Source organism: Elephas maximus, chromosome 1 (assembly GCF_024166365.1).
Source record: "Elephas maximus indicus isolate mEleMax1 chromosome 1, mEleMax1 primary haplotype, whole genome shotgun sequence".
NCBI classification, from domain to species: Eukaryota; Metazoa; Chordata; class Mammalia; order Proboscidea; family Elephantidae; genus Elephas; species Elephas maximus.
The window spans coordinates 104,994,242-105,138,420 of NC_064819.1; positions in this window are offsets into that span (position 1 = coordinate 104,994,242).

A 144,179-nucleotide genomic window follows, 5' to 3' on the forward strand; every position below is an offset into this window, starting at 1 on the left:
GCCCTAAACAGGGTGGCTTCTAGTTGCACCACTCCACCCCATAACAGAACCATCGTGCTGAACAGATCCACCTGTGGGGACAGGGGTACTCTGTCTGGCGTATGCTGCTGTGCTTCCACTGCATTCCTGCCTGCATTCCACTCAGGTGGTATATATTTTTTTTCCTAGTTAATGAAGAGGTTTATTTTTGTGTGCTCATTTAGAAATTGTAATCACTTTTAAGGAAGAATGAGAGCGTGTCAGTGGAAAGAATGAGTATGAACTTGGGAGGTAATGGAGAAATCCACGTAGAAATATCCCAGGCTTGCAGAATGATGGCATTAGCAGTCTGCACATCTCTATCTTGCCCACCGTGTACAAAACACTGCTGTAGCCATCATCCCATCTGATTCTAAAAGCAGCTGGATAGGACCCCAGCTCCCTCCTTGCGTGTGGCCAAGGAGGAGTGAGGTTCCTGGAAGGAGGCCCAGCCCTACCAGATATCACATATGTGGCCTTGGATGAGTCTCTTTTCTTGGGTCTGAATTTCCTTGTCTCTACTGATGAAGACACTGAGACTTGGACTATTTAAAGGACCTGAGCACAGGGGCCAGGTCTTGAACTCTGGCCTGTATTTCTTCTCTTCAATGTGCCTTCTCAGCAACAGTAGGAGACATAAACCGTCTGATATACCATAATCACTTGCATTTTTTTTAATTTTGTTTGAAATAATCACACAGAAAAATGTACATCTCAATGAATTTCCACAAACTGAGTGAACCAATGTGACTAGCATTCAGATCAAAATACATTACCAGCACCTCAGAAGCCTCCATGTGCTCCCTTCTAGTTACTATGCTCCCAAGAGTAATCACCATCTACCTTTTAATGCTATTGATTAGTTTTGTCTGTTGCTGAACTTCGTATAAATGGAATCAGACGATATGTACTTTCATGTCCGGTTTCTTTGACTCAAGACTATGTTCATGAGATTCTTCCACTTTGTTGAGTGTAGTTGTAGGTCATTAATTCTCACTGTTGTGTTGTATCTCATTGTGTGGGTATACCATACCTGATCTATCCATTCTACCATTAACAGGTATTTCAGCAGCTTCCAGGCTGGAACTATTAAAGATAGTGCTGCTATGAACATTCCAGTACATGTCTTTGGATGTACTGGAATGTCCAGTACAATTGGCATATGCTTTTCTGTTGGGTAGAAAAGACAGATCATAGGGTATGAATTGGTAGACACCTCCAGACAGTTGCCCAAAGTGGCTTTACTGACTTACTCTCATACCAGCAGTATATGAGAGTTCATTTGCTCTACATCTCCCTTAGCACCCAGTATTTTCCCTCTTTTTCATTTGGTCATCCTGGTAGATGTGGAGTGGCATCACACTGTGGTTTTCATTTGCATTTCCTTACAGACTAATGATGTTGAGCACCTTTTCATATTTATTGTCCATTTGGTTATTCTTTTTTGAGACATGCTCAAGAGTTTTATCTGTTTTTCTCTTGAATTATCTGTCCTTTTCTTGTCAATACGTTGTGATATAAACACAAGAGCCTGGTAACACACCCACCCACACAAGCCACACTCTGTTGACTAACAGAAATGACAGGGTAGGAAAACTAAGCCCTATGTAGGCAGAGAAGGCTTCCTAGAGATGGGGTGTTTCCAGTAAGGGCTGAAGTCCACTCTGCAGCCCCTAATGTCCCCCTCCTCTTCTCAAGGCCAGACTAACAGGTAAGAAAGAGGGAGAAGGGATACCATGTTCATACAGTATGTAAATGTTGACTCCACGCTATATTCCAAGTATAGCTCTGGGAGTCAGAAATCTGCAGTGAACAAAACAAGACAGACCAGTCCACAGGACTTATTTGAGGCTTATTTGAGCCTGAGAATGGTGCTCAGCCCTTTATCCTCTAGGGCTGAGCTAGACTTCTCCACCCAAAACCCTAACGGTAATCAATGCCCTGGTTAATAATAACAATAATAATAATATCCACTGCTATGGATTAAATTGTGTCCCCCATAAGGATATGTGAAAGTACTAGCCCCTATACCTGCAAATATGACCTTTTTTGGAAATAAAGGTTTTCTTTTGTTATGTTAATAAGTTCACACCAGAATAGGTTGGTCTTAACCTAATCACTGCTGAGTGGTTTAAAGGCATTCTCCAGGTTACGAATGTCTGACTTAAGCACAACTCATAGTTATGAACTACCCCAATAAAGCCTACTATATTAAAAATTTGAAGTACATGCAATGGTTCAAAGTGACAAATGGGAGCTACTTTGCGACATACATCAAAACATTATTATTATTGTTGTTGTTAGGTACCCTCTGGTCAGTTCCACTTCATAGTGACCCTAGATGCAACGGTATGAAAACTGCTGGGTCCTGCTTCATCCTTATGAATGTTGTTATGCTTGAGCCCATGTTGCAGCCACTGTGTCAGCCCATCTCTTAACGGTCTTCCTCTTTTTTGCTGACTCACCACTTTACCAAGCATAATGTCCTTCTCCAGGGACGGGTCCCTCCTGATAACATGTCCCAGTTGTGTGAGACAAAGTCTTATCATCCCCACTTCTAAGGAGCATCCTGGTTGCACTTCATCCAAAACAGATATGTTTGTTTTTCTGGCAGCCCATGGTATATTTGATATTCTTCACCAACACCATAATTCAAAGGCATCAATTCTTTTTCGATCTTCCTTATTCATCGACCAACTTTGGCATGCATATGAACTGATTGAAAAAACCATGGCTTGGGTCAGGCACACCTTAGTCCTCAAAGTGACATCTTTGCTTTTTAACACTTTAAAGAGGTGTTTTGCAGCAGATTTGCCCAATGAAATGTGTTGTTTGATTTCTTGGCTGCTGCTTCCATCATCATAGATTGTGGATCCAAGTAAAATGAAATCCTTGACAACCACAATCTTTTCTCCGTTTATCATGATGCTGCTTATTGATCCAGTTGTCAGAATTTTTGTTTTCTTTATGTTGAGGTGTAATCCATTCAGAAGGCTGTAGTCTTTGATCTTCATCAGTGCTTCAAGTCCTCTTCACTTTCAGCAAGGAAACTTTTAATTATATTAGCATCACTTAAAGGGCTTGTTAAAACCCAGATTGCTGAGCTCTGCTCCTTAGTTTCTGATTCGGTATGTCTGGGTAGGGCCCGAGACTTTCTAGTCTAACAAGTCCCCAGGTGATACTGATTCTGCAATTATTTAAGCCATTTACCTCACAGCAACCCTATGAGATTGTTACTGTCATTGTCAGCTGCCATCAAGTCGATTTCGACTTATAGTGACCCTATGTGACAGAGTAGAACTGCCCCGTAGGATTTTCTATGTTGTAGTCTTTATGGGAGCAAATCGCCAGTTTTTTCTTCCACGGAGTCACTGAGTGGGTTTAAACCACCAACCTTTCGGTTAGCAGCTGAGTGCTTAACAATTGTGCCACCAGGGCTCCTTCCCTGTGGGGTAGGAACTGTTATTATCTCAGCTGCACAGTGAGGACACCGAGACAGAGACAGGCTAAGCAAATGTACACGCTTATGGCCACACATCTAATAACTGCTGACACTGGTGTTGAACCCACAGCAGTAGGACTCCAGTGTTTGCGCTCCTTACAATTTAACTATAGCACACTACATCTAAGTAGTTTGTTTTTAAAAGTGCTCATAAAAAGTCCAGCTAAACTGCTAAAAAAAAAAAAAAAAAGAGCCAGGTGTAGCCTGTAGCCTCCGAGCCTCTGCTTCCCATTGGATAAATCAGTCCATCCTTGAGTTCTTGGAGGGCTATATATCTGCTCTCACCCTGCAGAGAGGTGCCATCCACTGTGACTTGATGGGTGGGTAAGCAGAGAAGAACAGTGACACATGTAGGGCTTTGCAGCTTAAAGACTTGTGCTTGAATCCCAATTCCAGTTCTTAATACCTTGAGACTTTGGGCAAGTCCTTAAGATATCTGAGCTTCAATTTCTCCGATACTGTTAAAAGAAAGAAAAGTGAAGTTATTTAAAACCCAATTGACTCCAGCTGCTTTATCCTCCAATCTTGGAGAGCATAATTCCCCAGTAGACAGTCTCTTGGCTCAAATTAAGAGACCCTAGTACCACATTTTTTTTTTTTTAGTACCACATTAGGTATGAGAGGAGGGGCCCTGAGGAGCTTCCTTGGGAAGGGGAGGAGCAGACGGCAGGAACAAGCAGTAAGAGGCAGGAGCAGAAGGCCTGGGAGAGGCAAAGATACACAATACCAAAAAAAGAAAAGTTTGGAACTTGAGGCTTTTCATGAGGATGGTGGACAACGAGACTAGTCCGAGGCATTTTAAGAGAATGAATGTTTAAAATCCAATTTTAAGTAATTTGCTTTTTGATGGCATGATGCCATCACCTCCTTTACTCCCCCAATACCTCATAATTCTGCTACTTACCTACTCATGTGTTCCTGGCACTTAGCAGAGTAAGTAAAAACCAAAGCAGTTGTCCAGTTGGTTCTGACTCCTGGTACCCGGTGTGTTACAGACTAGAATTGCTCCATAGGGTTTTCCTGGCTGTAATATTTACTATGTCCCAGGTGTTTTTCAAGTGCTTTCTATATGTTAACCCAGTGGTTCTTAAACTTTAATTACATTAGCCTTGCTGGAAGGGCTTGAGCACCAGGCATTTCTTCCATGGCACCACGGGGTGGGTTCAAACTGCCAACCTTTAGGTCAGTAGTCGAATGCAAACCTTTGGCACTAAGCGTGACGACAATACCCCATCATGGGGGCAGCACACACACTCCCACGTGATTGATCTGCCATGATGAAAAGAAATCATACTGCTTTTTAAAAATCAGTATTTGTGCCTCAGACTAGGGTAGCCTGAGAGCAAAATCCAAGCCAAAGGCGCCTTCCTGCTCTGGACCTGACCTAGTAGATTGGCATGGAAAGAATGGCAATTCTTGACTTGGGTGCAGGGTGTTGGTCATGCTGGTTGACCTTGAGCTTTCTTTCCCTGCCTCAAGTTCTTTCTTCACCCAGTATATGGCCTGGAAAAGCTGAGAGAGCTGGCACAGTAGAACACTGTGGAAGTTTCTATATAAACTATTCTACTGAGCCCAGATAATAAATATAGGAAAGATGTAGTCCAGCTAAGAAGTGAAGAATCAAACTAATAAATGAAGAAAAAATAAAAAAGTAAAACAACACCATTTTGAAACCTCCTTGAATTATGGATGACAGCCTTGCTCATTGGGCTGCTAACATCACAAAAAGAGAGACCATTGGGCATTTTGTGCCTTCTGGTGGGAGACCACAACACCGCTCATGAGTTTGTCTTGCAAAAGAAAGAAAGAGGGGGAGAAAGGGATGGAAGAAGAAAATGAAAGAAAAAAAGGGAGAGAGAAAGAAAGAAAGGGAGAGAGAAAAGAAAGAAGCAAAGAGAGAGAGAGACCAGAAACCTGAATCTGCTCAAGTCTGTGGATCCAACTTCTAATTTGTAGGAAATACAGAGGACAACAGAACAAGGCACCATAGGGGTGCAATCAGCAAAAGCCAGTCAGTGGAAAAGTCTACAGAACAAACAACCAATTTCATCAATAACTTGAAAGAAAGAAGAGAGTGAGATAGGAAGACATATAGATGTAAAAAGACTTAAAAAGACATGTCATCCTCTCTTACTGAACCAGGACCACCCTGTCTGCTCTGACTCAGCACAGCCTGGGCAGGGGAAAAGCTCTGAGGACAAGGATGAATTAGCCAGACTAAAGAGGAAGCTGGGGGAATCCTTTTCCTTCTGGAAGAGAGGAGGCTGTCCTCCAGGGAGGGGGCGGGAAACATCCTCCTGAGTGATTGAAAGAGGAGGCTCCCTTAGAAGGAAGACAGGAGACTGAAGAGAGAGGACTCTGGAAAGAAGAGGCAACCATGTGGAGCAACCTCCTCGAAAGATATAATTTGCAAGTGCTTTCATCCTGTGGACCAAGGGTGCACCAATTGAGTTGGATGAAGGGGCAGCCTCTTTTCTTCCCACCCTCTGACACTTTAGTAAAAGACATGTGTCAAGAAGAACATAGCCAGCCTCTACCATTGGGAGAGACTCAGGGACTACACAGGCACCACTTGGGAGAAGGTACTCAAAGGGCGTAGCCAGTGCCCCAGCCCCACCGTACGTAAACCTGCCAGGTGCACGTGGTGGAGGAGAGTTTTCAGGTCAAGGACACAAACTCCTCCCCATCACATTGTCAAGGAGAAACAGGACCAAAGGGGCGTGGGACATCTCTACGGCTAACCAGATGGAGTCTGCTGGTTAATGGCAGCCACAGAAGAACCTACAAGAGAGAGGGTAGGAGCTGCAATACATCTTGAGGCTCAGGAGATTGGAAAACTAAAGTTCATAATTTCTCCCCCAAAGATTATCAAGGAGCACTTCTGAGGAACAGGAAATGAGAGGATCCTGCCTCACCCAGATTGAGCCAGTAAAATGGTGGTAAAGCCTCAAAGCCCTTCTAGCCCATATGCAGGACTTTTGTTTGCATTAAAAACAGGTGCCTCCTCTGGGCAGATGTAGCTCTGCAGACACAGCTTGGTGATGAACAGTCCCTTGTGGAGAAAAAATAATTGCTTTTTCTTCCTGTCGGACCTAGCCTGGACCCAAAGAACTCCCGCTTATACCTCAGCTAGTACTTTGTGCAGAGCCCTGGTGGTGTAGTGGTTAAGAACTCAGATGCTAACCAAAAGGTTGGCAGTTCAAGTCTACCAGTTGATCCTTGGAAACCCTGCACAAGCATCTGTGGCCCTCCAGTTAAAGATAATATGTATGCAAATGTGATATTTGGTACAAACAGTTAAGTGCTCGACAATTAGCCAAAAGGTTGGAGATTCAAGTTCATCCAGAGGCACCTCAGAAAACAGGCCTGGTGATCTGCTTCTGAAAGGTCACATCCTTGAAAACTCTATGGAGCAGTTATACTCTGCAAGCATGGAGTCGCCATCAGTTGGAACTGACTTGACAGCAACTAACAATAACAACATGGGGCTGGGTAGGTTTTGGAGGAAGGGAATGTGCACCCCGGCATGCAGGGATATGCAGGCTCCCAGGGAGTGCTTTGCCTTCATGGACCTCCATATGTTCCAGCATTCCTTTCTGAAGCCCAGTGATCTGGCATTTGTTAGATGATAAACCCAAATGGCAAAGCCGAGGAACAGAAATAGGCTTGTTTACCTAAATAGTGGTGGTGTCCCTGGGTGGTACAAACAACTGCTAACCTAAAGGCTGGAGATTCAAGTCTACCTACAGGTACCTTGGCAGAAAGGCATGTCAATCTATTTCCAAAAATCAGCAGTTGAAAACCCCCATGGAGTACAGTTCTACTGCCACAAACATGGGTTACCAAGAGTTGGAATCAACACAACAGCAACCGGTACTAGTACGTGGATAGTAAAGAAAATAAATCAGTGTCTGGGATCATACAGTAAATGGACGTGGCTTCAACTAAGAGCCACTCGTAGGGGAAATACTGGCCCTTGCCTCTCCTAATGCTCCTCCCACTCCTCCTGCCCTGGAAATCTGGGCTGTTCAAATACCCTGGACCTTGCCTGAGCTGGGAGCAGACAAGTGAGAGGGAACCAAGGCATATTAGTTTAAGGCTGACATAATAAAATACCAAAGAGTGAGTGGCTAAAAAGAAGAGAAATTTATCATTTTACAGTTATGGAGGCTAGAAGTCCAAAATCAAGATGTCAGCAAGGCCGTGCTTCTCCTGAAGTTTCTGGGAGAAAATCCTTCCTTTCCTCTGCTTAGCTTCTCGTGGTTCCTAGCAATCCTTGGTGTCCCTTGGCTTGTAGACGCATCGCTCCAATCTCTGCCTCTGTCTTCATATGGCCTTCTCCCTATGGGTATGTATCTCCTCTTCTTAAAATAATCCTACTCCAATGGGATTAGAATTCAACCTACTCCAGTATTGTAACTGAATGAAGGTTCTTGTCTTGTCTTATTAGCCAATCAAAATAAGATGGATGCCATACCAGCAGTTGCAAGGGAAACAGAAAGTGGAAGTTTATTGTTTGCGCAAAGAAGGAGCAACGTGGGGCCTAGCAGCCAAAACACCATGTGCTCCCTGTTCTGGGGGATCTTGGCGTTTTTATACCCTCTAGTCCCCAAGGGATGGGATTGGCACACAAAATCTGACACCTGGATCCCTCCCATGTCCATATTTGGAGATCCAGCTGCTGAGTCATTTGTAAAGGAAAGGAATTTTCACTATACAAAAGGGCTCGGGTCCAGCTGCGTGTGGAGAATATCTACCTCTCCAGGGAAGTTCAGGTGGTGGCGGGGGTGGGGGTGGGGGAGGGCAGTCAAGTTCAAGGCCACAGCTCTTCAGGTCCTGCACATGCACCAAGATCTTCGTTTGCACATGCGAGGAATTTTGGTATCAAATTTAAACTGTGTTAGGGCCCCCGGCACAGTCAGGCCAAACCACAGTTAGAAACAGCAGCTTAGCGGGCTGTGAGTGGTGGCGGTGGTGGAGGACTGAAGCGGAGCAGGGGAAGTCTCAGCAACAGTTTCAGTTTACCTTAACTGATAAAATCTTCAACATTTTCAGGTTATCTTAACAGATAACATCTTCAAAGACCCTATTTCCAAACAAGGTCCTGTTCACAGGTACCCAGGCTTAGGATTTCAACATATCTTTTTGAGGGACACAATCAATCCATAACACAAAGGAAAAAAGAAAAGCACACCTACCCTCCCTTTTGGCTTCTGGTGCTTGTTTGTGGAGACTCTGGGGGAGGGGAGACTTCAATCACTTCTACCATGACAGTGGTAGCGGCATCCTCACAGCCCCTCGCTCAGTACCTTCCCCTCCAATGTATTCTTCAACTGCATGCATGCCATCTCCAATAAAAACCAAAAAATCCGCTGCTGTTGAGTAGGTCCCAACTCATAGCAACCCCACAGGACAGAGTAGAACTGCCCCATAGGGTTTTTTTTTTTTACAGAAGCAGACTGCCACATCTTTTTCCTGCAGAGTGACTTGTGGGTTTGAACTGCTGCTAATCTTTCAGTTAGCAGCCAAGCACTTTAACCACAGTACCACTAGGGCTCCTTCCATCTCCAATAGCTAACATTTATTAAGCACCTGCTATTTTTTTTATACGTGTTCCAGCACTGAACCAAACACTTTACAGACTAGGACCTGTAAGGAACAGAAACCAACACTGGTTGACAGACAAAGAATTTACTAAGATCATCTCTGGTTGCTGATAGAATCTCTAAAGGGCCTAATACCAGGTATGGGGCTACACACTCGGGAATAATACCCAAAGTGATGCTGCAAAATTGGTCCAATGAGGGTACCTCTGCTGCCGGGCTGGCCCTAAACTTCAAGCTTCTTCCATTGTTGCTAATTGGACACTGGCCACCAAATCAGGAGCATAGCCACTACTGTTCCCGAGACTCTTGGAACAGGTGTAGCAGCCAGAGAGAACACTTCAGGGTCCTCCAGACCCTGGGGCAGGTGCATCCAACTGGCAAAGCCTGCCCCTGAGCTGCAAAGGAGGCTGGGAAAGTGAGAATTCACTTCTGTAGTGGGAGGTGGGCTCTGCCATCCACTGAGACCTCAACACAGGGAGAAATCCCCAGACACCAAGAAAGACAAGTGCCCACTTCACATGCATGATCTTGTCTTTCTTGTGTTTAAATCTTGCAAGAACCCTGTGAGGAAGATATGTCACCCCCATTTATCAGAACAGGTATTCGAGGGTCAGAAATATTACCCGAGGATACAGAGCTAGTCAGCAGCAGAAGGTCCAGGATTAGGATTTAGAGCTGTCTGACTCCACAGCTCACCTGCTAACCATAACTCTTCTAAGCTGCCTGTCTGTAGCATTGCCAGGCAGAAAGGAACCTGCTTAAGACAGCATGCTGCAGAAGAAACAGAGAATGAAACAGAGGGAGAGAGAATGAGCGTCAGCGTATGTGTTTGTGGGTAAGGACTGAATTAGGGCTGTATCTCTGACTTCTGTCCTTTTCGTATAGTATATCGGAATCTCGACCGTAACGGTTTAATAGTCATGCCGTATCTACCCATCCTCCACTACCTATCAGCTTGTCATACTGTGGCGGCTTGCAGGTTTCTATGATTTTGGAAGCGATGCCACAGGTCTTTCAAACATTGCCAGGGTCACTTGTGGTGGACAGGTTTCTACAGAGCTTTCAGACTAAGCCAGATTAGGAAAAAAAAAACGTCTGGGGATCTACTTCTGAAAATTAGGCAATGAAAACCTTATGGAACACGACGCAACATTGCCCAATTCACTTGCTTTGGACACGCCATCAGGAGGAATCAATTGCTGGAGGAAAACATAATGTTTGGTGGAATAGAGGGCCAGCACGGGCAAGGGAGAGCCTTAGTGAGGTGGGTTGGCAATTGTGAGGATGACATAGGAACGGGCATTGTTTCGTTCTGTTGTAAATAAGGTCACCATGAGTTAAAATCAACTTGACGGGAGCTATCTATCTCTATCCATTTACCCATTTCAGGTATATGTGTACAGCAATACCTAAAGAGGCTCTCCAACTCAAGACCTTAAAGTTGACCAAAAGGACCTATAAGAAGATCTGAATTCTAAATATTTCATAACCAGTTCGTGACTGTCATTGACCAATTATACACCACCCAGCATGCTGTGCTGATACACATTCTCTAAACACCAGCCCCAACGGTGTGCAATTGGGGTAGATATATAGAAATCACAAACTGACAAGGGAATATGGAGTCTCCTGAAATCATTCCCATTGGACTGTAAGCTTTGTGTCTGTCTTATTCACTATCATGTCCCCTGTGCTGCCGGCATATAGCAGGCGCTCAACCACTCTTTGTTGAATGAATGGGTGAGTGAGTGAATGAATGAATCAGCCTTACCACTTATGATTTCATAATGGCCTTACCTAGGGCTGCTAGGTGGGGAACCTCCATGCAGCTCTGGCAGGCCGGGCCCTCACTTGGCTGACCCCCACGTGGCTGTACAGAAGCTGTGATGGTCATCTCTTGCTTTTCCTCATTTGTTCCCATGTCTTTGTCTTTGTTTATTCATTTGGTTAAAGGCCTCTTTCAGAGTATGACATCTGTTCCCATCAGTTTCTATAGGAAGGCTTTGATTCCCTCCAACATCTCCTACAAAATCTGGGCAGGTTTTAGGTAGCCTGGAGGAGGGCCTCAGGGTCTGCGCCCTGGACAGCAGGGGTAGGAGACAGGGAGAAGCTGGATCTGTTGGTGGACCAGAGCGGCCCCTCTCCAGCTAGGACTCAAAGGACTGCAAAGCCCAAGTGATAACAGGACTAGACAGTATACTCAAAACAAACCTACTGCTGTCGAGTCGATTCTGACCCATAGTGACCCTACAGGACAGAGTAGAACTGCCCCATGGGGTTTCTATATGGTCACTAGGAGTCGGAATCGACCCGACGGCACTGAGTTTGGTTTGTTTTTTTTTAATCTTTACAGAAGCAGATTGCCATGTCTTTCTCCTGAGGAGCAGCTAGTGGGTTCGAACAGCCAAACTTTCAGCTAGGAGCCAAGAGCTTAACCATTGTGCCACCAGAGCAATCTACTAAGCTGCGATTATTTTCTTGAGTGCATAGTGCTTACACACACACACATACACACAAAAAACAGTCAAAATGCTTAACAGGCTCATTATGTTTGATGCTCAGATGAGCCACTACAGACCCACGATGTCAACTCTAGGCCTAGTGGAGAATGCGTCCATTGGAGATTATGTGCTTACTATACCCAAAGTCTCAGCAGCTGTCTTTCTCTTGCCCAGACATCCACCCAGAGCCTCAAGACTTAGGTTTATGCATCTGGCCACAGCTGGAACATTGACATTCAGCTTGCAGCAGCAGAGGCTGTGCACAGACCAACCGAGCTTGCAATCCACTGCGCTGGAGGAAGCCTCCTAAAAAGCAAAGCAGCAAAACGGTGAGTTTACAGCCTCAGAGTCACATCTCTGTGCCCAGCGCTGCTCTGAAGGTGCCTGCACATGCTGGCTTCATCCTCCCACTCTGCCTATTACTTCTCTTACTATCCTCTCTCTTCTCTCCGCCAGCCCTAGACTTCTCTGGTTTGTGAGAAGGGAAAACTGTGTCACAGAACAGCAGACTGAGAGGGGAGAGGCTGGGCTGGGAGGAAAGGCTGACAACTGCCTATTGTTGCTCACAGCAGCTGGAGGTGTTGCTTTCTCCTGGGCAGTTTTGTTTGCTTTCCTTTTAGCCCTGGTGTGTGTCTGCCTCCAGGGGATCCTGAGGAGGGAAAGTAGTCAGTGGCAAAGTGCCAGTACCCTGGTTCTGTGATGTGTGGGAAATTATTTAACCTCTCTGGGCCTTGGTATCCTCATCTGGAAAATTTGAATAATAATCCACCACCCGTCTGTCAGTTTGTCATATTGTGGTGGGTTGCGTGTTGCTATAATGCTGGAAACTATGCCACCAATATTTCAAATACCAGCAGGCTCACCCATGGTGGACAGGTTTCAGTGGAGCTTCAGGATTAAGACTAGGAAGAAAGACCTGGCAATATATGCCAGATAATTAGCCAATGGAAACCCTGTGGCTCACAGAATATTGTTAGAGACTTCCACCCATTTACTTTGGACATGCCATCAGGAGGGCGTGATCGCTAGAGAAGGATACCATATTTGGTGAAGCAGAGGGCCAGTGAACGTGAGAGAAACCCTCAGAGAGATGGATTAACACAATGGGCACAATGAACTCAAACACACCAACAATCATGAAGCTGTCACAGTACCAGGCAATGTTTTATTCTCTTATACATGGGGTTGCCATGAGTTGGAGCCAATGTGATGGCGACTAGCAGTAACAATCGTACTTACTTCCAGGAGTTTTGGTGAGCCTCCCCGTTCTTGTCAAAGGGCTGCTGTGATGGAAGGACTCTTCTTCCACAGGGTGGGGTCCCTGCCTGAGCTAGCACCCAGGTGAGGAGGGATCAGCGTAAAGAGCAGCACTAGGTGCAAAACCTCCTGGAATTTGATCTCCAGGGAGCCACGAATGCTGAGGTGAAAGCTCCCACAGACCTTGGCTTTCCTGATGTTGTGGTTAAGATTGTACATCACCTTGGCTGGGCTATGATTCTCAGCGTTTATATGTGATCGCTCCCGTGATGGGATCTGTTGTGAGTAAGCTAGTCAGCTGGAAGGGAGTGTCCTTGGGGGTGTGGCCTATATCCAAATATAAGCAGACCTTCTGGCTTTTTGCTCACTCTGGATACTGTGGCTGCCTGCTGTTCTTCTGACCTGTTCTGACTCCTGTTCTCAGGACTTGAGCTATCGGTTTACCTGCCAGTCTTGCAATTCATTGATATTCACAGCCTGTGAGCAACAGCCCTGCCTATCTTGGGTTCACCAGCCTCTGTGGCTATGTGATTCAGGAGAAGCCTCTATCTTAATCCATGGACTTGGGATGTACCAGCCTCTCCAATCACACGAGCCCTTTCTTTGATATCTCTCTATATATGTATTTATACCCTTTACCGCTTTTGCTTCTCCAGAGAACCCAGCCTAAGACATCTGCTGCTGAAATTTGCACCCCCACCCCCTGAGCTCCATGTCCTCTAAGAGCTTACATAATGGTGGGGGACAATAAACAAGCAAATCTATACTCTCTCAGGTAGTGACTAGTGCCATGTTGTTGTTGTTATCTCCGTCCTCAACCCCATGGTGACTCCACGCACAATGGAACAATGAATTGCTGGCTGGTCCTGCACCACCCCTATGGTTGGCTGGAATCAGACGGTGGTGATCCATAGGGTTTTAAATGGCTGAGTTTTGGAAGTAGATTGCCAGGCCTTTAGTCCTAATCTTAGTCTGGAAACCCTGCTGAAACCTGTTCAGCATCATAGTAATATACAAGCTTCCACTAAGAGATGGGTAGGTGCTACGCATTAGCTGCCTTGGCCAGGAATTGAACCTGAGTCTCCCTCATGGAAGGTAATGATTCTACCACTTGAAATCGACTCAACAGCAATGGGCAATGGGAAAACTATCAATGTCTTTCAGTGACAAGTGCCATAAGATGAAGGGTAAAGGGAATAGAAGGTTGGGGATGGGTGTTACTTTAAACAGGTTAGTTAGGAAAGGTCACTCTGAGGAGATGACATTTGAGCAGAAACCTGAAGGAGACGAGGGAGCCAGCCAGGTACACATCTGGAGAAAATCACTCCAGAGAGTGAGACAGTGAGTATAAGGGCTACTAAGAGAGGAACAACAAGGAGGCAGAGTGGAGCAGCATAAATGGTGGCGGAGGATGAGGAAATGAGGGCGGATCAGTGTTGAGGGGCCAGGTGGTAACTTCCATAAAGACTCTTCTAGGCATTTTACTTGTATTGACTCATTTAATTCTCACCAAAACACTCTGAGGCAAATATGGTTATTATTCCTATTTTTCATATGAGGAAGCCAAGGCACAGAAAGGTTAAGTAATTCCCACACTTCACAGAGCCAGGGTTCAAGTAACCCATCTGTAGTCTGCACACCTAACCACTACATTGCCCATAAGAGTAACTCATCAGTTTTAGAGTCAGACAGACCAAAATTCCAATGCTGGTGCCCAGTGTGGGAGCTACATGACCCTGGACATCTCTGTTCTCAGTTTCCTCACAGCCCCTCACAGGGTTATAGTGAAGTGTGAAGCAGAGAATGCGCATGAAGGGTTTAACAAGAGCTCTGTGAATCATTGTTTCCCGCCTAGTCCCCTCTTCCAGGCAAATGGAGGCAGATTCCACAAGCCAGGAGTCGGGCAGGACCGTCTGAGGAGAAGTGGAAGCTCAGCTACAGAAACTGTGGGAGGGAGAGATGGTGAGGGCCTGAGCCAAGGACACCACTCTCTGATAGGAGGTAACTGCTGAGAAGGGTAGGTGACAGAAGGCATGGGCCGTAGCTCTTCTTCTGAGAGGCTTAGCTCTGAAAGGAAGGAAACCAACAGATAAGAAGACGCGAGACCTGGGTCATGTGAAGGATTTTCAAATTAAAGGAGAGTTGAACCATCTGAGAGGGTGAGACAGCGATAGGGAAGGTTGAAGGTGATAGGAGGATGGGTGGTCTCTGGGGCAGAATCTGCATCAACCAGGTGTGACCCATGGTTTGCAAGTATCAGTTGCAACACCCCAGTTGTAGCTGTCTTCACTCTTTGCATAGCTTGGCACTGAGCGTCATTATTTGCAGAGCTTGGAGCTATTTGTAAAGTTTGTCCACGCCTGTGTCACCATTTGGAGAGCCTGGCACTGTTTGTCGTTCCGTGGGGTCTGGCGTAGGATTGTTGGGAGAGGCTACCACTATTTGTGTCACTATTCGCAGTACTTGTCACTGTCTGTGTTGGCTCCATTGAGCCTGTCCCTGTTGGTGCTGTGGTACGGACACAGCCCAGTACTCCCTGTTCCTCTGCTTGCTGAGCCTGTCATTATTGGTGTCACCATTTCTGTAATTGTCCACAGAGTCTGCCACTGTCACAGGCATTGTCTGCAGCACCCATCACCCTGGGTCCCTGTTTGCAGACCCTGTCATGTTTGCAGTTACAGTGTTTGCAGATTTGTCCCTTCCACGGTGTGCAGTGCCCATCATTGCCTGGGTCACTGTTCGCAGAGCCTGTCATGGTTGCAATCACTGTGTCTGCAGAGCCGTCACTTCCATGTTGTGCAGCAGCCATCACAGCCTGGGTCCCTGTTTGGAGAGCCCGTCACGGTTGGAGTTTGGGGGTCTGCACTCTATGTGCCCTGGATGCAGAGGCAGTCACTCTGTGCTACTCTTCGCTGAGCTCTATCACTGTGGGTGTCCTTGTCTGTGTCATGGTTTACAGAACCCATCGCAGACCATGCCTCTGTTTGCAGAGCCTCTCCTTACCTTGGCACAACAGCAGAACCTGGTACCATGGACAAATATTCTTCATAGGTAGCCACAACCCTACCTAAAGCCCATCTCTGACCTCTGGCAACCACTGTTTCCCCTACCTAGACTAACACCCAGCCTGGCCCCCTCCCCAGTGCCCTCTAACCACTTTTGACTGCTGGCCTTTGGGACCTCCTAAGACCAAACACCCCACCTCTATTCCTTGCCCCATCCTATGGGACCTACAACCTGCTTCCTGGAGCTGGAACCCACTGTGGTGCCCAGGCCCCCATAGGATGGCAATGGCCTTGGACCAGGAGAACCAGCAGACTTGCACAGGATCCAGGGTTGGCAGGAAATAAAAATGATACAGAAAGAGATGAGCCATCAGAAAAGATGAAAGAGTTTTGCCTCTTCATCTGACAGGGCTTGAAGGCTGTCATGGGGAGGGAGATTGCTCCGTATGGCAGAGGGTGTAATTAATTAAGGGCGAGGTGCTGCGAGTGCAGGCAGCTGGTGTGCTTGATAAAGTGGAGTCGTGCAGCTAGTCCCCAGTGGTGAGGGAGATAAGGGGCGCCCATCACATGCACCAGGCTGGCTGCATTCAGGGCGGGGGAGGGGGGCAGGCACCTACTTTTGGAGGGAAGGACAGGCACTGGGCAGAAAGCATTCGTGGGTGAAGCTCTGCCTCCTTCGGACCCCAGCACCTTGCAGCACCTTGAAGTTCAACTCCCTGGTGGAAAAGCCGAAAATACCCATCATGCCAGCACTTATTTCTTACAGAGAGAAATACACAAAATGAGAGCATGTGTTCAAGGGAGAAAATTGAAAGGAATGGCTGAAAGAAGGTTTAAAAAAAAATTAAAAGCATAAGAAACCCACAGACTATTGGAGAAAAAAAAAATAAAGAAAATCCTCATTGAAAGCCAGGGAAATGTGTGCTGAGGATCAAAAAGTCTAGTTTCTGGAAAGAAAAAAAGAAAGAAAAGCTCTGTATGACTAGCAGAACAAAGGAGGTCATCTAAAGCGAACGGCGTTGCTTAAAGGTAGGTAATCTATATTAATATATTTACATTTGATTATTAATTAATTATTACAAGAAGAGGGGAGAGCATGCAGCAGGTCAGATGCAAGTCAAATGTCCAGGAAAAGAATCTGAGAAGGCTCTTGGGAGGAAATCCAAAGACAGTGATAAGAGGTTCTTGAAATACTTCAAAGCCGGGTGAAGAATAAACGACAGCACTTGCGATCACAGTGCAAAAGGTGTATGCCGACAGCTCAGGGGTGTCTGTGCCAGGAAGATGGCCCAGAGGTCTCCGCTCCCAAACTGCCTTTTGATGGTGAGTGTTGAAGGCACAAGATCAAATATTCATGATGACGAGGAAGGTAACTCCTTACATGTGCACATCATTTTATGGTTTACAATCTTTTTTCACTCCTATCATTTAATGGCATTTCATTTGAACCTCACATCAAACTCTAGGATAGCGATGAAAGGAACTTCGAGTAGCCCCATTTCATAGATCAGGAAACCTCTTAACACAGGTTAAGAGGCAAGAATTTTCAGCTAACTGTTATCAATGCTGGAACATCAATCCAGGCTCCTGACCCTAAAACCAAAGTCCTTATGCAATAAATACCGTGCTATGGGGGTTTGGTTTCCCCAGAAGCAGACCCTGAGGCAAGGTATATGAGTGAGAGTAGTTTATCTGAGAGGTGAAGAAAGCACTTGGGGAGTGGGGAAGTGCGGCAGGGAAGGGAAGAAACTAACACAGGATGGATCTTTACAATGGTCTGCACTATAGTAACTGGGGCTCAGTTGTGCCGGAGACAACGGCATAGCACCCAAGTTATCCTCCCTGAGGGGTGAGGGAGCTGGGGTATTTATCCATCAGCTTTGGACAGTCACTGTTTGAGGACTGTTCCCAAGGGTGCTAATTCTCCAGTACTCCTATCCTAACCCGGTGGACTCAGCGGCTAGAAAGGGCCCCCAGGCAGGGTTGTAGGTGCTGACCTTTGACAGTTAGTATGGTGTGAGGAAATATCAAGGACTGAGGGGCTGAGGGTAGGGCACTGACAGCATCTTCTATACGTGCTGCCAAAGTTTTTAATTTCATTCAGAAGTCGATATAAACAGGCCATCAGGAGCTGTTGAAATCCACCTAAACCTGCTGGATGGACACAAGGAATGAACCTTTGAAAACGATGTTCAAGATTGGGTACTTGTTGCTACCAATGGCCACCGTGTTGATAAACTAGCTGATTGCCAATCACTCTTATACCTGATAACTGGATCCTCAAAACAGGTATTACCTATAAGGCACCTTGGAAGACAGGCCTAACAATCTACTTCCAAAAAATCAGCCATCAAAAACCCTATGGAGCACAGTCCTACTCTGACACACACGGGGTCTCCGTGAGTTGGAATCAACTCAATGGCAACTGGTTTGGTCTTTGGTTTGGTAAGATAGATGTTATTACTACTATGCAGTAAGATATATATTATTAAACTCACATTTCACAAGTGAAAAAACAGGGGTTCTGAGCGATTAAATAACTTGCCCAAGGTCTCAAAGCTATAAAGTGGGGGAGCTGGATTTGAACTCTGCACTCCTAACTCCAAAATCCATACCAGCTTTTCCCAGACCTCACAAAGGTGGCCCTTTTAAACTTGGAACGGTGAGATTTTACTATTGGAAAACCCCTTCCCCTATCCTCTCCCAACCCCCATCCGCTGGAGAAGAAAAAGAGGGAAGAAATAGAAATGGATTAAAGTACAGTTTAGGTTAGTTCCTGGGAGACAGATTCTTATTGAGACAGGAAGGAAATTCGGAGCCTGTCGTGCACCTGCGAAGGTGACCTCACCGACACCTGTAGGAGACAAGCCTATGGCCTAGGGAAGTGTGGGGCTGCAACAGGGTGGGGATACTGATGGTCCGCAGATGTGTGCTAAGGTAGGAAGATCTAGTGAACGTGACCATCACCGTGCCCTGGGGGGGTCGGAGCTGGCCCACAGAACGACCCAGATGGAGAGAAGGTTTGGAATCTGGAGTCCATTGAGGAGAGAGGTGAAAGGATCCTTGGAGCGTCTTGGGCTGAGAAAAACATTCCGGGCATCTCACACCCTCCACAGCAGCTGCCTGCTGCACCACTGGTCCTCCAGCCCTGTGAAAATCCCTCTGCCTCGCCTGCGTTGAATTCCTCTTTTTTTAGAGCAGCAAGCCCAGGGCTTAGAGGCAGTACTTGGGAATCTTTTGTTCCACGCAGCCCCTGCTGCACTCCTGTGGTTGCAAAGTTACTTTCTGCTGCCAGACATTTGGGGTATTTGAACATTTTCATGTATTTGAACATTTACCATCAAAAAAAGGAGGGATGGGGGGTGCAGGGAGAGAGAGGGAGAGATGGAGACAGGCTGACAGAGGGAGAGGCCTAATAGAGACAGGGAAAGGAGCTGTAAGAAGATCAAAACACTTCCAGAGAAAGAGGCAGGCGCCCAGGCCAGAAACAGGAAGCGGAAAAACAGAAACACTTAAGAATAAGAGCCAAAGCAGCAGCTGGAGGCCAGAGGAGCGAGAGGGAAGGAGAGACAGAGCTGGAGGCTGAGAGGTGGGAAAGATAAAGTTGGAGATAACAGGAGAAGAGACAGATGCAGAAGGTGGGCAGGCATGAATCCAGGCAGACTGGAGAGAGAGAATGGAAGAGGTAGGATCTGAGCGAGGTTCTGTTCCCAACTTCCAGGGGTCCTGCAGTACCTTCACACCTACCAGCCCGGAATGTTAATTACATGCTGTTATTTAACCATGAGAAAGGCTAGCTTGTTCCCTGAAAGTGGAGCTGGGAGGCGGAGGGAACCAGCACACAGCACTTAGCACCCGCTCTACTTGGGGAAGGGATACAGCAGAGCCTTCTGCAGGGATCACAGAGAGGAGTGAGGCACAGTGGTGCTTAGGACAGCCAGTGTCCCTTTCTGACCAGGAGCCAGAAAAGAGGCTGACCAGCTCAGCTGGGGAGAATGTGGTAGAGAAACCAGGGAGAGAGAGGACCCTGGGGCAGAGGAAATTCAGAAGTGGAGGGAATGGGGGTCTTAAGAGATGGGAAACACCTCGGGATCCCCCATCCCTTCCCCACCTTGTTGCAGGGAATGATCTCCTTCCTTCTGCCCCTTCTGTCCTGCGATGGGGCAGTCCTCTCCCCATCTCCACCCTATGCAGCCTTTCAAATTCACTAGTCACCACAGTCAGCTATCTCAGGGCCTATTCCTGCTCCCTGAACCCTTTAACAAGTCCTGGCTTCAAAGCCAGATCCAGCTGGGAAGAAAACTGATTGTTCTTTACAAAGGCGCTATAAAAACTGACAGGAGAGGGGCGTAGCTCAGTCGTAGAGCACACGCTTTGCATATATGAGGTCCCGGGTTCGGGTTCGTTCCCTGGCACCTCCACACTTTGAAGTCTTGGTGACACATTGATTAAGAGCTTAGCTGCTAACCAAAAGGTCAGCAGTTCAAATTCACCAGCCACTCCTTGGAAACACTACGAGGCGGTTCTACTCTGTCGTTCTACTCTGTCCCATAGGGCCGCTATGAGTCGGGATCGACTCGACGGCAATGGGTTTGTTTTTTGGTTTATAAAGACTGAAGAGTCCCTGAGTGGTGCAAATGGTTACGAGATTGGCTGCTAACCAAAAGGTTGGAGGTTCTGGTCCACCCAGAGGCATCCTGGAAGAAAGGCCTGGCGAACTACTTCCGAGAAATCAGCTACTGAAAACCCTACGGAGCATAAGTCTACTCTGACATACGTGAGTTGCCTTGAGTTGGTGTCAACTTGACAGCAACTGGGTTTTGTGTTGTGTGTGTTTTTGGTTTTATAAAAGCAGAACGCAACTTCCTTCTGGGTGATGAGACCCATCCCTTTAGTCCACTTCATCTCCTTGCTAAGTCCCTATGTGTCCCCAGCCCCTCCAGCCATGATACGTCTTCAGACCATGCTTTCAGGTTGGGTGGGGGAGGCTGGCCTCAGAGATGTGATCCAGGGGCTCCAGCCACTGTTTGCTCCCCCTTTGAAAAAGGTAATGGACAGGTCCCCCATTTCCCTCAACCTCTTTCTTGCCCAGGTTGCCCGGGAAACCCTGGATCCATACCTTCTTCCTCCCTCCCCAGCCAGCCTGCCAGTCTCTGCTCAAGCAGGAAAAGAGGCTGGAGCATAGTCACATAGCTGAGGAAAAAGAGATGAAGAGGCTAGGAGGGGAAAACTTTTACCCAGATCAAGGGGTTCGTTGAAGTCCCCTGAGGCCCCTAGTGAGGCTGGATCTCAGCAGACCCAGCCATTTCCAGCACTATGTCTCCCGGGGCTCCCACCTTCAACAGCCTCTCTGAGAGTGTGGTATCGTCTCGGCACAGGCGAGGCTTCGTGCACAGGCTTTCTGAGGGCTCTCCTCTCCCACCGCCCCCTTGCATTCCCTTCGCAGCCTCATCAAGATTCGTGCCTCCCAGAACCGCACGCTAGGGCGGCACATGTGTATAGCAACCACAGGTGCTGGAGTCCCTGAGCATAGGGACATATGCCAAGCACACGCTCACACATGCATGTGTGCCTGCAAACAGAAATGTCCACGAAAGGAGTGTTCAACCCGCAGACCCCCACAGAGGCAGACAGCCCAGTGCTCCATAAATACAACTCAAATTAAATATGCACAATCATACCCACCGCAAGTCACCAGGCCCCCTGCTCTGCTCAAGGCAAGGGTCTTGGGATGCACAGCCTCTGCACAGCCAAGGAGCCTTTGATTTGACAAATAAATTACATTTCTTGAGCATTAAAGAAAAGGCTTTGAAGTTTCAAAGCCTTAGGCTAGGAAGCAGTGACCTCCTCGGGGGACGGGGCAGCGGGTCAAGTTTTTCTCGCCCTGCTCCTGTCACTACATGACTGTCCTCTTACCTGGGGCCTTGAAGGGCATTGAAAATTCTGATCACGAGGCTGAGACAAGGTCAGTGGGTTCCACAAGCCCCGCTGCCTGGGCAGTGGGAGGGGCTGCCCAGGTGTCTCAATGCAGGCACTCTGCGCAGCCTCCAGGGGGACAGCACTTAATTCCTGCTAGAGGGTGGGGCCCTTCAGAGCAACATCATAACATCAAGCCTGTCTTGGGGTCTTCCCGTCTCCCTTTTAGGCACCCCCTCATTCTTTCCTCCACAGTGGCTTCCTAAGAGTGTATCAGGCTAAAAACAAAAACCAGAAACCAGTGGCTGTCTAGTCGCCTCCGAATCATGGTGACCATACGTGTGTCAGAGTAGAACTGTGCTCCATAGGGTTTTCAATGGCTGTGATCTTTTGGAACTAGATCACCAGAGCCTTCTCCCCAGGCACCGCTAATACCGCCAACCTTTTGGTTCGCAGCTAAGCATGTGTTAACTATTTGTACCATCCAAACCACCCAGGGACTCTGTATCAGGCTAACATCCTCATATATTAGTGATGTGGCCTTTCACACCTTCATGGGACATTCCTGTAGTCAAGAAAAGGCTTTGGAACCTGAAAGAATGGATTCCTGGTGGAGGAAGCTCTGGGACAGTAGAGTCTTCCCGGCAGCACCCTGCTCTGCTGAGAGGTAAGCTGGGGCTGGGTAGGGCAGGCTGGAGACCCAGGAGACTCAGGGCAAGCTGCTCCTCCATCAGATTGTCCCCTTCCTCCCCTGGATGTTAATGACAGCTCTTCTGAACAAGTCTCAAGCCCACCCTTTAGCTCAGAGGGTTCTTCGCACAGAGGTGACCTCAGAACTGCATACTGGTCTCCAGGACGCTTCCCCAAGCTCTCCTTCCACTCCAGGACCACTGCTAGTCCCTACTTAAAAGCCTTCCACATTGATGTTAAATGCAGTTAAACCTTTTGAAATGGGCAATTTTCTCCAAAGGTCACAGCAACATTCAGGGCAGTCTGCACTGCCTGGTGAACCTCGGAAGGCAATGGAGGAAGCCCCAGGGGTGCTGATGAGGAAGGCCTTCTAGCCTGCAGACAGAACTCTCCTCTGGACCCCAGACCTGCATGAGGCTTCTTCTCTCACCTTTATCAGATGAACACTGCATACACACAACCATGGGTTGTCAGAATTGAGAAGAACTTCAGAGATCAGCCAAGCCCTTTGTTTTACAGATGAGACAACTGAAGCTTAGAGAGGTGACATGACTTGTCTGAGGATGCACAGCCAGTCAGGGGCAGAGCTGGGGCCTGAACCTAGGGTTTCTCATTCCCACCCCAGTGTCCTTCAAATGCTAACATCCAAACACAGCAAAGTTCCCACTTTAATCCTGAAAGGTGATTATTTATAAATACTCAGCCCCTGTGTCCAGGCTGAAACTTCTGCTTGAACTGACCTCTCTCCCATATCCTCCTCAAAATTTCTTTTTCTGGCAAACTTCTGCTCATACTCCAAAGCCCAGTTGGAGTATCACCTTCTCCATGCTTGTCCCCCCCACCATCATCCCAATCTCTGCAAATTGAATTGTTCCTTTCCTGGGTCTCCATGGCTCTTCCTATCTACTCTCTTGGGCAACCCAGGTTAACTATTTACATGTTGGCTTTTTCCCCTATGCCACAGGCTCCTTCAGAGGTGGGGATCACAGCAGAGTGTAGCACAACGTCTGGCCCAATTGACATTACTAACTGAATATCAGTTGTCTTTGTCAGTGGATGTGTGGGTGGAAGGAAGGGATAGTTTGAGAATGGTGCTTGGGACTCAAGGTCAAGTTTCTTGAAATATGGCTCAGGCTGGGGCTGGTGACCCTGTGTATTGGGCTTTCTCTCCAGCCATATTAGCATCTGTGAGGAACATAAGTGTCACCTACCCCAGTTAGCATAGGAAAAAAGAGAAGAAGGCATGTTTCCAGAGAGGAAGGTATCACCTGACCCAGGAGGGCCCCACTTTGTCATACTCTTCTTCAATGAAGCTGAGGCGCAAGCAGCCCCTGGCCTGAGCCCCCGGACACTGGCCTGGCCTAGCTGGCTCTGGGAGGTGAGGTGGGCCTGTCCTACTCCCCTCTTCTTCCCCAGCACTGTCATCAATGAATTCACACCCTGAATGGGTGTTAAGGTGGTCCTTCCCCCACTGACAACAGGCATGGCCCAACTTGGTCTGGAAGCAAGAAACCTGGGCCAAAAATTAGCTTTGGGGTTGGGGTTTGAGATAGGATTTGAGTAAGGTTTGAGTTAAGGGTGTGGAAGCAGATTAGGGTTAGAGCTGAAAGACTAGCTACCACTCCTAGGTACCTCCCAGCCAGATGAAGGAGAAACAGTTCCTGCCCTTAGGGAGCTCCCAGTCTGATGGAAAAGATGGAAGATGCAGAGAAAAGGAACACAAACACAAACGCCAGGGCCCTCTGAGCATATAGGACTGAGACATGACTGGAGACATATGGGCAGGCGGAGGGGCGAAGGCCCCTGGAGAAGAAGGAGACAGACTGGGGAGAGAGAGGAGGGGGCTGTGTGATGCTCTGGCCTGAAGCAGTCTGTGAGCCCAACAATGTAAACAGTCTCTCTAGAGGCCCTTCCCACCCCCTCCCTGACTGTGCTCAGTTATCTATGGTGTGAGTGTGTGTGTGTGTGTGTGTGTGTGTGTGTCTGGCAGGAGTGGGAGAGGTGGAATGGAAATGGGACAGGACATTCAAGAGATGAATGACTAATTTCCTGTTAATGGCTGGTTGCTTGGCAACCCAGCTCCTCTCTGCCGGATGCCCTCCAAATTGGACTGCGAACTTTTAGTGTTAAAGTGCCTCCCGTGGAAATCCAATTCCCTGTCAGTGCCCTGCCCTGCCCTGCCCTGCTCAGTCCTACTGGGTAGCAGAACAGAGTATGGTTCACCAAGAACTAAAGCCACTGGTACACACAGCCTGCTGTAGTCTCTCACTCTGATCAGTGTCATCTCCTCCATGAATATTCACACACGCGCACACACACACACACATTTATACAAGCATGTGTGCGCATGCAAAGAAGTGCACTAATCTTTAACTGACACGTAATCAATATGAATAATAATCATCTGCTACTATATTTGAGTCCTACCATGTGCTAAGTATTTTGCCCAGAGTTTTGCATTAATTTCCTCTGTATTCATTTCGATGTTAACCGAAAGGTTGGCAGTTCAAACCCACCCAGTGGCTCTGTGGGAAAAAACCTGGAGATCCACTTCCATAAAGATTACAGCCAAGAAAACCCTATGGGGCAGTTGTACTCTGTCACACAGAGTTGCTATGAGCCAGGATCAACTCGATGGCACCCAACAACAACATTAAATCTTCCCGGTGACCTTACTATAATAGATAATCGTTAAATGATATTATCCCACATTTTGTAAAAGAAGAAACAGGAAGAGCACACAGAAAATGAGGGGGTTCAGCTGGGTAAGCTGTGAGGTCCCTTCTATTCCTTGCAGCTCTGGCTGCGCAGCCCTGGTTTGAAAGAGTTTATCATCCAGTACGCAATATTCCCTCTCACTCACTGCTCTCCACACGGGCCTCTGTGGTGCTCTTCAAACACCCCGCGTAAGGCCCTGTGTCAGCACTCGTGAAGGAGCAAGCCATGGTGGCCCAGTGGTTAAGTTCTCAGCTGCTAACTGAAAGGTTGGCAGTTTGAACCCACTGGCCGCTCCACAGGAGAAAGATGTGTCAGACTGCTTCCATAGAGATTTACAGCCTTGGAAACCCTGCGGGGCAGTACTACCCTCTCCTGCAGGGTTGCTATGAGTCAGAATCTACTCGAAGGCAGTGGGTTTGGTCTGGGCAGCAGCTGTGCGTGCACCGTGCCCTCTGGGGGCATTGCTGTTCCTGCAGATACCACACGCCTCGCCGCTCATGCCACCCAGGCCTCTGCTGAAATGTACCCCCTCAAAGAGGGCTTTCCTGGTCACCCTATCATTTATATGTGTGTGTGTGTGTGTGTGAAATATATATACAACAAAACGCTTGCCACTTACATTCAACATTATTTACGTGTACAATTCAGCAGCATTGTGTTCACCACATGGTGCAACCATCACCACTATGCATTTCCAAATGTTTCCATCACCTTTAACAGAAACTCAATGTCTCCTGAGCAATGACTCCTTCTTTCCCCCTCCCTCCCGCATCTAGTTAATGAACTTTGATCTCTGCACATTTGCCTCCTCTGGATACTTCATGTAAGTGGGGTTATACAACGTTTGTCCTTTTGTGACTGACTTATTTACTGAGCATCATGTTTTCAAGGTTCAGCTATATGGCAGCATGTGTCAGGACTTCATTTCTCTTTATGGCTGAGTGATATTCCATCGTATGTATGTGCCACATTTTGCTTATCTGTTCATCCGTTGATGGATATTCAGATTGTTTCCACCTTTTGTTGTTGCTGTGTGTCATCGATACCGACTCATAGCGATCCCATGTGACAGAGTAGAACTGCCCATAGGGTTTTCTAGGCTGTAATCTTGATTGAATTGTCATGGATTGTCTGTCATGGATTGAATTGTGTCCCCCAAAAATATCTGTCAACTTGGCTAGGTCATGATTCCCTTGTATGATTGCATGATTGCCTACTACTTTATCTTCTGATGTGATTTCCCTATGTGTTGTAAATCCTATCACTGTGATGTAATAAGATGGATTAGTGGCAGTTATATTGACAAGGTCTACAAGATTAGGTAGGGTCTTAAGCCAGTCACTTTTGAGATATAAAAGAGAAGTGAGCAGAGAGACACGGGAACCTCATACCACCAAGAAAGCAGTGCCAGGAGCGTGTCCTTTGGACCCGAGGTTCCTGTGCTGAGATGCTCCCAGACCAAGGGAAGACTGATGACAAGAACCTTCCTCCAGAATCAACAGAGAGAGAAAGCCTTCCCCTGGAGCCAGCGCCCTAAGTTTGGGCTTTTAGCCTACTTTACTGTGAGAGAATAAATTTCTCTTTCTCAAAGCCATCCACTTGTGGTTTTTCTGTTATAGCAGCACTAGATGACTAAGACTGGAGCAGATCGCCAGGTCTTTCTCCCCTGGAGCCTCTGGGTGGGTTTGATCTGCCCACCTTCCAGTCAGCAGCCAAGCACTTAATCATTGTGCCACCAGGGCTCTTTTTCCACCTTTTGGCTATTGTAAATTGCACTGCAATGCACACTGATGTACACGTATCTGTTCGTGTTCCTGCTTTCGATTCTTTTGGTGATTCCACTATCTTAAGTAGCACACCATCACTCTCCGTCTCCTTGCTTCGCTTTGATTTTCTCCAGATATTAATATGTTTGTTGTGTCTTGGGCACATTCTTTCTCTTCCATGAGAATGTAAGCCCTGAAGACAGAGACTTTGTGTGTTTGTGCGTTGCCAAACCCTCAGCACCAAAAACAGCATTTAGTAGGCATTTTAATAGTTAAATGACCGACCAATTGAATGAATGAATACATGTGCACATGTATATATGTCTTCACACACATGCATATACATATACACGCATTTAATGCACACACACATCACACACAGTCACTTATGGACATTAGCTTTTGGTGTGAGGGGAGGACCCAACACACTGTTTGGACGGAAACTCTCAGAGTTACACAAGCTGGAAAAGCAATTCCAGAACCTCGTTCTTAGCAGGTGTCTATCTGCATAACAAAGCACATGGGGTATGGCAATGAAATGTAATGTTCAAATCACATAATAAAATATTTTTATTTATGTCTTTTATACTCCCTGTGTAATAAAAGTAGCAGTATCTTCATGAATGCTTTTCTTATTCAGCGTGTAGTTCCATCCTGCTTCTCCTGGTTCCACACAAGACTTCACCAGCAACACTTGTGGGGAAACACCAGGAGAGAGAAGGCTGGACCATCCACTCCTCACCATTGACCAGAGTCTGAGGCCAGGTAGCCAGTGGCAACCCTCAGGGACTATCCTACCTCCCCTTGCCGGGGTCCTGGGGAGAGCAGCAAAAAGAGTTGAACACAAGCAAACTCATTTCCCCCTCCCTTTCTCATTTATGCTCTGTAATACATTCATTAGTTCATATTTGATAACAGTAAAGAGAACCAGGTCAAAAGGGGAGAGTTTCTCACAGGTACAACGTTTCCGCGTTAGGGGCAAATACTGGTATTGTGTTACGGAATGAAATAATTCATCTATTTTGAATGCGTCTTAACAGCTGCTAAACTTTATCATTTATTAATAGATTAATAACTCATTAGACTTTTTAAAATTAAATGTAGAGCCACTAATGGATTAAATTTAAATAATTAAGTCTAGCGTAAGTGGTGAGGGACCGCAGTGGAGAACTGGGTTCTGCAGACTGTTTTGTGTGTATAAAGAGCATACTGTGTGGGGCCAGGCTCCTAGGCGTCTGGGGGTACCCGTACGCTTATGTCTGAGAAAGAGGCAGCACTCAGCACGGTAAGCAGAGGTAAGGCTGAGCTCTGATTCCACTCAGGAAGTGACTCCACACCCATGGATGAATCCTCACCTTTCCCTTGGGCTAGGACATTCGCATTCCTGGCTACCCACAACCAGGGAAACCCAGGACAGCCTATACACAGTAAGAGAGAGAAAACCCAAACCCATTGCTGTCGAGTCGATTCTGACTCATAGTGATCCCACAGGACAGAGTAGAACTGCCGCATAGGGTTTCCAAGGAGCTGCTGGTGGACTTGAGCTGCAACCTTTTGGTTAGCAGCTCTAACTCTTCACCGCTGCACCACCGTGGCTCTGTATGAGAGAGAGAGAGAAGGAGGCAAACCACCTTTGTCATGGATCACATTCAATCCTCCTTCGGGGTTCTAACTTTCCCACCCTTGGACACTAACCAGTTACCGGTAAATCAAATTGATGACCCCAGGTGTGTCAGAGTAGAACTGTGCTCCATCGAGTTTTCAGTGGCTGATTTTTTGGAACTAGATTGCCAAGCCTTTCTTCCAAGGTGCTTCTGGGTAGGCTCAAACCTCCAACTTTTGGTTAGCAGTCGAGCACATTAACCGTTTGTACCACGCAGCGACTCCCTTTGGACACCACTCCCTAGGATTTAGCATACTGACTTCTCCAAGCTGACATACTTGAACTTGACCTTTGCCTGCTAGACCTGTGGAGCCAGCCTTCTTCATCAAGAGTTTCAGAACAGCACCAGCCATTCTGTTTAGAGTTTCAGATACCAGCGCTTCTCACACTTCAACCTGCACACGAATTACCTGGGGATCATGTTAAAATGCAGATTCTGACTAGCAAGCCTGGTGCGGGCCTGGGAGTCTGCATTCCTAACAAGCCAATGATGTTAGAAAGGGTCCTGGGCCTCAGCCTGAGCAGTAAGGCCTTATGCTCCACGATCCCAGGCCCTCCTGATGCTCTCATTTTCTATCAATAAAAACCTGTTGCCGTTGAGTTGGTTTTGACTCATGGTGACCCCATGTGTTCAGAGTATAACTGTGCTCCATAGGGTTTTCAGTAGATGACTTTCAGAAGTAGATCACCAGCCCTTTTTTCCAAGGTGCCTCTGGGTAGACTCAAACCTTCAACCTTTTGATTAGCAGCCCAGGGACTTCTTTCAATTGTTGTCATTTGTTGCCGTGGAGTCGATTTAATAACCTCTATCTTTTCCCTGGAGACTCCATTCCTGTAGTCACACATTCTCCAGTCCTGGACACTCATGCGGTTCCAGCCACCGGAGATGGAGCTCGTGTGGCTGGTTGAGGGTAGAATTGGACTGGAGCATTCAAATCTCTCAATTTGTGCTGAGTGCCAGACCCTCTACGAGGGACTGAGTGTGGAGCAGGGCAACCCGGGTGTGTACCCACCCCACGGGGCTCACAGGCTCTCAGGGAAGAACCATGGACCAATCCCAATGTGATGTCTGTGATGGAAGGAAGTGAATGGGGATCTAGGGATTTGTAATAGGGGGATTTATCCTGATCTGGAGATTCAGTCAAAGGCTTCTCCAAAGAAGAAACCTCTAGGAGACTTGAGGAGATGCGCTGGTGTTAGACAGAGGAAGTGGAACAGGGAGGGCGGAGGGAGGAGTATTTTAGCAACAAGAAAACATGTGCAAAGGCCCAGAGTGAAGAGGCGGCCATTTGCTGTCCAGTAACGCCTGAGCCGTTCCTGAGCACACCCCCATCTCCAAACAGATGTGATGTCGCTCCTTCCTTTGAACCCCTAACGTTTGGCTTGTCTCTCCCTTATGGCATTTACCTTCCTCTGGTCTCACATAACAACCACACAGGAACTTTTTAAATTGTCTCTGTTGTCAGTACTTCCCAAAGGCAGTAATGAAAGCTCTGCCTACGGCTGTGTGACTCTGACAAATGTGGATAAATCCCTCCTGTCTTGGTTATCCAGTGCTTCTCTAACAGGGTTACCACAAGTGGGCGGCTTTAACAAACAGAAATCTATTTTCTCACAGTTTAGGAGGCTGCTGAAAGTTCGACTTCAGGGTGCCAGCTCTAGAAGGCTCTCTCTGTCTGATCTAGCAGAAGGTCCTTGTCTCAGCTTCTCTAGCTTTTTCAGGAAAGTTACAGGTCACATATATCTCCCCCCCTCCCCATTCATGCTTGCTTCTGTGCCTAATCTGCTCCTTTTATATCTCAAAAGTGATTAGTTTAAGACACACTCAACACTGATATGAACTCATTAACGTGGCAAAGAAAATCCTATTCCCAAATGGATTTACATCCACAGGTATAGGAGTTAGGATTCCAACGCATATTTGGGGGTGGGGGGAACCCAGTTCAATCCGTAACACCACATCATAAAGATATGAATATCAGATGTGTTAATACTTTTCAGGGAGTCCCTGGGTGTAGCAAACGGTTAGCACACTCAGCTTCTAACCAAAAGGTTGGAGGTTCTAGTCTACCCAGGGGTCCCTTAGAAGAAAGACCCAGCAATCTACTTCCAAAAAAAAAAAATCAGCTATTGAAAACCCTATGGAGCACAGCTCTACTCTGACCTACATGGAGTGACCAGGGGTCAGATTTGCCTTGAGGGCACCTGGTTTGAGCATCATGTCAGGTACCCAGCAGGGGCTCAGTAAATCGTACAGAATACAGAGCATGATTAAAACACACATTCTGGAGCCAGGCTGCCTGGACTCAAATCCCCCAATTCCCAGTTGTGTGACCTGAGGCTGGTTACTTAACATTACAGGACGACCATTTCCTATCTGTAAAATGGGGGAAATACCTACCTCACAGGTTTGTAGCCTTGAATGAGATAATCTATTAAATACATATGTGTATCTAAGGGCCAATTTAGTGATACCAAAAACCAAACCAAACCCATTGCTGTTGAGTTGATTCCAACTCATAGCAACCCTATAGGACAGAGTAGAACTGCCTCATAAACTTTACAAGTAGTGGCTGGTGGATTTGAACTGCTGACCTTTTGGTTATTTGTATATATAGTGACTGGGATCAAACTATCCTCACACCTATGAGCTTCACCCATCTCTGACTCTGAAATCCAATTACCATTTTCATAAGAAGATAAACTGGGGCAGTGCAGGAAAAACCTTTCCATTATCCTGTTCTCCCTCACTGGAAGGCTTCGTTGATCACTAGCTCTGCGCATCTTCAATGCAATCAGCGCAGCAGCCATGGTCTTGAATTCCTGAATGAGCTCAATATGCTTCCTTGAATCTCTGAGAGACATTAAATTGCATCCAGAAGAGTTTTAGCATTCTCCAGGTTTTGCTGCATTCTTATTTATTTGAAAACTCACTGTATGTAACGTGAGTGTCTCCTAACCAGCATGAGCAGGGCTTAGGAGTCAGGTCTAGGGCTGAATCCTGGCTTCTCCACCCCAGTGAGGGTCACACTCACAGCAGAGGATGGCATGCTGCTCTCTGGAGTTAGACTGCTCTTGTTGTTAGCTGTTATTCAGTCAGCCTCCCACTGATGGTGGCCCTATGAACAACAGAAAGAAACTCTTCCTGGTCCCACACCACCTCCATAATTGGTTGCAGTTGGGACTACTGTGATCCATAGGGTTTTCGTTTACTGATTTTTCAAAAAGAAGTACATTGACAGGCCTTTCTCCTAGTCTGTCTTAGTCTGGAAGCTCCATTATAATCTGCTCAGCATCAGAACAACACACAAGCCTTCACAATGGGTGGTGGCTGCACATGAGGTGTACTGGCCAGGAACAGAAGCCGGATCTCCCACGTGGAAGGACAGAGCTCCATCACTGAACCACCAGCGTCCTGGAGTGAGATTTGCTATTGCTGTGTGCCACTGAGTTGATTCTAACTCTTAGTGACCCTGTATGACAGAGTAGAACTGCCCCATAGGTTTTCTAGGCTATAATCTTTGAGGGAGCAGATCACCAGGTCTTTTCTTCCACGGAGCAACAGGTGGGTTTGAACCACCAATCTTTCGGTTAGCAGCAGAGCACTTAATCGTTGTGCCACCAGGGCTCCTTAGAGTCAGGTTACCCATAACCCTATTGCAGTCACGTCCATTACCTGGCTCCAATTACAGTTCTACCACTAACAAAGTGCCTGCCTTGGGCAAGTTCATTAGCCTTTCTGAGCTTCGGCTTCCTCCTCTGCAATGTAGGACTAATAATCTCTCCTCCAAGGATTGTTGAGAATTAAATGAGACTATGTATGTCAAGCATTTGGCTAGCCAATAGGCCTAGCCTGTGACATGCTGTTATACAGTATTATCAGTTATTGGGACTTCCTCTTCCTCCCGTCCTCCAGCTCAGGACAGCAGTCGTCTGGGAGACAGCAGGGCCTGCAAGAGGAAGGGGAGGGAGGTGGGCACCCGGGCAGGCCTTTGCCCTACCCCTGTTGTTTCAAAGCATCTGCTGTAGGTATCAGGAGGCTTAAAAAAGTAGAAAGTGCCAGCACTTGAGAGGTATTGATGGAAGATGACAGAGGCACTATTAAATAAGCCCCCTGGGGAACAGTCTTAGGGAGACACTTTGGAATAGGAAATTCACTGCCCAAGTCCTAGTTCTTACTAATAGGAGGTTGTTGGGGGCTAGCAAGAGGAAGATTTATTCCGGGTAGAAAATTGCATCCCTCTTGGTGGTGGTATTTCTTTTGCCTCCCTTGAAATGTGAGAGCCAGATTCAACAACTCTATGGCCTCATGAACTCAGACATTCAATTTACGTATAAATGGAGGCCAGAAGGAAAAGGATGTTGGGAAAATTGTCCCTTGAGGAGAAAGCCTCAGGGAAAATCCTGAGGGAAAGCAGCCCCGTGAGAGGACTGAGAGAAAGACCCTGAGGCTAGTTCTTCTTTGGCTTTTCAAGGGATCCCTACTGCCTATGTGGCTAGAAGCTAAGATGTGAATGATAATCATATTATTAACATGGATGAGGAGCTGACTTAGTGCCAAGCACTGTGCTAAATGCTTTGCAGTCACTATCCCAGTTAGTCCTCAAATAGCTTGGTACAGTTGGCATTATCACCATGTTCATTTTACAGATAAGGAAACTGAGGCCAGAGAGGTTAAAGAGCCCAAGGTCTCCCAGTTAGGATCCTACTACAGGAAAACCTGTGAAAGCCGGAACCTGTGTAAGGCAGCAAGTTGTCAGAGACGGAAAACCCCAATATTTTCCTCTAAAGGAGTGATAGAATAATGATAAGACTGCACCCTGTCAAAGGCAGATAACATGCAAGACCCGGAAAAACAAGGCAGTCCCGTCAAGTTTCTGGCTCTCACAGGGTTCACTGTATATGGTCCGAAGGCAGTCAGTTGCCCTGAAACGTTGTGCAGTGCAGCCTCCTGGGACTGACACCCCACATAGCTGGGGACCAAAGGGGTTCTCCAGCGGGGGTCCACAGGGCTGGGGTGATGGAAGCCCTCTCCCAGCACTGTCAGCCCATCTCTAGTTGCTCCCATGGTGTCCTTTCTTATTCAATCACACTTTGTGCAAATTCCTCTCATAAAACTTTGGCTTTATTAAATTAATAAATTAGAGAAAAGATACTGCTTTCAACTCACTGATAGAGAACCTCAGAAAAACTGCCCAAACCCATACAGTGAGGGGGTGTCAGTCAACAGGGATAAGTTTTCTAATCAGGCAGAAATAAAAGGAGAGGTGGGGCAGCCTCTGGTTTTATCATTTGGGAAAATTAAGTGGATCATCTATTAACTGTTAAGGACTTGATTAAATGAAAGCTGACCACAGAGGTACACGGATACGCAAGGTTTTTGTGTTCTGTTTCTTTAAGGACATTAAGATTTTTCCTATTGGCATCATTGTTTTATTTGTCTAGGTCTGACTGAGACTCTGTGAGTTGTGCCATAGCACCTAATAGTTCACTTGTAAAGGAGCATTGGTGGAGCAACAGTTAAGTGCTCAGCAGCTAACTAAAAGGGCAGCAGTTCGAACCCACCAGCGTCTCCGAGAGACAAAGACCTGGCGATCTGCTCCTTTAAAGATTACAGCCTGTAATCTTTAGGAAACAATGTGGGGCAGTTCTACTCTGTCACATGGGGTTGCTAGGAGTTGGAATCGACTCCATGGCACCCAACAGTTCCCCCGTGCACCACCCCCTACTCTCCCACATTCACCCTCAGCACCTCTCAAAACATACGGACACACAGAAATGCTTAATAAATGCTTGCTGATTTAATGGTCAATTTTGTCTGAAAATATTTCTCTCCAGCTGTGGGCCAGCATCCAACAGGAACCCGAGAAACTTGCCAACACAGAATATTTGAGCTGGAAGAAACCTTAGAAATCACTTTGTCTGACCCTGATTTTATTCTAAAGGGTATATACTCTGAGCAGTGAGGAGAACCTACCCAGGGACCGTGCCCAGGTCAGGAGCCCAGGTCTTCTCATTCCAAGGCCAGTGATCTCCTCCCTCAGCTCTTTGATGCTGGGAAGAAAACAGGGAGCCCATTAAAAACACACTCCATTAGCAAACCCGGGAAACTGCATCAGTTCTGGAAAGCAGGGGCCATTGAGCACAGCCCTGGAGAGAATAAGTACTCACCACTTCATTAGCACCATCATAACATCTAATTTTTAAACTAAATAGGTTTTCCCCATAGAGTCCTGCAAAGACAGAATGAGCCACCTCAGAGTTAGGACAACCTCAAGTCCCCAAGGAAGGGAAAGAAGGAACTGACATTGGCCGAGAGCCTACTGTATGCCCCGTGCTTTTGCCTCCTTTAATCTTCACAGTAAATCCATGAGACTGGTATTTTTATTCTATTTTTATAGATGAAGGTCTTAGCTTCCTAGTGCTGCTGTAACAAAATACCACAAAGTAGGTGGCTTTAAAGAACAGAAATTCATTTTCTTACAGTTCTGGAGGCTAGAAGTCCAAACTCGGGGCATTGGCCAGGCTATGTGCTCTCTGTAGGCCCTAGGGAAAGGTCCTTCCTTTTCTCTTTCAACTTCTGGTCAGCCCAGGGTATTTCTTGCTGTTCTTCGGCTTGCATGGGTCCTCATGTGCTGTCTTACCACCATGTGTGTCTTTGTTTCCGTGTCTGTTCACCTACTTTAGAAGACAGCACTCAGAGGGCCCATCCAAGAATTAGGACCCACCTTACTCTAACATATGGAAACCCTGGTGGCATAGTGGTTAAGAGTTTGGCTGCCAACCAAAAGGTCAGCAGTTTAAATGCATGAGGTACTCCTCGGAAATCCGATGGGGCAGTTCCGCTCTATCCTATAGGGTCGCTATGAGTCATAATCAACTTGACGGTAATGGGTTTGGGTTTTGATTTTTACTCTGGCATGACCTCATTTAACTTAAATGGTAACAAAAGAAAAACTCTATTTCCAAACAAGGTCACATTCACAGATATAGGGGTTAGGATTTCAGTATATCCTTTTAAGGGATACAAATCAAGCCATAACAGTGAATAAGCTGAGGCTCGGAGAAATTAAGTAACTTGCACCTAGTCACACAGCAGATAAATGGCTGATCAAATGATCAAAATGTCATGTGATACCCAGTTTGATGCCCTTCTTGCCAGCTAAAGAGTCATGGGGAAATATGAAAACTAGGGTTGCCATCTGAAGGAATAGGTGATTTTAGCAGGAAGAGCACTGGATTTTTCTTCAGGAGTCCTAGACTATGGCTTTCCACAAGGCAGACACCAAGGCTATCTTGTTAGTATGTTTCTTGGCACACAGCAGTGGCTCAATTAATATTTGTTGAATAAAGGAATTAATGTCTATGTCTGACAAAGAACTGGTATGAAGAATATATATAAAGAACTCAGAAAATGAAATAATTAGGAGATAAACAACCTCCTTTAAAAAAAAATGGGCAAAATATTTTAACAGACAGTTCACCAAAACGAAATGCAAGTGGCCAATAAGCATAGGGAAAAAGTGCTCAGCACCATTAGCCATCATGTAAATGCAAATTAAGCCATAATGAGCTACGGTTACATACCTAACAGAATGGATAGACCACCAATACCAAGTGTTGACAACTATGTGGAGCAACTGGAATTCCCTTACATTGCTGATAGGAATGCAAAATGATATAGCCTACTTTGAGAAAAAAGGCCTGTACATTTCTTATAAAATTAAACATACGTCAACCCTATGATCCAGCACTTCCAATCCCTAGGTATCGACCCAAGAAAAAATGAAAACATACGTCCTCAAAAAGACTTGCATAAGAAATGTTAATAGCACAATCATCCAAAACTGGAAACAACCCAAATGTTTATTAACAGCAGGAGGGATAACCAAATTGTGGTATAGACATAAAATACTATTCAGTAATGAAAAGGAATACACCATTAATACATGCAATAACATGGATGGGTCTTAATGAATGGAAGAAGCATTCCTAAAGAAGACACACTAAATGATTCAATTTATACGCAGTTTCAAAGTAGGCAAAACTAATGTATGGCAAAAAATATCAGAACAGTAGTTATCTTTGAGTTTGAGGTGGGAGTTAACTAAGAAGGGCCACAAAGGAATCAAAATAAACCAGTTCCTATTGAGTTAATTCCAACTTATGGCAATCTCGTGTGTCAGAGTAGAACTGTGCCCCTTAGGGTTTTCGGTGGCTGACTTTTCAGAAGCAGATCACCAGGCCTTTCTTTCGAGGTGTCTCTGGATGAACTTAATCCTCCAAGCTGAGCTCATTAACATTTTGCACCACCCAGGATGGATTAATTCGCTGATAAGGGATAGACAGAAGGATAGAAAGTTAATGTGATAAAGCAAATATAGCAAATGTTAAAAAATATCAGCAGAATCTGTTGTTGTTGTTAGGTGTGGTCAAGTCTATTCCGACCCATAGTGACCCTATGTACAACAGAACAAAACACTGCCCAGTTCTGTACCATCTTCACAATCCTTGCTATGTTTGAGCTCATTGTTGCAGCCACTGTGTCAGTCCATCTTGTCGAGGGTCTTCCTTTTTTCACTGACCCTGCACTTTACGAAGCATGATGTCCTTCTTCAGGGACCAGTCCCTCATGATAACGTGTACAAAGTACTTGAGATGAAGTCTTGCCAACCTAGCTTCTAAGGAGTGTTCTGGCTGTACTTCTTCTAAGACAAATTTGTTCTTCTGGCAGTCCATGGAATATTCAGTATTTTTCCCCAACACCAAAAATTTAAAGACCTCAATTCTTCTTCAGCCTTCCTTTTTCACTGCCCAGCTTTTCAGTGCATATGAGGTGATTGAAAACACCATGGCTTGGGTCAGTCACACCTTAGTCCTCAAAGTGACATCTTTGCTTTTTAACGCCTTTGCAGCAGATTTGTCGAATGCAATACTTTTTTTGATTTGACTGCTGCTTTCATGGATGTTGTTGATTGTGAATCCAAGTAATGTGAAATCTTTGACAGCTTCAATATTTTCTCCATTTATCATGATGTTGTTTATTGGTCCACTTGTGAGGATTTTTGTTTTCTTTATGTTGAGGTATGATCCATACTTAATGGCTGTAGTCTTTGGTCTTCATCAGAGAGTGCTTCAAGTCCTCTTCACTTTTAGCAAGCAAGGTTGTGTCATCTGCATGTTGCAGATTTTTAGTGATTTTTCCTCCAATCCTGATGCAGCGTTCTTCTTCATGTAGTCCACATTCTCAGATAATTTGCTCAGCATACAGATTGAATAAATACGGTGGAAGTATACAACCCTGACACACACATTTCCTGATCTTAAACCACGCAGTATCTGCTTGTTCTGTTCGAACTACTGCCTCTTGGTTTATGTACAGGTTCCTCATGAGCACAATTAAGTGTTCTGAAATTCCCATTCTTCACAACCTTATCCATAATTTGTTATGATCCACACAGTCGAATGCCTTTGCATAATCAATATAACACAGGTAAACATCCTTCTGGTATTCTCTGCTTTCAGCCAAGACCCATATGACATCTGCAATGATAGCCCCTGTTCCACATTCTCTTCTGAATCCAGCTTAAATTTCTAGAAGTTCCCTGTCGAGGTACTGCAGCAACTGTTTTTGAATTATCTTCAGCAAAATTTTACTTGTGTGTGATATTAATGGTATTGTTTGATAATTTCCACATTCAACTGGATCATCTTTCTTTAGAGTGGGTACAAATATGGACCTCTTTCAGTCGGCTGGCCAAGTAGCTGTCTTCCAGATTTCTTGGCATAGATAAGTGAGAGCTTTCAGTTTTGCATTCATTTGTTGAAACATCTCAACTGGAATCCCATCAATTCCTGAGGCCTCGTTTTTCACCAACACCTTCAGTGCAGCTTGGACTTTTTCCTTCAATACCATTGGTTCTCGATCATATGCTACCTCCTGAAATGGCTGAACATCAACCTTCCATCTTCTTTTGATGCTTCTTACGTAGTTCAATATTTTGCCCATGGACTCCTTCAATATTACAATTTGAGGCTTGAATCTTTTTTCAAGTATTTCAGGTTGAGAAATGATGAGTGTGTTTTTTTCTTTGGTTTTCTAACTCCAGATCTTTGCACATTTCATGTAATACCTTACTTTGTCTTCTGGAGCCACCCTTTGAAATCTTCTGTTTAGCTCTTTTACTTCATTATTTCTTCCATTTGCTTTAGCTACTCTACATTCGAAAGCAAGTTTCAAAGTTTCTTCTGACGTCTATTTTGGTCTTTTCTTTCTTTCCTCTCTTTTTAATGACCTTTTGCTTTCTTCAAGTATGATGTCCTTGATGTCACCCCACAACTGGTCTGGTCTTCAATGTTCAATGTTTCAAATCAATTCTTGAGATAGTCTCTAAATTCAGGTGGGATATGCTCAAGGTCATACTTTGGCTCTCGGGGACTTGTTCTAATTTTCTTCTGCTTCAACTTGAACTTGAATATGGGCAATCGATGGTCTGTTTTGTAGTCGGTCCCTGGCCTTATTCTGACTGATTATACTGAGCTTCTCCCTCGTCTCTTTCCACAGATACAGTCAATTTGAATCCTGTGTATTCCTTCTGGCCAGGTTCACATGTATAGTCACTATTTGTGTTGTTGACTAAAGGTATTTGCAGTGAAGAAGTCGTTAGTCTTGCAAAATTCTATCATGAGATCTGAAGCATCATTTCTAACACCAAGGCCATGTTTTCCTACTACCGATCCTTCTTTGTTTCCATCTTTCACATTCCAGTCACCAATAATTATCAATGCGTCTTGACTGCATGTTTGATCAATTTCAGACTGCAGAAGTTGGTAAAAATCTTTAATCTCTTCATCTTTGGCATTAGTGGTTGGTGCATAAATTGGAATAATAGTCGTATTAACAGGTCTTCCTTCTAGGCATATGAATATTATCCTATCTCTGACAGCATTGTACTTCAGGATGGATTTGAAGTGTTCTTTTTGATGATGAATATGAAGCAGTTCCCCTTCAGTTTGTCATTCCCAGCATAGTAGAACATATGATCGTGTGATTCAAAATGGCCGACACCCGTATATTTCAGCTCACTGGTGCCTAAGTTATCAGTCTTCAAGCGTTCCATTTTATTTTTGACAGCTTCCAATTTTCCTAGGTTCATACTTTGTACATTCCACTTTCTGATTACTAAAGGATGTTTGCAGCTATTTCTTCTCATTTTGAGTGGTGCCACATCAGCAAACGAAGGTCCTGAAAACTTGATTCCATCCTCGTCATTAAGGTGGACTCTACTTTGAGGAGGCAGCTCTTCCTCAGCCGTCCTTTGAGTAGCTTCCAACCTGAAGGGCTAATCTTTTGGCATTATATTAGACAATGTCCTGACACTATTCATAGGGTTTTCACAGGCCAATTTTTTTAGAAGTAGATTGCCAGATTCTTCTGCCTAGTCTGTCTTATTCTGGTTACTCCAGCTTATGTGTAGACCCTACCAAAACCAAAAACCAGTTGCCGTCGAGTCGATTCCAACTCGTAGCAACCCTACAGGACAGAGTAGAACTGCCCCAAAGAGTTTCCAAGGAGTGCCTGGTGGATTTGAACTGCTGACTTTTTGGTTAGCAGCAGTAGCTCTTAACCACTATGCCGTCAGAGCTTCCAGAAGTAGACTCTAGGTGGTGGGAATATGGATGTCCACTGTGCAAATTTTTCATAATAAAATTTGGGACAGAAAAAAAATTAATGAGACTTGGATTCCACTCTTGAATCCAGCACATATAGCCTTCAAGGACCTGTATGGTCTCTCCAAGCCCACTTCTGCAAACTCCTTCCTCACTCAATACCTCCCTCTTCATACTGTGGCCTCAAGGACCTTCTTTCACTTCCTCAAAACTACCATTTACCACCTCTGGCCACAGGACCTTTGCATATTTTGTCTCCTCTGGGAGGTTCCCCTTTTTTTTTGTCCCAGGTATGCTTCAGACCTTAGCTCAAGCAGCCTTTCTCTGGATACCTTCTCTTCCTGTCCCCCACCATCCCTAAGATCTGCTACTTTAGTTCTTGGAGAAACATGCTCTTTCTTTCATGGCACTTACCATTCAACCCTTAGAGTAACAATTCTGTTCATGTCTCCTGACAGTTCCATGATGGCAGGACTGTGTCCATTTGGACTCACCAAGGCACAGCCCATACCTAACACAGCACCTGGCCAAGCCCATGCCATGAAGTATCTAAAAATGAATGAATACCTCTACCCAGCCTTGCGGCTGTGGGGCAAGCACGTCCCTCCTGGTCCATTTTCTCAGCTATAAAATAAGAAGATTGATGAGAAACAGTCTTTTTTTTTTTTTTTTTTTTTGGCACAACAGCCAATTCAGAATAAATATTCAGAAGCTGCATGTTTTTAATTCAAAATGAAAACAGCTTTAATGAATCCTACAGAAAATATAATGTCTATTCCTTCCACAAAGATTATCTACTTTGTTGAATAAAAGAATTTCAATGAGAAAATTGATGCTGCTTTTTAGCCACTGAAATGTTCCTACTTAGGCATTTTGAAAAGCAGCCACAAGGATAAGAAGAAGCTTTCTCATGTTTCACCCCTTACAATTCAGAGGGCATTAGAATCACAAAGCTCATGCAAAGCTGTTATCTCATTCCATCTTATAAGTAGGAAATGTTATCATCCTCTCTTTGTAGATGATACAAGTGTGGCTCAGAGGGGTAAAGCAGCTTGTCCAAGGTCCCACAGCAAGCTGGTGGCAGTGGGGACTTCAGTTAATTTCATTCCGATCAAAGGAACAGTTTATGAAGACCCATGTACCCATGCTGTGTGTGGTACTATGCTGGGGATATGGAGACAATAAGATACAGCCCCCCCATCCTTTCCCAGTTTGGGGCCCCCTTCCTGTGGATATAAGATCTTCTTTCTGCTTAGACAGAGCAGGGGGAACCAAGCACCTGAGGTGCCTTGGTCTGAGTTCTCCAGGAGAAGATCCTGTAACAATGATACCAGAACAAGTCATTTATTTGGGAGGTGACCCACATAGGGAAAAGCAGAAATAAGACAAGAAAGGGAAGGAAGTCAATACAGGGTACCAGGGTATGTTAATAAGCAGGCTACTGGTGTTCAATCCCACGGGAGACCTCTGGGAGACTGCATAGAGCACACGTTAGAACTGGGTATTTACATATCAATTGCCATTCACCGTTGGTCAGGGGCTGCTCTCCAGGGCAACTCCTGGGTACTTCTGCCCTGCAGGAGAGCCAAGCATGTTCCAGTGGCCAGAGACAGGAGCCATCACGTATGGAAAGGTGCATGCTGAGAGGACACGGGAGGGGCACCAACAGCATCTACTACGTTAGGGTAGCGGCAATCCACCAGAATGCTGGGAGGCCTGGCTACAGGCACTTGGGCTGTGTGTTGTTCCGTGCCGTGGCATCAGTTCTGACTCATAGCTACCTGTGTGCAACAGAACAAAACGCTGCCTGGTCCTGTGTCATTCTCACAATCATTGCTATGCTTGAGCCCATCGTTCCCAGCTGCTGTGTCAATTCATCTCATTGAGGGCCTTCCTCTCTCTCACATACTAGGGTCTGTGTCGGGTGTCATACTGTTGCATGGTGCTCAGCTTGTGTTGCTGCCGTCTAGGCCGCGGGCACCAGGCTCTGGTGGAGTGAGAAACTCAGCCCCAGTTTGGGTCTTCCACCAGCTCTATTCCTAGGCTGCATCAAAGCAATTCAAAAACTCTTCTGCTGGTTGCCCTGTGGGACTTTCCCTCTAATCCTGTGCTCGCTGGGAACAGACAGGCTGCAGAAATATTTTGGAGAAACAGAACTGCCTGCCACGGATCTTTCATCAGTGTTGAGGTGATTGCTGAGATGGAAGCTGCGTATTGTGCCTCAGTGCCCATTTTCTCCTTCTTGTTTTAGCACTGCCCGTATTTTAGCAAGGACCCCTGGTGATGCAGTGGTTAAGCGCTCAGCTGCTAGCAGAAAGGTCAGCAGTTCTAACCCACTAGCCGCTCCATGGGGGAAAGATGTGGCAGTCTGCTTGCGTAAAGATTACAACCTTGGAAACCCTATGGGGGCAGTTCTACCCTTTCCTATAGGGCCTTTATGAGTCAGAATCGACTCAAAGGCAATGATTTTTTTTTTTTTTTTTGTAGCTGCCCAGGCGGTGCAAACAGTTAAGTGCTCAGCTACTAACTGAAAAGTTGGCAGTATGAATCCACCCAGAGGCATCTCAAAAAAAAAAAAAACTTTGATGATGGACTTCTGAAAAATCACTGTCATGGAAAACCCCATCATAGTTCTACTCTCATACACATGGGGTCACCATGAGTCAAAGTCAACTCAATAGCAACTGTTTTTGTTTTTTTTAGTAGCTTCTCAGGAGTTTCGGGGTGGCAGAAATGGTTAAGCACTTGGCTACTAACTGAAATGTCGGTGGCTCAAATCCACCCAGAGGCACCTCAGAAGAAAGGTCTGGTCATCTACTTCGGAAAAATCAGCCATTAAAACCCTATGAAGCACAGTTCTACTCTGACACACATGGGCTCTTCGTGAGTTGGAATCTACTTGACGGATGGCACCTGGCTTTTTAAATAGCTGCCCAGCTACAAACTACACTTCCCAGACTCCTTTGCAGCTAGAGGTGATCATGTGACCAATTCAGGCCGATGTGATACAAGTGGACATGTGAGTAGAAGCAACCTGAGTCGCATCCTTAAAAAAAGGAAGGAGCTTGTTCTCCACTTCTCCTTAACCCTTCCCACAGGCTGGAGATTGGTGACCACAAGAGCAGCCCTCTTGGGCACAGCTCCATATTGAGGGTGGCAGAGCCACACCCCCAGCCTGGAACTCTGGATGACCCAGACCATCCACCTGCCTCTAGCTTATCTCAGTAAAGAGTAATGAACTTCACTTTTATGTTAGCCACTGCCTTTTGAGTCTCTGTTACAACAGCTTGGCCTATACCCTAACTCAGCTCTCCCTTAGGTTTCCACCAGCTCTAAAATTGGCTATTTCTACGACCATCCTATGGCTATTTCTCACACCCCAGATCACAGAGAAGTGATCATGTCACCCCTCACAGCAAACCTGTCAGTTCCGAAGGCCATCTGCTCCAACCCCCAAACTGTTCAGTTGGTTCACCCCTTCCTCACCCCAGTGGTGGCACAGTTTTGCCCAGTGAAAGAGGTATCTCGCAGATCCTGGTTCTAGACCCATGGAACTTGATCCCCTTCATGTGGACCTTTCAGCGTGCTTCTAAAGTAGCCAAGGAAAAGGCTAGGAAGCAGAGTAGGTAGGGGCTGTGTGGGGAACAGTCCTTCTCCATCGTTGCTGCTAGGTTACTGCAGAGTCAGCTCTGGCTCGGGGTGATCTTAAGTATAACAGAACAAAATGTTGTCTGGACCTGTGCCATCTTCCTTGTCACTGGTGTGTTTGAGCCCATTGTTGTGGTTATTGTGTCAATCCACCTCGTTGAGGGTTTCCTTCATTTTTGCTGATCCTCTACTTTGTTTTTGTTGTTGTGTGCCATTGAGTTGATTCTGGCTTATAGCAACCCTATAGGGCAGAGTAGAACTGCTCCATATGGTTTCCATGGCTGTAATATTTTGGGAGAAGATTACCAGGTGTTTTCTCCCATGGATTCTCTGGTAGGTTTGAACCGGTGACAGCCGAGCACCAGAGTACTTAACCACTGTACCACGAGAGCTCCTATCCTTTATTTTACCAACCATGATATCTTTTCCTAGCAACTGAGAAGCTTCTTCCTAGCTCCCCTAAAAGGAAATGGGGTTCTTTTGCTACAAGAGGGATGAAGGAAACCTGGTCAAGTAGAAACAGAGATCTTCTAAGAATGAGGATGAGGCAAACACAGGAGGTTAGGGTTCCTCTTCCTAGAAAGCTTGGGTCTCTGCCCAAGCAGCTTTTAGGCCCAGCAGTGAATGACTTCCAGGTACATTTTGCTCTAAAGCTGTGAAAAACAGCAAAAGCAAATTGTTGAAAAACGTGTCAGAACCTGAGCTGCTTGCAAGCAGAAATTATGCCTATGCCCTCCTCCGTCCACCAAGTTCTGCATAGTGCTGGAACCTAGGCAGTTTCCAAAAATATTTATTGAACAAATTTATAATGAATGGATGACAAACATCCTCTACAGGGGTTCAGATATTCTACATTCCACACACTTTTCCCCTATTCCTACTTTTTTTAGGATTCCTTACCAAATGGAGTTATGGGGAGCAGAAGCCTAGAGGAGAGGGCTGAGGTCCTTGCCCAGCTCCTCCAGATCAATGATATGCCTGTTCCTGTCACCAGAGCTATGGGCCAATCTCTGCTACAGCACTTATCACAGTTTATCATAAAAATGTTCATGTAGCAAAAGAATTAGTGATCCTTGGGGACAAGGACTTTTTCTTTTAGGAGAATCTTCCCATGCTGATCAGTGCTTGGTGCAGAAGTACAACATCCATTCAAGAAACATATGCTGAATGAATGAATGAGTGAATTCAGTTCCCCCTTAAAATATGGAACTTTTCAAACACATTTCCCCATTAGGTTATTGAGGTTGAGAACACCATCTCCTCCATCAGAATGGAATCTCCCAAAGACAAGGAGTCTGCCGAGAGCAGAGGCTGTCTCCTCCCTCAGGTCAGGGATCTCTGAGGCAGGGCTGTGTCTTCCCTCAGTCTGGGACTCCCTGAGGGCAGGGCTGTGTCTCCCCTCAGACTGGGGCTCCCTGAGGGCAAGGCTGTGTCTCCGCCCATTCCAAACTCCAGGCCTGGGTGTATCCTACAGAGCAATCATGACTCAAAGGTCCTTCTTCCCAAGCAGGTTTCATCTACCGACAAGCTCAGAGAAGCCCTGCCTATGTTATGTTCGTGAGCATTTTTAATGATTCATTCCTGAATTTACTGAGGATTCATCAAAGCAGAGAGAAAAAAAAAAAGAAGAAGAAAGAAAACAAGGAAAGAAAGGCCAAGTTGTGGCTAAGTTCGTTTCAGCAGGCAGCCCTCAGCCTCGAGGGAAAATTCTAATGCAGGTACAAAAACCTCATGAATAATTCAGAGTGGCTCAATTTTTTAAACTGCTTGGTGGTGTTTTCTTTCTTACTTTATTTTCTTTTTTTCCTCCTCAGAAGCATACTACAACTATTTATCAAAATTCAGAAGCCAGATGGAATGTGATTAAGTTTGGTTTCTGGGATAGAGGATGTGCAGAGCGAAGTGGGGTGAAGGAGGCAAGCAGAGATAGATGGGCCTCATAAGGGGGTGAGGCACCCCCAAGCCTGCATCTCCTGGGGTCAGACAAGAAAGGTTACCAGCCAGCAAAGGGGTCTGGGGTGGACTGTGATCCCTTCTTCCTCTAGAGAGCTCCAAGCCTGGCACTTCTACCCCCACCAGCTGTGACATCCAAGGCGGAAGGATACTTATGCCAGCTATTTGCCCCACAGTTAATGTCAAGGCTTTGGGAATATTAAAAGTCAAAAGTATGGGAGCTCTATAGGCCTGTGTAATGAGATGGCTGTCCCTTCCCCAAGGCAGGGGTGAAAGTACTCCACCTTCTCATTTAGAGAGTCTTTCCTTGAGTTCTTCTCCCAGTAGTTTTAAGGGCTGGTAGTGAATACATTGACTAATTCATACTAAGATTGTACTTCCTTCTTGGTTTATTTTATCCTGGCAACAACTGTGTGAACAGCCCTGGTGGTGCAACGGTTCAGTGCTCAGCTGCCAACTGAAAAGTTGGTGGTTCAAACCCTAGCCAGCAACTCTGAGGAAGAAAAACCTAGTGATCTGCTTCTGAAAGATTACAGCCAAGAAAACCTTACTGGGCACTTATACTCTGTAACACATGGTTCACTATGAGTTAGAATCGACTCAATGACACACAACAACAGCCCTCTGAGGTTGGAAGGATAGGTGTTATTATCCCCATTTTATGGTTAAGGAAACTGAGACTCAGAGCAGCAAATGGCTTGGCCCAAGTCTTCTGCTCTGCGAAAGGTGAATCAAAGTCCCCCAGACTCTGGACTCCTAGGCAGCCCTCATCTGTTACACCATCTCTGGCTTCATTACTAGATGTCTCCTTTATGAGAAACAGTAGGTGAGACACTGGAGATGTGGAAATTGGATGACATCCCAGTCCATCCTTCAAGCACACATAGGCACCATCTCCTCCCCGCAGCCTTCCTCGATCCCTCCAGCCTCCCTCTACCCACTTCTCCACTCCTTGTGGAGTCTTCCATTTGCACTGCCCCTGGGTCCTTTGGTTACTTTCAATTTCACTCTTGCCCAAATGGTAGCCTGAGCATGGTTGCTTCAGAGATGCACATCTGGCCTCTTCAATGAGCTCCTTGAGGCCAGAGGTCATATCTTATGCTTCTCATATATCCTTCACAGGACCCAGAACAGTGCTGGACACAGGGCAGGAAGGGATAGGATGTCATCTATACACACATCATCATAATAATACTGGCTAACATTTATGGAGCAGTTGCTCTGTTCAAATACTGCTGTAAGAGCTGTATATACATCAACTCGTTTAATCCTCATGACAACCCTATTAGATGGTGTATTAGCTTCCTGGGGCTGCCATAACAAATTACCACAAACTATGTGGCTTAAAAGAAGAGAAATGTATTCTTTCACAGTTCTGGAGGCTCGAAGTCCAAATCCAGGATGTCACCAGGGTTATGCTCTTCCTAAAAGCTCAAGGGGAGGATCTTTTCTTGTCTCTCTCAGCTTCTAGCAGCCCCAAACGTTCCTTGACTTGTGGCAACATAACTCCAATCTCCCCACCTCTTCTCTTCACGTGACCATCTTTCCTGTGTGCCTATCTCTGTGTCTCTTCTTCTCCTTTTATCTCTAGATCAGTCATGGTGGATTAGATCCCACCCTACTCTAATACGACCTCATCTTAGCTAATTAAATCTATGAAGACCCTATTTCCAAATGAGGTCCTATTCATAGGTACTGGGGGTTAGGACTTCAACTTATCTTTTGGCGGGGACAAAATTCAGTCCATAGCAGATGGATGTTATTATTTCATTCCTGTTGTAGACATGGGAGCCCCTGAGTGGTGCAAACAGTTAATACACTCACTCGCTAACTGAAAGATTGGCAGTTTGAATCCACCCAGAAGTGCCTTGGAAGAAAGGCATGGTGTTCTACTTCTGAAAATTCAGCCCTTGAAAACCCTGTGGAGCACAGTTTTACTCTGAAACACACGGGGCTGGCATGAGTTGGAGTTGCCTGGAGAGCAGCTGGTTTTATTGTACCTGTGAGGGAACTATGTGCTTACACAGCAAGTTAGTGACCAAGCCAGTATTTGAACCCAGGTCATTTGTCTTTAGAGCTGTCATCATTTAACACTACACTGTACTGCCTTTCAGCATAGGATCTGAGCATGTGTGCTTATCTCTGCAAATGGCCCATTCATTCATTCATTCTTAACTTCACTACCATTACTGAGCATGGGCTATGCCCAGGGCACTGTGCTAGTGCTCTACCTACGCCTTTAACTCTCACATCAAAACCCCAAAGCTGATGCTATTATTATCTCCATTTGATGGTTGAGAGAGGTAAGTTTGCTTTCCCAGAGTCACACAGCTGGCAAGTGGTGGGGCCGGGTTTTCAACCCAGGTCTGGACTGGGTGGTTCCAACTCTTGAGCTGTTTCCAAGTTAGGTCGCATCCATACTCAGTTACTATTCATCATATCCAGCCCAGCTCAGATCTCAGCACAGAGATAAGTGCTGGCAGGAGGAGCCAAAGGCCTCTGGAGCTGCTGGCAGTAGCAACAGTGATAATAAAGATGATTCTGGGCACACCATGATGGGCTCTGCCATTCCCAACCATATGGCCACGCTAAGCTGACCCCCAGCCATGGCTGTGTTCCTGCACTTATGGGAATCAAACAAGATAATGGGTGTGTGGCAAGGTCACTGGTGCACTCACAGTACAGTCAGATGTGCAGAGAAACCACTTATTTCTAGGAGCTCTCTTACGTGCTCCTATTCTGTAGGTGATGGTTAGGGACAGAGGCAAGTAAGTCTTAGCTCAAGACAATGATCTGGGTTTGATGCAATCACTTCAACAGTCTTTGAAAGAAATCACTCAGTCTCGTGTGCATGAAGTGCTTGGCCTTTCCGTTTTCTACCCCTTCCCTTCCGCAGCGGTTAAGAGCTCAGCTGCTAACCAAAAGGTCAGCAGTTTGAATCCACCAACCGCTCCTTGGAAACCCTATGGGGCAGCTCTACTCTGTCCTATAGGGTCGCTATAAGTCGGAATCAACTCTATGGCAACAGTTTTTTCCTCCTGCTCTCCAGGATGGCACGTGTATGGATGGGAGTGGCTTGTATGCCACTGGGGAGCAGAGTGCGTTTGGCCTTAAGGCAGTTCTTGGGAGTGTGCAGATTAGTGCCCAACAAGATGAGGGTGATGTGGTCTATCCCTAAGTATTCAGCTGGGCTCCTATTGTTGATGGACAAGGCTGATAGCCTGGAATGTTTTCCTCGGCTCAGTCAGGACTGGGCAATCCTAGCACTCTCTAGAACTAGTCCCATTTTGCTTCTCAATGATGAGGCCATAGGCTGTAAGGACCCTCTAAAGTCCTGCTTTCAATCTTCTCTGAATCATCTGGAAAACTCCCCAAGCAGATTCACCCAACTTCCAAGTCACCTCTTCAGGGTAAGCAGAAACTTCTGGGCTCCATCTTAGCCACACAGAAACCACATAATGCCTTTCCTCTGCTAACCAGACCACAGTGCCAGGTTGGTCCTGTGCAGTCTCCCCAGACTAGGAAAAGGGCAGGCTAGGAAGCAATGACCTCCTTGAGTCCTAAATGAGAAGTGGGACAGAATCTCTTCTGCCCTTGGCATCTCCCCCATTTATCCAGCATGCCTCCCCTTTGGGGAGTTCCACCTAGAAAAATATCAGGACATTGGTCTTACAGCCTTACTGCCCCCTCTCCAGCTCCCTCCTTCCCACTGCAAGCCCCAGGTTTGGAATGACTGAAATTTTCCTTCCCCATTCTGTCTGATGAGACTTTCCCTGTGTAGAGTCCTGTGGTCAAGCCCTCCAGGCTTGCTAACATGTATGTACAAAGCATTTACTCTGCCTCAGACACCACCCATATCTCATACCACACTGTGAGGGAGGTACTATCATATCCCCTTGCTGCAAATGCAAAGGTGAAGGCAGAGAAAATCAGGGTCACAGAGAGTGAGCCATGATTCAAACCTCACATTCACCAGAGCCAGCTAGACCTGCTCCACGGAATCTTTGTTCAAAGCAGGACCCACCCTCTTCTTTGCTGGGTGACAAGCCTCAGGGCTCAGCCATGAGGAAGAAGGCTGAATAAGAACACGATTTAGTGGAGAAATTAAAATCCATTGATTTCACATTTGGGAAATATTATCTCCATCTCAAATGAGATAGGTATTTGTAAACCGTAAAGCCCTAAACCAAGGTATGCTATGATTGTGTCTTTATTAAGACATTCCTTTTTATTGGAAAATTGGAGGCAGTCTTTCCTGCCAAATGTGATGAACAGAGAGTGGAATCAAGAGGCCTGGGTTCTCCTTCCAGCTCAGCAACTTTGGGCAAGTCACTCCCTCTCTGGGCCTCAGTTTCCTCCTCTGTGCTATGATGGGAATGGGTTTGCTGGTGTCTAGTGTCCTCTAAGCTCTGTGTGTCTCTGCAGGTCATGGCGAAGCTGGTGGCCCCTTACCAACAGCCGCAGACTAAAGCCCTCATGAGGTTCAGACCAGGCCTGGGCCAGGGACGTGGATGCTGAGGAATCAGAAGATTTGGTCCCACACGGTGATCGCTGTAGAGTCTGTGCAGAGTCCTGTGTGATTCCCCTCCCCACCGCTCCAGCTGCTCAGCCTGCAGAGGACTTCGCCTTTCAGTGCCAAACAGGCTGCATCCCTGATGTGCCAAATTCTAGGTGAGTAGAGGTGGGCAGGAAACCCTGGTGGCGTAGTGGTTAAGGGCTATGGCTGCTAACCAAGAGGTCAGCAGTTCAAATCCGCCAGGCGATCCTTGGAAACTCCATGGGTCAGTTCTGCTCTGTCCTATAGGGTCACTATGAGTCGGAATCGACTCGACAGCAGTGGGGTTTTTTTTTTGTTGTTTTGGTTAGAGGTGGGCATCCTTGTCTATCCACAGAGTCCTTCATGCCCTTTGGTTTTACAAGCTTGCAGAGGGCAGGGTGATTGTACCTAGGGATAATGAAGTGACAAGGGCATTTTCAGGGTTTGCACCTGGGTTTTCAGGCTTGGTCTGAGTTATGGATCGAATGGTATCCCTCCAAAAGATACGTTGAAATCCTGACCCCTGGTAGGTGTGAATGCGACCTTGTTTGGAAATAGGGTATCTGAAGATGTTATCAGTTAACATGAGGTCATACTGGAGTAGGCGGGTCTTAATCCAATATGGGTGGTATCCTTATAAAAGTGACACACAGAGACACAGAGGGAAAATGGCCACGTGAAGACAGAGGCAGAGATTAGAGCTATGCTGCAGCTGCAAGTCAGGAAACTCCCGGGGCTACCAGAAACTGGGAAAGACAAGAAAAGATCTTCCCCTAGAGCCTTCAGAGGAAACCCTGGTGGCACAATGGTTAACTGCTATGGCTGCTAACCAAAAGGTCGGGAGTTCGAATCCAGCAGGTGCTCCTTGGAAACTCAATAGGGCAGTTCTACTGTGTTCTAGAGGGTCACCGTGAGTCGGAATCAACTCGATGGCAACGGATTTAGAGCCTTCAGAGAGAACATGGTCCTGCTGAAACCCTGAATTCAGACTTCCAGCCTCCAGAACTGTGAGACAATAAGTTTCTGTTCTTATAAGCCATCGTGTTTGTGGTACTTTCTTACGGCAGCCCTTAGGAAACTAATGCAGTGTGGATACCCACAGAGGTACCCTTTCACACAGGGTACACACTGCTGCCCATGGAAATGGACATCTCACACACACACACACATTAAACAGGGCAAGGCACAGTTCACTAATAATAATAATAATAATAATAATAATACCCCCCCGTTAATTGAGCACCTGCTACGTGCCAGGTACTGTGCACTTCTTTTTTTTACACGTATCGACCCATATAATCCCCATAGCCACTTTTTAAGGTGGTTTCTAGTATTACCCCTGTTTTAAAGACAAGAAGTCTGCACCCAGAGAGGTCAGATGGCATCGGGATGTGAATCAGTCAAGTCCAACCTGGTAAACAGGAGCCACTCTGAGTACCTGAACCAGAGGGAATGTCATGTAGGAAATCGGTCGCACTCATGATGGGGGGCCCGAAGGGGAGGGTGAGACAACTCAGACAGTGGCAACAACAGGAAGCCACTTTTGTCACCCCTAAGGCTGGAGGCGAAGGGAGGAGGTGGGGTCACCTGGAACATCAGTGAGCCTATTAGGAGGAAACTGGAACCAGAGGAAAAGCAGGCGCTGCTGGGAATACACCCAAAGCACAGAGTGGCGGGGAGAAACACCCCGGCTCCGCCCTTCCTCTCGCTCCCCCCACCGGTTGCTGTTGAGTTGGCACCAGCTCATGGCAACCCCATGTGTGTCAGAAAGGACTGCGCTCCATACGGTTTTCAATGAGTGATTTTTCGGAAGCAAATCATCAGGCCTTTCTTCTGCAACACCTCTAAGTAGACTCAAACCTCCAACCTTTCAGTTTGTAGCTGAGCTCTTAACCATTTGTTCCAAAAGCCAGCCAGCTGACAAAGGAGTATGAAGAACACAGCCCGCAGAGGTCAGCACCCACAATATAGAGCCCAGCAGGGGAAGAGTGGGAAATCCATCCAAGGGTAAAAGGACCCAGGACTGCTAGGGGACACAACATAAATCCAACTTAGATTTTACCCCTGGAGAGTCCTACACTCTAGAAGGGGAGATAAGACCTGGACCTTTAGCCACTGCAGAGAGCAGGGAGTAGAAAAAGACTTTAAGAGACAGACAGGTAAGTGAGCCTGGAGTTCATAAGCCTGAGAGGTTAGGGCAGCTGGTGGAGGGTGGGATGTAGGGGCGGATTAACCAGTAAGCAAGCTCTGCACAACGGACTCAAACATAGCAACGATTGTGAGGATGGCACAGGACCAGGCAATGTTCTGTTCTGTTGTACAGATGGTTGCTATGCGCATAACCAACTCTATAGCGCCGAACAACAACAACAACAAAGTACATACAAGCTACACAAGGGCATAATTGTTTTTTCTGTAGTGCACAAGTAAGGAAGCACAACTAAGCCTGTGTGTACCTAGCTTATTGAGTAATCCATCCCTGGTGGCGGTGGGAGGGATTAAGAGAGGGACATACACCTGTAGGTCTACAGAGTCATGCTCCCACACACAGTGGCATTTTTTTTTTTTTTTTTGCACATGAGTCGAGGTTTCTTCCCAGTCCACAGCTGAAAGGGAAAAAGAACAGACAACCAGTGGTGAGTCAGCGATGAGATGACAGCCAGTGGCAGCAGCAGACACTGAGGGGAAGGACAGTGAGGTCACGCACCAATCAGAGAAGAGGACAGGGCTAGTGAAAAGATGAAAGACTGGGAGCGATGATGAAGGAGATACGAGTTTTCAGTACCAGATGAAGAGTAAGTTGAGAAGGCAAATAACAGCAGAACTTAAGTCTTAGAAGATTCTTTATTCTGAGTACGTTCAGTTGGGTCTTCCAAAGAAAATCTGAGACAAAGGTTTCATGTAAGAGGTTTATTTGGGTCATGATTCCAGGAAGCATGAAAGTGGGTCAAGGAAGGGGGGAAGCCAGTTCAGGGCACACTATGGAGTAGGTTGAGTCCCTGGGTGGCGCAAACAGTTAAGTGCTTGACTACTAACCGAAAGGCTGGCAGTTCGAACTCACTCAGAGGTGCCTCAGAAGAGAGGTCTGGCAGTCTGCTCCTGAAAGGCCTTGGCCATGAAAACCTTTTGGAGTTCAGTTCTACTCCACACACACAGGGTCGCCATGAATCAGAATCAACTCGATGGCAACTTATGTTTTTTTCCATTTTATTTATTAACTAGGTTACTGTTGTGGGCTACTGGAACTCAACCCCACTGGGACCTCTGGGGGGCTGTGTGGAACACACCTCAGGGTTGTCCCACCTGAGGGCAAGGAAACTGAGGTATTCATCTCCCACTCCCATCTGTGGTTGGCTGAGGGCTGCCCCTGGGCCCTTATCACCCAGGGACTTCCAGTCTGCTCCCCAATCCCTAGCCATGGGCATGTATGGGGATATGACAGGTGCATCAACAGTACATGCCAGACTGAGAATGGCAGGCTGTCCTCTGTCCCCTCTCAGGAATGAACTGGAGGTGGGAACCCAGACTCCAAGAAGGACAGGGGTCAAGAGGGTCACTGGGCTGGACCTAACTTGAAAATCTGAAAGGATGAGAGAGAATCTACCCCCCGCCCCCACCACCACCACCCTCCTATCAGTGTAAGAAGTCACCCATCTCCAATGATGGCACTTCCTACCACAGCTTGGAGGAAATTATGAGAGCTGGGAGGAAATGGAGGCTATTAGTCTTTCTAATTTTTAATAAGGATTGAATTTCCTTTCCTTTCCCTACCCTCCAGCCCAGCCCCTCTCCTCACAACCATGCTGCTTCCCCCCTGAGAATGGATTCCACGCTGGCTTCGTAGGGAGGTGGTCTGAGTTCAAGTCTAGAGGAGGCCCCTGGGGTGAAGGCCAGCGCTCGGCTCCAGCTTGCTTTTCTGCATAAGGAAAGACTTGATTGTGCCTGCTGGCCAGCCTCCCTCCCCTTCTCCTTTTTCCTCTCCCATCCACCTCTCCCCACCCCAGTGTGTTGCTTCTGAGACCTAGATATGCTGCCTTTTATCTCTACCTCAAGTATTCTGAGTTCTAATTAAGTTCATTTCAGCCCTCTGATTTGAGAAGCCTTATCAGGAATACTTAACCTGTGCAAATAATATGTACAGCCAGCCAGCACTGGCCATGCATGCTAATCAAGCTTCACACGGGATCTCAGACACAGCCAAGCGGCCAGGTCACCACAAGCCTCCTGCAAGGAGGGAGGACATGAGAGAAACTGACCTGGGCCTTTCATGGCCCAGAACCCTGGGTCAGCTGGCAGTTGAATTGCTCAGCAATTGGGGCTTCGTGACCTGGGGCTAAACTCGGGAGTTGCTTCAGAGGCTTGGTCTGGCTCAAGACGTCCAGGACTGACCACAGCCCAGGGCAGCTTCATGGGCTGTTCCCTGCGCTCCCACAGAGCTGGTTTCTTAGGGCCTGTCTGGCAGACAGGGGAGAGAGTTGGACCAAGAATGGGAACTTTCAAGAAGAGGCCAGATGAGAAGGAAAGAACAGCCATCTGGGAAGACTGAGACCCAGGTATTTTTACACAAATAGCATTTGTGTTCTCTTTTTTTTTTTTACCAACCCCCTCACCACCACCACCCCCCCCAAGGTATTTTTGTAAACTGCAGTGCAGGTTGATGTTGCTGTAAAAAAAAAAAAAAAAATAGCGTAGCACACTTATGAAAATACTTCACTGGGGGAAGGCCCGGTTGGCAAAAAATTGTAGAACAGGCACGTTATTTGTATAAAAATACGGCTGTTCGTTCCTTGCCAGTAACCAGCTAAGTCCCCTCCCTCTCTGGCTCCAGTATTCACACCAGCAGGTTGTTGTTGTTAGCTACCATTGAGTTGGCCCCACGAGTAACAGAATGAAGTGCTGCCTGGTCCTGCACCGTTCATGTGATTGGTTGTGGATCAGATAGATCATAGTGACTCACAGAGCTTTCAGGGGCTAATTTTGGAAGTAGACTTCCAGGCCTTTCTTCTTAGTTCATTTTAGTCCAGAAACTCCAGTGAAACCCGTTCACCATCATAGCAACATACTAACCTCCCCTGACAGACAGGTTGTAGCTGCACATGAGGTGCGTTGGCCTGGAATCAAACCTGGATCTCCCACATAAAAAAACATGGAAGGTGAAAATTCTACCACTGAGCCACTACTGCCCCCAGCAGGTGGACTAGATCAGGGCTTTGGGGCTTTTGACTTGTGCTACATGGAACCCTTTGTTCTAAGCCCTCAGGACCATCAGAGACTACCTGAGTGGAGCTCCGCCCCTGCACCTCTTCAATCAAAACACCTTCTGTTTATCTCTTACCTATTGTCTGAGGAAAAAAAATGAACTTGCTGGAAGTAAAAGACACTCTAGCTAAAAAGTAGTATACCCCATTGGACTGGGTGATCTCTCAGCTTCTTTTCAATGCTAACCATCTCAGCGTTTAAAATCCTGATTAAATGGTCTCTCTCTCTGTTTCCAGAGCCACAGAGCCCTGGTTATATTAAATTTTACATCTCAGCAATATTTCTCTGGGGTCTAGTCAGATGATTCTACAGAGCATCCCGTTTTTCCCCAACCCAACCCATTTCTCAGAGATCTGGGCCAAGGGAGAGTTGCGGGACTTTCCAAAGATATTTTCCTTGACCAAGCTTAATGGTCTGACGGAGACCAGAGGGACCCTGACGGTCATGCTCCCCAGGCCCTTCGATAGCCCAGGGTTGGAACCATTCTTGAAACCAACTCTACAGACAGGGATCGGCCTGGACGATAAGACAGACAATGATGATGGTGAGAAGTGAACTTTGTTGCTCAAGTAGACACATGAGACTATGCGGGTGACCCCTGTCTGGTGGCAAGAGGAGAAGGAAGAAGGGGACAGGAGCTGGTTGAATGGGCACAGGGAATACAGGGTGGAGAGGAGGAGTGCGCTGTCTCATTAAGGCGAGAGCAGCTGGAAGTGCACAGTGGGGTGTGTATGGCTTTTTGTATGAGAGACTGACTTGATTTATAAACTTTCACCTAAAGCACAATAAATAAATTAAAAAAAAAAAAAAGAAAAGATATTTTCCCCAGAGGTGCTCACAGTCCAGTGGTCTAGAACTTGCACTTTCAGAGCCCCACACCTGTACCTGTAGATGATGAGGGGCTATGGAGCAGAGAAGTCAACAGATCCAGGTGGGGTAACCAGGGAGGACTTCCTGGAAGGAAGGGGCAGAGAAGGACAGGTGTCTATTAAACTGTAAAAGTCAGCAGCCTGCAGCCAAACGAAGCGCAAGAGAGCTCAGAGAATTACTCTAGAGAGCCAAGCTGGGCATCTTCCATCTGCTCTCCACACCTGCTCCCTGCCCTCCTCACTGTCTGTGCCCCACGTGGGCTGGCTTTACGGGCCCTTATACAGGCTCCCTGCTCTCTGGCTTCCTGTTGCACTTGGCCAAGGAAGAACACAAGCAGGAGATCAAGGGAGGAAGGAGAATGCGATTGGAGTATTCATTTCCCAGCTACCACCCTGCCGCCCTGTCAGGTGGCCCTTTCCATACAATTGCCCTTCAGAGCTAGGGGTGGGGATGCTCTGCTTTTACTAGCCCTAAGAGCTGCATCATTCCTTCTGGTTTCCCTACACACTGCCCTCACTTTTAATTAATAGTTTTTTTGTTGTTTTTCTGTTTTTCCTGATTTTATTCTATTAGGAGGCAAAAAAAAAAAAAAAAATTTTTTTTTTTTTTTTTATTAGGAGGCTTCCATTGTTTTTAGTTGCTGTCAAGCTGACTCTGACTCATGGTGACCCCATACTCTGTAGGTTTTCAAGGCTGTGACCTTTCGGAGCAGATCACCAGACCTGTCTTCCAAGGTGCCTCTGGGTGGGTTCAAGCCACCAACACTTCAGCTAGTACTGGAGCACTTAGCCACTCGAACCACCCAGGGACCCCCTGCCCTCACCGTTGAATGGACCTTTTATTAAACTCTCTTCACGCTTGGTAAGGCAGAGAGTCAGCGGAAAAGAGGAAGGCCCTCAACAAGATAGTTTTTTGTTGTTGTTGTTTCATTGTTCTTAAAATTTTTTTTTGAATCACCTAAGTCCTATGGGTTCAAGGAAGCATCAGAGAGGTAATACCATTTCTGTAAAGCAAGAACTAGACTCGCAGGATTGCCGCCCGCCTGTCCCGCAGCCCCAGCCGCCCTGGGCCCTGTAAACGCCCCCCGCACCCCCACCCAGGCCTCCCCGGGGAATTTAAGGCAGTTTTGTCTCCTACTGGACCAGACATGGGAGGTGGCCCAGATGGCCACGCCAGGAAGGATGTCCCCGCAGGTCTGGTGCCAGGGCCCAGCCTCTGGAATTACGCGTGTCGCAGTCACTTGCGTGGCAGGTGCCAGCCCCACAAAGGGCCAGGCTGGGTGGGGCTGCCAAGCTTTGGTGCTGCATTTTGGTTGGGGGCGGCCATGCTCCCACTGCCGCATGCCCCTTTGGTTTGCGGGTCCCCGGGGGGCCTCACCCCTACATACAGGCCTTGGTAAGTACCACATGGTGGCTCTTCTGCCAGGCCCATGAGCAGCAGAGCCCAGCCCTGCCCCCTTGAGAAAACAGCCCTTGAATGGAGGGAGACAAGCTGGACTTCACGACACGTCAGCAGAGCCTGCCCCACTCCACAGAGAGGCTGTGAGCGGCCTCTTTTGAGCTTCCTTGTTTAAATAGTTAATGCTGCCTGAGGGGAAGACTACAAATAGGTGTAGAAATCTCCGCCAAAAATTCTTACTTGAAGGAGGCTAGGCTGGGCGGGGCTGGGCGTGGCTAACCAGGATGACCAATCAACTTCTAAATCTGGCCTGAACCCCTTACCCTCTCTGGAAGCCTTGATTTCAAGCTGTTTCCAAGGCTATTATTCACTTTGAAAGCCTTCCCCATGTTTGGAAACTCGGTGTGAATGACAGTATTGTTTTCTCCACCCAAACTCACTCTCCAGGAAGACAACACATGGGGTATAAGAAAGCACGGGCTTCGGGATCAACTCAAAAATCCTGGCTCAGCTTTCAGCTCTGCCACTTTAATGCCTGTGCGACCTCAGGCAAGCAACCCTTTGTCTCTTGAGCCTCAGTTTTCTTATCCGTAAAATGGTTTTCATATCATGGGGCTTTTGTGAAGATAAGGACAATGACCCAACTAAATACCTGGACTGGAAGAAGGGCCTAGCAATCTACTTCTGAAAAACCCTATGGAGTCCAGTTCTACTCTGATACTCATGGAGTTGCCATGAGTTGAAGTCAGCTGGATGGCAACTGGTAAATACCTGAAATATAGTGGTTTAGTAAATGCTAGTTCCTTTTCTTTACTCCTCACCCTCCTTCAAATTGAACCATTCTTTGGGCTAAGCTTTTCCCACTCGGATTATTACAATAGCTTCTTCATTAAACATATTTTTGCCCCTTTTGTCTCTACCACATCTCTCCTGATTTTTTCTGCCATCAGAATTCCCACTCCTTCTATTTTTCCTTTAGGGAAAAACTTCCCAGACTCCATTTGTTTTTTGTGGTGTTGTCAATTCCAATACCCCAGTATCCCCACCCTACTGCATTTCCCAGCCACAGCGATTGGCCCCAGGTGGAGGCATGCAACCCAATCAGAGTCCTTCCCCAGAGTTTTCCTTCCTGGGTAAAAATGTAAAGATGGCACCCCAAAGCAGCTGTGAATCATGTCCCCAGCAAGTGGAGAGACCCAACAACAGGATGAAAAGTAGTTAAAGAGAGCCCTGGGGGCTTCAACCCAAACCAATCACCAAGGTCCCCAGAGCATCCCCTCAGTTCTGTGGTTGCCCTCCAACCAGTCCTTCTGGGGCTAAGACAATCAAGGTCAGTTTTTGTGGCTCACAGGCAAAGCCTCTAAATTGGCCTCCCAGAATCCTCTTTTGACCCACTCCCACCATTTCTCCATACTTCAAGCAGAGTGGACTTTTGAAATCACAAATCCTATCATGTTCCTCCCTGCTTAAATATTTCCATGGCTTCCTACTGCTTTTGGGATAAACACCAAGATCCTTAATATGGCCAGTGAGGCATTTGGGGCCTGGTCTCACCACCTCCCCAATCTCTTCCCTCACCAGGACCCCTCTTGCCCTCTCTGCATCCCAGCCACTTTCAGGCCTTTGTTCTTGTCACTGCAGTTTTGTGAGTTAGAGCCGCCTGCCACAAACAGCCAATTCTTAAGACAGGGATGAGGTGGGTAGCAATGGCTTTATTATATATCGACATATAGGAGACATGGGAATGATCTCCTCCTAAAACTGTCTCCTCTAACTGGAGGCCAGCTGGGGGTTTTATAGGGAAGGGGACATGGGTTTTAGGAACTTGTAGAATGTTCATTCTCCTCCTGTATGGTTTCAGTGGGCACGTCTCAAACATGTTGATTTTTTCCTGTCATTATCACATCAGCCCAAGGGGTGACTGGCACCATCCTGGTTCCTGGTCACAAGATGGGTGCATTGTCCTGTCTGACAAGCTTAGATGGTTATCATTTGTTTTTCCATGGTTCTAGGGGAAACATCGGTTAACTTTTAGAAGCACCAAATGGGAAAATCATACTTGGAGATAGAGACAGGCCAGGGAAGGAAAAATGGCACAAGTTCTCCTCGAGATATGGCTGAGCAGTCTGTTCCAATCCCCCCTTTTTGTTGTAGGTTTCTCAATCTTGGGAAACAGGGTGTTGTGTTTCTCTAGCTGCTTCCTGCTGGATGGGGGCATAAAGGCCTAAAGGTTAGAGGAGTAGAGCTCTCATGTTGTCTAAGTGTCATGGCTTGAATTATGTCCCCCAAAAAATGTGTGTATCAACTTGGTTAGGCCATGATTCCCAGTATTGCGTGGTTGTATTCCATTTGGTGATTGTAATTTTCTGTTGAGAGGATTAGGGCGGGATTGTAACACCACGCTTACCCAGGTCACCTCCCTGATCCAAGGTAAAAGGAATTTCCCTGGGGTGTAGCCTGCACCACCTTTTATCTCTCAAGAGCTAAAAGGAAAGGGAAGCAAGCGGAGAGTTGGGGACCTCATACTACCAAAAATGCAGCACCAGGAGCAGAGCATGTCCTTTGGATCTGGGGTCTCTGCACCTGAGAAACTCCTCGACCGTGGGAAGATTGAGGACAAGGACCTTCCTCCAGACCCAACAAAGACAGAAACCCCTCCCCTGGAGCTGACACCCTGAATTTGGACTTGTAACCTACTAGACTGTGAAAGAGTAAATTTCTCTTTGTTAAAGCCATCCGCTTGTGGTATTTTTGTTACAGCAGCACTAGATGACGAAGACATTGGGTTAAACTATTATATCTCTCTTGATCTATATTGGCCCTTTATTGGGCTGTTCTCTCTCCTCTTGATGGGGGATGGATTGAAGTCCCTGAGCAATCATCATTTGGATCATATTTTTTATGTTCAAGGACAGGGGATAATGTCTTCTTTTTGATTAGAGATTGGAAATAACACATCGATAATCAACATCTGGACTTAGTCAAGCTCCTAGATGGCAGCCATTGAAGGCTCTTTAAACTTACAGTGCTGGTTTTCTACTGGATACCATCTGGTTCTTCACCAGGATCTTAAATAAGAGCAAAGTTCTCATCAACTGCAGACTCAATGTACCTCAATATTTTAGCCCAAGGCTTTTCTTTGTCTTTTATGCAGACTAAGAATAATTACTATTCTTTGCAATGATCTAGCCCATGTACTTATTCCTGATGGTAGCCAACCAAATAAATGTGCAGACTACACTTTTTTGGGCTAATAAAAATCTAAGGCTATTCTGTTATGTCACCTTGGCCAACGAGGCCAGAGATCGCTGTTGTGTTTCCGTCCCTCTAGCAATTTCATCTGCTATTTGCCCCATAGTAATTGATAAATTTCTTAAAGATTTCTCTAATTCAACTATACCATAAGTAAGAATTAAATCTACCAACTGTAATCTGAGTGTTGGACCAATGAGATTTCTTTTGACTCTAGTTTTATAATGGATAACATATTAACATTTATCTTTCCAGTATTTACTAGCATCATTATTATGAATATCTAAGGATAATCCTAAGATTCCCAAGTGCATTGCCCATGTATTCACCAGCAATCTAAATACCGGATTGCCCATGTAAATTCACTATCAGTTGGAAAACGATCATCTAAATAAGTTTAGTTGGATCTACCACACAAAAACATATACCCATAGACCACACAAAGATTGTCTAGAAGGTATAGAAAAATTTACATGTGACAAAAAAGTTTCTGTTAGAGAATTCATGATTAGCAAGATAATACAGGATAGACTTCTCCTATTGGAGGTCTTCAATTAATCTCTTTATGAAGTACTCATTGTTCTTTCCAAGGGCAAGCTACCCCTCCTTGGTTTACCTATTAACAGCCATGGGTCATTTTCTCAAAATCAGAAGTGGAATCTAAGACAAAAATGGAGTCTGAGTCATGAGGTTGATCTCCTCTGAGAACATGGTATCTTTAAGATACATAAATTTTTCATAGTAAGAGGGTGAGAGTTTGATTATAAACATTAGACAGGTATTTCATACAACACTTGTCTTGAAGAACGATTTAATTATTTACTGATTTACCTTAAACATAACTCTCAGTCAGATCTTTGGAGTCAGTTTCTCAAAACAGACTAAATTCTTCATTAAAAAAAAAAAGGCACAAAGCCCAGAGCAAAATGATCTTATTAGTTTATTTGAACCATTGTTTGACTCAAAGTGGCTTCAGGTTGTTTTTTTTTTTTTTCCTAAAGCTCGAGGTTCAAAAGGACATCCAAAGTAGGTGGATTATATGGGTTGCCCAACCTCCATGAAAGCCAGAAATCTAAATCCTAGAATTACATACAATTTTCTCATGGTTCCCTCCTTTCAATCATGACCTTGCTATAGAATCTTTGATCAGAAAAATGTTCGACAAATGGTAACTGGGCACCATCTTGTTTTTAAGACCCCAGGCACCATGAAGTAAAACAGAAACATTAACAAATAACATTAGGCCACTTGTCTGAAATAACCAATGAAACCATGACCCTAAGTTCTTTGAACCAAGGAAACAAATCTCATGAGGTCCTTGTTTATGTGTAACAACATCAGTAATTGTTTTTCATGCGCCTCAGCAGCAACTACATTCTCTAAGACCTTAGATTGTGTATTAATATAAATACAGCAACATTTATCTCTGAAGGCAAAACTATTCCTTAAGAGAACTAATAGGAAATCTAATGTTATCGTAATTTGTAAATTCATAGCTCAAATTTCAGACACTTCTCTGGTTATGATATTTACACCTTTGTTAAATTTATCAACAGGAACTTCTAATTCAAGAGTTACAATATCTAAACCCACTAGTTAAGATAATTTAGGAGAAAATAAGACAGGGAACAGAGAGGCCCCCAAATCTGCAAACAAAGTAACAGGAAATGGGCCAGGGCACAGAAACAAAGCCATTCCCCAGTACAATGGGGCAGGGTATCAGAAAAGGGCCCACAAACTTCTTTAAAGTTGTCTTTCAGAAGCAGCTGGATAAAACCAGCCACCTATGACCACTGTGTGATCTTCCACCAGGGGCAGTGAATGGCTGCAGCTGCAGCTGGGGAATCGAACTTGAAGAGCAAGAAACTGCTCAGGCACAACACCCCATAGTAAGTCCTGCTATGAATTCCAGTAGACTCTGGGACAGGAGCCATCTTAGAAAGCTGCTGCGTATGCACCGAAGTTAACATATCCCCGCCTATGCCTATGAATAAACATAAATCTTTTCCCACCCAAGAACCCATGCAAATCCTTTGTTCTGTGAGACAGGGGTAAGCGTAGCTTACGCCCTCCTCATCTCTACTTGTAAGCCTCTTCAATAAAGCTTTGCTCATGTGCAAAACTCTTCATGCCTTACCTGCTCATTCTTTCCAGTGAGAGGCAAGAGCCTTATTCAATTCTGGCAACTAAAAAAGGAAAATGGTTTCTCCTATCTAAAAGGTAGGACCTTAAAGCATTCTTATTTCCAGAAAGGAAGACCTTAAAACACCAACAATATTTCCACATAAATCCCATAGTATCTTTTTGTTTACTCAGTTTTACGTAGTTAATTTCTGTTCCACGTGATTAACCACAGTCTGCAAAACCATCAGATTTTGCATAGGAGTTCTGGAAATCTTGATTTAGTCTAGTCACACTCTTTTTTAAAAGTCCAATATAGTCCATCTTTTTTGTTGAGATATTCTAGTCAAACATTTTCAGAAAATCAGCAAAAACTCATTTGTAGATGATGAAACTTAATATGCCAGTGATTTAATTTATAAAAATAACACCCTTAATAGTGAACGACCTGATAGAAATTAATTACAAGCACAATATAAAGGCCAAATAGAATCAGTTAAAAAATTTAGGTAAAAATATTTTAAAATATAACCATTAACTGTATTTTAAAGAGCTTCAGATATAATGCATAATAGTCTTGACTAAGAATATACCAAGATTATCAAATCTGTAAATTCCTGAATAGTAATTTTAAAAAACTTCATAGATAAATAATGTGAATTCCTCAATTAAACTATTGGCTTTGATAATGCTAGGTTCAAAAAAATAAAGTTTAAATTATGACATTATGTATTTGATGTATAATATTAGGCAAAACATAAGAGGAAATATTAACATATGAATTTTAACCCGAGAATCAGGCACTTCTCTTGATTTTAGCAACACATTCCATGTAATTTATAACACATTAAATAAATCTTTTTAGCACTTTTATTAAAATTTTTTGTGGCTTTCCATGAAGTTTCAAAGTTGTCACGAGTTTATTAAAGGTCACAGAAATAATACATAAGTTATTTAACCAAAGATCAAGGAAAAATCCTAGCTTGTTTTTTTTTTTTTTTTGGTTTTTGTTTGTTTTCTTGTTTTCTAAAGCCATGTGCCTTGGTTTTCAACTCGGAAATCTTATTCTAGTGTGAGATCAAACATTAAAGCGCTTAAAAATTTCATAAATTAAACCGTTAAACTTCGGTCAGACAGATAAAACTTCTGACCATTATCAAATATTTCTTTTTTTCAATAAATCTCTTAAACATTCTTTGTTGCATATCTCTTATAGTATACTCCTTTAAATGGCAAAAATGCACTCACTCATTAAAAAAATACACACACACATATATACATTTTTTTCTTTTGTGGCAAAGAAAGCAAAAGTATAAACAAATTATGATGACTATTAACTCAAATTAATATCAGTTATCTAAAAGGTCTTGGAAATTATCTCAAGCCTGTATATCATAAAACATAACAGTAATTGAAATAAAGTTTTTTTAAACATTCTAAGTTTTCATTCAACTTTTACTACTTCTCATATTTTCCCAATCTAATTTTAGCCCTTAAAGATTTTATTAACTGGTTTTGGAAATCACAAAATCTCTACTCCAGGTCATTTCAGGTGTGTCTCATTGTGATTTACATAGATATATATTTGGCTTCTTAGAATTCTTCTATAATAGGGAGAACCTGTTTACAGTTCCTTTATGATTGAGAGCCACCCAATTTCTGATAACTATAGTAAAACAGCAATTTTTCTTATCTTTTGCCTTAAAAGTGTCTCCACCAAATTGGAAAGAGTCTTTCAAAAACTTCCGTGGAGCAATATGACCTTGGAAACTAGGGACTGGGGACTGAGCAGGCATGATCTTGCCCCAGCCTACCTACCTTTTAACTCTGGGTAGAAGGCAGGATTAGGTCATTCCAATTCATTTACATATGTTTAAGTCCAGTCAACCTGGACATTTTTGAAAGGCAAAAGATAACTAATTTCTTTCACTTTTACTGTTCTAGACAAAATTATCCTTTTTTTAATAAAATACATTTTGTATAATATCTAACTTAAGTTACTTAGAAAGGTTTCGCTTCTAAGATGGACATACAGAACATAAAGATCTTGGTGTACTTTTCAAACAGACCAATTTATATAAAAGTTTCTCTAAATTGCTACTAAAAATCTAAATCTTAAGACAGACACGAGACACAGTTTTTCTGGACAAGGAAAGAATTGAGGTTCTAAGATAGTCTTAAAAAAAAAAAAAAACCCAACAATTGTCAGCCATAGCCTCTAACCTGATATGAGACAGAAACTTAGACACAATCCTCTAGACCAGAAACAAGGCTTAGAACAAAAGAGACAGAAAGATCACATAAGCTCACTGAATAATACCACACAAAACAAGGATATGGGGATCCTAAGTTTCTAAAAGTGTATATAGCAATTTTTGGTAAGATTGACTCATTTCAATAGAAAGAACAGGTTCTAGATAAAACTTATTAACTTGCCAGAGCTTCAGATGGAGGAATATTAGAACTTTTGACAAAACCTGAGCATCAAGCAAATTTCCCTAAAGAGAAAAAGACAACACAACTGAAAGTTTGCTTTCCCACATTGGTCATTGATCTTCCAAATTACTTCTAGTCTATTCAGTTTATAACTCTTTTAAGTATGAGCCCCAGACCAGTATCTCAGTAAAAAAAAAAAAAAAAAAATGTAGGGGAGAAATCCAGATTCATTTATCAAAGATATTGAGAGCTAAGGTTTAAGCTTTTGATTTCCTTCTTTTGGAATTTTAACACTCTACCTGGAGTGTTCCCTAAACTATGATCTAACTCCCAGTCTAAACTAAAAATCTGTTCTGCCCGTGTATCTCTTTCTTCAGTCTAATCAACAAATTCCCAGGAATCTCGATAGATATGTTCTAACTCAACTTGAATTTCTTTTCACCAATTAATTTCCATGCATCACACATAAATTACACATAAGATGAACAAACAGAGGTGACGGAGATAATCTTGCAGTCTCAACCTCTCAGACAGCCCTAGTCACACATAAGATGAACAGACAGACAGCGCTCAGACCAGACAAGCCAGAGAAGGAAGGAGAAGAAGGATGATCTTAGTGAGGTCTGACATTCTCCCCTTAAGAGGAATGTCTGAATCTCCACTTCAATCCTCCAGATACCTTGTATCCCCAATACCAGACGGAGGGACTTCAATCTCCCAATCAGGCACCGACGGAGATGTTAATGTCCACTCCCCAGGACCTGACCAGAAAGAGGGGCTTCAGTCTCACAATCTAAACAGATGGAGATGTCTACATTCACTCTCCAGAACCAGGGTGCACCAACCAGAGACAGACAACAACCAGACAAACCAAAACAATGGCCACCACACTCACACCCACCTACCCAAACTCTAGAGTTACCAAGAGTCCCTCCTTGCTATCCTACTCACAGGGACAGTCATCTAAGGCACTACTTGCCTCAGAAACCAAGGGCCTGGGTCTAGTTCTAGAAACCACACTGACCCACCCTATCCACTCCAGTCCCAAGTGCAACAGGAAGATGGTCATGGACTCACATCAGGATCCTGGTTAGGCCTTGCCTTTACCCACCTGTTTGGTACAGTTGGTGACCAGTGACACCACAGCCAGCCCAGGTCTGGCCAACTGCCTCTGGGGACATATAGACCCCCCCCCCGCCCCCAGCAGCTGCTTGGTAGGAAAACTGCCGATTAGGCCCAGGCTCTACCCCAGGGCCACTGTGTCTCAAACGGCTAGAAATCCCCCTACTGGCCACCAAATTTGTTGGCACAATTTTGTGAGTTAGAGCTGCCTGCCACAAACAGCCAATTCTTGAGACACAGATGAGGTGCATAGCAAGATCTTCACTGTATATCCGTATATAGGAGACGGAGGGGAATCGTCTCCTCCTAAACCTGTCTCCTCAAACTGGAGGACAGCTGGGGGTTTTATAGGGAAGGGGGACATGGGTTTTAGGAACTTGTGAAATGTCCATTCTCCTTCTGTGTGTTTTCGGTGGTCACATCTCAAACATGTTGATCTTTTCTGTCATTATCCCATCAGCCAGGGGGTGACTGGCGCCACCCTGGTTCCTGGTCACGAGACAGGTGCATTGTCCTGTCTGTCAGGCTTAAGTTGACATCACTTGTTTTTCCACAATCCTAGGGGAAACACTGGTTAACTTTTAACTTTTCGAGGAACTAAAGAGCAAAATCATACTTGGAGATAGAAACAGGCTAGGGAAGGAAAAATGGCTCAGGTTCTGTTCAAGATATGGCTGAGCAGCCTGTTCCACTCTGACCACCTGGAGTGTCCTCCACTTGCTTTTCACCTAGAAACTTCTACTTAGACTTCATATCTCAGGGAAAACCTTGTTTCCTAAGGGAAGCCTCCTTTGGCTCACCTCCACCCAGACCCAATTTGGTCAAGCCCCTGTAACATGCTCTTCTCGTTATTTGTAATCTTATATTTATTTCTATTAGAGTTGTGTTACTGTGTCTCCCCCATCAGACTGTAAGCTTCATAAAAGATTGTTAATGAATGAATAAATGAATGAATGGAAGGACCCATGTACATACAACATATTACCTAGTCTTGGTGCCTCTTCATTCATGACATCTCTGTCTCTGCCTGCCCTTCCTCATACTACAGTGGCTTCTTAACTAGCCTCCTCCCTGTTGTTAGGTGCTATTGAGTCAATATTTGACTCATAGCAACCACATGTGACAGAGCAGAACTGCCCTCATAGGGTTTAAAAAAAAAAAATTGCCGTCGAGTTGATTCCAACTCATGGCAACCCTATAGGACAGAGTAGAACTGCCCCATAGGGTTTCCAAGAAACACCTGGTGGATTCGAACTGCTGACCTTTTGTTTAGCAGCTGTAGCACTTAACCACTGTTTCACCAGGGTTTCCCCATAGGGTTTACTAGGTTGTTATTTTTATTGGAGCAGATCACCAGGTCTTTCTCCCACAGAACGGCTGGGTGGGTTTGAACCACCAACCTTTTGATTTGCAGCTGATTGCTTAATCAGACCACCAGGGCTCCAAGCCTCCTCTCTACTCCTCATCTAATCCATCAGATCATTTTCACCTTCCTCAATACATCTGCACAATAACTTCTAATGACTCCCTTTGGCTTAGCATATACAAAACACCTCCACTCCCTGGAGTTCTCTAAATCTATTCATGCTAGACAGCAAACACACCAGATCCCCCGCCACCCCCCTCCCCCTGACACCCACATACCTCTGCACGCCTTCGCTCATACTGCTTCCCCTGCTAGGAGTGTCTCTCTCCCATCATGTCCTATACCTCCTACAAATGTCTGTGCAAAATACCACCTCTGTAAAGCTCCCTTGATTAAACTCTCGCTACAGCAAGTCCTCCATCCTGCGAGCTCTTCTTGCAGCAATCCATTGATTACATTTAAGCTTAGAACTGTTTTCCAGAGACTTCATAATTGGTATCCTTACAGGTCACTGAGCCCTTTCATATACATTATCTGATTTGATCCTAGAAACTTTGCAAGGAAGTCGGGGCAAGTGTTTTAGGGACTGATTCAGCTGTAAGGATCAGAAACCTACCGAGTTACCTTAAGTAGAGGGGATTTGTTGTAAAGACCCTGGAGAAGAGCATGGATACTAACTTCAGATAGTGCAGGCTGGTCTCGGTGGGGCTGGAAAAGGCTTCCAGGGGCCTTGTTTCTTTCTTTCTCATCTCTCAGTCTCTCTTCTCTCTGTCCATTTGCTCATTCATCTCTCTGAAAACAGGCCTCTTCTGGAAAGCTCTGAGTTTCTGCTCCCCATCAATTCAGCATCAACAGGACTTTGAATTGCCACAGTGTCAACTCTGGCCCAAACTCAGATCTTATCTCTCCAACTCCCACCACCATGCAAATGGTTATAGTCTGGAATCAATATCTCTCAGTTCAAAATTTCAAGAGAGATTCTCCAGTTGGTTTCTGGCCAGCCAGTCCAGTGGCTGGTTTGTCAGTTGCTCACCCCTGGTAAAATCGGCTGGAGGAATAGGTCCCGTTACCCACTGTTCATTCAGCAATACCTGGGTGGGGAGGGAGGCAGTGAGCCGTCCAAGCAAAGCAATGGTGTCCCGTAATGGATACGAATGCAAGCTCTGAAGTTATGCTTTCTCTGTACAAATCCCAGCTGGGGTAATTACTCGCTGGGGACTTTGGAAAGCCAATCCTGCTCTCTAAGCCTCAGTTTCCCCATCTTAAGCTCAGGGTAGTAATAACTTCATCAGTATAGGACTGTTGTGCTGATTAAATGAGACAATCCATGTAAAGGCCATAGCACATAGCCTGTTGTTCACTGCCGTGGAGTTGGCCACCAACTCATGGTGACCCTATGCTCAATGGAATGAAATGCTGTCCAGTCCTATGCCATACCCACAATCCACTGCGGATCAGACCATTGTGATCCAAAGGGTTTTCGTTGGCTGATTTTTCAGAAGTAGATCACCAGGTCTTTCTTCCTGGTCCACCTTAGTCTGGAAGTTCTGCTGAAATCTGTTCAGCATCATAGCAGTACTAGAGCCTCCACTGACAGCTGGATGGTGGCTGCACATGAGGTGCATTGGCCAGGAATCAAACCCAAGTCTCCTACATAGAGGGCAAGAACTTTACCACAGAACTACCACAAGGCCTGGCACGTGCTAATCGCTCAGCCAACATTAGCTATCAACGTCTGCTACCACAGGTATTACTGTCCTCATTTGGCAGGTGTTGGAGGTAGCCTAGAGTCCTCAGCTGAGGACTGGGAGCTCCAGGCAGAATCCCCAGGGCTGGCCTCCAGGAATCCATATCTTTAAAGAGCTCTTCCAGGTGATTCTGTGTGCACCACTGGTTAATCCAACCCAACTCCCCCATTTTACAGATGGGAAACTGAGGCCCAGGCAGAAAAAGAGACCTAGTCCAGGTTATACCCTGAGCTGGTGGCTGGACCCAGGACTCTGACTCCTAGTCTATTGTGCTGCTTCCTGCGGTACAAACGGAAGGCACAGCTCCCAAGAGTGGGGTCTGCACACACCCTCGTCCTTAGGCTCACAGGTCCTCAGAGAATGCCAAACAGAACCCTGCCCCACACACCCACCCTCAGGTAACTAACACGTGTTTAGCGCAAGGGCTCCGGAGTCAGCACTTCTGAGTTTGCACCCAGCTCGGCCTCTCACCAGCTGTGTGACTTCTGGAGAGTTATTTCTGTGCCTCAGTTTCCCCCTTGTAAAATAGGATGATAGTATCCATATCATTGGATTGTTGTAAGGATTAAATGAGTATGGTATATAAAGTCTTTAGGACAAAACTTGGCACAAAACTTTAACCATAGGCTTTGATGGTTATTGGTCAACCTGTATCTTTTGGGCTTCCTTTTGGTCATTAGCAAAAAGGTGACACTAAATCTCTTTGGCAGAGATGTTTAAAAAGTTTTAAAGGAGGTAGCAAACACATCTGACTAAACATCTGGGACCCATCCCCCATATACAATATTTTCAGTGGAATCATACTGTTGCCTTCACCCAGAATAAATTTGGAGACATCCACTGCGCTCATAGATAGGGCCGTGTACCTCCCTCAGACTGGGGCTCCCTGAGGCAAGGCTGTGTCTCCTCCAACAGACTGGGGCCCCTGAGGGCAGGGCTGGGTCTCCCCTCAGATTGGGGGTCCCTAAGGTTATGGGTCGCTATGAGTCGAATCGACTTGGTGGCACTGGGTTTGGTTTTGTTTTTATAGTCATGGACCTCAACATCCCACTTGGAGAAGTGGGGGTCTCTGACACCTACTGCCGCCTTCACTGCTGACCATCAGTGCCTGGGGCAAGGCTCTGCCTGGTAAATTGGCCTCTTCCAATCTCATACGCTCTGGGCTGCTCAGATTTCTCCACACCACTTCCTGCCAGTCTAATTGCTCCATGCTATGTTTTATGTATTTTAATTAGTGCTTTAAATTTTACATGCATATCTCAAGGCTCTCTGACAAAACGCCCCTCTTTAGAAACTGGGATAAATAAATAAATTCTTCTCAGGCAGATGACAGCCAGGAGACTTGAGACAATTCATTTAAACCTGTCACTCTGCCGCCACCATTCTGCCATTGGGGAAGTCTTGAGGACATGTCAGGGGTCACAAGCCATCTCACCAGTATCCCTTTCTGCCCTCTACATCTGCGTCCTGAGGGGCACCGTTATTCCTAAGCGGGCAGTCTTGGTGATGAGCACAGTCGCCACACTCCGAAATTCTTCAGTTTAAGACATACGTTCCAGGCTTACATTGTCCACCGCTCTATCAAAGGGGCTATAGAGCAGTGACTCTCAACCGTGAATAGCAGTTACCTGAGGGGTTTTTGAAACATGAGCCCCTGGGTGATATAAATGGTTAGCACCACATGGCTGCTAACCAGAAGGTTGGAGGGTCAAGGCCACCCAGAGGCACCTCAGAAGAAAGACCTGGTGATCAATATAAAAAAAAAATCAACCATTGGAAACTCTATGGAGCACTGTTCTATGCTGACACACATGGGGTCGCCATGAGTTGGAGCTGACTCCATGACAACTGGTTGGTTTTCAAAGATGTCAGCGCTCAGATGCCTCCCCCAGAGATTTGGGTTCCATTGGTCTGGAGCGAGTCCCAGAACTGTTACTTTTTAAAAACTCTTTGGTGGTTGTATTTTGCAGCAGGGATTGAAAACCAGCAAGGTAGGGTATTCAGAAATGAATAAAACGCACACTGATCTCCCCGATATTGCGCGGATGGTACATTCACCTGCCCCGTTAGACTCTGGGCTCCGTGAGGGCTGGGACCATGTTTGTCTTGTTTGCTGCTGTGTCCTCAAGGAGTGATGTGCTCCCTGGCACATAGTGGGTGCCATAAATATTTGTTAAATGACACCTAAGACAACCCTTTCCACAGGTGCCTCTTCTCTTCATAGTTCCAGTGTAGGCTCACCATATTCTAGCTGAGTGGTCTTCAGAGCATCTACCTACACTTCCAGGGCTCCATTTTCACATCTTTAAAATGGGGATGAATTGGTATCTACCTTCACAGTTGCCATGTGGATTACGAGAGAGAATTCACTTTTCCCAGTGCCTGACACTGAGGAAGTCCTTAGCAAGCATTAGGCATTGGTATTGTACAGGTTCCTTGTCTCAGGGGAGTCTCTCTGCTCCTCTGTCCTGTTTGTGGGCTCTCTGGCCTGAAGGTCCACCCAGGGAGGGAAAGCTTAGAGTCCACAGGAGCTCTGAGGAGTAGAGGCAGGCATTGGAACCACAAAACGCATATTTGGGTTTTGGCTTCCACTGATTTACTCTGTGACCTTGAGTATGTCACTTGACCTCTCTGAGCCTTAGAGTCCTACGAGCCACCTCCCATCCCTGCTCCCACCCCTCTGCATTCTATGGTTCTCTGGCTTGGGAGGTCAGATTGCTGACCACTGAAGGTGCCAGGAGACTTCTACGCAGTGTCTGACCAGCAAGAGCCAGCTCCGTATGCTCTTTAGATGAAAGCTAAGCATACCAACTCAGCTGTAGAGAGAGAAGTCCCTTGACTGGACAGCCCCTGCAGAATGTCTATTCTAGCAAGCATGGAAGCTTCGTCCTGAAACAGCCTGCAGCGCAGGTCAGATTCACAGGCTGCTGTCTGTTCCACCAGCAGTGGGAGGAGAAACATGGGTTGGGGACCATTTCCTGGGCATTCATCTATGTTGGGGCATTCCACTTGGGTGGGAGAACGACTGAGTGGTTGGAGCCTCCTCCCCCAGGTCCTGGGAACTGGCTGAGTCACCTTCTCCAGTTACAGAGGGCATGTGAATCCTTGGGGGAAAGGGGAGATCATGAAGACAGTGGAGGAAGAAGCCTGTGCTTACCCTGGAGGTGGGGACACAGGAAGCAAGCCTCCATGCTTTTTAACAACCAATCCCAAAGCAGCAGGGGCTTCCTGCACACGGGAGCTTGGGAACCCCACCCACATCCAGGAAGCATTCCTGCCCACCCAGGCCTGCTGCAATCTCCCTACTGAGAACTTCTAAGCATCCAGTGTATGATTTAGAAGGTCCCTTGGTGACGCAAATGTTTTGCACTCAACTACTAATCGTAGGTTGTTGGTTCAAATCCGCTTGGTTGTGCCTTGGAAGAAAGGCCTAGCAATTTGCTTCTGTAAAGATTACAGTCAAGAAACCCCTACAGAGCAGTTCTAATCAGTAACACACGGGGTTGCCATGAGTTGGAATCGACTTGACAGCAACAAGCTTTTTTGTTTGGTACATGATTTAGGGCTGTTTACTTCCATCCTTGGGTCTGTGTGTTTTCTTAAAGAGCAGCTAATAGAGTGGGCAGCACAACAGATCAGAGTGAGAAAGAACAGGGATCAAACCCCACTTTTGCTAATGTCTAACTGTGCAACCATGGACAATTCTTTGAGTATCTATTTCCTCATCTGTAAAATGGGGACAATAATACCTACCCTGTAGGGTTACTGACAAGATGAAATTAAATAACATAATGTTCCTAGAATAGTGCCTTGCTCATAGGCGACGTTCAGTAAGTTAATGATAATGGCAATAATTGTACACGTCCCAGTGCGCTACCAGCGCCTTGAGCGTGTCCTTAAGGAAAAACTCGCTGCCGTTGAGTCAATTCGGACTCATAGCGACCATATAAGACAGGATAAAAATGCCACATCAGTTTCCAAGGGGCGCCTGATGGATTCGAACTGCCGACCTTTTGGTTAGCAGCCGTAGCTCTTAACCACTACACCACCAGGATTTCTTGAGTTTGTCTTAAAAAAAAAAAAAAAATCTGTTGCCGTCTTGTCAGTTCCTGCCAATAGCAACCCTATAAGGACAGGGTAGAACTGCCACATAAGGATTCCAAGGAGCGCCTTGTGGACTGAAACTATCAACCTTTTGGTTAGCAGACTACGCCACCAGGGTTTCCTTAAAACCGTAACCCGTTGCTGTCGAGTCCTTCCGACTCCTAAAAGCTCTTTAAATTCCCTGCACACCAAAAAAAAAAAAAAAAAAAAACCAAGCTGAGGGTTAAACATGCCGCAGGGGGCTAGCCCATGCTCTCAATTGGTTGACTGATTAAGGAGAAGTAACAGAGCTGAGAGGTTTGGGGAGCTAAGAGGAGGGGCATGACTCGCTGGCTGGCAAGAGTACAGCACATGCCACACATCTGTTTACATGTGCCCTGCAGATTTCTTCCCTGAAACGCCATAATTAATACTGTGCCTCTTCCGCCCCAGCCCAAAGGCGAGCCTTCGGCAGGGAGGGCGCATGTCCGCCTTCTCCAAAGAAGGCCGATCGGCAGCTCGTGGGCCTCGGGCTGCGGGCGCCGGGGTGCAGGGGGCTGCGGGGGTGCGTGTTGTTGCTTTGGCGGTGAGAGGCTGATTAATCCGGAGCGCTCTCCTTTTATTAAGCCTTCACGTTTATACCTGAATTAACGTCTCACATCTAGTTAAGGCGCGTAGCAGGCTCTGTCCGCTGCAGCCGTGACAATCGCAGCTGTTGCTGTTGGTTGGAATTGGGGGCTGGGGTGACCCACCACCCAAGACATGGAGGGCCCCTAAGCTTCAAAGTGTGTATGTGTGTGTGTAGGGGGGTCGATTTTCCAAGCCCCGCCCCCCCTCGCCCGGCCTGGCACTGGAAAGGGGTCCCCTGCTGTGCCTGGAGGAGGCACTGCCTCCCAGCGGAAGGAAGGCGGGGAGCGCACAATCCAAGTGGCCCTGGTGGGAATGTATTGACTTCCTCCCAACTCTCCTGCTTAAAGGGACTGGAGCCTCGCTTAGCGTTCTGGTTTTGCCAGCCCGGGTGGGAGTCGGGGAGACCTGACCCCGTTGGGGGGAAGTGCACTTCGCTTTTTAAGCGTCCGCCTCTCGCCCCTGTTTGGACTTGGCGCGCGCCCAGCGCGCCCAAGCCGGTGTTAAAGGAAACCTCTCCAGGTTCTAGTTTTCTCTGAAAGGAGACCTACCGTTGCTTTAGGTCCCTGAACCTAGAGCTCATTAAACTGCCAGCGTTTCCTTGGCACCCATCCGAGATAAACAGTCTGCTGTGGGCACTCTCCACTCCGGGAGCTGAGCTCTGTCTGGGCATCTCTTCCAGACACCAGGAGTGGTAAGCTGCCATGCCTAGCTCTCAAGCAGCTTCCCTGTGAGTCATCCCAGCGAAAGGTTTTCTAGGAACTATTCCGCCCCTCAGTGCTGTATCAGGAGAGGGTGTGCTAGTGCCCCGCCCCCCATGTCCCTCTAAGGTGTCCCTCCTCCTCTCACTTCACCTGCCTCCTCCACACAGTTCAAGACATTTAGATCTTCTCAGTAAGTAGACCCCTCCCCGCCCCCACACATACACACATGGTCCCTAGGTGGGGCAAGCAGTTTGCATTCCACTACTAACCTAAAGGTAAGTGGTTTGAATCCACCCGGTGGTGCCTCAAAAGAAAGGCCTGGCTGTCTGCTTCCATTGGACACTGGTGATGTAGTGGTTAAGAGCTATAGCTGCTAACCAAAAGGTCAGCAGTTCAAATCCACCAGGCACCCCTTGGGAACCCTGTGGGGCAGTTCTGTTCTGTCCTTTAGGGTTGCTATGAGTCGGAATTGACTCGATGACAATGGGTTTGGTTTTGGTTTGTCTGCTTTCATAAAAATCACAATCATTGGAAACCTTAGGGAACAGTTCTCTTCTGCACACATGGGTCACCATGAGTCAGAGGCAACTCAGGACCAATGGGTTTGTTTGTTGGTTGGTTTACACACACACACTCCACACACACACACACCCTGCCCTACCTCTAGCCCTATTCAGGATAAAAATACTTAAACGTATTTAGTTAAAGGAGAGATGGGGGCACCCATCAAGGTGCCTGCACTGTCTTAAATTATTTGCTTTGTGATCTTTGCCCGCCAGCAGTTTAAACCCGAATGGAGGGGATGAGACCGGTGATACGGACATGGCAAGCACACAGGGGGTGATGAGCAATCTAAAGTGGAGAGTGATTAAATGCTGGAGTGAGTGTTGGGGCCCCGAATCACTCCCTTCACAGGAAGGAAAGTCTTGTGGGTTGCCTCTGAGTCACCAGAGACTTCTCAGGAGAGGTGGGATTTGAACTAAGCCTTAAAAACAGCCTCCATTTAGTGGGTGCTGTCAAGATGCCAGGCTCTAAGCTAAGTGGTTTATGTCCATTATCTCATTTAATCCTTACAACAACCCCATGATCTGGGTATTATAATTATCATCCGAATCTTATAGACGAGTAAACAAGCTCAGAGAGGCCAGGGAACTTGCCAAGGTCGAAAAGCTGGTAAGCCGATTTTAAGCAGTCTGATTCCTAAGCCCTCACTCTAAACCTTGTGGCCCGCTAGCAGCCCCTGAATGCCCTTCCGTGTGTGGGAATTTCTTGCCTTGTGAGTCCTACTTCCCCAAGGAAGAAGCCTCTTACCCAGCCTGCTTTGTAGCTGGGTGCAGTCAGTCACGTGACCTAGGCAACACCAATCGGCTGCACCAGTGAGAAGCTGGGATTTGGAAGAGAGCAAGATGAGAAAAGAGGTGCTGAATGGAATCCATTTTTCATTAGGGTGGCAGGGTAGATGTTGACTTTGGAGTCAGCAGTTCCAGACTTTTTGGTCAATTGTCAGTGGTGCAGACCGCTGCTCTGGTCTCAGCAGCTGAGGTTTGTAGCGCCTCTAGGGTAGGAGACCAGTAATGGTCTCTGGGCACTGTTCCCAGTGGGCAGACTCCACGTCTATTCTCTGGCCTCCAAGAGTTTCTAGAAGATCCTTGGTATTCTTTAATTCATCTCTTTTCTCTTTAAACTAGCTAGAGTGGGCTCTGTTACCCACCACTAAAACACTGATTGATGTGGGCAGTGAATAGGAAGTGAGGACCTGGACGTAGGAAGGCAGACTAAGTTCTTAATAAAGAGAAAGAAAGAAAGGGGTACAGCATTAGGTCAAAGGAGAATACTTTTAGAACAGGAGAGCACTGAGCAGGTTTATGAGCTGAGGAACAGAACAAAGAGAGATAGAGAGTTTCTGTTGTCATTAATAGTTGCTATGGTGTTGGCTTCGATTCATGGCAACACAACAAAACATTGCCCAGTCCTGCACCATCTTCATGGTCGTTGATAAGCTCTAGTCCATTGTTGTGGCCACTGTATATTTTGAGCATCTTCTAACCTAGGGGGCTCATCTTCCAGCACTATATTAGACAATGTTCTGTTATAATCTATAGGGCTTTCATTTGCTAATTTTCAGAAGTAGATAGACAGGCCTTTCTTCCTAGTCTGTCTTAGTCTGGAAGCTTCACTGATTCCTGACCACCATGGGTGACCCTGTTGGTATTTGAAATATGAGTGGCATAGCTTCCAGCATCATAGTAACACGCCTTAGCTCTAAGCTTAGAGCTAAGGAAACTGAGGTTCAGAGAGGTCAGGTATCTTCCCAAGGTCACACTAATGGTAAGTGATGGTGCAGGAGTTCCGTCCCAGGCTTGCTGGCTTGAAAACCTCACACTACAAGTAACCCCTGTAACCACCGGCTCAGGCAGCCTCCTAGAGGGCAGTTTTCATTCAAAATTTAGAAGTCATACCTGAAGTCCAATTTAAAAGGACAGAATGACCCCTAGGGACAGAGTGAAGAATGAGCTGATCAACTTGGGTGAAAAAGAGACATAAGTTCGTGTCAAGTGAGTCAAGCTGGTTTAAGACATGAGACCCCATATAGAGCTTGGCTGAAAACAGAGAATAACAGAAAGACATTTTTTACCTATGTTTATTGACTATACAAAGGCCTTTGACTGTGTGGATCATAACAACTTATGGATAACATTGTGAAGAATGGGAATTCCAGAACACTTAATTATGCTCGTGCAGAACCTGTACATAGACCAAGAAGCAGTCATTCAAACAGAACAAGGGGATACTACATGACTTAAAATCAGGAAAGATGTGTCAGGCTTGTATCATTTCACCATAGTTATTCGGTCTATATGCTAAGTTAATAACCTGAGAAGCTGGACTATATGAAGAAGAGCGTGGTGTCAGGATTGGAGGAAGACTCGTTAACACCCTGCGTTATGCAGATGATACAACCTTGCTTGCTGAAAGCCAAGAGGACCTGAAGCACTTTTACCAATGAAGATCAAAAACTACAGCCTTCAGTACGGATTACATCTCCACATAAAGAAAAAAACATCCTCACAACTGGACCAATAAGCAACATCATGATAAATGGATTGAAGTTGTCAAGGATTTCATTTTACTTGGATCCACAATCAACACCCATGGAAGCAGTAGTCAAGAAATCAAATGAGGTATTGCACCGGGCAAATCTGCTGCAAAGGACCTGTTTAAAGTTTTAAAAAGCAAAAATGTCACTTTGAGGACTAAGGTGCTCCTGACCTAAGCCTCCTATACATGCAAAAGCTGAATAATGACATAGGCAGACCGAAGAAAAATTGACGCATTTGAATTGCTGTGTTGACAAAGAATATTGAATATACCCTGGACTTCCAGAAGGACAAACATGTCTATCTTAGAGGAAGTACAGCCAGAATATTCCTTCATAGCAAGGATAATGAGATCTCATCTCACTTACTTTGGACGTGTTATCAGAAAGGCCCAGTCCCTGGAGAAGGACATTATGCTTGGTAAAGTAGAGGGCCATTGAAAAAGAGGAAGACCCTCAATGAGATGTACTGACATTGTGGCTGCAACAATGGGCTCGAACATAGCAACAATTGTTAGGATGATGCAGAACCAGGCAGTGTTTCCTTCTGTTGTGCATGGGGTCGCTATGAGTCGGAGCTGACTCTACGGCACTGTCTTAGTCAACTAGTGCTGCTGTAACAGAAATACCAAAGTCGATTGCTTTAACAAAGAGAAGTTTATTTCCTCACAGTAAAGTATCTTTTTTCCTTTTAAAGTAAGCTAAAAGTCCAAATTCAGAGTGTCAGCTCCAGGGGAAGGCTTTTTCTCTTTGTCGGCATTCTCATCAAACTTTCCCCAGACTAGGAGCTCCTCCGTGCAAAGACCCCAGACCTAAAGGACATGCTCTCTCTGCTCCTGGCACTGCATTCTTGGTGGTATGAGGCCCCCCCTTCTGCTCGCTCCCCTTTCCTTTTTATCTCTGGAGAGATAAAAGGTGGTGCAGGCCACACCCAGGAGAACTCCCTTTACATTGGATCAAGGATGTCATCTGGGCAAGGGTGTTACAATCCCACCTAATCCTCTTTAACATAACATTATAATCGCAAGATGGAGGACAATCACACAATATTGCGAATCATGGCCCAGCCAAGTTGATACACACATTTTTGGGGGGATATAATTCAATCCGTGACAGGCACCTAACGACAATGGTGCTTACTTAGCTCATCCTACCAAGAGTATCTCACCCTAGAGTAAAATCAGTGATCATTGTTTGTTTCACAAATGGCTGTCTGGCTCTACGGCACACCCACCGCAAAAGAGCCTATAAAAGGGAAGTAGAAAGGAAAGGAGTTGAGGAAGACACCTTCCCTCCCCTGTCGTCCCTTGGGAAGTGAGCATTTTGGAGTGCGAAGACCCTCCTGGCTAAGAGTGCCTGGCCTGTTTCATCAAAGCCAGAGCTTGTTTATGTGGCATGTGTGTTCAAGGAGAGGAAGGCAGGACAGTTTTGATGAACAAATGCATGGGGAGTTTCTGACTTTTCAGAGAGAGTGACTTCAGAGTAGGCAGACTTGGTGCAGCCTGTGTGTTTGCGTCGCCTTTGCACCCTGTTATATAAAAGGCTCATTAAGACCTTTATGGAGCTGGCTCCCCTTGGTGGTTTCGCCTCTGTGCACGGTTTACACGTGTGCAGGTGCAGGTGTGATCCTTACATGCAAAGTCTTTGTCTTATAGGAGGGGTTACCATTCATCACAAGCCTCAGAGAGACCAGTACTGTGCAGAAAGGCTGTCACTACATCACAATTAAAGGGCTAGTTTCCCAGGTGCTTTTCCAATTGACCGTATCGACAAAGTCTTGGAATTTGGTTATTTTAGCGACACATGAAGCTTTTTCCTTGGTTAATACGTCTGAGTTTAATTTCAGTAATATTTCCATTAACAACCTGTAATTAAAGCACCTAATAAAGATCCGTAATTCACTTAGCTGGATTTGCATTAAGAAAAAAAAAAAAAAAAAAACAGGAAAGAGAAAAAAATGCATTTGTGGAACTCAAATACCGTTCTACTGTTAAATGAACATTATGGTTTTTTCTGGGTATCTTAATTGAATCTCATTTTTTACCAGGGATATTAAACAAATTAAATTAAGCAAGTAATTTCACTTTTTAGGATGAAAAAAAAGGCTTTGAGTAGAAAAGTTCCTTCTAAAACACCCATTAATGGGATGGGTTGGGGACAGCAATGTAGGCAAATGTGTTGCTTCTGCGTGAGCTGCAGGAAGCTGATGAGCTACTGTTCCTAGTGGAACCCTGATGCCCCAAGTGCTCCGGTAGAGACCTAGCACAAGGGCCCAGCAAAGGCTCACGGTTTTCAGGACTTGCCAAATCAGGGTCTGGAATTATCTGGGCCAGGTAATGACCACAAAGCAATCTTAGGGGTGAATAATATCAGTGAGCCAGTCAGCTTACACACTGGCTTTAATTCTCACACTAGCTTTTTCAGTGGGATTGTTACTTCAGTTTACAGATGCAGCGACTGCAGCTCAGAAAAGTCATAATTTGAAACGTGGTCTGTCTGGCTGCAAATGCAGGAGTGTTAGTGTAGGGTAATGCCATTCATCTACGTGCATCCCTTCTAATGGAGTCAGCTTTGTTCTACCCCAAAGCATCCTGGGGATGAACGTGGGATGAACTCAGGGTAAGGTACAAGGCCAGGAGTGGCATGACTGGGCCAGTGGCCAAGGTTGAGAAGTGCCTTATCAACAAGAAAAAAAACATCTGGGCCTGGACTTGTAGTCCCTAAGAGCGCTGGTCACCCAAGGACTTAGGAGAAAAACAAATGAGCCTTAGTCCCAGCTGGAACTGTATATAAGCTTGTGCCCCTTGCTAGGTAGTTGCGGAACACTAGACTGGTCCAGCCACTGCCCTGGGCCATCCTGTAAGTTCCCCTAATAAATCATACATCCTGATCGCTGGTTCCAGAGTCTTTCTTTGGTCTCTTGGAGATGCGGCCGACCTTGGGTCCAGACGCCACTGGGTTGTTACTCAACAGTTAGTCTGGGTCCCCCCAAAAACAGATTTCAAGGTAGGACTAGACATGTAAGAGATTTATTAGGGGCCATGCCTGAGAAGGAAAATGCATGGAGGAAGTCAGGAAAGTCTGGAAGAGCTTTCAGGCAGGGATACAGGTCTGACTCAGGGATGGAGAGGGGGAAGGAAGAAAGATTGAGTAGGAGATCGTCTTGGACTGCAGTACAGTTGTGAGAAGGTTCAAGAAGGCCGTCAGAGGGGTCCCTCATCCAGGAACAGGCCATCTCGGTACTTCCGCCTGCTCAGGCATCAACTGGGAGCAGGACAGCAGTGATGAACTCCAGAGCCCTACGGTTGGAGCTGAGGGTCAGCTATGTTCCTGCAGTCAGAGATCTGTATTTCAAATCCACCACCTCAGTGCTCTCTCTCTCTACCATGCCACACGGGCTGGTGCCAGGGGCTGGCAAGGACAGGGTGGGTATGCAAAGGCCCTGGAGGGGGCAGGGCTGAGCTTGGAGTACTTGGAGAACAGTGAGCAGGCCATTTCGGCCTGAGCAAGTGAGTGGAGGGAAGAGTGCTGGGAGAAGAGGGCTGGGCTATGACAGGGGGCCCTGGCAGACAGCACCCAAAGGGGCACTGTGCAGACTTAGCTTTCACTTGAGGGAAACAGGGAGCCAGAACAGGGTTTTGAACAGAAAAGAGACTTAACTTGTAACAAGATCACTCTTGCTGCTGTGTTGAGAACAGACAGAAGGGTAGGAAGGTGAGGGGGAAGCAGGAGGCCACAACAGTAATCCAGACAAATGATAAAGGCAGCTTCTGCTAGGCTGAGAGCAGAGGCGGTATGACAAGGGTTCAGATTCTGGTGTAGTTTGAAGGTATATTAGAAGCCCCTGAGTGGCACAAAGGGTTAAGTGCTTGACTACTAGGCCAAAGGTTGGTGGGTTCTAACCTACTCAGAGGTGCCTTGGAAGACAGGCCTGGAGATCTGCTTCCAAGAGGTCACAGCCACGGAAAACCCAACGAAGCACAGTCCTACTCCGCACACATGGGATCACCGTGAATTGGAATTGACTGTCTGGTTACTAACAACAGCAGCTGGCCGATTGGATGTGGAGTGTGAGAAGGGAAGAATCTCCATGAGATGAAGAGTATGGTTGATCCAGCCTTCTGCTCCTGAGCTCCCCCAAACACACACACACACACACACACACACACACAGCATCAATATGGCCCCTGAAGTCACAACTCAGAGGCAGGAGCGCTTCCCCCTGCTTTGCCCTGAGTTCCCATCCCAGGAAAGGCATCTTGGAGAGATTCCATCCTGAGCCTTACCCCCAGTGAGACCTGGCCAGGTCAATGCTCCCATTGTGTAAATGATCCTGGGAAAGCACAGTAACTCAATTCAACCACACAGCTCCATAATCTCATGTCAGCCTCGCAGCAGATGTTTACTGTTTTATCACAGGCTCGTAAAGAATCACGGACACTCTGCCAGTTAGAGCCGGGAAACTCGGCCAACTCCAGAGAGTGCCGGCTTGACGAGCAGCTGTTGTGGTTCGCCTGAGGTCACCTTTCTGACTGCCTGAGTCTTTCCACCTGCTCTTTCTGGAAGTCTGGGAGCAAGTCCTTCTCCTCCCGGGAGGTGGAGTTTCCAACTCCTCTCTGCTGGAGAAATGTTAAATGCCTGGAGATCGCCTGTAACAGAATAAATGCGCTGATTAAATGCAGAGGGAAACACCTGGGATTTTGAGTCCAAAGGCATTCAGCTCTTGGGTCTGCCATTTACTAGCTGTGTGATCCTGGGAAAGACATCTTAAAGATGCTCTAACCTCAATGTAAGGAACGCAGTGGTTAAAGCCATCAACTGCTAACCAAAAGGTCGGTGGTTCGTAACCACCAGTGGCTCTGCGGGAGAAAAATGTGGCAGTCTGCTTCTGTAGAGATTTACAGCCTTGGAAACCCTATGGAGTCGCTGTGAGTTGGAATCGACTCAACAGCACACAACAACCACCTCAGTATATGTGGCATTGCTGATGCAGTGATTCTCCCCTTCCAGGCAGGAGGCTTGGGTTGGACTTCCAGCCAATGCCCTCATGCTCAGCCACCAGCCATCCGTCAGTGGTGGACTGTGACTTGCTATGATGCTGAATGGGTTTCAGCAGGGCTTCCAGACTAAGTCAGACTGGGAAGGCCTGGAGACATACTTCTCCAAAAGTCAGCCAATGAAAATCCTATGAATCACCGCGGTCTGATCCACAGCCTATCATGGGGATGGCACAGGACTGGGCAGTGTTTTGTTCCACTGTGCCTGGGGCCACCATGAGTCAGGGGCCAACTTAACTGCCGCTAATACTGATAACAACATGAATGTACTCATCTGTAAAATGGGTATTGTGAAGCTCAAACAAGGTAATACATGTAACACACTTTGAAAACAGTAAATTGCTAGACACATTTAATGGCAATTGCTATTAAGGTGGGACCCAGACAATAAAGGCACAAAGCGCAGATACCTGGGACCAGGGAGGAGGCTGCATCCAAAGGTCAGAGCAGCACGAAAGGTCAGAGGTCAGACCTTGAGGCAGAGCAGTAGGTTAAAGATAGGACGAGAGAACCTAGCATCACAAATGAATGAAACCAGAAAGCACCTTCGGATCTTCTGGCCTGGTACTTTTTAAAAGTCTCTTTAGCAGGTGAGCCTTTTTCAGATGAGGTCTTATGCAGAACTCCAGTATATAAAATAGATACAAGAGAACCCACTGCAGTTGAAGAGGGAGTGGAGGACCAGAGCCCATTCATTCTCCAGCCCCCTTGTCCTCTACAGCGACTGCAGGGGCTCCCAGGAACTTAATTTGAGAAACTACTAATCTAGTCTCCACTGGACGATCTTCCTTTCACCAGAGAAGTTGAGTAACAAAGTGCTGGCCACACAGCTAGGTCTAGAACTGGATTCCCTTTGCTCTCCATCCTGTGCTGCTTTCACAATGTTATAGCTCTTGCTAGACTGTAAACTCCCAGAGTACAGGACCCATTCATCTCTGCACGCCCAGCTCAAAGCAATGTGCAGGCACATAGTAGGAAAGCAGTATATTTGCTGAATGAATGAATGAATGCAAGAGCAAAGACCATTCAAATCCTGGAAATGCAAACAAAGAAAAGGGTGCCAACCAAAGAGGGCAGACTCAGCAGCAGTGCCTCAGAACGAAAGCTTCACGTTCGCCCTGCAACAGGAAGGACCAATGACTGAAATCCAGACGAGGCCCGGTGTGCTGAGGTGCTGCCATTTGTACACCTGATGGCAAATGCAAACACACCTCCTCCTTGGCTTTGGAAGGCACTCTGCAACTGTTCCTGCAGGAAGTTCACCGTAGGCTGCTAGTATAATGAGTCTGCATTCTGGGGATACGTTCAGAGCGAGGAGAGGAGGCCAACAGCCCGGAAATCTGCTGCAAAGAGAGAAAAGGGGACATAGTCCTGGAACAGCAGAGTATAACAAGTAGTTGTTGTTGTTAGGTGCCGTTGAATTATTTTCAACTCAGTAGAACTCCCCATAAAGTTTTCAAGGCTGTAATCTTTGCGGGAGCAGATTGCCAGGTCTTTCTCCTGTAAACCTGCTGTGTGGGTTCAAACTGCCAACCTTTCAGTTAGCAGCCAAGCATTTAACCTTTGCACTACCAGGGCTCCTTGTAATGAGTACAGCCTCTGCAAATGGGAGAACCAATAGTTAGCTGTTGAACGAATGGCTGAACCCAGATGCAGCATCTAGCCAGAAACTTACAGGAGGTCCCTCTGCCCTCTGCAGGTTTGAGGGGGCCTGGGGGCACCGGCAGGCTGTACTGCATGGAAGAGGAGGTTGTTTGTGCACAGAGGGAGACCTAGGAGCCAGGAGCTCCGGGTGCGGGTGGGCTTTCTTATACCTGGTAATTAATCAGCAGTGGCAGAAGTTGGCATCTGTCTCTGGAGCCTCCAGAGGCTTGGAACTTTGCTGCCAGCTGTCGGCACAGCTGCTCTCCAGGCCCCAAGGTGCTGCAAGTAAGGGGAGAAGGAGGACCGCTGGGCAGAGAAGGAAGAGTGAGCAAAGGAAAAAATGATGACATAGGGACATTTTAACAACTCTTTTCACCCCCCACCTGATCCTAAAAGGCTTTCCTTTTAAGAGTCTGAGCTTAGTAAGAGAGAAGGAGAGACAGGCGTGTTCCCACGGGGCTCCGTTTCCATTTCTGAGTAAGACAAACAAGCCTCTCTACTACCTGGCCCTGCCCGACCTCTGGAGCACTGATGCTCAGCCCTGGCTGCATGTTAGATTCAGCGGCAGAGGCTTTTACACAGTACCCACCCCAGACAAGCTTATTGAGTTGGTTTGGAGTCAAGCCTGAGCACCAACATTTTTGTAGTTACCCAAGTGTTTCTAATATGCAGCTGGGATTGAGAACCTCTGCCTTCTTGAGGCTTATCTCCCCCCACCCCTAGCCCCTGCCCTCCCACTGCCCTCTGGACACAGAGAAGCTATGTGTGTCTTGGTTATGCCCCTGATAACTCAGGCTGTCACACATGCCATTTGGGTTTTCCAGACTTCCCACTTTACCCTCTTTCCCCGCTTGGCAAATTCTTATTCAAAACTCAAGCCCCATGCTGGCGGCTTCGTAATGTTTGCAGGTCAAGCTAATTCCCACTGCCTCTGAGTCCCATCCCAACACTGAACTCTGTGAGAACATATTCCACATAGTTCTCCAGCTTAGCTACTTCCCTGACTCCACACGTCCTGATGACAGGAAGGATTTCACATATTTAAAAATATATATATCTGTGGGGCAGTTCTACTCTGTCTATAGGGTCACTATGAGTCGGAATCAACTCGACGGCACTGGGTTTCTGGGATGCATGTATATAGAAATGGAACCATGGAAGAAAGGCCTGGAGATCTGCTGTAAAGACTATAGCCAAGAAAATCCTATGGAGCAGTTCTACCCTGTAACACATGGGATCGTCATGAGTCAAAATAGACTCGACAGCAACAGGTTTTTGTTGTTAATATATGTAGGAGTCCCTGAGTGGCACAGACTGTTGATGAACTCAGCTGTCAATCAAAAAGCTGAAGGGCCACGTTCACCACAGGCACCTTGAAAGAAAGGTGTGGTGATATACTTCTGGAAAAATCAGCCATTGAAAACCCTGTGCAGCACAGTTCTACTCTGACAGACATGGGGTCACCATGAGTTGGAATCAACTCAATGGCAACTGGTTTAGTGTACACACACACACACACACGCACATGCACACACACACACACAAATAATTCATAAATTTGTAAGTATGTCTAATTTATATTAAATAAATAAATTATATACATATATGCATGTTCCAGATGCTATGAGCACTAGTGATGTGAAGTTCCATAAGATAGCCAAGTCTTCCCCTTTATACTCCCTACAACTCACCTATTACCCAAACCAAACCCATGGCTGTTGAGTTGATGCCAACTCCTAGCGACGCTATAGGACAGAGTAGAACTATTCCATAGGGTTTCCAAGGCTGTAATCTTTAGGAAAGCAGACTGCCGCTTCTTTCTCCTGAAGAGCAGCTGGTGGGTTTGAACCACTGAGTTTCAGCTGGCAACCGAGCACTTGAACCACTGAGCCACCAGGGCTCCTTTCTTCACCTATTATAAGTAAGTTCAATAAATATCTGTTAAATAAGGGAACAACTTTTTGATGGAAGATACCCAAGATAGTGTATCAGTGAAGAAGTGTGGCAGAAACCATGCCGCATATGCCCACTGGGAAGCTTCGTTTCCCAGCCTCCCTTGGAGTTAGATTGGTCTACGTCAGTGGGATGTGGGCAGGGGTGCTGTAGGTCACTTCCAGTCCTGGCCCTTTAAAGCAGCTCCAGTAACCCTATGGTTTTCTCTTCCTCTGCCTCAATGACCATAGAGGCCACATTGACATAATCACAACATGGAGGAGGGCTGCCCAACTCCCGATGGCCTGCAGCGGAGTGAGAAACGAACATTTTTTTTGTGTGTGTGTGCTTGTTGTAGTTATTCAGTTGCTCTCAAGACAATTCTGACTCATGACAACCTCACGCGTGCAGAGGAGAACCACTTCCTAGGGTTTTCAAGGCTGTGATTGACCGTTGGCAAGTAGGGCACCAGGCTTTACTTCTGAGGTGTTTTGAATGGGTTTGAACCTCCAACCTTTCAGTTAGTAGTCTAGCACCTAACTGTGCCACCCACGGAGATTTGTGGATTATGTTATTGCAGCAAAGTCTAGCTTATCCTCACTAATAACCAGTTGTCATCGAGTCGATTCTGACTTTGGCTACAGGAGTCCCTGGGTGGTGCAAACTGTTAGCATGCTTGGCTGCTAACTGAAATATTGGGAGATTTGAGTCCACCCAGAGGTGCCTCAGAAGAAAAGCCTGGTGATCTACTTCTGAAAAATCAGCCATTGAAAACCCTATGGAGCACAGTTCTAGTGTGACACAGATGGAGGCACCATGAGTCAGAACTGACTCAGTGGCAACTGGTTCTTTTTTTTTTCCCCCCCATAAGTAACAGAATACATGACTAAAAGTGTGGTAAAAAATAGGAGTTTACTTTTTTCTTAATAAAAATTGCAGGGGCAGATGGTTCTGGGGTTGAACTCATCCACATTAAGAAGGACCCAGGCCATTTCGATCCATCAAATTCTATCTTCAGCGTGTCAGCTGTGTCCCCACCCATGCTTACAAGATGTCTTCCACGGTTCCCAGCATCACATCCTCCTGTCACATGACAGTGCCCAAAGCAGTAAGGAAGAGGCGAGGCAAAAGCTCCCTCTCACCTATCTTTCCCTTTTGATCAGAGAGCAGTCTTTCCCAGAAGCCCAGCAGACTGTTCCTGGTGTCTCATTGGCCAGAATTGGGTCACATGGCCACCTCAGGCCACAAGAAGGGCTAAGAAGAAAGTATGTAGTATTTCCCCATTTGGGAGTTGGGTTGTGCAAGCTGGGAAGGGTTGAGTGCCCCTGCCTCCCCACCAAGCCTGGGGAGACAGGAACAGCCTAGAGTAGCCAAGCCGAAGGTGGAGTATTTTCTGGCTTAACATTAACAATGGCATTTCCCATGCAAAAACCTAATTACTAATTGTAATTTATACCTGAGTTTGTGATTTGAGGCGAGCACTGGGGGACTCACTGGTGCCTCTGAGAGGCAAGATACAAAGGTAGGATCATTTGTTTTATTTCTCCTCTCACAAGATTCTTATGAGGCATGTCTTTTACGGCTGCATACTCATTATATTTCAAATGCATTCAAGTATCCTTGATGTATTGCTAAGAGTCTGGATGATATTTTTCTTCCCCCTCTAAAGCACTTGTGAGAAAAATACTTGTAGGTGGAATTGGGCTAGCCTATCAAGTGGGCTTTGCTCTCTTAGAGGAAGGTTGTACTGCGGGAGGCACTGCTCAGACCTGGAACTCACCAGGCTGTATTCGTACTGGATAGATAGGCAGGCCAGGCCTCAGCAAGGGCAAAGGCAGCAGGGCAAAGGGATGGTCACCTGGACACTGTGATTTGGGGACCGTCATGCCAAGGTTCGGGTCACTAGCAAAAGACACAAATTAATTACACACAGGCATTGGATGGAACAACACTTTCCTCACACAAACAAGAGACAGAGCAAGGTCAGGTTCAACCAAGAGTGCCGGTCTCCCACAGCCAGCAAGTTACTTCCTGCAGCTGGCGCAGGGCAGGTGTCATGCATACACCCCTCTTGTGCCACAATGAGAAAGACCCCGTTCCCTCCCCACTGGCAACAGATATAGAAGTGGGGTTGGCCAGGTGCCATATTGGTGCCCACACATGTGCAAGAGACAGTGAAAGTTACTGTGTCCGCAGAGCCAGGGTAAGGCACCTTTGATAAGGAGAAGGAGCTGGGAGAGAAAGAGAGCGACCCAATTCCCAGCTTCTTTATCAGAGAATATGCTGGGCCCAAGGCCTCTGCTTAGATGGTAGACATAGAGGCAGACGGTCTTCCCAACAAGAACGCCAGTGCTACACTCTGGAAATTCACTCCCCAGCTCCCAGAGTCACCTGTTAGGTCAAAGAAATGCTCTTCTAGGTTTCCCTCAATGCTCACTCAATGGGTGATGAAAGCAAGTAGGTGCCCAGGGGTTTCCAGGAGGGTAGCCAGGGAAGATAGCCAGCTGGTGTTAAAATTTGGGAAATGCTTCCCTGTTGTTGTTTTTAGGTGCCATTGAGTCAGCTCTGACTCATAGTGACCCTATGTACAACAGAACAAAACACTGCCCAGTCCTGCGCCATCCTCACTATCATTTCTATGTTTGAGCCCATTGTTGCAGCCACTGTGTCAATTCATCTCATCTAGGGTCTTCCTCTTTTTCCTTCACCCTTTACTTTACCAAGCATGATGTCTTTCTGCAGGGACGGGTCCCTCCTGATAACATGTTGGAAGTACGTGAGATGAAGTCTCGCCACCCTTGCTTCTAAGGAGCATTCTGGCTGTACTTCTTCCAAAGCAGATTTGTCCGTTTTTCTGGCTGTCCATGGTATATTCAATAGTCTTTGCCCACACCATTATTCAAATACATCAATTCTTCTTCAGTCTTCCTTATTTATTGTCTAGCTTTAACATGCATGTAAGGCAATTGAAAATACAATAATGGCTTGGGCCAGGTACGCCTTAGTCCTCAAAGTGACATCTTTGCTTTACTTCCCTACTTGTTGGAAAACAGATACTGTACTGAGCGTTCTGAGTGTCTCTCCTCAATGCCTCAGCCCCTCCCTTAGAGCTCCAGGCCTTCCCCACCATCCAGCAACTAAAGGGTTAACCCCTGGTATTGCTGAGGTTTTCCTTCAAGATCCTCCTCCAGTTCTCATTGGTTGTTGCTCACACCTAATTGATTGTTAGATATTTTGACTGACTGTCACTCCTGAATGCTACCCATAATGGTCCACCTGAAGGCTCCTATTTTAGGATGTTGGACAGGTTTCAGCTGAGCTTCCAGCTGAAGACTGAGACTAAGAAAGACATTAGGAGGGGAGCAAATTTCGAGAGGCAGCACAGTTACAAGCACAGGCCCAGAACCCCAGAGGCCATATTGCCTGGGTTCAAAACCTGGCTCTGCTACTGTTTGACCTTGAGAAAGTTCTTAACTCTCTGTGGTTCAGTTTTCTCATCTGTAAACTGGGGATAGTAATAGTACCTACCTCACTGATTTGTTTAAAAGGATTAAATGAGTTAATATCGGTAAAGCATTGAAAATAGTGGTAGGCTGACAGCAGTCACTCTGTATGTGTTAGCTTTCATTATATCCCTGGGGTCTGGTCTGAACCCAACCCTAGATAAGCTGGATCTTCCATGTGTTTATTTCCTTCATGATACCAACATTACCACAGTCCCCCAATCCCATTTTCTTCCATCTCCAGAGCACCGTATGTGCCAACTTGATGATATTTGTGACAGATTCTCAGGGTAAGCATGCTGGACTTGTAGCTTCCAGAAACCAGGTTTATCTGCTGACCGTGTAGGAGGTTTTGGAGGTTAAAAATAAACATAGGCGCATAGAAGAGAAAGTTGAATATATGTTCCAATGCCTACCTCCCCCGAAAGTTCTTTTACCCTGCCAGAAAATGGTCTCTTCATTTTTGTTATGGCACCTCACATTTCTGACAATTAGAGATTAATTCTGTTAATAAACTTACTCTAGTAAAAAAAAAAAAAAAAAAATCAGTAGGCTTAGAAAAAAGCCAGCAGTCTTTCACAATTCAGTGTGAACTTGTTAAATCAGTTTGCCTTTCTGACACTTACCTGAGACCAATCCACTTGGAAAACACAAGTGTGAGTAGATTGGGATTTAAAACAGGAAAAGACAAATTTGAAGCATGTTCTGGAAGGACGGACCTGGGTGGAATATCACAGGGTAGAGTGATGGTTGTTGTTAGGTGCTGTCAAGTCGATTCTCAGGTGTGCAGAGTAGAACTACACTCCGTAGGGTTTTCCAGGCTGTGACCATTCAGAAGCAGATCACCGGGTCTTTCTTTTGACGTGTCTCTGGCTGGGTTTGGACCACCGACCTTTTGATTAGTAGTCCAGTACTTAACTATTTGCACCACCCAGCATGCCTTATCAGGAAGTAGAATGGTAGGGGGTGAGAATAGGCAAGGGGTGGACAGAGCAGCCAAAAGGCAACGTTAGGAAACTGAGCCCAGGAGATGGGTAAGGGCAAGAGAACAAAAGAAAGATCATAGAAGACTCTGAAAAACTGTTTTAGCTCTTAAAATTTTGCCCAGTGATTGCTTTGAATATGAATATAAGGCAGATGTTACAGCCTAAAGCAATGTAATATTTCTAGCTGCAGAGAGTTGGCGATGCTGTTGCATCTCCAGGATGGTTCAGAGGGATCAGAAAGCCACAGCAGCTGGCTCTTCTGTGTTCAGCCACCCAACTCCCAGCCCCTTCCCAATAATGAAGAGAACCATGTTCTCTCCTTGATCCTCAGAGCTGACTCACCATGCGAGCGTGGTGAGCAGTCACCTCAAACTCCTTTATCTCCCCACTGCCCCTCCCTGGTTCTGTTATAATAGACGATTGCAAATCCTTCTGCTCCATTTCTGTAAAGAAAACATCTCTTCTCATCCAGTCTCAGTGGCTCACAGGCAGTCACTGGAACAAACTGCCCATCCACCACCCTTAACTTCAAGCCACCACCATCCCCACTTTATTCTTTTAGTAAAGCAGTTTAATGGATTTAGATAGATGACAATTCATTAGAGAATCAAAGAGCTGGAAGGGACCTAAATGAACATATAATTCAAACCCCCTTCTTTCATAAACAATGAAGCCAAGACTCAGAGAGGGGGGGTGGCTTTTCTAGGGTCACACAGCAAGTTGAGCATGGGACCACATCTAGAACCCAGGTCTGCTGACCTTCAGCTCTCCTCCTCCACCCGTTGATCACTGGCTTTTGTTGTAAGGTAGTGAACCCTTACCTAGTGTCTACCTATGATTTGTGATTTGTGGGGATCCTGAAGGTTTCTCTCTCTCAGGCTGCCACTGCCTGTGTGTAAGACAACATACTAGCCTCTGTGAGGAAAGCCTTTATCTCCTTAACCGTAAGGGGATGCTTTGGGCTGCAAGTAACAGAGACCCTTACCTCAACTGGCTTTAACCCAAGAGATTAATGATATCGCACCACAGGATGCCTCAGAGCAGGATGCCCCAGGATGCCAAAATTGGTGCATTTAGTGGTTCAATACATTATCCTCAGGTCTCTGTATGTTTCTGATCTACTATCTTCATCATCTTCATCTCCTGATGTAAAATGACTGCTACAGATCAAAGAGTCACTTCTAGACATTATAACATCCTACTCTAGAAGATAAGTCATTTCTTCTAGGGTGTCTTTTTTTGTTAGTGAAGACACCTTTCCCCAAAGCCCCCCAGCCCCGCAGCAGAATTCTCTCTGCTCATTGAACAGGGCTGGACTATGCGCTGCTTTCTACATCAATGGCTACCAAAGGGGACGGGATTACCATAATTGGCTCAAACTAATTGAGATTTACCCTATATCTTTGTGGGGCTTCTAGATGCATCCAAATACGTCAGGCCTCTGCCAGCAAGGAAGAAAGTCATAGCAATGGGCAGACACTGCCACATTTGATCATCACCATCTGAGAAGTGTAGTCTTCAGAGCATGGACTCTGTGGCTAGATTGGCCGAGTACAAATCCCCACTCTGCTGTTTACTAGCTGTGTGACCCCAGGTAAGTGACTTCGCCTTTCCGTGCCTCAGATTTCTTGGAATATAAACTAGAATATACCTCATGTCGCTACTATGAATACTAAACCAAAACCAAACCCGTTGTCATTGAGTTAATTCCCCCGTAGAATTTCCAAGGCTGAAATCTTTGTGAAAGCAGACTGCTACATCTTTCTCCCATGGACCAGCTAAGTGGGTTTGAACCACCAAATTTTTTGGTTAGCATCCAAGTGCTTAACCACTGTACCGCCAGGGCTCCTTACTATGAAGACTATGTAAGTTAATATACATAAAGGGCTTATTCAGAGATTGGCCCACAGTAAATATTTTATAAGGGTTAGCTGTTGTTATTTTCTTCCCATCCTATCTCCTGCCACCTTATACATACACAGTCACAACTTTTATGCCTAACATTACTGCCACAAGAGACTCACCATTACTCAAAAACCTACTTCCATTTGTCAAACCTTGGGGCTTCACATATGCCAGCCCTCCCATTTGTAGAGATAAACTTTCCACCATCTTTTCTGTTGACATTTAAGAGCCAGCTTGTACCACCTCCTCCATAAACTTACCCTGATCTCTCCTGGTTGGCATTAATCTCTTTCCCTCTCCACCCCCAGGCTCCCCAAACACTCAGTGTTTACACTCAGTGTTTGCATTTGGACTTCTCTGCATTCTGCTTAGCTTTATGCTTCTGGGTGTGTGTCGTCTCCCCTCCTAGACTGGGAGCCCCACTAGGGCAAGAACCTACTCTTGGCCTAGTCTTTGATCTCTGCTTCAGAAACAACACTGTGCCCTGCATGTAACACACTCTCAGTAAATGTTTATTGGATCACATAGAATTGAATCAAAATAGTCTCTTCCCTCAAGGAGTTTACAGTCCAGTTGGGCAACAGGACAGAAATATATAGAGGCATCTGATGGTCTAAGCATTAGAACGTCAGTGCCCCCAGGGAAGTGGTGCTCCAGCCGCACCCAATTTCCTGCCAGTCCCTCAAAGTGCCATGTTCCCTCATACTCTCTTGCCTTTACATATGCAGTTCCATCTGCCTGGAAGTCCTCTCTTTGCCCCTAGAGCCCTTTTGCATCCAGCAAAGTCCTATTCACCCTTCAAGTCTACTGCAGGGTTGCCTCCTCTGCAAAGCACCCCACATCAGGCTGCCACCCTGTGTGATTCTTGTCTACTATCAAAAAAAAAATCCATTGCCATCAAGTCGATTCTGACTCATAGCAACCCTATAGGACGGAGTGGAACCCATAGGGTTCCCAAGGAGCAGCTGGTGGATTTGCACTGCCGACATTTTGGTTAGCAGCCAAGCTCTTAACCACGGCGCTACCAGTGCTCCTTGTCTACTATAAACCAAAAGACAAACCAAACCTGTTGACATCGAGTTGATTACAAAAAAGAAGTCCTGGTGGCTCAATGGTTGAGTACTTGGCTGCTAACCAAAAGGTTAGTGGTTGGAGCCCACCAGCAGATTCATGGGAGAAAAGACCTGGCAATCTGCTTCCATAAAGATTATAGCCTAGGAAACCCTATGCGGCAGTCTGTCATATAGAGTTTCTATGAGTTGGAATCAACTCAACAGCACGTGACAACAACATAGCACTCTGCACATGCATTACTAATATCTGTGTAGATGTCTGCCTCCGTCACCACTCTGTGCTCTCTTTGAAGGCGGGAACTGTGTCTTTTCATCTCAGCATCCCAGAACCTCGCACAGAATTTGGCAAGTAGCAGGTGCTCGTGCAGGTTTGCTGAGTGAGCAAGCCCATGGGCATTCCCCAGGCACTACGGGGGGATTTATGTGAGCTCTCTTTTGTCCTCTGGTCAGGACAGCATCCCTGGGGACTTCGTAACAACACAACAACAGGCTGGGTACTCAGGATGGGCAGCCCATCTAGAGAGCCCAGTCAGTGGGAGCCACACTGGCTGTCCTGGTGGTAGAGATAAACATAATTAGCATAATCCCTGTGAAGAGTGTGACAATGCCTGCCCAGTGTTTGCCTCCAGGAAGGGATTACACACTCTTCCGTGCCAAGTGGCCAGCATGGTATTCCAGGAAGAGATCATTCTTCTAAGAAGTGTCCGTGAATGGTCTAGCCATTTCCCCTGGAATCCTGGGTGTTTGTTCCCATTACTAATGTCTGCAACACGTTCTTGCAATTGTCTCTGGTGGCTTTTCACATTAATACCATACTTTACAGCATCCCGAGCCCTTTTCTCTGTGTTACCTCAGCCAAGCCTCATATGAACTCTGCAGGGATTGTTCTGCCCATTTTTTCAGATGGGGAAACTGATTTTCAGAGAGATTAAAATCTTGCCCAATGGCACACAGATAGTAAGGCCAGGGGCTCTGCATCCAAGCCCAGAGCTTTCTTGACTCTACCTTGGTAGGACCTGGTTTGGCTGGAAGGAAATTTAACAACTGAAGATTTCTCTTTTAGACTTCAGGTGAGATATTGTTCTGTCACCAGAATCCATGGTCTTGTGGGCTACCAGGCCCCTATTCTATCCTTCAATGTGAGGCCAGGGAGGTGGGAAGGTGGAGCGTGGAGATGCGTGTATGTGCGCGCGTGTGCGTGTGCGTGTGTGTGCCTGCGCACATACACTGGACCCAGGCGAGAGCTGCAAGCATCCTTTGTGCCTTAGGCATGTTGGGTGGGGACAAGGATTGATTCCTCTGGCTGCCTTTAGTGTCATAATTCCTTCCAAGTGCGTGACTAGGGACAGTGGTACTTTTTAAAAGCTCATTCATATGTCAGTTCTGCATGCTGCCTCCTTCACTCTAGGATGAAAAGCGAGGAGTTGAATAGGGAGCAGAGGTTCTGCTGAGGCCTCCTGTCATACTGTCACCGGTGCTGTCTTCACTGAGAAATGCAGGCTCCCTCCCTAGTCACCCTGGGACCTCAGTTTCAGCAGGCCTTCCCCAAGACCCCTTTCACCCTCCCGTCCCATTCCTTGCTGAGGAATTGGCAGGTAGAACTCCTCAGAGTCTCCCCTACCCAGCTTCTGAGCTGACCTAGGTGACAGTAATGTGGTTTCTGGGTGGTCCCCATGGGATCAATGACTCCTGCCACCTGGAGAAAGTCACCTGGCACCGAGAACCATCGTTTCCTCATCTATAAAGTCAGGATCATAACGTCTGGTGAGAGTTGAAGGGCCAGGAGTCCATCTTAGTTGTCCTTCTGTCTCCAGCCCCAGCACATGGCTTGACACGCAGTGTCAGGGATTGAATCGTGTCCCTCAAATTCTATGTTGAAGTCCTAACCCCTGGTACCTGTGAATGCGACCTTGTTTGGAAATAGGGTCTTTGAAGTTGGTCTCAGTTAAATTAACATGAAGTTATATCTGAGTAAGGTGGATCCTAATCCAACCTGAGCAGTGTCCTATAAAAAAGAAGGGACAGAGAGAGGAAGGACACCATGGGACCACGCAGCTGCAAGCCAAGAAATGCCTGGAGCTACCAGAAGCTAGAAGAGAGAGACGAAACAGGTTCTCCCTCAAAGCCTCAGAAGGAATCAGCATGGCTGACACCCTGATCTCAGACTCCCAGCCTCCAGAACTGTGGGACAATAAAGTTCTAGTCTCATAAGCCACTCAGCTTGTGGGACTTTGGTGAGACAGCTCCAGGGAACTAAGATACTCACTGAATGGATGTCTAGTAGACGGAGCTATCATAGTCCTTGATCACAGCGCACAGCTAAACATAACTCTTCCTGTGTTCCTAGCCTCCGCATTTCCAAGTTCACCACTTGCTCTCTTATCTCTGTCTCACTGTAGGCATTATGGGCTGGAAACCAAGCTCTACCGTCCCCAGGTAGGTGGTGATGGATTCCAGCTCCTAGTGAGCTGAGTTGATGCAAACTCATGGCGACCTCACATGTATCAAAGTAGAACTGTGCCCCGTAGGGTTTTCAATGGCTGATTTTTGGGAGTTAGATTGCCAGAACTTTCTTCTGAGGCACCTCTGGGTGGACTCAAGCTTCCAACCCTTAAGATAGCAGTTGAATATGCTAACCATTTGTACCACCCAGGAACCCAAACTGGCTGATCTTTGAAAGTAGATCCCCAGGCCTTTCTTCCTAGTCTGTCTTAGTCTGGAAGCTTTGCTGAAATCTGTTCAGCATCATAGCAACATTCAATAGACAAGTAGTCCCAGAATTTCTGCTGCCAGGCTGGCCTGTGCTCCCTGTGTCCACCTTTGCCTGGCCCAGTCCTCAGGTCCCTGGCCCTGGTCTCATTATTTGACCCCAGTGCAGTCGAGGCCCCTGTGCTGATTGACCTGCTCAGGCCACACGAGTTCCCCGCTTGGGCTTACATTCCTGGTATCTGCTGATGGGCAAGAGCCAGCTCACAGGGGGAGGCAGAAACCTAAGCAAAGTTAGCTGCCATCTTTCAGCTCCTGTTCTGCACCCTGGATCCTGCATCCCGGTTCTGGGTGTGGAAGAGTCAGTGTCTCTGATCGTTCTATAAGTGACAAACCAAGAATCTTCCCCAGCTATTCCAAAACTTCAGATGTGCTCAGCAGAGTCCCTGTGACCCCAGATGTCTTAGGTCGCGAGTAAAAGAAACCCACTCTATTAGTCAGAAGACTCTGCTATGTGACAAATAAGCCCCAAAATCTCAGTGGCTTAACACAAGCAGACTGTTTTCTCACTCACACAAAGCCCCCTGAGGATGGAACAGCTCTTCTTGGTGACTCTCCTCCAACACTGATCTGGGGATGGGGCTGTTTCTGTCTTACAAAGCTCTTGTTGTTTTGTGCCGTCAAGGCAACTCTGACTCATAGCTACCGTATAAGACAGAGTAGAACTGTCCCATAGGGTTTCCAAGGCTGTACTCTTTCCAGGAGCAGATCACTAGGTCTTTACTCCCATGGAACCACTGCTGGGCTTAAACTGCTGTTCTTTCGATTAGCAGCCGAGTGCTTAGCTATTGTATTACCAGGCCTCGTTTCTTACAAAGCTGCCATCCTGAAATTCCTCACTTACAGCCTTAGGAGAGGAAGACAGTGCATGGAACACACACACTCATTTTTAATTGCCTGGGACTAGAAATGACATGTGCCATCTCCTCCTGTCCTCACAGGCTAGGGTCCAGTCACATGGGCCCACTCCAATGCCAAGGGAAGCTAGGCAGTATGGTCTTCCTGTGCACCCAGGAAGGGAATGGAGTGGAGGCACAGGGCATCGTCTCTGCCACAGTCACTCAAACTAGTTTAAACAAAACAGGACTGGGAAGTTACCTGGGACAAGAAACCCAGCCAGGCTTCCCCCAAGACTGGCAACAGGCACTGCAGAGCGTCAAGATCCAGGGTAGCTCCTCTGACCCTCTTCAGGGCCACAGGTCTCTCTTCTCTACTGAGCATGATCAACTCATCCCGGTTTGCCTGGGGATCTACAGTTTTAGTCTTGGAAGTTCTGCATCCTGGGCACCCCCTCTGTCCTGGGCAAACCAGGATAGTTGATCACCCTATCTGTACTTCTCTTCATATTTCAGTTTCATTTGTTTTCTTTTTCTCTCTGCATTGAATTCCTTCCTCTCTATGCATATGGCGTAAAATAGGTACCCCAGCCTAAAGCTCCAGAACCTCTAACCACCTAAGTAATATACGTCCTAGACCCTAGCTCCAAATTTCCAGGAGGCAGAAATTGATTGCTCTATCATAGGTCTGACACCCACTCCTGGTTGTGGAATTATTATGGTCACCTAGGCCCATCCCTGCAAGTGAGGAGGAAAGGGCAGAGAAAGGGGAGGGGGTGCCAGCAAACAACCCCAATGGTGCTGTTCTATGGCCCATCAGGAACTTTCCACCGTAAACACATAAGACACAAAAATAGAAACCCACTGCCATCGAGTCGATTCCAACTCATAGCGACCCTATAGGACAGAATAGAAACCATAGGGTTTCCAAGGAGCAGTTGGTGGATTCGAACTGCAGCCAAGCTCTTAACCACTGCACCACCAGGGCTCCAAAAAGAGGTCTATTTATTCTGCCAAAGAACAGTGCACTGGGGATTACAGCTGTACCCCAGCCCCTCCCCTGACGCCCAGCACATACAGAATTCATTCATGTCGTTAGCTTAGGTGATAGGCAGAAATCTACGGTGGTCCCCAAGACTTCTGCCTTCCAGTGTACATGCTCTGTATAACCCCCCTTCTTGAATGTGGGTGGGGCCTGTCAACAGAAAGAATAGTCAGTCCCTTAATTAGCTTATATTATATGGCAAAGGTAATCAGATACCCACTCCCATGATTGTTGTTAGCTACCTTCCAGTTGGCCCCCAACTCACGGTGGTCCCATGCACAGTGGATCAAAACACTGTTCAGTCCTGTGCCATCCCCATGACCAGTTGTGAATCAGAGCTGTTTCCATCCCTATGGTTTTCACTGGCTGATTTTCAGAAGTAGATCACTAGGCCTTTCTTCCCAGTCTGTCTTAGTCTGGAAGCTCTGCTGAAACCTGTTCAACATCAGAGCAACACTCAAGCCTGCAGTGATGGATGGGTGGTGGCTGTGCACGAGGTGCACTGACTGGGAAATGAATTGGGTCTCCCTTGTGAAAAGCAAGAATTCTACCACTGAACTATGTTAAGTAAGATTGTTGCAGCCTACTGGGGAGAGAGTCTCCTAGTGACTTTGAAGAAGTAAACATGTCAAGCGAGGGCCACTTAGCAAGAACCTGAGGGCAGCCTCAAAGAGCTGAGAGTGACCCTCAGTCAACAATCAGCAAGAAAACAAAACAGGGACTTAATCTTACAGATGCAAGGAATTGAATTCTGCCAATAACCTGAATTAGCCTGGCAGAGCACCCCAAGCCTCAGATGGGATTGCAGCCCCAGCCGACTGGGTGATTGCCACCTGGTGAGACACTAAGCAGAGGACCTGCTACACCGTGCCTGGAGTTCTGACCTACAGAAACTGTGAGATAATAAATGGGTGTTGCTTTAAGCTGCTAAATTTGTGATAATCTGTTGCACAGCAAAAGGTCATTAATACATTTAACATAGGGAAAAAGCATGGGCAAGCCCAAGGGAGTAAGTTTCCCATGTTCAGTCTCATATCCAGTAAGCCCCCGTTTGACTGTTTCACCCCGGAGGTCAGTTTTTCTGGGCGCATCCACATAATCACCATCCAATCCTACAGGTTGGTGCTGGGGCAAGGAGAGCTGTCATCCCACGGGGCTAAATCTGTATCATTAAGATGGAAGGGGGAGGCGGTCACAGCTCTTGGAATGGGAAGAATGTAATGCTAGTTTCACATTAAATATGTGGATTTAAGAAAAAGATTAATAATAACCAGTTGGCAAGGGTGACAAGAATCCAGCACTCACATGCATTGCTAACACGAGTATAAACTGGATCAGAATTTTAGAGCATAACTTGGCAAGATCTACTAAACTGCAAAATGTACATATCTGTTAACCCGTCAATTCGTCTTTTAAGAATTCACCCTTCAGAAATATTAGCACAGGGCCCAATTATAGATGTAGAAGAATGTTCATTGCAGAATTGTTTGAAATAGAAAAAAAAAATTGGCAATAGCCTACACGCTTATCGATGTGATTGGTTAAATAAATTGCAGTACATTCACACTAGAATACTATTCAACTGTTGAAAAAAATGAGGTTCATTTATACGTGGTGACATTTCCGCGTCGTATCTATGATATACTATTAAGGAGAAGAAGCAAGTTTCGGAACACTGTATAGTATATCATTTTTGTTAAAAGTAATTACATATTTATATGTTAAAATATGCATAGAAAAAATGGAAAAGTATAAACCAAATTTTTAGGAACAGTTATTTCTGGAATTATGAGGAACTTTCTGTTTTATATATAATTCTGGATTATATTGTATGATGGGGAACTTTCTATTGTATACATTTCTGTATTGTTAAAAGAAATTTACAATGTGCCTTTGTTAATTTTATAATAAAACAAAACAATAAATATGTTTTTAAAAATTGAGTTAAACACACCCAGATCCTTCATCTGTCATCTGAGAAACTCATGCAAGCCAACCAGGCTGTGAACTCATGGCCTATAAAAAGCTTCCCACAGGCCTGGAGAGCTGTCGATAGATATACAGTGGTTCTCCAAAACGGGCTAAAGTGTAAAAAAAAAAAAAAAAAGTGTAGTGAAGATTTAATCTTACCCAAACAGAGGTCTGGCCTTTGCCCTTGGCTATTGGGAGGTGATCTCTAGGCTTTAAGTATCCTGCTGATAGGAGTATCTTTGTTTGCCTATGGGATTTGGCCACTGGGCAGTCTAACAATGTGATTTACAATTGGATATTCAGCCAAAAGGTATCAGTTCTACCTCCAGAGGTGTAGGTTTCTTGGGTAGTATGTGGCCAAGCCCTAATAAAAACTCTGGAGACCAAAGACTAGAATGAGCATCCCTGATTGGCAATACTCCATGCATATCATCACATATAGATACCAGAAAAGTAACACTCTCCGTGACTCCATGAATAGAGGACAATGGAAGCTCTACATTTGATACTTCTGTTGGACTCTGCCATATGTGCTTCTTCCCTTGACTGATTTTAATCTGTATCCTTTCCCTCTAATAATTGATAACTGTGAGTGTAACAGCTTCTGGTAAGTTGTGTGAGTCCTTCTAGCAAATTTCAGAACCTGAAGGTGGTTGGAGAAACCCCTCGACCTTGCAGTTAGTGTCAGAAGTGAAGGTGGTCCTGGGTGTGGACTGTTCCCTCTAACTTCACAGTTGGCTAAACTCTTCACAGCTAATCAGTGCAGCCCTACAAGGAAAGGCCAGGCTGACAGAACATCCATCTCAGACGCACAGTCTTTCTCCCATGTGCCCAGTCAGTGATCAGAAAAGGTGATTATTTAAGGTCTCAGGCCATTCCCGCTGATAATATTTTTAGCCAGAATGCTAGGCCATGTGTCAAGAGCCTTGTGTTCTAGTCCCAGCTCTGTTACTTACAAACTGTAAGCCCAAACCAAACCAAACCAAACCCAACCCATTGCCATCAAGTCAATTCCAACTCATAGCCACCCTATAGGACAGAGCAGAACTGCCCCAGAGTTTCCAAGGAGTGCCTGGTGAATTCGAATTGCTGAACTTTTTGTTAGCAGACATAGTTCTTAACCACTATGCCACCAGGGTTTCCAAACTGTAAGCAGGAAATAGAAATTTCCTATAAATGCTCTTGGTCCCTGTAATTATAAAATTAACAAATGCCCATTCAGGTTTCATGCCCTTAAAAGCTCCGCCTATCCCACACACATGGTCATAGGTGTATGAAAGCAAGCCCACCAGGGAATCTTTCCAGTTTCTGCCTCCCCTGGGCCTTCTGAACTTATTAAGTATTGGTTCCTTTACTTCATACCTAGTTTTTTCTTTTTGTTCTTTTTCTCTTTAATTTATTCTCCTTTGAATTTGTCCATCTGCTCAATCCACCTTTTTTGGTTCTTGTTCTCATCTTCATGCCTGGACATCCACTTTTCTAATGTCATTTTTAAAATCCTTCAGGATCAGGACTAGGTGAGGCAAGTGAGGAGCCTAGGGTACAAAATTTAAGGGATTACTCACTCTCAGGTGCCAACATTTCATTTCCTTACATTTTATGCCCTAAGCACCTCACTCACCTCAACTCTAGTCCCAGCCCTGAATATCAGCTTAGGTCTGTCTCCATGCCTCTTCTCCCCTCTCAACCATAATCACATCTTGCCTCTTTAAAAAGGCTCCATTCACACTGGTGTTATCTCAGATACTCCAACAAACAACATTCTTTCAAGGCTTCTAACATATTATTTCTTCTACCTGGGACATTGTCCCAGCCCCTGCTCAACCTAAAATCCCCATGACTAGTTTCTTCTCAGCCATTTAGTCTCAGCTTCAATATCCCCTCTTCAGGGAAATTATTCCTGATTCTCCAGAGCAAGTCAGATGCCTTGTTATACACTCTCACAGAACATTGTACCCTTCCTTGGTAGCACTTATTGCAATTGCAATGAATTACTTAATGGCCACATAGTTATGAGTTCCATGAATCTAGGTATAGTAGTCAAAGTCCTAGTAGGAAAGAGATGTCACATTCTAGTAGGGTGATTGATTTTGAAAATTTGAGTCTCCCCAGAGTTAGTAAGAGTATGAAACCATTACCTCTCCTATGCTTAAGAGTTGAGATTGGTTACTAAAATATGTAGGAGAAAGTCCAACAGGAGCTGTGAACTTGAGCAGAGAAATGCAGTCCCTGGCAGCCTACAGCCCAGCAGCCAAATACAACTGGAATCCAGAGGGCAGGATGCCCAGGTGATGCAGTTCATCTAGCTCAGCCTGCAGGCACAGGGCAGGGTGAGAAGGATGGAGAGCAGACCTAGAGGGGTAAATTAAGATGCCCATCACAGCAGGAGCCATGCCTGTCTTGTCCACTCCTGCATCTGTAATGTGTAGCACAGGTCCCAGCACAGAGTAGATACTTAAGAAACATTGGTGCTGAATGAAGGAATGAGCACACAGAAAAGTAAATTTCTCCTTCACCCATTTCAGGGACATAATAAGATCAAATGAGATCACGTGCACGAAAATATTCTGAAAACCATAAAATAATAAACAAATAGGACAGGTTATCATTCTAATTCTTCTTCACATGGGATCACCGTGAGTCAGAATCAAATTGATGACAACTAACAACAACAATCATTCTAATTCTGATTCTTCTTCCCATGATGAAGTTAGTCTCTAAAAGAGAATCACAGCTTCTGGAAGGAACCAACCGGTTGCACTTAATTTCTTGGCTGTTGGGAGCACCAGCCACCCAGGGCCCTGCTGGCCAGACCACATGACCTGGAGGCGTCTTGGAAGCATGAAATTCCCCTTTGCCCAAGAGTAGCTCTTGGTAAGACCACATCTACACCACAATGGCATTTTATTTTTTCTTTATTAAGTCAAAAAATAATAATAATGACATTTTATGGCAGCAAAATGCTCCCTGTCATACCTGGGAATGAAAGGTTTATTGCAACTTTATTAATATATAATAGATAAATTGAAGAGCCGTGCTCTCCAGCCGACAGAGCCACTGACTCCCTGTAGATGTTTTGGTTTTGTATTAAGAAAGTTGTCACAAGTAATTTGGACTGGAGCATGTAGTTATAGACTGCGAAATGTTGATTAATTCACCCTATGTTTGGATTAGTTCTGCCTGATAGTTTCATTAGGGAAAATGACTGAAAATGTGGAATAAAGTAGCAAGGGGGAATGAGGAAGCAACATCCCTTATGTGAGACATGAGACAAGAAAACCCACCCTGTATTCCTTTGTGTGTGTGTGTTGCCCTCTCAGGTATCCCAGTAATAGATGTGTTCATAGTTCAAAGAATTATATGTGTTGTTGTTGTTAGCTGCCGTTGAGTTGGCCCCCAACTCATAGCGACCTCATGCGCAATGGAACAAAATGCTGCCTGGTCTGGCACTATCTGCATGATCTGTTGTGGATCAGACCATTGTGATCCATAGGATTTTCCTTGGCTGATTTTCAGAAGTAGGTTACCAGGCCTTTCTTCCTTATTCATCTTAGTCTGGAAGCTCCACTGAAACCTGTTCAACATCATAGCAACACTCCAGCCTCCCCTGACAGATGGGTGATGGCCGCACATGAGGTTCATAGGCTGGGAATTGTACGTGGGCCTTCCGCATGGAAGGCAAAAATTCTGCCACTGAATAAGCAGTATGAATTCTACCCCTGGTACCAGCTCCTTTACTTACCCCAGCTTCAGGCTTAACCCTTCTGTGCAACCACTTCCCAAGTTAAATTTCAAAATGTTCACTGAGTCTTTAGCCATTGAGCCAGAGGCCCCCAGAGCCACTCTGTACTGACCATTCATGGGGCCCTGAGGTACAACCAGACAAAGCCTGACAGGGATATTTTCACACCCAAAACCCAGCAGAAATGCGGGGTGCAAGGCCAGTATGAGGAAGAGAGGGCATTTGACTGGCCTGTAATAAACTCAGTGCTTAGCACAATGTGTAATAGGTGCTAAAAAGTGGAGAGAATGGAATGGAAAGAATGTAAACCAAGTATCTAGATGGTTTCTACCTGTGTGAGAAGCGGGAAACCTGGTGAGCCATCCACCTTTCTCAATATACATTTTTTCATCTGTGAAATGGAAATAATAGAAATGACGGTTCTCTGGCACCCCATTGCAGTGTATTGGAGAATAACTGCTATTCATCACCATATCCTATTTCCAAGCTCCCTCTGGAACCCCACCTTCCTCTATATTTTCTGTGTGGAAAATGAACAAAAAAAACACAAAACACAACCGTTCAAAACCAGGTGCTATTAAAAAAAAAAAAGTTGCCGTCAAGTTGATTCCAACTCATAGCGACCCTGTAGAACAGAGTAGAACTGCCCCATAGAGTTTCCAAGGAACTCCTGGTAGATTCAAACTGCAGACCTTTTGATTAGCAGCCATCGCTCTTAACCACTACGCCATCAGGGTTTCCAGTTGCTATAAGATGGTCAGAAATGACTGGGCCAACGTTTCTGGCTAAGTAGGGTCCTCTTGCCCACTTCCTGCTCTAAGTGACACAGGATGTTGGGCCAAAGAGAAAGATCTCCCAGAGAGAGGTCTCTGTTGAAATCAAGAGCAGTGAGTAAACGGGTAGGTTACAAACCCATCCTTCCCTACATCTTAGAGCCCTTAGGGGCTCAAATGAGGAAGGTCTGTATCAGCTGCCAAACATCACCAGAGGCGAAGTGTTGTGATATAAGACACTCAACAGATAAATACATTGGTACCTTCAACAACTGGTGGCCAGATGAATAAAAATCTATATATAGACTATATATTGGCTTCCTAAAGGGGAGCTGCGATAACAGGCTATAAGAATTTAGTTGGTTGGTATGGCTTTATTAGGAGTCCCTGGGTGGCACAAACAGCTAATGCACTTGGTTGCTAACCAAAAGGTTGAAAGTTTGAGTCCATCCAGAGATGCCTCAGAAGAAAAGCCCGATGATCTACTCCAAAAAAATTAACCACTGAAAACACTGTGGAGCACAGTTCTACTCTGACACACGTGGGACCGCCATGCATCAGAATTGACTCAGCAGCAGATAGCTTTTTTAATATCTTTATTGGCTACGAAATTTGGACATCACTCTCAAAAAAAAGCTAAGTTCCTTCCTTCCCCTACCTCACTCTCCTCCCTCCTCCCCCCAGTTATTTTCATTTTTCTAATCCAAGACAACTTCAAGGACACTTATCCCTACAGAGGTTTTCGCATAAGGGAGACAGGATCCTTTTACTTTGTAGTTGTTAGGTGACATTGAGTTGATTCAGACTCATTACGACACCATGTGACAAAGCAGAACTGCCCCATAAGGTTTTCTAGGCTGTGATCTTTACGAAAACAGAAGCAGATCACCAGGTCTTTCTCCCGCAGAACCACTGGGTGGGTTCAAACTGCCAACCTTTCAGTTAGCAGCCCAGCACTTAACCATTGTGCCAGCAGGGCTCCTTTTTTTTAGCTTGTTAATGAGTTCCTTTACATCTTGTCTGTCCCACACACTTCTCATCTCCGTCCCTCACTTCTCTCTGGACCCTCATTCCCCACTGGGGTTCTAACTACTGCCTATTCTTTCCTCACTTTTCCAGTGAAGTCCGGTTCCCTATTCTTTTCCCAAAGTACAATTTTGGCCAGGGTTTTGTGGGGAAGACTTGGAGGAATGGGATAATTAAGGATCACAGCTCCCACACAGCCTCGCCAACATAAAAAGCAGTTGGAGATTAACCACTCTTCACCTCCACATCCCCTTCCAAGCTCCCCTGGAACCCCACCTCCCTCTACCTTTACTAAGTGGGAAAAACAAACAAAAACCAAAAAATTACCTTTCAAAGCCAGTTGCTAAAAGAGCACATTTTGATTAAAAAAATAGAAAAGTAAGGACATAGCAAAAAAGGGCAAACATTATAGGTAAACTCCTGTCAAGGTCGAAAAGTCCCCCAAGCAAAAATACTAACAAAAAGAGCTAAGGCAGAAACCCAGCCCCCTTCCTGACTCTTTCTCTTGAGCTTGTCTCCTGCAGAAGTGAGCAGGCACTGCTTAACTATATTCACTGTTATTCTATTTTCATTTCATACAAACCTAATAAAGCTATTTAACATGTCTGGAGGCAAGTAGGGGCTTCCTTTTGTCCCATTTACAAATAACCAAGGCCGGGAGAGGGGAAGAGGTTTCTTCCTCACCATGAAGGGTGAGTCTGGCTTTTCATCCAAGGCACAACAATCGTTCTCTATTCGCTTGGAGCAACAGAAGTCTGTGGGTCAGGATAGAGGCTTCTCATGATTCATGTAGCCACAGGGGCTGGTGAACCCAAGATCAGCAGGTTAGAAAGCAAGGCTCTTGCTCACAGGCAGTGAAGATTGATGAATTCCAAGATCGGCAGGCAAGATCGCAGGTAAGCTGCTAGCTGAGGTCCCAAGAACCGGAGGTCAGACAAACAGAAGCCAGCTACAGGATCCAGTGCAAGCAAAAAGCTCCCGAGCCTTGCCAGGATGTCTGCTCACATTTGATGTAGGCCACACACCCAAGGAAACTCCCTTTCAATTGATTGGCTACTCACAGCAGATCCCATCATGGGGGTGATCACATATCAATCAACGGGAAGGTGATCACAATATTATATGACCGCCAAAACACTGACCATCATGGCCTAGCCAAGTTGACACACAGTCTGAACCATCACAGTAAGCATATATATAGGTATGGTTTTCCTAGTTGCTCAGCAGTACGTGTTAAAGATAATGGGTATGGGCATTGGAATCAGACCAGCCTGGCTCCTTCTAGCAACGGGGCTCTCACTGGTTGGGTTTCCCCAGAAGCTGACCCTGATTCAAGGTTCAATGCAAGTAGTTATATGGGGTGAGCCCAGGGAGCTGGGAGCAAGAAAGTGAGACAAGGAGGGGAGGAAGCCAAAGTAGGTTACCACTGTGTGCACTTGGGGCTCAACCTCACTGAGAACCTCTGGGAGACCGTGTAGATCATGTCTCAAATTTGTCCACCAGAGAGATGAGAAAGCCATGATATTTAACTACAAATTTTCATCTTTTTATTGGTAAAAGGCTGCTCCTAAGTGTATTAAACCATTTGCTGCAGAGTTGGTGGCCCCATGTGTGTCAGAGTAGAGCTGTGCTCCATAGGGCTTTCAGTGGCTGATTTTTCGTACTTAGATCACCAGGCCTTTCTTCTGAGGCATCTCTGGGTGGACTCAAACTTCCAACTTTTTGGTGAGTAGCCAAATGGTTAACCATTTACACTACCCAGGGACTCCCCAATGTGTGTTACTTCCCCCTAAGTCAAGCAGGCTACCAAAGAGCTGTAGTAAACTCCATCAGGGTATAAGGGAAAGGAATATAGGTGGGCACTGACAGCGTCTAGTATACCTGTGTAGAAATTAGAGAAAGCAGATAACTCCTAATACATACTCTGACTGGAAGGTCTGAAGCTTGCTGCAGAGATTTCTGTCAGAGGAGGCAGGCTTCCGAATCTAGTTCCCAGAACTCCTACCCCTGGCTGGACAACCTATACCCTGAGCATCTTCAGGCCTCCTCAAGCCCCTGCCTCCAGCAAGTACTGTGAATTATTTGGAGGATTTTGTCTTATCAGCCCCAACATGCAAAGTCAGTGTCTAGGAACCCAGCCTCAGAATTTCCCCTCCAAGAAACCACATCTCCTTTGAGTGGGTAAGAGAGTAAGGCAGATCTGGATTTGAGTTGACCAGCTGACTCACTAACTGTGTGGCCTTGGGAGTGGTCTTCATCTTCTCTGTGGCATAGCCCTTCATTTCTGGGTCTGTAATCAACCAGCTGAGAAGGTGTGGTGACGCAATCGTTAAGCACTGAGCTGCTAACCAAAAGGTTGGCAGCTTGAACCCAGCAGCCACTCTGAGGGAGAAAGATGTGGCATTCTGCTTCCGTAGAGATTATAGCCTTGGAAACCCTATAGGGCAGTTCTACTCTGCCCTGTAGAGTAGCTATAAGTCGGAATTTGACTAGACAGCAACTGGTTTGAGGAATTATCCATCCAAGCTTTTTGGAGTTATGGTAAGGATTGAATTTAGTGACATAATTTAAGTAAACATGCAGAGCACAGGGTTTGGAAGAATAAAAATGAACCTGACTTCCCTCCCTGCCCCACAGGCTCAGCCCTCTAGGGCCCAGGGCACCGCCAGCTGGCCTGCATCCTCCATGCTGGGTTGTGCAATACTCAAGGCCAGGGAAATCTGAGTCCTGACCTTGGGCCAAGAGGTATCACCATATCCTGGTGATTATATGTCCTTTCTCTGCATGATGATAAGATGCGACCCTTGGACAACCAGAAGCCAGGCAACTTGATGAGCAATGGTGCGCAGTGTACTGGTGGGGCTCCCTCTTCCTCTGGCTGGGTTTTGCTGCCTCATTCAGAAATCCTGGTCCCACCCTGCCAAGATTTATACACACCACTGTTCCCAAAGGCACTGTCCGCTGCATTTATGATTCCTGAGCGGGAAATGACAGCTAAATCAAGGAGAGAACCCCACAGGGAAATTGATGTCTCTCTTTTTCTCTCTTTCACTCTTCCTCTTTCTCTCTCTTTTACACAAAGACAAAGACACATCACTCACAGGGAGGAGCAGAGAGAGAGAATGACAGATGGAAGAGGGAGAGAAAGGAAAAATGGAGATGAAAGGAAAAAGAGAGACAGAGGCTGTGCACAGTGTGGAGGGCTGGCAGGACCCTGAGAAGTGCAGGGCACAGTGCCAGAGAGGAAGAGAGGGAGGGCCCCTTTTGTGATTGTGCTGTGCGGTGTTGGTGTTAGATTGGGGTTGGTATCTCCAACCAGGAAGTCAGGGAGGCGAGGTGCAGAAGTGCGAGAGCTGAAGGAGAGAGTGCAGGAGGTAAACCCCAGTGTAGGTAAGGGAGGCAGCCCTGAGGGGACGTGTTCAGGCTGCAACTGGGTAGTGCAAATTGTTAGGTGCTCTACTACTAGCCAAAAGGTTGGCAGTTCAAAATTACTCTGATATCCTTCGGAAGACAGGTCTGGTGATCTGCCCCTGAAAGGTTACAGCCTTGAACATCCTATAGAGCAGTTCTACTCTGCACACAGGGGTTCACCATGAGTCAGAATTGACTTGATGGCAACTAACAACAACAACAAAATCAAACAAGATATTAATGACATGTGAGTGAGTGTGTGTGTGCACCTCTTAGTGAGTGTGTGCTCAAGACACAGAAACAGAGGCACAAAGGTGGGAAGCAGATGGCCCAGGAACAATGCAGCGGGCTATTGAAGGAGCCTATTATCCCGAGCTTCTCTGAGGCACTCAGTCTGTACTCGCAGAAGAGATGTTAAATGGTGCAGACCCCAGTCCTTTCCCAAGGGGGCGGGCCACAGGTGGGACAGTAAATGCAGACACAGCCTTTCTCCCCACTTCTTCTCACTTGACTGCCATTCCTGCAAAGCCAGTCAATAATGAACAAGTGCCAAGTTGCTAGCCTGGAGCCCCAGGGCTCAGATCCATGGTTTTCTCTTGCAGGTGCTACTTTCTTCCTTCTCCCTGAGTGAAAATTAGTTCTGTTCAGATCTTCACTCCTCTGCTAGACTGAAGGCATGAGGGCATGCCCCATCTATTATTTATCTTCATTTCAGCCATAGTGCCCAGCACAGTAACAGATGCTCCATAAACACTTGTTAAATAAATGAACTGATGAACTGTTGGTGGCAGCCCTTGTGTGTCCCAGTGTGCAGAAGCGGGTGGCAGGGCAACAGCCTCCTCTCGACATCCGGTGTTTTTTCATCTTTCTTTCCCCCCTCCCTCCCCTCCTCTCCTCTCCCCTTCCACTCCTTTTCCTTCATCTTCCCCTCCCTCCCCTTCTTCACTTTCCCCTCCCCTTCCCCGCCCCTCCCCTTCCCTTCCCTTCCTCGCTTCCTCCCTCCCTCCTTTCACCTGGATTTATCAAAACACTATTTTGGGCCAAGAATCCCTGGGTAGTGAAAACAGTTGACACCTTCACTGCTAACCAAAAAGTTCTTGGTTCGAGTTTACCCAGAGATGCCTCAGAAGAAAGGCTTATGGATCTAATTCCGAAAAGTCAGCCATTGAAAACCCTATGGAGTACAGTTCTACCCTGACACACGTGGTCACCATGACTCAGAACTGACGTGATGGCAACTGGTTTGTTTTATTTTTATTTTTCTTATTATTATGGGCCAAGAAACTGTGCTACGTGGCTGAAAGGGATACATGCCCCTGCTTCCTTTGTCATTCTGTGTCCAGTTCTTTGGAGGACTGAGAAGAGCATGGCTGAATCCAGTGTGACTCCAGTGTGAGTAAGGAAGGAGGTCGCATCTGCTAATATTAAAAGACAAGCACTGGGCAGTGAGCTACAAGCGCCTGAGGAAGCTTTGACCAGCTGTTTTCAATGCGCTCTAAAAAAGAAAGACTGAAGGGAAGGGAGGAAAGAAGGAAGGGGGGGAGGGAGGCAAGAGGGAGAGAAGAAGGAACTAAAACCATCAAAGAAGTGTCAAGGATAAGCCCTGGAAAGAACTTCCCAAGAGGAAAGGCACTGATTTACTGACCACACACTTTACAGGATAGCTCATGAATGTCTATAACAGCTCTGGTGGGCGGGGATGGGGGCTTGTTATGAAGGAGCCATTTTACCATTGTAGAAAGAGTCTCCACATGGTTACATAACCTGTGTTGGTGAGGCCATGGGATCCCAACCCAGGACCATCTAGCAGACAGGGACAGGGTGTACATCCCTGTGGTAACTAAGTGGTGATGATGTTTTGGTTTTTTTTTTTTTTTTGAACATTTTATTGTTGTTTAGGTGAAAGTTTACAGAGCAAATTTGTTTCCCATTCAGCATTTTACAGATAGCTTCTTTCTTTTCCTACCATTGGTTGCAAACCTCTGAATGTGTCAGCACTCTCCACGATGACGTTTGAGTCCTGCAGGCCCTCCCAGCCAAATCAGCCCCATTTGATCCCAAAAGGTAAGGAATCAGAGTCGGGAAGAGCCCCCGAAGTATGCAACAGACCCTCAGAGTTCCCCAGTCACTGCTCAAGGCTGACAGCCACTGCCTGTCTCCAGCCCAGCCAGCTCCCTGTCAAACTGCCAGTTCATCTAGACCTCACTGCTGGCAGGCACACCAGAGCTAGGGAGCTGAGAACAAGGGCTGCCTTAGGGGCTCCAGGTACTGATCTCAAAAGCAATGTCAGGGGGTGCGGGGGGGGGGTCTCAGGATGATCAGACTCAGGGACACAGTGTGAGTTCTGGCCTTCCAGCGTCCTTCTTGAAAAATGTTAGACTGTGGAGCCAGGCGGGGCAGAGAGGTGGCCTGCAGGGCGCCTGCTACCTACCTTCTCCCAGCTCTGTCCCCAGCAGCCTGGGACTCACCTAGAGGTCCAACCCACCACTGAGTTACCTTGCCCAAGCCAATCTGCAGGAACTTCCTCATTCTATGGTCCAGATGGGTTGTCCTAATTGTCCTAGTGGCTCAGCCTATCTATCATCTAAGGTCTTGCCCTATCCTGCCCCAGCCTACAGAGCAGCCGATGCTCTCTAACTTGCAGCTTCCCCTCTCTAGCCAAACTTCTCTATTCTGATTTCTGAAAGTACAGGCACTGTGGTATGACAAGCCTGACTCTGCCACCAGCCACCCAGTTGGCCAGTTACTGTTGGGTCGACTTCAGCTCATGGCAACCCCACGTGTGTCAGAGTAGAACTGTACTCCATAGGGTTTTCAATGACTGATTTTTCAGAAGTGGATCACCAGGTCTTTCTTCCAAGAAGCCTCTGGGTGGACTCGAGCCTCCAACCTTTAGGCTAGTAGCTGAGTATATTAACCATTTGCACCACCTAGGGACGCCACCGGTAGCCACATGTGACCTTAAACTAGTCAGCATCCCCTCAGCTGTTCTCCTTTAAAACGAGCATTGTCTCATCATAACTATTTCACATGGTGGTTGTAAGAATAAAAGGAGAAAATGCTCATAAACTGCCTACTCAGTGCCAAGGTCAGACACTGAGTAGGTGCTTGTGGTAGGATGAATAATGAAAAGTTGTTTTTTTTTTTTTTCTAAGATGTCCACGTTTCAGTCCCTGGAATCTATGACTAAATTGTATTACATGCTTTATCAAAATGGACTTTGAAGATGTAATTAAGGATCTTGCAATGGGGAGATTGTCCTGAATTATCTTGGTAGACCCAATACAATCAGAAGGGTACTTACAAAAGGGAGGCAGGGGAGTCCGAGTCAGAAAAGATGTGTCAATGGAAGCAGAGGTCAGAGTGATTTGAGGGAGGGGCCAAGAGCCAAGGATGCTGGAGGTCTCTAGAAACTGGAAAAGGCAAGGAAAGAGAGTCTCCTCTAGAGCACAGAATATCTTACTAGAGACTGCCTGAAAGATAGCATGGTGAGGTGGGAGCCTGAGTTTTCTACTTACTCGATGTGATCTTGGGTAAATCACGTAAATTATTTGAGCCCCAGTTTCTTCATCAATAAGAGCTGAGCTGCTAACCAGAAGGTCAGCAGTTGGGTTCCACCAGTCGCTCCTTGGAAACCCTATGGGGCACTTCTACTTTGTCCTATAGGGTCTCTATGAATTGGAATCATCTCATCAGCCATGGGTTTGATTTGGTTCTTTATCAATTAAGTGATACCTAACTCACCAATAATGAAAATTAAACCACCTGATGTATAGAGAGTTCTCCAATATTGATATTATTGTTCATTTTCATGTGTGTCTCTGAATATGTCTTCAGTTTTCACGGTAATTTGACGGTGGGTCTGACATGGCACAAATATAAAAATCCTGCTTCTTCCCCCAGTTGGCTGATGGGAACATTAGACCTGTCATTTGACTCCCTGGAGCCCTATGTACTCATTTGCAAAGCACAGGAATGGGTCTAAATGGCTTCTTAGGGCTCCATTGTCCATTTGTTCATTTGTTTAACATTTATGGGAGCTTAATAAGCATTGAGGCTACAGAATTAGCACAAAATCGTCCTTGTCCTCAAGGTACTAATTGGGGGAGATGGGCAAAAATCTCTGCTGTGCCGTGGGATTCATGATGTGAGAACACACCAAATTCACACAGAACACCAGTGGTGAATATTCTGCAAAGGGGTAAACACACCAAGCTCCCTGGGGATGGAGTGATGGAGGGAGGGCCTTGTGGGCCTCCCCTCATGCATTCCCTTGCACCTACCAAGACAAGGGCTCTTCCTGCTCTAAAGACCTCCAAGGAAAAAGACCCAGGGTGACTCCGTGAGTGGTTTTCTAATGACAGACTTCCAGATCATTCCGTGTCTGGCCAACATCTTTTGACATGGAAACTCTTTTGCCATGTGAAATTTGTCAATCTTGTTCAGAAAGCTCACTTCCCCGTTTTTTTTTTTTTTTTTTTTTGGAGGTCTGGTTAAAAAGTAGACAGGAGAGGGGTACTGGGAAGACAGGAGAATGAAGTGGGGCTTCAGAGAGCAAGGCATCAGCAGCTCTGCTCCAAAGACGTTTCCGAGCACATCCAAGTGTGCTCAGCTGAGGTGTCAGTGGCCAGAACAGCCCCGCTAACTGCCTCCCAGAAAGGACCTTCCTTTCAACCAGTGGCCTCCATCCCCATCAGGCCTCCCTGCCCCGGTCTCAGGAGTCCACAGACAGCATGACAAAGGCTCCCTGGGGTGGGGTGTCCTGATGGAGCCCAGCCTTCTCCACTCCACTGGAGCCGGGAATTTCTCAGGATAGAGCCAGAGATAGGCAGTAGTGAAAGGCTCCCCTTTAATCACCTTCCAACTGCAGTCACTGGCAATCCTAGCCAGGAACTAGCAGGCACATTAGAGGGAAACACTTGTTCCTTAATAAGAAGGTGTCATACCTGGTTTTCTATTTCCTCTGGAGAAAGGCACTAAAAGAACTAGCAAGGCTCCTGAATAAGGAGGCAGGAGACCAGAGTTCTTGATCAGATAGAAGGTTAAACCATTCAGCAAACACTGGCGTGTGCCCCTGTGATATGCCACACACTGTACAGGGCACCAGGCTACAACAATTAGTAAGATACGGTCTCTGCCTCCAATGCAATTCTACATTTATCTAACAGCCCTGCCAAGCACGAGGGATATATAAAAAAAAAAAAAAAGGAAGATATAATCCCTGCATGTGAAGAGCCTATAATCTAGTTCATTCATTCATTCAATAGACACTATTTGTGTACCTACCATCTGAGGTGCTGGGCCGTTGTTGTTGTTCTTAGGTGCCATCTAGTCGGTTCTGACTCATAGCGACCCTATGTGCTACAGAATGAAACACTGCCCGGTCCTGCACCATGTTCATAATTGTATACGTACTGTGCGATTGAAAATACCATGGCTTGAGTCAGGCGCACCTGAGTCTTCAAGGTGACATCTTTGCTTTTCAACACTTTAAAGGGTTCTTTCACAGCGGATTTGCCCAACATAATGTGTCTTTTGAAATCTTTACTCCTGCTTCTATGGGTGTTGATTGTGGATCCAAGTAGAATGAAATCCTTGACAACTTCAATCTTTTTTCCATTTATCATGATGTTGCTTATTGGTCCAGTTGTGAGGATTTTCGTTTTCTTTATATTGCGGTGTAATCCATAATGAAGGCTGTGGACTTTAATCTTTATCAGTAAGTGCTTCAAGTCTTCTTCACTTTCAGCAAGCAAGCTTGTGTCATCTGCATAATGCAGATTGTTAATGAGCCTTCCTCCAATCCTGATGCCCCGTTCTTCTTCATACAGTCCAGCTTCTCGAATTATTTGCTCAGCATACAGATTGAATAGGTATGGTGAAAGGATACAACCCTGATGCACACCTTTCCAAACTTTAAACCAATCAGTATCCCCTTGTTCTGTCCGAACAACTGCCTCTTGATCTATGTAAAGGTTCCTCTTGAATACAATTAAGTGTTCTGGAACTCCCATTCTTCACAATGTTATCAATAATTTGTTATGATCCACACAGTTGAATGCCTTTGTATGGTCAATAAAACACAGGTAAATATCTTTCTGGTATTCTCTGCTTTCAGCCAGGATTCATCTGACATCAGCAGTGTTATCCCTGGTTCCACGTCCTCTTCTGAAGCTGGCCTGAATTTCTGGCAGTTCCCTGTCAACATACTGCTGCAGCCGGTTTTGAATGATCTTCAGCAAAATTTTACTTCCATGTGATATAAATGATATTGTTCGATAATTTCCACATTCATTTGGGTCACCTTTCTTGGGAATAGGCATAAATATGGATCTCTTCCACTCAATTGGCCAGGTAGCTGTCTTCCAAATTTCTTGGCATAGACGAGCGAGCGCTTCCAGTGGTACACCTGTTTGTTGAAACATCTCAGTTGGCCTTCCATCAATTCCTGGAGCCTTGTTTTTTGCTAATGCCTTCAGTGTAGCTTAGGCCTCTTGCCTCAGTACCATCGGTTCCTGATCATATGCTACCTCTTCAAATGGTTAAATGTCGACCAATTCTTTTTGGTATAATGACTGTATATTCCTTCCATCTTCTTTGGAGGCTTCCTGCGTCGTTTAATATTTTCTCTGTAGAATCCTTCAGTATTGCAATGCAAGGCTTGAATTTTTTCTTCAGTTCTTTCAGCTTGAGAAATGCAGAGTGCATTCTTCCCTTTTGGCTTTCTATCTCCAGCTCTTTGCACATGTCATTATAAAACTTTACTTTGTCTTCTCAAGCCACCCTTTGAAATCTTCTGTATAGTTCTTTTACTTCATCGTTTCTTCCTTTTGCTTTAACTACTCAATGGTCAAGAGCAAATTTCAGAGTCTCCTCTGACATCCATTTTAGTCTTTTCTTTCTTCCTTGTCTTTTTAATGACCTCTTGCTTTCTTCATGGGTGATGTCCTTACGTCATTCCACAACTCGTCTGATCTTCAGTCATCAGTGTTCAATGCATCAAACCTATTCTTAAGATGGTCTCTAAATTCAGGTGGAATATACTCAAGGTCGTACTTTGGCTCTCGTCAACTTTTTCTAACTTTCCTCAGTTTCAACTTGAACTTGCATATGAGTAATTGATGGTCTGTTCCGCAGTTGGTGCCTGGCCTTGTTCTGACTGATGATATTGAGCTTTTCCATCGTCTCTTTCCATAGATGTAATTGATTTGATTGCTGTGTATTCCATCTGGTGAGGTCCACATGTATAGCTACCATTCATGTTGGTGAAAAAAGGTATTTTCAATGAATAAGTCATTGGTCTTGCAAAATTCTATCATGCGATCTCTAGCGTCATTTCTATCACCAAGGCCATACTTTCCAACCACGAATTCTTCTTCCTTGTTTCTAACTTTAGCATTCCAATCACCAGTAATCATCAAGGCATCCTGATTGCATGTTTGATCAATTTCAGACTGCAGAAGCTGGTAAAAATCTTCTATTTCTTCATCTTTGACTTTAGTGGTTGGTGCATAAATTTGAACAATAGACGTATTAAATGGCCTTCCTTGTAGCATATGGATATTATCCTATCACTGACAGCATTGTACTTCAGGATAGATCTTGAAATGTTCTTTTTGATGATGAATGCAACACCATTCCTCCTCAAGTTGTTGTCCTGGCATAGCAGACCATACTATTGTCTGGTTCAAAGTGGCTAATATGAGGACATTTCAGCTCACTAATGCCTAAGATATCAATGCTTGTGCGTTCCATTTCATTTTTGACAATTTCCAATTTTCCTAGATTCATACTTCGTACATTCCATGTTCTGATTATGAATGGATGTTTGCAGCTGTTTCTTCTCGTTTTGAGTCGTGCCACATCAGCAAATGAAGGTCCTGAAAGCTTGACTCAATCCACATCATTAAGGTCGACTGTACTTTGAGGAGGCATTTCTTCCCCAGTTGTCTTTCGAGTGCCTTCCAACCTGGGGGGCTCATCTTCCAGCACTATATCAGACAATGTTCTGCTGTTATTCATAAGGTTTTCACTGGCTAACTGTTTTCAGAAGTGGACTGCTGGATCCTTCTTCCTAGTCTCTCTTAATCTAGAAGCTCAGCTGAAACCTGACCACCATGGGTGACCCTGTTGGTATCTGAATACCCGTAGCATAGCTTCCAGGATCACAGCAACACCCAAGCCCCCACAATACAACAAACTGACAGACACGTGGGTGAGGTCTGGGCTAGGTCCTGGGAATTGTAATGAATTAGACAGTCTGTACCTTCAGGGAAACCACACTCTCCTAATGTTGACTGAACTGTTCTTGCTGGGTTTTGGAGAGGAATTTTGTCAACCTGAAATTCTAGGAGTCATCTCGTCCACCCTCCATTCAGTGTGGGACTCGGAGTGACTATTGGTCTGTTCTGGCCAATGAGATGAAATTGGAAGTCCCTGGGTGGCCCTTCTGAGAAATCTTGTACAAAAGGTACTGGCTCAGTAGGCATGCCACCCATCTGGATTAAGGCCTTATTTCTACTTGGGACTCAGATGTAACATCTGGAGGTGCCACGTCATTTTGTAACCATGAGGATGAAAGCCTCAAGCTAAGGAGGAGGAATGGAAAGGTAGAAGGGCCTAGGTCCCTGATGACACTATTCAGCCACTGTACGAGCCCTGGATGTTCTCTGTATTAGTTATCTATTACCATATAATAAAGTACCCCCAAATTTATCAGATTAAAAGAGTAAACATTTATTTTTCACAATTTCTATGGCTTAAGAATCTGGGCATGGTTTAGCTAGGTATCTCTGGCGCAGGGTCTGTCATGAGGCTACAGTCAAGCTGTCAGGGCTATAGCCATCTCAAGTCTTGACTGGGCTGAAGAATCTGTTTCCAAGCTCACTCCCAGGTTTCTTTCTGGCTGCCTCAGTTTCTTGTGATGTGGGCCTCCTGAGGGCTATTTGAGTATCCCCACAAATGGCAGCTAGTGATCTGAGGGAGAGCCAGAAGGCACTCAAGATGGAAGTCACAGCCTTTTTTGGTTTGTTCGTTTGTTTGTTTTTTTGAGGTCAGAGCCGTTTTATAATTTTACCTCAGAAATAACATCCTGCCTTGAGCACCAGGAGCTGGAGATCATTGGGAGCCATTCTAGACGCTGCCCACCGCAGCTTCCAAACCCCATGTTTCTTGTCGCAAAGTGTAAATAAGCCCGTTACTCATTTGAATCACTATTAATTGAGTTTTCTTTATTTATAGCCAAGTGAATTCCTACCTGAAAGTCATAATAACCACAGTTTACACGTATACAGAATTTACTATGTGCCAAGCACTCTCATAAATGCTTTACATATATAAACTCATATAGTCCTCACAATAACCCTATTACCAAACTAGTTCCAGTCAAGTCAGTTCTGACTCATGGTGACCCCATGCTGGTCAGAGTAGAACTGTGCTCCATAGGGCTTTCAATGGTTGATCCTTCGGACATAGATCGCCAGGCTTTTCTCTGAATTCTGAATCGCCTCTGGGTGGATTCAAACCATCAACCTTTCAGTTAGCAGCTGAGCACATTAACTGTTTGTACCACCCAGGGACTTATAGCCATAGGAGAGAGGTACTATTATTATTATTTTATTGTACTTTAGATGAAGGTTTACAGAGCAAATTAGTTTCTCATTAAACAATTAATATTGTTTTGTGACATTGGTTGCTGTAAAAATGGCATGGGGTCGGTATCTGACCTCCTCTAACTTCACAAGGGGGAAGGAGAACCAAGACTAACAGCCCAATGCTGATTCCTATGAGGCGGGGGTCAGACATGCCTCCTCTGTCTGCCATCTTTACCAGTTCTGACACCAACCATCCCTCCCACAGTACCCTCTACTTCTCTACTGGGTTTGGTAACTCATCGCAATGGCCACACAGAACTCACAGACCATGCTCACAATTTGGGGGCTTATTAGGAAGTAACAGTTACAATTCAGGCTCAGGAACACTCAGGGTACAGTTCTTCCATCAGGACAGCCTCTCTGCAGCCATGCTTGCAAGCACGCCTCTCCCTGACCCTCAGTCTCTGCCCAAAGGCACTCAGCTTTTTCTCTCTGTGGGCCAGGAAGTCCACCATGCTGTCTCCAGCTGCCAAGCCTCTGCTGCTGGGTCTCTCCTGCTGGTCTCTCCTTCCTTGGTATTGATGTGTTCCTACCTCTGCTCTGGAATTGGCTCTCTTTTAAGGCAAAACTGACCAATCTCCTTGGTGGGCCACAATTACCTTGTCACACAATCTCACCTAATTACATGGTTGAGAGTTACAAGTACATGGCTAGAAAGGCCACACACAAAAGTAATCAATTGCACCCCAGTTGCCAACCCCACGACATGTCAACACTCTCCCTTTCTCAACCTTGGATCCCTCATTACCAGCTTTCCTATCCCATCCTGCCTTCTAGTCCTTGCCCCTGGGCTGGTGTGCCCTTTATTCTCATTTTGTTTTATGGGCCTGTCTAATCTTTGGCTGGAGGGTGAACCTCAGGAGCGACTTCAGTACTGAGTTAAAAGGGTGTCCAAGGGCCATACTCTCAGAGTGAGAGGTACTATTATTACCCCGACTTTACAGATGAAAAAACAGAGGTGCAGAGAGGTTAAGTAGCACACAACCAGGAGGTGACAGAGTCCATATGCACCATCCAGGCCACCTGGCTCCAGAGTGTATACTCTTAACTACCATGGTTGTTGTGTTAACAAGTGCTCCATAATTCTGATCTTCCTTTTGGGTATCAAAAATCGACCTCCTTGGTGGAGCTTTCCTTGATCCTGCCTTTCCCCCCACCGCCACCAGCAGAATTCATTCCCCTCTCCTGTGCCTTCCGTTAGTACCCGCTGTGTTGTACTGTAACTAGTTGTTTACATGGTTGTCCCTCCAGCTAGACTGAGAGCTGCTTCCTCAAGGCCAGGGTGTGAATGAAGGTGAGAGTGTGGGGACAAGAGTCTCTGTGTGTGTGTGGGCATGAGCATGAGCACTTGAGAGCAATGACCATGTATTAGTCACCCACGTTCCCACCTGGACTGTGAGCGCTCAGTAGATGTTCAGCAAATAAACAAATGATGAATAAATGAGTGAATGAATGAATATATGAATTAGTGACTAGAAGAATGAACAAATGAAAGAACAAACAACAAATAGAAGGTATGTCCGTGCTAATGCTTTTCAGGATCCTCCCCTGAGTAGGTTGCAGAAAGGAGCCATATTGTCATGGCTGCTAGTCCATAGAACACTGGTTCTTCAACTTCCATCAGAACCATAAGAAGAGACAAAGAGACTGATTGGTAAAAACACAGATCAGAATAACTAACATTTATTGACTCCTTTCTGTGTGCCAGGCACCTATCTGAACACTTTGGTTATATAAAACATTTTATCCACCACCACCACCAACTACCATCAAATTGATTCCGGCTCATGGCGGCCCCATGTGTGTCAGACGAGAGCTGTGCTCCACAGGGCTTTCTATGGCTGATTTTTCAGAAGTAGAGCCTTCTTCTGAGGCTCCGCCAGGTGGGCTCAAACCTCCATCCTTTCGGTTAGCAGCCTAGAGAGATCTGTGGTTCTCTCGAGGTTCTCTTTCCTGTGCACCACCCACGGACTCCCATTTTATCCTCATGACCACCCTCTTGGAGGAGTATCATTATGATCCACACTTTACAGATGCAGAAACTGAGGCAAAGAGAGGCTAAGTACCCAGCCAAAAGTCACCCAGCTGGGAGGTGGCAGAGCCAAGGTTTGAACCCAAGCTTTCTGGTTCCAGCGCCCATGCACATATTGTGTTTACATTTCTCTGTCACATTCCTCTGGGGAAAGCTTGGAGAAATTTGTGAGGCAGCAATATCTAGAAAAAGCAAACCCTTTAAAGGCCTCTGCATTATGACCCCAGGCTGGAAGAGGCTGTGAAGACACCAGCCCATGGTGAGGATTCATTCAGGGGATGAAGGGAGCAGGCTTAGTCCTCTCTCTGCCCTCCACAATTGGTGTTCAGGCCTGCCCCACGTCTGTGTTGGCTGATGCACCAGGCAGGTGAGGCAGGAGGCGTGGCCCACCGCCAGCCCCAGGACACTCCAGCCAGAGGCCCTGGGGAGAGAGGGCTGCAGGAAGGGAGAGAGGCAGCCTGTCCCCCCTTCTCTCCTTCCCTAGTGCACTAGGTGACCCAGGGGCCAGACGAGTCACTGCCAAGGCTCCAGAGCAGGCTGTGGAGGGATGATCCGTGGTTCTCTGAGCGCAGAAATGTTTAAGAGCCTTAAATAAATTCCCATCTAATTTCAACCAGCTCTCATCTCCAGCACATGCTCTCAGCCAGGGCATCAAATGGGCAGGCAGGGGTTTCTCCTCCTGCAAGTCTCTTCAATGGGCCCCAGGCGACCCACTCAATGACCTAGTGGGTCTTTTTCATCTCAGCTATCTATGCCTCCATCTCCTCTCCCTTCCCCTGCCCTCACCTCACTGGCTGCTCTGACTGGGCATTCTGTCCCTGACCCAGCATCTCTCAGCCTGCCTCCCAGACAAAGGCAAGGCAGCTCCCAAAACGGCACCATTCCCTAATGCAGCTGACCTACCAAAAGTGAGTGGGGGTTTGCTTTCCCTTCCCCTGGCTCTCTGGTCTGCGCTCACTCCCAGAGGGACCATGCCCCTACTCACTCCCTCCAGGTCTATGGTCTTCCCTGCCCCCTCAGGAAAACAAGGCCTCCCACGCAGGTTCTCCCTCCTCTTCTTATTTCAGTCTGGCCCCTGAACCCTCTCCAGCCTCACCAGTCTAGTCCCTACCTGTCCCTATGGACCGCTCACACTCCACACATGCCCACTGCTGGGCCTTTGCCCTGAGTATCCCCTCTACCTGCAACAACACTCTCTCCTGGGTCCCAAGTGGCCCCCACGCTCGCTGTACCCAGGTCTCTGCTTATGTGTCCCCCCTCAGACAGGCCTTCCCTGGCCACCACTGTCACCGGTTCTCTCCTCCAGCTGCCTTATGCTTTTATTATACTTACTTAGCACAGCCTGATACATTATATTTCTGATTAAATATATATACAGTATATAACATACATGTTATATATAGTGTTATATAGTGTTACAGATATGTTATGTATAGTGTATATACAAATATGTATGTATGTGTATATACATATATACATATCACGTATATACACATATATATAGTGTTTCTCCAAGGGAGAACCATGTGGCAGTCTGCTTCCATAGAGATTTACAGCCTTGGAAACACTATGGGGTCGCTATGAGTCAGGATTGACTCAATGGCAGTGGGTTTGGCTTTGGTTTATATATATTTATATACATATCTATATGTATATATGCGTGTGTGTGTGTTGTTGTTGTTGTCAGCTGCAGTTGAGTCAACCCCTGACTCACGGGTGACCCCATGCCCAGCAGTATCGGACCATTGCGGCCACAGAGTTTTCACCACCTGATTTTTGGAAGTAGGTCATCAGGCCTTTCTTCCCAGTCTGTCTTAGTCTGGAAGCTCCACCAAATCTGTTCCACGTCAAGCCTGCGCTGACAGAGGGGTGGTGGCTACGCATGAGGTACCTTGGCCGGGAATTGAATCCAGGTCTCCCTCGCGGAAGGCAAGATTCTACCACTGAGCCACCAGTGTCAGTCATATGGGATTACGGCCACCCTATTCTATCCAGTATGGCTTCATGTGAACTTAACAAGTTACATCTGCAAAGATGCTATTTTCCAAATAAAGTCACATTCCCAGGTACCAGAGATTAAAACTCAACCATATCTTTTTGGGGGACACAATTCAACCCATAATAGATGACAATCAGGTTTACGGTGTTAGGTATGGGGGAAGAAGAATGATGGCAGTGGTGGTGTGACAGTGTTTGTGGAGGGGCACAGTGCCCGCCCCAGGAAAAAGAGTGACATAGAAAACGCTTGCCTTGGGCACCCCCTCCCCACCAGCCTCCGCCACCTCTGGGGTGGCCCCCTCTCTGCCAGTTGTGTCCTTATGATGCCATGTGAACAAGTGCTCAGTAACTCCCACCGCCCAGCCACACCCCAGGCTTCAGCCTGCTCCCACCCTTCCCTGCCCACCAGACTCTCCTGCCCCGTCCTTTAACCAGTTGCCTTCGATTCCGACTCATGGCGACCCCATATGTGTCAAAGCAGCACCGTGCTCTGTAAGGCTTTCAGTGGCTGGGTTTTCAGAAGCAGATCACCAGCCTTTCTTCCAAGCCTTCTCTGGGTAGACTTGAACCTCCAACCTTTTGGTTAGCAGCCACGTGTGTTAACATTTTCACCACCCAGGAGCTCCTACGCTTTACTCCCTACCATTCCTGCTCCGTGCTGGGTGACAAGTTGCTAGCCTGGTAAAGAAAACTGCATGACTATGTCAATGGTACTAAGGTCAGTATTTGTATTTTAAGAGAGAATGCAGTGTTCTAACAACTTAAAGCAGACCTCTGATGATTTACCAGTTCAGTGACAAATATGCCTACTGCTACATGCAGAGCTCTGCTCTAACCAAACCAAACCCGTTGCCATTGAGTCAATTCCAGCTATGGACTGGGGACTGGTGGAGGGATGGGCCGTTCAGGGGCCATTTAGGCTCTGGAGGAGTTGACAGAACAGTGGCGCTCACCCTGCACTTGTATCAAACCAGGTAGACCAGGTAAAAGGAGTCTGCTCTCCTGTGAGAGAGAAGGCTGGTGATTGGCAGGGCAAGGTCCAGGTCGAGGGCTTCATGCAGCAGAGAGAGAAGGTTGGCAAAGCTTTGGATTCCTGAAAGGCAGAATTCCTGGGGCACTGGGGTGGGGGGCGGCTCCGGTAATTTGGGCAGGGCCCCAATTCTGGTTGAGTCTGGATGAGTCCCAGGTCGATAGCCAGGCTCTCGGAATGAAAGGAAAGTGGCCTTAGAGACAGCGGGCTGTCCAGGAGGGATACAGTTGCTCAAAGATCAATATGCAATTCAACCCAGATTGTCCCCTCCTTCCTCCCCCTTCTTCCCTTCAGAGAATTAGAAGAAAGGGAAAGCAAAAAATCTTCCATGTAAATGAGACGAAAGGTCAGGGCTGTGCTGCTATTATCTCTGAAAATGCCTGGCCACCTCCTCCTGGGAAAGAAAGGACAAGGCGGGGGCTGGGGGGGCAGCTGGAGAAGCGAGGAACACCTTCCCATCACCCTCAGGGCCTGTGCGGAGACCTGCGTTAGGGACAGAAACCATCGTTAAGGGTATTAAGGACCGATGGGAGCGGTTTCAATATAAATTACCCATGGGCAACTGACTGGCTTGGAGAGCATTTATGAAGAAGCGTAGCTGTGGGTGAAGATAAACTTAGCTCAGAATTACCCAGGGTCACATCAGAGGAAGAAAAACCTAGAATTGATGAAATTCTTTGCAAAAGTAGCCAGAGGCTTCCTGGAAAGTTGAGGAAGGCAGGAAGACTGAAAAAGAGGGTGTATTCCTTTCCAGGGCTGCTGTAATAAAGTACCACCAACTGGGTCGCTTAAAATACCAAAAAGTTTTTTTCCCAACACTTTCAGAGGCTAGAAGTCTAAAATCAAGTTGTGGGTAGGTCTATACTCCCTCCAAAGGCTGGGATTAGAATGCAGGACTTTTGACTTCCTAAAATATAAGTGGCCTGACTTGTAACTATCCTCAGAGAAATCACGAGTTAGCCTTCTTCATAGAGGGTATAAGTTCTCTGGGTGGTGCAGACAGTTTGCGCTCAACTACTAATTTAAAGGAGCTTCAAACTCACTGAGCAGACCCACAGAACAAAGGCACAGTAACCTCCTTCCAGAAAGATTGTTGTTAGTTGTTATCGAATTGATTCCAACTCATGGTGAAGCCATGTGTGCAGAGTAGAATATTTCCATAGGGTTTTCAGAAACACATCACCAGGCCTGTCTTCTGAGGCCAATCTTTCAGCTAGTAGTCAAGCACTTAGCCATTTGTTCCACCTAGGGATTCTTCCATAAAGATTTTATTTTTGGATAAAGGGTGTGGTCCCTGCATAGGATCCCACACATGCCAACAGAGGGGTTTGCATCCTGAATGTCTTGAAGCATCTGTGGCTGGAGAAAGAAAGGAAGACCCTCATTCTCAGGAGTGGTTCTGAAGCCCTGACCAGTGGAGAAAGTGCTGCGCTTCTTACAGGGGTGGCATTAGAGGCTTGTGCCTGGATTGGGGACATAACTTCAGCTCCTATAACAGAAGAGCAAAATAGGGCCACATGGGGAGTCCAGAGACCCTCCTCCACCCCCCATGGCTCCCTGAGATGCCAAGGGACAGGTGCAGGTGTGCAGGGGCATGGTGGGCAGGAAGAAGAGCCTAGGAGTGGCTCAGGTAGAGCTGAGGCCACCCTGAACTGGCTGGCTGTGCAGGTCACCAGTCACACCATGCTGACCTGGAGGAGATCAGCCTCTGACTGCTTGTCAGTCACTTGTCCTGTGCAATTCTGATTTCCCAAGGTGACCAACAGAGTATCCATTCATTCATTCACTAAAATATTTTGCTGAATGCCTTCTTTGTGCTAGGCACCGACACAAGTTCTGGAGACACAGTGATGAATGAAACACAGTCAAATCCTACCCTTGTGGAGCTCCTGGGGAGGTGAGGAGATATGCAATAAACAAGTAGTTAAAGTGTCACCTGGTACTGAATTCTGTAAAGAAAGTGAGGCACGATGAGAAGACAGAAAGATAAGGGGAGTGCTATGGTACCTAGGATGGTCAGTGAAGAACTCCCAGAAAAAGGTTATATTTGACCAGAGACATGAAGGCAGTGGGGGACAAGCCCTAAGGATACCTGGACAAGAGCCTTCTAGAGAGAGGCAATAGAAAGGCGAAAGGCCACAAGGAAGACGTGCGTTTGGAGTGTATGAGGATAGCAAGGAGGCCAGTGGGGCTGGAGCCACAAGAGTGAGGGAAAGGGTGGTAGGAGACAAGGTCAGAGAGGGAAAGGGGCGGCAAGGCAAGAGGCATAATAACTAAGGCGCCGGCAGGTGGGGTGTTTGCCCTGGGTGCCACTTGAGGAGGGGAACTACCAAGTAGTTTCTGTTGGCCATCAGTTTCCATCAGCAGCTGTGGGAGATCATTCATCAGTTTGGCACTAGCTGCCATAGGAGCCATTTTCTGAGGCAGAGAGACCCTGGAAGAGGCCACTCCATTCCAAGGCCATCTGAAGGATCTCACTTCTAGAAGGCGTGACGTTAAACCAAAAAACCAAACCCATTGCCGTCGAGGGGATTCCAACTCACAGCAACCCTATAGGACAGGGTAGAACTGCTCCACAGGGTTTCCATGGCTGTAAGTCATCATGGAAGCAGACTGACGCATCTTTCTCCCATGAAACAGCTGGTGGGTTCCAACTGCTGGCCTTTCAGTTAGCAGCCAAGTGCTTTAGGAAGGCCATCATTTCAGTATCTACTGCCAGTGTCTCCCGTGCTATGACAGGCCTCTGAATACACTGATCCCAGAGTGGGAAAATGAGCATGTTGACGATTGAAACACTTGCTCAGTGTTGTCCTTCCTGCACTGCCCCACCACACTGCCTTGGGGGCCCAACTGCAGTGTCGTGTGTATCAGAGTAGACCTGTGCTCCACAGGGTTTTCAATGGCTGATTTCCACCCCCCCTTCTTTTTAATTTTTTTGTGCTTACAGTGAAAGTTTACAAATCAAGTCAGTCTGTCCCACAAAAACTTATATACACCTTGCTACCTACACCCAATTGCTCTCCCCGTAATGAGACAGCCCGCTCCTCCCCTCCATTCTCTCTTTTCGTGTCCATTTCTCCAGCTTCTAACCCCCTCTACCCTCTCATCTCCCCTTCAGACAGGAAATGCCAACATAGTTCCAAGTGTCCACCTGATCCAAGAAGCTTGCTCCTCACCAGCATCCCTCTCCATCACATTGTCCAGTCCAATCCCTGTCTGAAGAGTTGTCAATGGCTGATTTTTTTGGAAGTTGATCACCAAGCCTTTTTTCTGAGGCACCTCTGGGTGGGCTTGTGCGGCCAAACTTTCAGTTACCAGTAGAGCATGTTAACTGTTTGCACCACCCAGGGACTCCCCTACTGCCTGCGCTCTACTATGTTAATTGGCTCAGATTAATCCCACATCAGAAAACCAGACACTGAAGAAAAGGGACTCAGAATTGGCATGTTCTGACGAAGTGGGAGGGGTGGGGTAGGAGTGGACAAGGCTGGGCTTCCCAGTGCTCGGGTGCAGAACAGCCATACCCAGGCTGCGAAGGGGCTGAAAATCAAGTTCACCCACCCCACCATTCTTCCTAGAGCCAGGGCCACAGGCATTCTCTGGAGGCTTAGTCCCACAAACCATCTTACTAATATTAGGGTTTCTTCTTTTTGAATGCCTCAGAACCTAGATCATTTTCTTTCTCTAAGACTTGGCCTTTTCCACCTTCAGGAGTGATGGGAGGAAACCCATGGTTTCTCACCTTTGCGCACTAGAATGTGAGAACCCATTCAGTCCCCGGTGCACGTCTGCCTTGTTCTCCGTTGTACTTCCAGGACCTACAACACTGCCTTGCCCAGAGTAGACCCCCAGAAATGTTTGTTGAATGAATAAACACTTGTCTGCCAAGACCTTACTTCATCAGCTTACTGCCGATCCTTGAAGGAAGAGCAGTCCATGATGGGTGATTGGCTGGACTGATGAATTCTAGAGCTTGAGAATTGAGAGGGAAGGAACTCCAGTCTCTACTTCTCTAAGAGACTTGAGAATGAAGCTTGAACACTCATTTTAAGGATCAGGAAACCGAAGCCCAGGGAAGGGAAGAGGCTTCCCTGAGCTCACACAGCATGTTGATGATAGAACTGAAGAGACCTCAGATGTCTAACTTGGTTCAGGGTTTTGTCTACTCTACCATTTATATGTTCATTCATTCAACAACTATTTATTGAGTAACTACTGTGTTCTGGGAACTGTTCTAGGCATTAAGAATCCAGAATACACAAGAAGACAAACGTCCTGCCCTCATGGAGCTTACTACATTCCAGGGAGGAGACAGAAATAACCACATAAATCAGTAAATGATTTCAGAAAGGCAGAGCAGCTATGGAGGAATAAAACAGGCTGATGAGATAGGAAGTGTTTTGAGTCAGGGGAGGTACATAGCAAGGTGGTTTAGATGAAGCTTTAAAGTGAGGATTCAGCCAGAGAGATGTATAGATACACTTGCCACCCCTAGTGCCTCGTTTCCTGCTGCTCACAGTCTGTTCTGTGTCTTCCCAACGTTCTCCCTCCTGTCCCTTCCTCACCCTGCTCTGAAATCATCAGTGAGGTGCTGTTCTCTCAGCCATCCTTCCACCCTTCTCCTCTCCCCAGCCTCCCTGGCCACTCTAGCCTCCAACCTCGCACCCAGAGTCCAGGCCAAGGACACTCTCAGCTTCCAGGGTTTCCCAGTGGTTATATCTCCTTCAGTGCCAGAACTGGAATAGACTGGAATACTCTGCTTAAAGTCCACACCCCGAATTTCATAGGAGAAGCCTGAGGCCCAGAGAAGGTAGGTAACTTCCTCAACGTCACACAGTAAGTAACTGGCAGAATTTCCACTTTTTTGGTTCCTCCTGCATTTTAGTTTACTCGGTGCCAGTCCTCCAGGAGTCACCAGAGGTCTCCAGGAATGTGAAGCAGGCGCTCATCCTTAGTTTCCCCCAACCCCACCCGAGGAAACCAGGAAAAAGGAACTCTGTGTAGTCCCTCTGCCATCTTGTGGCTGCTGCTAAGAACGTCACCTGCCCTGCCACTTGGGAAAAGATGCTGCAGAATTCTCACTCTGATCTTGATGTCCCTGCCTGCACCCATAACACCTGACAAAATGCCTTCTGACTCATACAAACGCTCATCTTTAAGAAAGAAGCCAGTGTAGGCTCAGGCCTTCTCTCACCAGCTCTGGAAGGACCATGGCAAAGTCACCTCTCCCTTCTGTCTTCAGTTTCCTCCTCTGTAAAATGTAGGTATTTGTTTCTACCCACTCACCCCCCAGAGCAATGGCAAAGTGGGAACAGGGGATAGCTGTCCAGTGCTCCGAGAGGTGAAAAGTGCTGTGTAGATTGTTATTATGCACTTGTCATTGAGTCGATTCTGACTCATAGTGACCCTATAGGACAGAGTAGAACTGCCCTGTATGGTTTCCAAGGACCAGCTGGTGGATTTGAACTGCCAATCTTTAGGTCAGCAGCCGTAGCTCTTAACCACTGCACCACCAGGGTTGCAATCGACTGCTAACCTGAAAGTTTAGCAGTTCAAAACCACCAGTGGCCGTATAGGAGAAAGATGGGACAGTCTGCTTCCATAGAGATTTACAGCCTTGGAAAGAGGTGGAGAGGAATGGGATGGCCCATGGTGTTGTCTATGGGATCTTAGGAGTTACCTCATGTTTACGGGGTGGGCATGGGGGATTCAGGTAGGAATGCGAAGTGACTGCTCGCTCAGGGTCACACAGTTAACTTCTCCAAGCAGGGCCCAGAAAAGGTCCCGACCAGGGCTCAGACAAGCCCTCTGGGTACAGATTGTCCCTCATCAGGTCAGCTCTGGGGGTAAGGGTTGGGATATTGGGATTGATACCTAGTTTTCTCAGCCATAAAATGGCCCTGACAAGGGTTACAGCAACCTTGCTTTGTAAACTGTGGAACGCTATATATTTGTGAGCCATATATCTAGAAAAGACAAAACAAATCCTCATTGCTGATAATTTAAATTGATATTTCAAATTACACATACTAATAATAATAGCAGGATTAAGCCCATAGAATCTCAGGGCTAGAAGGATTCTCCATGCAGCCTTCCCTATTGGGTGTTGCATCCCCCATTCACTACCTGTGCCAAGTCGTATTAATCTCATTACAAACAACGAGCACATTTAATTTCAAAATTCTCCCAAAGAAGAAGGCTCCTTCTGAGGGAATTCTCATGCCTGTACTGTAGCCAGTCCAGGGCATGACAGTTCAAGCTCCAGTCCTGTGGGCCTACGGTGGGGAGTGACAGACCATCACTCTGAGCCTCTTAGAAAACTCAAGTCTCTAGAGACCAAGGGAGGGCAGTGGTGATTCAGTGGTAGAATTCTCGCCCTCCATGTGGAAGACCAGAGTTTGATTTCCGGGCAATGCATCTCAAGTGCAGCCACTACCCGCCTGTCCATAGAGGTCGTATGTTGCTACAATGCTGAACAGGCTTCAGAGGAGCTTCCAGACTAAGGCAACCAGGAAGAAAGGCCCGGTGATGTACTTCTGAAAATCAGCCAATGAAACTCCTATGGAGCACAATGGAATCAGTCATGGGGATGGCGTAGGACAGGGCAGTGGCTCATCCGGTCACACATGGGGTCACCATGAGTCAACAGCAGCTAACAACAGAGCTGAAGGAGTGACCAGAACTGCTGTAGCTGGAGCTAGGCTCCAACCGAAGTCTTCATCCTGTCCATGTCCTCATGCCAAACCGGTCCCGTTCTTCACAACTCCAGAAAGAAAAGGAAGCATGGAGGGGCAGGGGACAGCCAACATCCTCTATGGCCCCAGAGGAATACTTTGTTCTAGCTTTTACCAACAGAGGATCCGATAAGGACCAGAACATTCCAGACCTCCCTGCTTTAGGGCCCAGGCTGGCCATGAGAAGTCAGTACTATTGCATTTAGCAATTAGCAAATACAGTCATCTCGACCCTTTTAATCTTCCTTTACCTGGTTACCCTTAGCCCTGGATTGGCACAGAAGACGTAGTTTAACATCCATGGCCCCAAATCTCCCACAGCACCAGGCATTCTGGTAGGTAGACTTATTTCTCTTTTAGAGACAAGATTCTCCCCCTTATTAAAATGACAATACTCATAGGACGAGTATCCCAGTAGGCCACAGGTACCAAGTCGCCTAGTGACAGTGCAAGGCTACTCGTAGGAAGGCAGCCGATCGCTGCCCGCCACCTCTGACAGACAGAGAAGGGCTGTGGGCTAGTACCCAGGGATCAGCACACAGAGGGAGGGCCAGAACCCTTTCTTCCCCAACTGTCCCTAATATCCAGGTTCCTTCCACCCCAGGTCCACTGATCCTGACTGAAAGATGGTTCCCCCTAAACTGGCCTTTTGAATTTATGCACCAAGCCCCAGCAATAAAACACAAACAAACTTTTATTAGGTGTTTTGGAGGAGTCTGGTTGACCGGCCAAGGCTGTAAAATGCTCACTTCATGTTGGTGGTGAGTGGAAAAGTCTTTACGTCAGAGCTGAGATTTGGGACAAGGAGACTAGAGGAGTAGTAGAAGCAAAGACATCAGGTTATATGAGGATCTGCACCAGGTGTGAGAAAATCAGGGGAGGGCACTAAGTTGACTATTCCAAAAACAATTCTAGAAGGAGTTCGAAAACATGCCTTGAATTTGTGGGTGGTCTTCCTCTTTCTTCTAGCGTACAACTGTATCCCTGAGGCTCTCCTTGTTCCTCTAACAAAGCCAGAAGGCAGTGGAAAAGTGGGTACAGAACAACACTTAAAACAACATCCCTGAAGAATTCAAATCATTGTTCTCACAAAAGCTCAAATGGACAACCTCACCCCACCCCACTGCACCCCATTTATAGGGGAAAAAATTTAGACTAAAAAGTATAAATAGGTTTTCCAGATTTGCACTGAGCTTAAGTGGCAGAGACGTAATTCCAACAGAGGTGTTCTAACCTCTTCCCTGGAGCTCTACCCAGTGCCCATCCTCCCTGGTGTCCTCTCTTATTTAACACCCAGAAATTACATATTCTGAGGAGAAACTTGATACAACCTTGCTTGCTGGAAGCGAAGAGAACTTGAAGCACTTGCTGATGAAGATCAAAAACTACAGCCTTCAGTATGGATTGCACCTCAACATAAAGAAAACAAAAATCCTCACAACTGGACCAATAAGCAACATCATGATAAACAGAGAAAATATTAACATTGTCAAGGATTTCACTTGAATTGTATCCACGATCAATGCCCATGGAAGCAGTAATAGAGAAATCAAATGACATATTGCACTGGGCAAATCTGCTGCAAAAGACCTCTTTAATGTGTTAAAAAGCAAAGATGTCACTTTGAGAACTAAGGTACACCTGACCCAAACCGTCATATTTTCAATTGCCTCATATGCATGCGAATGCTGGACAAAGAATAAGGAAGGCTGAAGAAGAATCGATTGCGTTGGCAAAGAATATTGAATATACATGGACTGCCAGAAGAACAAACAAATCTGTCTTGGAAGAAGTACAGCCAGAATGATCCTTAGAAGCAAGGATGGTGAAACTGTCAGAAGGGACCAGTCCCCAGAGAAGGACATAATGCTTGGTAAAGTGGAAGGTCAGGAAAGAAGAAAAAGACTCTCAACAAGATGGATTGGTGCAGTGATTGCAACAATGGGCTCAAACATAGCAATGATTGTGAGGATGGCGCAGGACCGGGCAGTGCTTCGTTCTGTTGTACATAGGGTTGCTATGAGTTGGAACTGACTCTACTGCACCTAACAACAACAACAAGGAGAAACTAGAAGTGAGTCCAAAAAACACAAAGCAACAAAAACAACCAAGCATAGGTCATATAATGAAGAAGCAGGCCATGCAAAAGCTTCTAAGACTTACCAGCCTTTGGCCTTGGTGAGTGGACCTGGCACTTACCTCTGCAGCCCATGAGGTCTCCGAGGCCTTCGCTGGCCCTGAAGTGGCCAGTGAGGGAGCCAGCTGGAATTCACTGTCCACTGACAGAAGGAAATGAGGAGTAGAAGGAAATGAAGTGTTCACCAAGAAACAAATAGGCACCCACTGGGATAACCATGACCCACAGGAAGCCCTTTACCCCAAACTGGCCCTCGACCTACCATCCTTGCCCAGGAGGAAGGAGGGCACTATGGGGACCACACAACTGATGAATCAAAGAAAACTAGGGCACCAATAACAAGGACTGGACCTCAGTCCAGGAGCTCTTTCTGGCTCCTTACCAGCTGCCTCCAAGGGAAAGGAATGAGATAAGGGAAAAGGTTTAGGGAAAGGAGTCTACATTCCAGAAGAAAAAACTCCCCCAGCCTCTTCCTAAATACCCTTGGACTTGTTTGGCCAGCATCCCTCCAGATCCATGTGACTCAGGCCTCCTCCATTCAGAGGCTGAAATTTGCATTCCATCCGTGGGAGAGGGCCTTAAAGAAAGATCTAGAAAGTGACTCAGCAGCCTTCTTTGGGTTGGTGGGCCACTTCTTGGGTAGGAGGAGTAAGAGCTTCCAGAAAGTTCTAAGATCACTGGATAAACTGAGACCCTCTGAGTGGAGGCTAAAAAAAAGATGAAGGTTTTGAGATGCTGAGCCTTCCAGAAATTTCTACGAACCAATCTCCATAGAAGGAAGACTAAAGTTTAGGGAGCGGGGGCTTCTAGAAAATAGCCCCTAGAGAGGCCATAAGCTAGCCCTTCAAGAGGGCAGGCTGGAGGGATGAGGGGACTACAGAAGGAGTTGTGAAAACTGAATCCCTAGAAAGTTCCATGGGCCTGATTAGGCTTGAGCCAACCTCTTTGTAGGAAAGTCCAGGGCCCAGAGGGTTGGACCTGTGCCTTTCAGAAAGTGTCATGGTCTTGGGACTGGCTCTGTGACCCAGTGGGGTAAGGAGGAGGGCAGCATTTTTTGTGTGTGTATGTGTGTGCTTTAAGTGAAAGTTTACAAATCAAGTCAGTCTCTCATACAAAAAATTATATACACCTTGCTATGTACTTCTGGAAATTCTGGTGGCATAGTGGTTAAGAGCTACGACTGCTAACCAAAAGGTCGGCAGTTAGAATCCACCAGATGCTCCAAGGAAACTCTATGGGGCAGTTCTACTCTGTCCTATAGGGTTGCTGTGAGTCAGAATCAACTCGACAGCAGTGGATTTTTTTGGTTTATGTACTTCTAGTTGCTCTCCCCCTAATGAGACAGCATACTCCTTCTCTCCACCCTGTATTCCCAGTGTCCATTCAGCCAACTTCTGTCCCCCTCTGCCTTCTCATCTCCCCTCCATACAGGAGCTGCCCACATAGTCTTATGTGTCTACTTGAGCCAGGAAGCTCACTCCTCACCAGTATCATTTTCTATCTTATAGTCCAGTCCAATCCTTGTCTGAAGAGTTGGCTTTGGGAATGGTTCCAGTCTTGGGCTAACAGAAGGTCTGGGGACCATGACCTCCAGGGTCCTTCTAGTCTCAGTTAGGCCATTAAGTCTGGTCTTTTTACGAGAATTTGAGGTCTGCATCCCACTGCTCTTCTACTCCTTCAGAGATTCTCTGTTGTCCCCAGTCAGGGCAGTCATCAGTTGTAGCTGGACGCCATCTAGTTCTTCTGGTCTCAGGCTGATGTAGTCTCTGATTTATGTGGCCCTTTTTTTTCTATCTAGTTTTTTTTTTTTTTTTCTTTCTATCTCTTGGGATTGTAATTACCTTGTGTCTTTGGTGTTCATTCTCCTTTGCTTCAGGTGGGTTGAGACCAATTGATGCATCTTAGATGGCCGCTTTCTAACGTTTAAGACCCCACTCACCAAAGTGGGATGCAGAATGTTTTCTTAATAGATTTTATTATGCCAATTGACCTAGATGTCCCCCGAAACCATGGCCCCAGACCCCAGCCCCTGCTACTCTGGCATTCAATTTATTCAGGAAGCTTCTTTGCTTTTGATTTAGTCCAGTTGTGCTGACCTCCCTTCACCTAAATTAGTTCTTGTCTACTATCTAATTAATAAATACCCCTTTCCCTCCCTCCCCACCCTCGTAACCATCAAAGAATATTTTCTTCTGTGTTTAAACTATTTCTTGAGTTCTTATAATAGTGGTCTCATACAATATATGTCCTTTTGCAACCGACTAATTTCACTCAGCATAATGCTTTCCAGATTCCTCCATGTTATGAAATGTTTCACAAATTCATCATTGTTCTTTATCAATGTGTAGTATTCCATTGTGTGAATATACCATAATTTATTTATCCATTCATCCACTGATGGGCACCTTTGTTGCTTCTATCTTTTTGCTATTGTAAACAGTGCTGCAGTGAACATGGGTGTGCACGTATCTGTTCGTGTCAAGGCTCTTATTTCTCTAGGATATATTCCAAGGAGTGGGATTTTTTAAGGAAGGGCAAAATCAATTTCCAAAGTGGTTGTACCATTTGACATTCCCACCAGCAGTGTATAAGTATTCCAGTCTCTCCACAGCCTCTTCAGCATTTATTATTTTGTTTCTTTGGATTAATGTCAGCCTTGTTGGAGTGAGATGGAATCTCATTGTAGTTTTGATTTGTATTTCTCTAATGGCTAATGATCATGAGGATTTCCTCATGTATCTGTTGGCCGCCTGAATGTTTTCTTTGGTGAAGTGCCTGTTCATATCCTTTGCCCATTTTTAATTGGGTTATAGTCTTTTTGTTGTTGAGTTTTTGTACTATCATGTAGATTTTAGAGATCAGAAACTGATCAGAAATGTCATAGCTAAAAACTTTTTCCCAGTCTGTAGATAATCTTTTTAATCTTTTGGTGAAGTCTTTGGATGAGCAGAGGTGTTTGATTTTTTAGGAGCTTCCAGTTATCTAGTTTCTCTTCTGGTGTTTGTGCATTGTTAGTAATGTTTTGTATACTGTTTATGCCATGTGTTAGGGCTCTTAGCATTGTCCCTGTTTTTTTCTTCCATGATCTTTATCATTTTAAATTTTATATTTAGGTCTTTGATCCATTTTGAGTTAGTTTTCGTGCATGGTGTGAGGTATGGGTCTTGCTTCATTCTTTTGCAGATGAATATCCAGTTATGCCAGCACCATTTGTTAAAGAGACTGTCCTTTTCCCATTTAACTGACTTCAGGCCTTTGTCAAATATCAGCTGCCAATATGTGGATGGATTTATGACTGGATTCTCAATTCTGTTCCACTGGTCTATGTATCTGTTGTTGTACCAGTACCAGGATGTTTTGACTACTGTGGCTGTATAATAGGTTCTGAAATCAGGTAGTGTGAGGCCTCCAACTTTGATCTTCTTTTTCAGTGATGCTTTACTCATTTGGGGCCTCTTTCTTCCATATGAAGTTGGTAATTTTTTTCTCCATCTCATTAAAAAATGTTCTTGGAATTTGGGTCAGAATTGCATTGTATCTATAGATCACTTTTGGTAGATAGACATTTTTACAATGTTGAGTCTTCCTATCCATGAGCAAGGTATGTTTTTCCACTTATGAGTTCTCTTTTGGTTTCTTGCAGTAGTGTCTTGTAGTTTTCTTTGTGCAGGTCTTTTATGTTTCTGGTTAGATTTATTCCTAAGTATTTTATCTTCTTGGAGGCTACTGTAAATGGTATTGATTTGGTGATTTCGTCTTTGATGTTCTTTTTGTTGATGTAGAGGAATCCAACTGATTTTTGTATGTTTATCTTGTATTCTGATATTCTGCTGAACTCTTCTATTAGTTTCAGTAGTTTTTTGAGGATTATTTAGGGTTTTCTGTGTATAATACTATGTCATCTGCAAATAGAGATACTTTTACTTCTTCCTTACCAATCTGGATGCATTTTATTTTTTTATCTAGCCTTTTTTAATTGCTCTGGCTAGGACCTCCAGCACAATGTTGAATAAGAGTGGTGATAAAGGGCGTTCTTGTCTGGTTCCTGATCTCAAGGGGACTGCTTTCAGAATCTCTCCATTTAGAATGATGTTGTCTTTGTATAAATGTAGGGCAGCATTTAATAATTAAAAAAAAAAAAAAAAACACTTGTCATTGAGTCAACTCTGACTCATGGCAACCCATGTATGTCAGCATAGAACTATGCTTCACAGAATTTTCAATGGCTGACTTTTCAAAGGTAGATCACCAGGCCTTTCTTCTAAGGCACCTTGGTGTGGACTCAAGCCTCCAAACTTTCAGTTAGCGGTTGAGTTCATTAGCCACGTGCACTATTCAGGAACTCAAGGAGATAAAAGCAAGAATATAGGTGTTAGTGATGATATTAAGTAAAGATTCATTATAGTTATAAGGGTCCCTGGATTCTGCAAACAGTTGGCACTTGGCTGGTAACCAAAATGTTGGTGGTTCGAACTCATCCAGTGGTACCACAAAAGCAAAGACTGATAATCTGCTTCCATAAAGATTACAGCCAAGGAAACTCTATGGAACAGTTCTACTGTGTAACACGTGGGGCCACCATGAGTTGGAATTGACAGAGCAAGAAAACAACAACAACAATAGTAACATTATACTTTACAAAGTATAGATTCTATACCTTACAAACTATAGATTCTCAAGTAAAGCGGTCAGAGACACTGTCTCAGACGCCCCAGAGTAGAAGTCTGAGGCTTAGCTGAAATGTCGATGTGCAGATTTTCTTGCGAATGCTCTGTTAGGTTCCGTAGCTGGTAGCAGCTTCTGAACGACAGAGATCCTACTTCTTAGTTATATAGTGATGCTTCTTTGGGAGGGAGTGGCACTGAATTATCACTTTTAATTTTTGAATTGGTAACCCTGGGGGTTAGGGTCCAGACAGAGACAGGCAACAATACCCCCGTGCTCCTGTTTGTCCAGTGACTGTCTCAGTGTCAATCAAATAATTATCATTCAGTGGTCCTCATACCTCGTTAGCTACCTTAGTCATCTCGTGTGGCTGTAACAGAAATACCACAAGTGGATGGCTTTAACAAAGAGAAATTTATTCTCTCACAATCAAGTAGACTACGAGACCAAATTCAGGGTGCCAGCTCCAGGGAAAGGCTTTCTCTTTCTGTCAGCTCTGGAGGAAGGTCCTTGTCCTCAGTCTTCCCTTGGTCTGGGAGCATCTCAGCGCAGGAATCTCAGGTCCAAATGACATGCTCTGCCACTAGCACTGTTTTCTTGGTATTATGAGGTCCCCAACTCTCTGCTTGCTTCCCTTTCCTTTTACCTCTTGAGAGATAAAAGGAGGTGCAGGCTATGCCCCAGGGACACTCCCTTTATATTGGATCAGAGATGTGACTTGGTAAGGGCATTACAATCCCACCCTAATCCTCTTTAATATAAAATTACAATCATGAAATCACAACCACAGAATACTGGGGATCATCGCCTAACCAAGTCGATACACACATTCTTTAGGGGATATAATTCCATCCTTCACACTACCTATTCCACACACACACTCACTGTATACGCACACATACCTACAGGCCATTGGGAATCCCTTCAGTTTTTTCCTCATGTTTCCCATGATGGACCCGAAGAGAAAGGGTGGGGAACTTGAGTCAAGAACAGTAACATGGACAGGACTCTTAGGATAGCCGTCCCTTGTTTCCAGTCCCAAAGCTTTTATTATTGACGGTCCAGCATACACTAACCATCTCGCTATTTGTTCTTTTGCTTGGTGCTCACCATTCAAGCCCACTCTCTAGCCTTAATGTTAGAAGTGTTTATCAGAAAGATGCACTGATTCCCATGGTGGAAAATGGAACAGAAAGGTCATGGATACATTTACTGCAGCTGAGTAGACATGACTGAGCCAGATGTCAAAGAGGAGGAAATGGGGATCAATTAGACGATATAGCTCTAGTCTTTTAATGACTGCAAAATCTGGTACATCTATATGCATCTCTTAATTTGGGGTAAAATGCCCTTTGTTTTAGGTTGCTGTAGAGAAACCTTTCAGTGCATGTGAGCTCTTCTGGGACTATAGAGGCACCAAACTTAATGCTTTAAACAACTACAAAAGTCTCACTATTGATGACCACATCTACCTCTTCTCTTTTTTTTTTTAAAACATGGAATTTTTCAAGTGTAGCATCTGCTTTCTGTATAGATAGATAGCTGCCATCAGGTCAACTCTGACTCATGGTGATTTTATGTACAACAGAATAAAACATCGCCTGGTCCTGCATCATCCTTGTGATTGCTGGCATGTTTGAGTCCCTTGTGGTAGGTGCTGTATCAATCCATCCCACCGAGGGTCTCCCTTGCTCTCCTTGACTCTCTACTTCACCAAACATGATGTCCTCCTCCAGCAATTGATCCCTCCTGATGTTTCAAAGCAAGCAAGTCAGACAATGTTCTGTGGTGATTCATAGGGTCTTCACTGGCTAATTTTTGCAAGTAGATCACCAGACCTATCTTCCCATTCTGTCTTAGTCTGGAAGCCCCACTGAAACTTGTACACCACGGATGACCCCACTGATATTTGAAATACAGGTGACATAGCTTCCAGCATCACACAACATACAAGCCACCACAGTATGACACATTGACGGGTTGTGGATTTCTGTATGTCGATTCCCATTGCCTCTTTCTGAATTGTTCACTCTTGAATATGGAAGCCCTGCAGTCTCTAAGAATCTGTTAATGATTGTCGTATAGGCTTATTAAAATTCACTTATGATTATTGTCCAAGTTTTTAAGGTCTGTTTTTTATGAGAGCTCTCAGAGATGGCATGAGTCTCTTCTGTGAGTAAAAGCTTCTGCTCCAATAAACCACCGGGTAGTTCACATTCCTGCCTGAGGGAGCACTGCTACCAAATCTGCAGCATATAGTCATTACAAACAGCTCCTAAGATATTCTTGGCTCAAAGCTTCTTACATTCCGACTATCTGGCTTTCCTTTCTGGGTCAGATCACAGAATGGTCTGACAGTAACAAAATGAAGAGCAAATCTCCTACAGCACCATGTTAATCCCAGGAAAGATCTGCCCTGGCTCTTGGTTAATCAAGTGGGCCTTTTATTATGTCAGTTTTTCTCCAGGATGTAATAATGTGGCCACTTTCTTTGTGCCTCAAATATTTAACTTCAGCTATTCCAAGATAAAGGAGCCCTGGTAGTGCAATGTTTAAGCCTCGGCTGCTACCCCATAGGTTGGCAATTCAAACCCACCCAGTGGCTGGTAATCTGCTCCCATAAAGATTACAGCCTAGAAAATCCTATGGGGCAGTTCTATTCTGTCTCTTGGGGTCACTACAAGTCAAAAGTGACTTGATGGCACTAACAACAACCGCATTCCAAGATAATAATTTATTGAGTTTGGGACCCTACTCAAGTAATTGAAGATGGCCTAAGAAGTCTTCAAAGCTGTGAGTGAAAGTTGCTGTGCCGTTGATGCAGGGAATATAAAACGTCATTAGAAAATGCAGCTGTCAGTTCAATCCCTACTCGTGGTGACTCTGTGTACTACAGAGCAGAACTGTGCTCCAAAAGATTTTCAATGGCTGATTTTTCAGAATCAGATCACTAGGCCTTTCTTCTGATTTACCTCTAGGTGGACTTGAACCTCCAATCTCTTGGTTAGCAGCCAAGCATTGTTAACCATTTGCACTACACGGGGACTTCTAAAAATGTCATAGATTCAGTTAATGACTGAGCACCTACCTAAGGATTCTTTAGGTAGATAACATTTAAACTCTTTAGGGTATGATTTAAAATGAGGACTCTAGCCATGGGCTAAGTAGCTTGTAAAATGATACATTTAAGCTCCATAAAAACACATATGCATACATCTAATTATAACCAGACATGGTCATTTAGTGACCCATAACTCACTGTCATCAAGTGGATTCAGCTTCCAAGGAGCAGCTGGTAGATTGGAACTGCCAATCTTTTGGCACTGCGCTACCAGGGCTCCCAAATGACCCCCCCCACAAAAAATAAAGATAAAAACCGTCGACGTAGCATCTATTCCAACTCTATAGGACAGAGTAGAACTGCCCCATAGAGTTTCCAAGGAGCGCCTGGTGAATTCAAACTGCCAACCTTTTGGTTAGCAGCTGTAGCACTTAACCATTATGCCACCAGGGTTTCCAAATGACCCATAGACACATCAAATACAGTGGTTAAGTAGACATTGTATATAGGAACTGTATTAAGATAAAGAGTCCTTCCAGTCAGAAAAGATTCAGCATCAGCTTTCAACAGAAAAAAATTTAATATAAGGGAATGTTGAACGGATATTGGAGGACTGAAAAGGCAGAGAGGGAGCACTGAGGTAACGTCTTTAGGGTTGAGGGAGTAAAGGGGAAACATTGGGGTTATTTGAAGCCTGGGTCCAGGTGGTGGCATCTCAGCTATTCTGAAGAAGGACTGCTGTCTGGCTGCTGCAGGTGTCTGGGTGACTTGAATGAGGACCCTGTAGAGACAGAACTCAGACAGCTGAGGAAAGGGCAAGGGCTGGCCGGGTTGGGCACTCTGAGAGAGCATGGTGAGGCTGGTTCCGGGAGTATGAAAAGAAACTGGGGCCAACTGCCATCTGCAGGGATGAACAACAGTTGCTAGGGTGACAGCAATAGAGCCAGACTCAAAACACTCAAAACAGGAAGGAACAAGGCCTCTTGTCTTTTCCCCAGCACTCTAGGCTCCCCGTAATTCTCCCTAGTGACAGAGGCTAAAAAAATCCAGCTGGCAAAGGAGAGATGTGGTTTTCAGAGCCCCAGCCCAGTATCACCCAGCAGAATATAGGAAGGTGGATATGTGGGTGAGAGACAATAGCTGAATAACCAAAACAAAACGTATAGTTACCTGCTGCACCCATCTACACCCCTGCTGCACCCATCTACATCCCTGCTGCACGCATCTACACCAAGGGAGACAGAGAGAGGTACGGTAGGTTAGGTTACTGTGTTATTTTTATCACCCTATTTAAATTTTATATGATCTTAGGACCCATTGACCCATTGCTGTCCAGTCAATTGTGGCTCATAGTGACCCTATAGGATAGAATAGAACTGACCCATAGCGTTTCCAAGGAGCGCCTGGTGGATTTGAACGGCTGGCCTTTCGGTTAGCAGCCATAATTCTTAACCACTACACCACTAGGGCTTCCAATGATCCTAGGGGTTTTCTTAAGGTAAGGGGTTAAGTTCATTTGCCTACTCAGTGTTCCAAAGACAGATTTGTTTCTTTGTTCCTTCAGTCATATATCACAAGTCTTTACACCAATCGGTCCTAGAAACTTTCTGAGACTTAAATCAATATCCCTCCCTCCCTGTTGCCATAGAGTCGATTCCAACTCTTAGTGACCCTATAGTACAGAGTAGAGCCACCCTATAGGGTTTCCAAGGAGCAGCTGGTGGATTAGAACTGCCAACCTTTAGTTAGCAGCCAAGCTCTTAACCACTGTGCCACCAGGGTATCAAAACAACACAGTAATATAATATTGCTGGGTATAGAGAAAGAATGCTCAGACTTGGTTCGTTCTACATTCAACACAAAGCCTAACACTGCTTTATGGATAGCTAGTTAAACATTTGGAAATGACAACTAGCAAGGACCAGGTGCTGACAAGAGGCTAAATTACCCTTTGGAATTATCTTTTCTGCCACTTCCTAGTACTTTACCACTTACCTAAAAGGAGACAAAATAATAGGCTCCTTTGTTTCCAGGCCGTATAATGTGCATTTCCAGGTTTGTTTTGGAGTACAGCTGTGAAATCTTTCAGCACTGACATAATTCTCTTCCTATCCAATTGTGAAGTGTCCTTTGAGCAATGTAATTGTTCCCCACTGCAATTCTTACCACAGTGTGTCAGCACGTCAATCACTTATTCTTCTTCTAGTTCTGATTGTTCCCTGCTGTGTTAACACCCAGAATGAACCCTCACAGCTGTTGAAAGGTGTCAGCATATTTATATGAACTACTTCATGTTTCCTAGAGAAGTTCTCTGAAAGCGAAGAGGTCTTGGCCAGTAAGATCCTGACTCTGTGGAGACATGACTAAGTTTACTTTTAAATTTTCTTCAGGGCCAGTAATAGCATTAAGTATTTATGTAACTACACAGTGTCATTTTATCTTAACTGAGCTTTGGTCAGATCCACTCTCTCCAGCATAGCGTATATCCACCACCACCAGCTGCTGTTCGGTAGACAGTGACTCACGGTGACCCCATGTATGTCAGAACAGATATGTGCTCCATAGGTATTGCAGCAGATGATTTTCAGAAGTAGATAACCATGCCTGCTTTCCAAGGCACCTCTGGGTGGACTTGAACCTCTAAGCTTTCGGTTAGCAGCTGTGCA